Source organism: Melopsittacus undulatus, chromosome 9 (genome assembly GCF_012275295.1).
Source record: "Melopsittacus undulatus isolate bMelUnd1 chromosome 9, bMelUnd1.mat.Z, whole genome shotgun sequence".
Classification (NCBI taxonomy): Eukaryota; Metazoa; Chordata; class Aves; order Psittaciformes; family Psittaculidae; genus Melopsittacus; species Melopsittacus undulatus.
Window position 1 is genome coordinate 13479200 of NC_047535.1, and position 125249 is coordinate 13604448.

General features: G+C 54.8%; 8 protein-coding genes across 9 annotated transcripts; 4 read left to right on the forward strand and 4 right to left on the reverse strand.

Annotated features, from left to right (window-relative positions):
* The first annotated feature begins 11948 nt into the window (after positions 1 to 11948).
* Positions 11949 to 22725, forward strand: C9H15orf39 (chromosome 9 C15orf39 homolog). The gene is made up of 5 exons (XM_034066165.1): positions 11949 to 12006; positions 15953 to 18270; positions 19189 to 20531; positions 21033 to 21086; positions 21279 to 22725. The coding sequence occupies exons 2-4, from the start codon at positions 16013 to 16015 to the stop codon at positions 21068 to 21070; spliced, it is 3639 nt and encodes a 1212-aa protein (XP_033922056.1). The 5' UTR covers positions 11949 to 12006; positions 15953 to 16012; the 3' UTR covers positions 21071 to 21086; positions 21279 to 22725.
* A 12231-nt stretch (positions 22726 to 34956) lies between these two features.
* On the forward strand, positions 34957 to 36635 carry COMMD4 (COMM domain containing 4). Its single transcript, XM_031046011.2, has 8 exons — positions 34957 to 35044; positions 35119 to 35190; positions 35282 to 35347; positions 35668 to 35707; positions 35802 to 35921; positions 35993 to 36073; positions 36283 to 36459; positions 36536 to 36635. Exons 1-8 carry the CDS (start codon positions 35042 to 35044, stop codon positions 36574 to 36576), a joined length of 600 nt encoding a protein of 199 aa, XP_030901871.1. The 5' UTR covers positions 34957 to 35041; the 3' UTR covers positions 36577 to 36635.
* Positions 36636 to 36692: 57 nt separating this feature from the next.
* NEIL1 (nei like DNA glycosylase 1) lies at positions 36693 to 41336 on the forward strand. Its single transcript, XM_031046009.2, has 9 exons — positions 36693 to 37306; positions 37385 to 37504; positions 37905 to 37983; positions 38996 to 39095; positions 39217 to 39341; positions 39772 to 39799; positions 40534 to 40595; positions 40735 to 40915; positions 40999 to 41336. Exons 1-9 carry the CDS (start codon positions 36750 to 36752, stop codon positions 41016 to 41018), a joined length of 1272 nt encoding a protein of 423 aa, XP_030901869.2. The 5' UTR covers positions 36693 to 36749; the 3' UTR covers positions 41019 to 41336.
* Positions 41337 to 41550: 214 nt separating this feature from the next.
* On the reverse strand, positions 41551 to 54078 carry MAN2C1 (mannosidase alpha class 2C member 1). Of its 2 annotated transcripts, none has more exons than XM_005145727.3 (26): positions 53937 to 54078; positions 53506 to 53631; positions 52409 to 52532; positions 51622 to 51692; positions 51248 to 51425; positions 50687 to 50876; positions 50157 to 50263; positions 49885 to 49995; positions 48973 to 49065; positions 48458 to 48574; positions 47626 to 47721; positions 47200 to 47345; positions 46893 to 47016; positions 46248 to 46369; positions 45722 to 45807; positions 45113 to 45283; positions 44772 to 44854; positions 44523 to 44617; positions 44300 to 44404; positions 43953 to 44109; positions 43495 to 43638; positions 43296 to 43405; positions 42671 to 42750; positions 42419 to 42564; positions 42159 to 42262; positions 41551 to 42077 (listed from the first exon to the last, which is right to left on the reverse strand). In XM_005145727.3, the coding sequence occupies exons 1-26, from the start codon at positions 54026 to 54028 to the stop codon at positions 41960 to 41962; spliced, it is 3096 nt and encodes a 1031-aa protein (XP_005145784.2). In that variant the 5' UTR covers positions 54029 to 54078; the 3' UTR covers positions 41551 to 41959. The 2 variants fall into 2 exon arrangements, with proteins under 2 accessions (XP_005145784.2, XP_030901850.2); XM_031045990.2 differs by having other exon boundaries at positions 46221 to 46369.
* Positions 54079 to 55494: 1416 nt separating this feature from the next.
* SIN3A (SIN3 transcription regulator family member A) lies at positions 55495 to 88289 on the reverse strand. The gene is made up of 21 exons (XM_034066119.1): positions 88001 to 88289; positions 81083 to 81303; positions 78970 to 79146; positions 77103 to 77209; positions 76365 to 76647; positions 74383 to 74634; positions 73829 to 73981; positions 72877 to 73035; positions 71501 to 71590; positions 70189 to 70307; positions 67860 to 68070; positions 65815 to 65931; positions 64896 to 65134; positions 63760 to 63943; positions 63002 to 63575; positions 62240 to 62409; positions 60751 to 60924; positions 59365 to 59457; positions 58971 to 59065; positions 58448 to 58655; positions 55495 to 56796 (listed from the first exon to the last, which is right to left on the reverse strand). Exons 2-21 carry the CDS (start codon positions 81269 to 81271, stop codon positions 56566 to 56568), a joined length of 3825 nt encoding a protein of 1274 aa, XP_033922010.1. The 5' UTR covers positions 81272 to 81303; positions 88001 to 88289; the 3' UTR covers positions 55495 to 56565.
* A 5327-nt stretch (positions 88290 to 93616) lies between these two features.
* PTPN9 (protein tyrosine phosphatase non-receptor type 9) lies at positions 93617 to 105465 on the reverse strand. Its single transcript, XM_034066308.1, has 13 exons — positions 105091 to 105465; positions 101007 to 101150; positions 100128 to 100217; positions 99932 to 100056; positions 99146 to 99251; positions 98465 to 98575; positions 97442 to 97770; positions 97003 to 97096; positions 96825 to 96894; positions 96375 to 96453; positions 95976 to 96126; positions 95682 to 95889; positions 93617 to 95102 (listed from the first exon to the last, which is right to left on the reverse strand). The coding sequence occupies exons 1-13, from the start codon at positions 105121 to 105123 to the stop codon at positions 94876 to 94878; spliced, it is 1767 nt and encodes a 588-aa protein (XP_033922199.1). The 5' UTR covers positions 105124 to 105465; the 3' UTR covers positions 93617 to 94875.
* Positions 105466 to 107364: 1899 nt separating this feature from the next.
* SNUPN (snurportin 1) lies at positions 107365 to 116382 on the reverse strand. The gene is made up of 8 exons (XM_034066036.1): positions 116124 to 116382; positions 115809 to 115959; positions 114969 to 115073; positions 114756 to 114852; positions 114067 to 114164; positions 113675 to 113752; positions 111787 to 111867; positions 107365 to 108402 (listed from the first exon to the last, which is right to left on the reverse strand). Exons 1-8 carry the CDS (start codon positions 116273 to 116275, stop codon positions 108076 to 108078), a joined length of 1089 nt encoding a protein of 362 aa, XP_033921927.1. The 5' UTR covers positions 116276 to 116382; the 3' UTR covers positions 107365 to 108075.
* On the forward strand, positions 116365 to 121521 carry SNX33 (sorting nexin 33). The gene is made up of 2 exons (XM_005145725.4): positions 116365 to 118867; positions 120639 to 121521. The coding sequence occupies exons 1-2, from the start codon at positions 117430 to 117432 to the stop codon at positions 120890 to 120892; spliced, it is 1692 nt and encodes a 563-aa protein (XP_005145782.1). The 5' UTR covers positions 116365 to 117429; the 3' UTR covers positions 120893 to 121521.
* The last annotated feature ends 3728 nt before the right edge of the window (positions 121522 to 125249 follow it).

Here is a 125249-nt window from a genome sequence, read left to right on the forward strand (position 1 = left end):
CTGTGGAAGAAAAGGATGGTCTTGTGTATGCTGGAATACTGCAGGCTGGAGATATGACTATCAATGTAAGACTCTATGAGGTTTAATAGCAGGAATAGCTGTACAACCCGTGCCTGCAAGCCAGTAAATTTAACTGAAATTTAACTGAAAAATTGGAAACAGAAAAAAAAAGTAACTAAAATTGGGCTTAAACTGGAGAAGACCCAAATGTGATTATTAGTATTAAGATCAAAGAAAAATATAAAGAGTCAATACAACATCATGTATTATCATGAAATGGAAACTGGAGTCCAATATGAAATTCCCACAGTTGCTAAAAAAAAAATCTCTTTGTGAATGTAACTGTTGTGTTTTTGGGGGAACTAACCGGGGAGAGAGATGGCCCTGGGAGGCAATGGAGAGTAATATAAGTGACCCTGCAGTCTGGAAAAATCTAAAAGGGAACAAATGGACCAGGCCAACAATGGCAGATTGACTTTACAGAACTGCCAAGGAAGGGGGGTATAGGCATTTGTTACTAAATTGAATAATAATCAAATGGTTTGCTGTCTTGGATTTAAAGGACTCTTTCTTTGCTTAATATTGGCCAAAGAAAACCAGAATTTATTGGCTTTTGAATAAGGAAAATCCTGGCACTGTAAGGAAAACTCAACTAATTTGGACAGTATTACCTGAAGGGTTTAAAACCAGTCCGACGAGTTTTGAAATCAGTTAACACTGGAACTAGAAACATGGAATCCACCACTCAGAGGGACTCTCTTACAATATGTGAATGACCTATTAATTGCTACAGGAACAAAGGAAGAATATGTCTCGTTAATGGTGGGATTGTTGAATTTTCTGGGACTGAATGATTATCAGGTATCCAGACAAAAGGCCAAACTAATTCAAACCTGAGTTTCCTACCTAGGATATGAAACAACAGGAGAACATAGAAGTTGGAACTGCTAGAAAAGAAGCCATTTATCAAACACCACGACCATCAGCCATCAAGGAGTACGTACCTGGGAATGACTGGATGATGCAGACATGGATACATGATTATGGTGTTCTGGTAAGACCACTATATGAACTGTTAAAAGAAACCTCTCTCTTTGGAATAGACTGATTCTGTAGAGGAGGGCTTTAAAACAGAGCTAATGAGAACTGCAGCTCTGTGACTTCCAGATGTGACTAAATCATTTTGGCTATATTCCTATGAAGAGGGAATAGCTTTGGTCCTTGCTCAGAAACTAGGACCCTATAAGAAGACAGTGGTGCATTTTTCAAAACAGCTGGATGAAGCAAGCAAAGGATAGCCCAGATGCCCAGGGGCTGTGGCTGCAGTTGTCATGAACATTGAAGAGGCTTGCAAATTTACCTTGGGACAAAAGATTACTGTACTAGTGTCTCATGTTGTATTAGCAGTTCTGGAACAGAAAGAAGCCCACTGGTTATCTCCTTCATGGTTTTTTTTTTTGTTTTTAAATTTAAGCTGGTGACTCTGATCAGGAAACTGGAAATAATTTGGCCAATATTGAAGCCAAACAAGAAGCTGAACAATCTAAAATCATTCTTTTGAGAAATCTAAACCTAGATATTCAAAGGAGGATAGAAAATTGATTGAAGATCTCAAAGGACAGGGAAAAAAGGGGGTTGGGTTCAGATACATGATGGGCGAATTTTAATTCCCTGTAATCAATTCTGGAAGATACTTCAGGAGGGCAAATAAATTTTCCTGAGTTACCGAGAACAGGTTACCAATATTTGTTGGAGTTAACGGATACTTCTTCAGGGTGGCCAGAAGCATTCCCTTGTAGAATAAATAATGTAAGACAAGTAATTGGAACATCATTGTATGATATACCTTGTTTTGGAGTACCAGAGACAATTTCTTCCGACCGAGGCTCGCACTTTAGAGCAAAATAGTTACAAGAAACTAGCTAAAATTAGAAGCTGATTGGCAACTACATGTACCATACAGGCCCCAGGTCAGTGGGCAAGTAGAAAAGATGATTCATCTGATCAAAACATCAGACTGGTAAAATATGTCGGGAAATAAATTAATATTGGTACCAAGCCTTACCACTGGCTCTATTAAGGCTTTGAACTAAACCTCGGTCGAAAGAAAAGGCTAGACCATGTAAAATTTTATATGGAAGACCATATGGGGTCCAACAGGGAGTGCCTCTCCAAGTGGGAGAAGAAAACCATGTGGCTGGAACTCGAAGCAGAGGACTGGAGAGTCCAGTACATAATATACAACCTGGAGATTATGTATACATAAAATCTTTCAGACCATAGAGGAAGAAGATCTCGAACCAAGGTAGAAGGGGCCGTTCCAAGTATTACTCACAACTTTCACTACTATCAAAATTAGAGAACAAAGCATCTGGATTCAAAAAGGCTCCAAAAGCTCCCTGGAAAATCACATCGAATGGTAATAACAGAAGGGCAGTACAAGTGCTGCACATACTACATGAAGCTTGGCCTAATTAGGTGTATACCCGGCTGCTAGTGTCCATTTGGTGTACACCCACAAGAGGCAACAGACATCCTGTGGTTTACAGTCACAGGGGACAGTGAGCATCTTGTGGTTTGGGTCCGCAAGACACAGTGGATGTCTTGTACAAAAGGTTTTACGCACGAGAGGCAGCGGGCGTCCTATGGTTTACAATCACAGGAGGCAGTGGGCATCTTGTGGTTAGGGTCCTGCAAGACACAGTGGATGTCTTGTACAAAAAGGTTTTAGGTGTAAAACAAGAGGCAGCGGGCGTCCTATGGTTTACAATCACAGGAGGCAGTGGGCATCTTGTAGTTAGGGTCCTGCAAGACACAGTGGGTGTCTTGTAGAAAAAGTTTTGGTTTTTAAGCAGCAGGCATCTGGTGGTTTGAGTCCTGCAAGATACAGTGGGTGTCTTGTAGAAAAGGTTTTGAGGATTTCAAAGGTATGTGCTGCATGAACGTAATCTGACCATTCTGAATCAATCCATGCTAAGCTGGGAAAACTGCAGGGGAATATGCAAAAGCTTAAAATTGTTGGAAGTGGATTGGATGAGGAGTTACTGAATGGTTCAGAGATATACTTAACCAAGGCCTTCTCCAGGTATAATTTTAACATGGATAGGTCTGTCATAAATAATAGAGTAAAAGAATTTACTCACTTTATAGAAAAAGGGGGGACTGATACACGGGTAACCAATGTACAGGGGGGTAATACAGAGAAATTGTACAAGGGAGTTAAAGGAATTCCTTTGCTTAAACAAAAGTATTGTCTGTCCTAAGTACCTGCCGTTGCCATCTTGCCAAGGCATTGATTACTGCTGGAGGGGGAGAAACAGATGCTAATTCTACTGACAAAAGCAGATGAAAGGTCCTGCTGATAGGCGGCAGGAGAGGCAGACTGGGTGACCAAGCCTTAAGACCATGACAAAAGCACAGGTGTTGGGTCCTACTGATAGGCGGCAGGAGAGGCAGACTGGGTGACCAAGCCTTAAGACCATGACAAAAGCACAGGTGTTGGGTCCTACTGATAAGCGGCAGGAGAAGCAGACTGGGCGCCGACTAACCCTAAATCCATGTCTGAAGATTAAAAGGTGTAAAGGTTAAGAAGAGGAAGACTCATTTACTTCATCTTGAAGACCCCTGCCCACAGGAGGAAGACTCATTTACTTCATCCTGAGACCCCTGCCCATGACCAGAAGGGGCACTGCGCAAGTGCAAAGGACCTTCCGGCTCATTATAATACGAAGCGGGGATAGATAATAAATATGTATAGGCGGATTGAGCAACCTCATGTCTATGTATACCTTAAGAGAATAAGTGTAAAGGGAGAACAACCCTGAGGTGTGCATGCTTTGCAGGAGCTATCCCCATGCACCTCAGCGCTGAATAAAAGCATACCTACTTTACAACTTTAACTAGTTGTGGAGTCTGTCCGCGCATCAAGAGGAGCCCAGCCAAGAAACCCAGCTGGGAGGAACAAGGTGACCTCTGCAGGAGAGGGACCTCCCTGCTAGGACAGCAGAGGCCTCTGAGCTCCAGGGACATGGTGGCCACTACTGCAGCTATGACTCCCATTGGATGCTGCACCCTGTCCCTTCCACCCCGGTCCTTGGGGCTCCTGCAGGAACTCTTGAGAGGCCCCCAGGTCTGTGGCTCAGTGGTGCTGGCAGCAGCTGAAGTTGGCTCCTCATCCTTCTTAGGGTCCTCCTCCCCATCAGCACCAAGTGGATCCCAGTGGAAAAGGGGAAACCACCTTAGAGCATCCTAGAGAGGAAAAAAGCAAACTCCCATGTGGGACCAGAGCCGTGCAGAACACTTTGAAGGGTTGCCAGTGGTTTCTGCAGGCAGAAGGGGAGAATGAACCAACCCAGCTCAACACAAAGTAATTCAGATGCCATGTGAAGACCCTGCCGAGGTGAACCCACCTCTGACCCAACTAGGGGGGAATCAGAAAGGGTTTAAAGACTTTGAGAGCATCTCAGTGCAGGCTGTATGGGTGGAAGGCAGCTGCAGGCTGGCCTGGACAAGCCCCGGGCACACGGGTATCTGAGACAGCTGATGGAGAACAGACCAGAGGTGACAGAGTCCTGCAGCCATCTCCACACTGGGAACCGCATGGAAATCCATGAATTAACCTATCCTGAGCCTTAGGTATATGTGGTAGCACAGACACAACTCAGCTTTTGCTGCTGGAAACCACTTCCAAAACCACCCCACTGGGTAAGTCCCAGGCATGGGCCACTTCAGAGTGTTTTATGTGTAAATGTAGGGTAATGAGTTTCAATCACCTTCTCTAAGGCTGCTGAAGGGTTCTCCTGCAAGGGCAGAACAGAGCCCTTAAGCGTTTGCATAAACTGAGGCAGCACAAAGGACCACCAGGCCTCCCCCTGATAGCCCATTAGCAGCCCATCACCGCGCTCAGCCTGCCGCAAGGACCACACCTCGGTAATCCCTTCCCCGCTATCTCACAGCCTCAGGCTTCATTCTTATACTGTGGGGCAACCCGCGGGTCTGCCCCATAGACTTCTGCCTCCATCCCGGTGTCCTGTGGGTCCCGACCGGTGTCTCCATGCCGGGTACCCTCCTCTAGTGGCTGTGGAATCAGGCTGATGGGGTGCAGCACCCACGATCCTGATGCTGGTTGGGAAATGGTGCTTCCCGCCTCCTCCGTGCCCCTCTGCTGCCTTCCCAGAGGAGGTGTCACCATCCTCAGTGCCCTGAAGGAGCTGAAACCCCTCCAGCCTGGCTGGCAGAGGCCACCTCCATCCTCCCCAGCCCCGCAGACACCAACGGACTGCTTGCTCTGGAGCCCTGCGAGCCCATTTCTCCCAGCACCGGGATGAAGGAGCCTTTGTTCGCAGTGAGGATGTTTTATGCCGTGTGCCACCGCCTCGGGGTAGTGTGCAGGTAAAAGGAGGATGATGGCTCCATCAGCTCCATGGAAAGCCGGTCTTTTCATCCACCCGTCTCCTTCGACTGCACAAAAAGCCCGGGGGCCATGCAAGCCAGAGCTGCCTCCTTAGTCATCGCATCGGGTTCAGCTGTGGCTATAGGTGGCATTTCCAAGGCAGCCAAACCACGCATTTAGCAAGAAAAGCAACCCCCAGATGCTCCAGAGAGCGCAGAAAGGCTCCGAGAGGTCAAGGCTTCCCCTCTGGGAGCTGCAGCCGCGGGTGGGAGGGGAAGGGGAGGAAAGCCCACGTGTTGCTGAGGGTCACACCGGGTGACCTCAGCCAGGGTGGAAAAAGGGAGAGGTAAACACATCCATCAAAGGAGCTGCAGCGTCCCCGGGAGCTCCTGCAAGGCTGGCCCTGGGTTACATCATGGTGCCCATTAGGCACCTGCAGCAGAGCCCATGGCACAGCACCACCGCAGCCGTGTCCTCCCAGGGCCCCTGGGTGCTCCCCTGCTCCCCTGCCTGGGATCCTCCCCAAGGATCCCACGGAGAGATCCCACTGGCTGCTTTGCCATAGGGAGGTGTGCAGGGCACCCCGTGGCCCCCACACTGGTGTAACTGGGAACAGAACCACCTTCCTGCTGGGATGGCAGGTCCTTGGGCCTGGATGCTGCTGCAGGAGGATGCGGCACATCTCCACACCATACAGGAGAGAGCCTGGCACAGCCTAACCCTAAAGCACTGACATGGAGGTTGCTGTGTGGACACCACACTGATGCATGGGAGAGCAGTGGGATCAGGTCCTGAAAGAGGACCTGGCTTGGTTTTGGAGCCCAGGGAGGTGAGGGGTGCTCGGGTATAGGCCTGGCTCCTCCATGTCCATGCTCAGCTGCTGTTATCCAGAGCAGAGGGCATCTTGCCAGCTTCCCTGGGCTCACCTGTAGCCACATCCAAGCCTTTTCCAAGACCACAGGTCTATTCCTCACTGTGAAACACTGAGCAAGGTAGTTTCCCTGCCCTGCCTGCTCACTTCCTCTTCCTCCTGGACAGGCTCTGGGGAATGCAGGGGGTGTCCCTGGAGGTGATGGGTGCCCAAGGAACAAACCCAGGCAGGGAGCTGCGCTTCCTGGCTGGAAGGATGGAAGGAGGGGAAGCTCGCAGGGGAGCCTTGGCCCAGGGGTCTCTGCTCCTGAGTGTGGGATTCCTGCAAAAGCCCATTCCTCACAGCCCAGGAGGCTCCTCTGCTCCCATGCATGTGCTGGTGCTGGGGAGAAGCTGTACCATGGGGCTGCGTTGGGTATTGAATGGGTCTCTGGGATTGGGGTTGTTCCCTTCCCACAGGCAGGGAGCAGATGAGCCACCCCAGTGCCCTCATCCTGCCCATCAAAAGAGCAGGGAAGTGTGTCTGGAACACCCCTGAGGCCACCCCAGGGGATTTCCCATGGTTGGAGCATCCAAACATGCTGGGCTTCAGTGTTGGAGACATGAACTCTCAAGCCATAATGTGAGAGCAATTTTCCTTGGCATTGGACGGGATCCATCACTGTGAGCTGCTCCAAGGGGTGAGCAGCAGCTCCATCCGCATCCTGGGAGCATCCCAGTGGGAGGATGTGGGGCACAGAAGCAGAGCGCGCAGCAGCCTCACCCCATTGCAGATGCGGGCAGGCTCCTGCCAGCCCTGCTCCAGGAAGCCTCCCCAGGCTGTCAGGAGCCCTAATTCATCACCTCCCAACCGCCAAAGGGTGGCTTTGGGTTTGCACTCGAGAGAGAGAAGAACGGAGAAGGGGGAGGCTCTGCTCTCAAGGGCTATAACTCCACTGCGAGGTCCCTCACCAGCACCCAGGGGCTGCTCGGTTCTCCCTCCCCGTGCCCTCCCCAAGGGTTTTGCAGGGCAAAGGCTCCTGGCTGGGAAATAAAGGCAAAAAGCAACCCTCGTGCCTCTTTGTGTGTGTGTGTTTGGTTTGCTGTAAGCGGAGGAACAGCGTGTGAATGCAGAAGCAATAATTCAAGCAGGAACACGGAGCTGGAGAGCTTTCAGCTCCCAAACGCTGCCCAAGCCTCAGCTTTGTGCTGCTCATTCATCCACAGGGTCATGTTTGTTCTCCTCCCCCTGGGAGAACAGAATTGGGTTTGTTTTCAACATCCCTTTGAGAGCAGCTTTGCTGAGGATATGGCTCAGCAGAGAAAAGCCCTCTTGGCTGGTCAGGTCTGCTCCCAGAGCCTCCATTGCCATCATGTAGCTGCTGCCCATCTTCCGGGTGATGTTTTATGGCCCTTGGGAATCTATGCCCACTCTGCTGTAGCTGGAGGTTGGATATCTCATTACCTACAGATAATTATCCAGAGCTAATGAGATACCTGCATCTGTGCTTTACTGGGCCTTGTCTTTATTGCTTTCCTGGGGCAGTGAGATCTGCAGGTTGGGTTTTTATTCATTTACAAGTAATTGTAGGCCCTGATGTGATGTAAATTGAAGGTTTGAAGCTGGCACAATGCTGGGCAAGAAACCAGGCCTGACTGTGCTTTATTTTGTCCTAATTCATCCTTAAAGATCGTCTCACCTTAAAGGATGCTCGGGCAGCTCCCAGGGCTTCAATACCTTCACCTTGACACTGAAAGGAGGAGGAAGTCCTGACCTCTCTCTCTTCTCAGTAAGTGTATTTAAACTCAAGCACCCTGGAAGCTTCTGGAAGCCATCCCTTATGAGCCTCCATCCTCCTCCCTCCAGCTCTCCCACCACCGCTCCATCCCTTCATCCCTGTTTTCCGTTGCTCACCAGCATGATGTGGGACTCAGCCCCTCTCTTCCAGTGTGTGGGAAACAGGTAAAGTGGAAATTAAGAGCATCAGTACAGCTCTCTTGCTCCAATTAGCTCCATAATTAAAGCCTCATCAAGGATGATGCAGCCTCCAAGGATGTCTCCAAGGTGAGAGCTGCTAACAAGGCTGGGAAGTCCCCTGCAGGACCCTATGACCACCTCCTGTCATCCCCCATGGAGTATCCACAGGGATGCGGGTCCAGCAGCCATCTCCCATTCTCTGCTTGGACTTCCTTGGGTAATCTGGGAGTTGCTAGGTGATTTGAGGAGGACAGAGGGCTTTTCCCATCACTGCATAAGCAGCTGGTCCCTCTCCAAAGCCTTTGCCCAGGTACCAAGAGCAAACCCAAGGTCTTTTTGGAAGAATGCTGTATTTAAACACCTAGTAGTTCTGTCCAGTGAAGGGAAAACTAACACCAATAGGGTTTTAATGGCCAGAACGCCAAATAAGAAGCTTTGTAGCTGTGTTTATGAACTTTAAATCTCATCTCTCTGTGCTGCCAAGAGATCAGCCAAAACCTACCACAAGCTAGAGCACAACTCTATGGGGAAGGGAATCAAATAGAAGAGGGGAAAAAAGAGAGGGAAAGAAATAAAGGGAAGATGCTCTTGGAGTATCTGCTGTGGGAAGAGGAGATGGGCAGGGATCCGTCCTCCGACCATGTCCAGGAGCTGGGTACCCCCATCCTGCATCTCTCAGGGTGCTGCTTGCCTAAAGGTGGTTAATTCCCCCCAAGGGGCTTAATTAGCACCAGGACAAATTGGGCAGCACCAGCTGGGACAAGAACAGACTCTTTTGGGGGATAGGGGAGAAGTGGCACGGCTGGGGAGCAGCGATGGCTCAAACCCGAGGCGCTGCCTGGGGGATGGAGCCTGATGGCCAAGCTCCCAGCGGGAGCCCCCCTATCCCTGTGCCCGGAGCGGGTGTCCCTGGCGGCGGCAGCAGCAATCTGAAGGCAGCAGGTTTCCTGTGCACTGGGAGGGAGCTCGAGCACGGCAAACCACAGGAGGGATCGCCCGAGCGATGAACCCGGAGATAGAGCAAGAGGCTGCTGGGGCTGAGAAGCCTCAAGCAGAAAATGGGAAACCACACGGCCAGCATCTGAGTAAGGCAGTGAAAACCTCACCTCCCCGGCGCTCACCCCAGCCCCACAGGGATGGGGGAGCGGGGGGATCCCTGCGTCCTCTGTGCTCACCCACCATGGAGGAGGATGGAGGGACAAAGAGTTCCAGCCATCCCCTGGGTGCACCAGGGCTGGGATCACCTCTGCCCAGAGGCCCTAATCCCAGGTGCTTATGTCTTAATGAATCATTGACCATATAAAACAGTGGGGTTTTGAGGCTGACGCTCGTGGTGCGGGCTGGTTTGATGCCTCAGCAAGGTTTGTCTCCTGCTTGATTTCAGTTGTTAATGAAGAGATGAAACATGCAGGAAGTTGATGGAAGTTCAGAGGGGAAATGAAGGAAACAGAGCAGGTATTTTCTTAGAGGCCAGGTGGAACCCTTCAGAGAAGAGTCTGAGTTATTTCAAGAGGGAGATGACATGGGAAATCATGTGTGGTTTAGAACAAGTCATCCTAAAAACAAAACACCCTCTAGAAATCCAAGGGGGCTGCGATGAGAACCTCGTACCACACGTCCCAGCCTTTAAAAGCCTGGTGAGGAGGAAAAGGGTAATACAGAAATTACACCACCAGTAACAAAACAAGCCCCATCCAACCCAAGAATAGGGAGCAGAACTCGGTGGGATTTAGTTTTCAGGTTCAGCTGAATGATTGACAGCAGAGATGTGTCCATTTACGGATGGGAAAGGGTGTTCCTGATGTCAAGTTAAGCCAATGACTCAACCACCTCAAGCTTAAAGGGATTATCAGCCACGTGGAGTGAGTTGCAGCGAGGGGAAAACTAACACCAATAGGTTTGTAATGGCCAGAACTCCAAATAAAGTTCTATTATGCTCCCATTTGCCCACATTAATACATAGCAATAATTCTGTATTACATTCTAATACACCTGAAAGTGAAACACACAATAATGAGTATAGAATTGCATTACAACTCGACCAAAGGGAGGCATGTGATTGATGGGCTCCAGACATGAGAGCCCAGGGACTGGGAGCTCAGAGCCAGCTCCTCCCAACCACTTCTTCTCTGTGCAGGAACCAACTGCCACAAAACTGCTATAAATTAAATAGGGAAGGGAAAAATAATGGTTGTGAGGCCCAGGAGAGGGGAGTTCAAACGCTGCCTCCTCGGCCTTTGTTCAATAATGTCTTTAATCACCTGTATTAATGATCAGGCACATTCCTAAGCCCTATGCTGAACTGGAGCCAGAAAGAGCCTGAGCGGCTTCTTCCATCCCGGTGAGCTGGAGGTGGGGTAGATCCCTGCCTGAAACAACCCCTATAACCCCTTTGCCAGTGCTAATCATTGCGTTACCTTCACGTTTAGTAAATGGGAAGCTCATTCTCTTGGGAAACCTCCAAGAGAACCATTTTCCTTCCCTTTTCTCCTGCCACCTGCCATCCAAAGGTGCTCGGAGGGGGTTGGTTTCAAGGAAAGAGGTGCTCAGATGCCTGGATTTTCAGGCACCTCCGTGCTGCACAAGGGGCAGGCTGGGCTATATCAGAAGGAAAGGGTATTTGAAAAGTAGGAACCTTTGTTTCTCACTTAGAAATCATTCCTCTCTCCAGGTGGGAGCTGAGCCTCTGCCGCGGCTTCATTCTTTGGCATTGGGCAACTCACTTCATCTCACAGCATGCGTGTCACTGGGTTAATCGTATTTACGGGCCCTTTATGAGGGTTAATGATTAGCTGGGGAGTGCCAGCATCCAACCTGTGGTGCTGTGTGGGAATCCCCAGTGTGTGTGGTTAAATTCAGAGAGACTTTTCTTTGGGGGGGGCATTGTGTGTAGAAAACGCCCCCAGCCCACCCCAGGCTGCCAGGGGATCCCTCAGCTTCCTTCTGTCCCTTCATAAAGGATGGGGAAGTGCCTGTGTACGGATGGACTCGTATCCAGCCAGACCCAGACCCTGCAGCTGCATCAGTGCCTGCATCAGGGTGGTGGGCATCCCTGAGGGGCTGGGGCTCCTCTGTAAGGGGGGTCCTTCTAACTGGGGTTCCTCTTTAACAGGGGGTCCTTACAATGCAGGGACTGCCTGCAGTGAAGGATCCCCATAACGGGGCCTTGCTACAATGGGGGCTTCCCTTAATGGGGGCTCCATACAATCAGAGATCCCCATAATGGGGACTCCTCCCTAACAGGGGATCTGTAGAATGCGGGCTCCCCATAATGGGAGTCCTCCACACATGGGGACTCTACTCAGTGCAAGCTCCCCATAGTGGGGGCTCTGTACGATGAAGTCCCTTAATGGGACTTCCCCCAGTATAGAACCCCCATATGGCTATTCCTCCATAACGGGGGGGTTGTTGCAATAGGAACCCTTCCATACCAGAGGGTTCCCGTAATGAGCTGTTGCGAGGGAGGATTACCCTGTACTGAAGAGCCAGGCGGGGACAGGGCGGGCAGAGCCCCGAGCAGCTCATTGCACATGTGGCGCGCTGGGCTGGGCTTGGCTGTCCCATCCCGTCCCATCCCGTCCCATCCCATCCCGTCCCCTCCTCCTGCCGGCCCACACGCACACCCAGCCCTCCTCCTCCCCCCTGCCCGTCCTCCTCCTCCCACTTCCTCCGCACGATGCACGCTGCCAGTCGAGTGGGGCGGTGGCAGCCGGACCCCCCCCGCCGCCGAGCCCCCCGCACGGCCCCGTAGAGATGCTCCGTGGGAGGCACCGCTCCGCAGCCGGAGGTGAGTGTGGGATGGGGCCAGTACGTTTCTGGGACCCCCGGAGGGTGCAGCTCCTGGCCGGGGGCATGGCTGCAGGAGGGCTTCCCCCCGCTTTCCTGCACCCTGTGCGGACGTTTCGCTCCAGATCATCTCTTTCTGGTTGTGCGATGCAGGGAAAAACGGGTTTTAGCGGGTTGGATCCCTGGCTCCGGAGCCTGACCCCCATTTTTCTCCATGGACGCCTTGGGCATCAGCCACATGAGCGAAGTGTCCGCGGGGCCGAACGTGCCTTCGCTCCCCTGCGAGAGCAGGAACCCGCCGATGGTTATCGTGGTGATCGCGATAGCGTTGCCTGCACAAACGCTGTGGACCGTGTGGACAGGACAGAAGGACGGAGGCGGGCGTCCAGCCCGGACCTCGTGGCTGGGCAGGAGCGTGTCACTGCGGTGCCTGTGGGCAGCCTGGGACGTGACACCCATGGCGTTGGATCGATGCGGTTTTACTCATGTATAGATAAGGTTTTAACTCCTCAAATACTCAGCCATTCTGGAGGCGGTCTCTGTGCTGGCTGCTACGTGCTTAATTAAGGGGGTTTTATATAAAAGTGACTATTCTGGGGAGTTTTGAGGAACAACCACCTCATGTGCAGTGCGATCAGGAATTCCTGCACGCATTCCGTGAGGATACTGCCTTAAAAAGCAACTGGCTTGGTCCGAGTGAAGGCTCCAAGCGGGCTTTTACCTCCTTGGGAAAAGCTCGGGAGCTGCAAACTTTACTGAAGAGGGATAAGGTTTGGAATGGGGAAGCTGGGGCCGCTGAGGCCTCTTGTTTGCTCCCTTAAATGGCCTCAATGGGGGGAGCCTTGCTAGCGATCGCCTCCCAACCTATCGGGGAGGTGGGAAAACTGATCCCCCGGCGGGGACCCAGCGTCCCCGTGACTGTGGAACCGGTGTTAGAGCAGGACGGGAAACCGCCTTCGTCCCGTGGGACACGGTCATGCTTCGTGGTGACACGGGAAAAGCCCCCTCCGCTGGGGCCCCTCGGATCCTGGGGTGGTGGTGCTGTGGGTTCGGGGGTGCTGTGGGTTCGGGGGTCCCGGTGCCAGGAGTTTTTGGGGTTTGTTTCTTGATCCCTGCGAGCTGGCGGCTGTTTCTCCTCATCACGTGGCAATGGAGGAGGCGGGAGGCTGCGGTGAGAGGCTTACACCTCTCACTGCCGCGTTAGGGCATCGCATCCTGAGGAGGAAGTGCCGGGCAGCCGTGTGCTGTGCCCCGGCGATAACGGGCACGGCCGCGCTTGACGAGCTCTGGGAGCAGAAAGGGATGCCCGAGCGGCCCAACGGGCCAAGGAGCCCTCCCGTGCGCCTCCGACACCCGAACCGATGCAGATAAAGCTGGCTGCGGCTTGCGAGCCGTTATCGGGGAGGTCTCGCCTTGCACGCAGCCGTTTGGGAGATGCTGCGTGCTCCTTCTCGTTCGGTTTGACTTTTCTCCCTCCCAGCCAAACAGCCCCTTATGGGAAACCCCCTGCGCAGAAGAAGGAGGGGAAAAAACAAGTGTAAAAGTACTAAAAAGGAAGAATGAATGGGTTGTGTTTAACCCACCCACTGCTTTCGCCAGCTGTGGGGTTTCGGTGTCACAAGCTCTGGCCACATGTGTTAGTGTTGACTCCGGCATCCCCCCAGCCCCGAGCTCCGTGTGCCCCTCTCAAGCCTTCATCCCCCCCGGCCCTGAAGAGCTCTCCCGTGGCTGCGGGGAAGGAAGGAGGCTGCAAGGGGATAGTCCCAGCGGGCTGATGGTGATGGCAACAGCGGAGCCGTGTTCTTGGGGCAGACAGCGCAGGTGCGGGGATGGCGCCAGCCCAGCAAAGCCCCAGTGTATCTGATAGAGAGAGCCCATTAGTGCCCTCGCCCTAATGAGATTACTGAGCTCAACCTTATCAGACATCAGAGCACCCACGTGCCTAGCTCCGGCCGCAGCTCCGAGGTGACTTGCTCAGTTCTGCATCCCTGTGGCAAGGCTGGAAGTTGGAGCTGACCACCCCTGCTTCCCTTTCCCACCGCTTCGGTGTTCCCAAGGGGAAAGAATCCTTGTAACAGGGTTATGAGTCCTTTTCCTTCCTCCTCTGCTGAAGGAGGGTTCCCGCTGCTGCTGGTGGGGGTTTGGAAATGGGTGATTGCTCCAGTGCTGCCGATGACACCAAACCCTGCAGTGTCACCAAATCCTACACAAGGGCATGGTCGGTTGCACAACGTCACCACGGGGATGCAGATCCCTGAGCTTCAGGAAAAGGGGAAATATTGCGAGTCACAAGATCCTGTGTTTCTGTCCCACTCTGAGCATCATCACTGCATGGAAGGGATTCCACATGGAATCTCCCAGGATTTAAACACCAGCCACCTGGAGACATCCCTCTTGGTCTTGTGGTGGATGGGGACAGGAAAATAAGCCAGTTGGAGGTTTTTAGGGTTTCCTCCCCATTTTCCTGGGATCTAAGAGATGGCAAATTTGATTGGTACTGGTATCCCTGGCAGTGTTCAAGGCCAGGCTGGATGGGGCTTGGAGCAATCTGCTCTAGTGGAAGGTGTTCCTGCCTGTGGCAGGGGTTGGAACTGGATGAACTTAAGGTTCTTTCCAACCCAAGCCATCCCATGTTCCTCTGGATATCTTGGAAGTTACTGCAAGGCTCCTGAGGATAAAGCTTGGAAGTGATGCAGTTGCCCCACAACCCCTTTATTTGGGGAACTGCTGTTGTGGGGAAAAGCACAGGATTTGGGCTCTCCCCTGGGCCCCCCTGCGCCATGGAGGGGGCAGAGCTGCAGCTGTGGGGCTGGTGGAGCCGGGAGCCCTGTTTGTGCCTGGAATGGGCATGGCAGGGCGCTGCTTGCATGGAGAGCTGGCAGTGGGGTGTTCCTCAGAGCTGGCTGCATGTGGCTCTGGGCTCCAGCCATGCTCGGGTCCCTTATCCACCCTCACAGGTCTCCACAGTTATCAGCTCCATTTCCCTCCTGTGGACAAGGCTTTTATCTTATCTCCACACTCTTCCTCTGCTTCCTAATTCCTGCCACAGAAAGGAAAAAGAAACCACGGGTGTGTGAACAGACATGAGATCTTGCCGTAGTAGCTCTAGCCATGGGCTGGGAGATGCCAGGCCATGCTTGGAGGACACTGGGTGATGTCTGGGAGATGCTTGGAGATTTGGAGTGACATTTGGAGATGCAGGGTGATGTTTGGCTATGCTGAGGATGCTGAGCCGTGGTCCAGCAATGCTCAGGCAGGTCTTGGGGCTTGCTTGGGTGACGTACACAATGCTCAGGTGATGCTGGGAGGAGACGGGGAGATGGGTCAGTGATGGTGTTTGGGCTCACGTGATGCTCAGGTCTCTCAGTGAGATGCTCAGGAGGTGCTGGGCAGTGCTGGGGGGATGCTGGTGGTGGCCAGACACACTGGGGACATCGTCGCGATGCTCAGAGGATGCTGAAGAGGATGCAGGGCAGTGGTGGCACGGTCTGCCAGCTCCACCTGCTGGCACTCACACTGTAGGCCAGAGCCCAAACCCAGGAGGGATCAGGGAGAAGGGCCCCCATGAGCTGATCCTGAGCTTCCCCAGTGAGGATCTAATGTTGCTTCCCAGCTGGGGTAGGTTGGTTTGGTTTAGGATCTCTGCCAGCTCCCAGGAGGATGGGAGAAGGGAAACAAGTCCTTGTCGTCCTTGGCTGAGGTTGACGGTGGGACAAAGCAGGACTTTCCCTCGTCTCCTTTAGCCTCCCAGTGTGATGCTCAGCATCACAACTGGAGAAGGAAGAGCTGCACGTGAGAAGCAGGATGCTTTATCCAGTGAGCACATGGCAAGGTGACTTGGGGGGGGTTCTCGGCACCCCTATCACCCCATTGCTGCTCCACCTCGGGCTGCACACTCACCGTGGGGACTGGCTGTGCTCACGGTTTGTTTCCTCTCTCCCCCTCAGGAAGGCCAGCTCACCTCTCCCACCTCACACCCTGCGTCCCGTACCGGCAGCACCCTACAAATGTCCTCAAAACGTAGTATGGAGCCTCTGGACCCTATGATCTTCGCCAAGCTACCTCGGCTGGAGCAGGACCCTGGCCCCAGCCTCCCCACGGGCCCCTGCAAACTCAGCCCCCAAAACCATTTCAACTACAAGGGCTCCTACTTTGCCTGCACGCTGCAGGGCCCCGATGGCTCCAGGCTGCCCTACATGCACCAGAGCCCGGCACCTCCCCACCCACACTACGGCACCGGTGCCGGCAGCCAGCCCGTGCCGGTGGAGGGGCCAGGTGAGCACTGCCCCCCCCACCCACCCGAGAGCATGGGGCCCAGGCTGCAGCCCCCCCTCAGTGCTGAAGTGGGCAGGGACAGGCTGATGCCGGAGCTGGTGATGGCCAGGGAGAAGTGGGGCAACGTGGGGCCAGGGAACCCCTTCCCGGTGAGGTACCCGGCAATGGTGAGCAGGGCACCCCCCCTGGCTGTCCCCAGGCCCATGTACAGGGCTCCCGCATACTTCATGGACCTCAGGGTGGCTCCGCCGCTGCAGCAGAGACCAGGCAATGTGGACTGGGCTCTGCCTCCTGACAGCCGCCCCTTCCATCCCGGGGAGCTCAGGAGGGGACCCCACATTGACCCCAACCTCCCACCGCTGCCCCCCCGCATGGCACTGCCCCCCAGGGAGGTGGGCTCCCCGGCTGCCTTATCCTCCTACTATGCTGCCTTTCAGCAGTACCAGAGCCCCCCCCAATGCCTGTTGGATGACAGCCCCCCCAGGCAGAGGAAGGCACCTGAGATGCACAGGCTCAGCCCGGACCCCTGGCACACCCTCTGTCCACGCACCACCAGCCCCGTGTACCCGGAGAAGCCACCCGAGCATTACCCATCCTTCCATAAGGCTCCCCTCCTCTTTCCCCCACCGCCACCCCACATGGAAGCACAGCCCTGTGCCTACAGAGGCATTGGCTTTGAGGGGAGCAGGGAGCCCTATCCCGGCACTTACCTCAAGCCCCAAGCCCCATGGAGAGTCTTTCCCAACCCCATGGATACCTATGTGCCGAGGGCAGCCAGCGCGGTGGCATCACCCCCTTCCAAGGCAGCGGTGCTGCCGAGGGATGTGAATCCATCAAGGCAAGAGGAATACGTGCCGAGCTCCAGCTTTACCTTCAGTCCCAGTGGCACGGCTGTATCCAGCACCTCCAGAGGCCACATGGAACCGGGATGCGAGCAGCACCAGGCAGAAGGTCCCCATCGGCCAGTGGTGGTGAGGCAGATCAGTGCTTTCCAATCTGCCTGCACCCAGGAGGTGCCTGGGGGTTCCGGTGGGATCCCAGAGGCCTTTCCCAAAGGAGGGAGGTGCTTAGGGAAACAGGAACCCACTAACCCAGAGAGAACAGCCAGCTCAGCCCCCCCAAAGGCCTCCTGTGAGGGACCACCGGCTCTCATCACCATAGAGGAAGGAGATACTTGCAAGGTCAAGGATGCAGCCAAGGATCTCATCTCTCCTCCACCTGCATCCCTGCCAGAGGGGCCGGAAGACCCAAGGGACAGCAAGGTTCCTCCTCCCTCCCCACCCATGCCGGTGATCAAGAAAGTCTTCAGCCTGGCATCCTATGGGGAATTCCTGGATGATGCCAAGAGCTCAGACCCCTTCTGCAGGGAGCACCTGTGGGAGGACACAGGGGGCAGCCCAGTGCAGGAGCACAGGGAGAGCGGGCGCAGGGGGGTCCCTGGAGAGCCAGAGCCCGTGCGCCAGGGTCGGGGCTCTGAGGAGGGGGCTCTGGACCTCAGAGTGAAGAAGAGAGGGGGGGAAGCCAGGGAGAGCCCCGTGGTGCTGAATGGGGGAGAGAGGAAGGAGGAGGAAAACAGTGCAGAGAGGAAGGCAGGAGTGGGAGGGGGAACCCAGCTCATGATGAAGCCCTGGCTGGTCAGGGTCATCTGGACCAAGAGGCACATCCAGAGGACGGCTTCCTTTGTGGTCCTGCACTCCTCGGCTGCTCTCAGCACCATTCCTGCTCCATCCAGCACCATTCCTGCTCCATCCAGCACCATTCCTGCTCTACCTAGCACCATTCCTGCTCCATCCAGCACCATTCCTGCTCCATCCAGCACCATTCCTGCTCTACCTAGCACCATTCCTGCTCTACCTAGCACCATTCCTGCTCCATCCAGCACCATTCCTGCTCCATCCAGCACCATTCCTGCTCTACCTAGCACCATTCCTGCTCCATCCAGCACCATTCCCGCTCCATCCAGCACCATTCCTGCTCCATCCAGCACCATGCCTGCTCCATCCAGCACCATTCCTGCTCCATCCAGCACCATGCGTGCTCCATCCAGCACCATTCCTGCTCCATCCAGCACCATGCCTGCTCCATCCAGCACCATTCCTGCTCCATCCAGCACCATTCCTGCTCCATCCAGCACCATGCCTGCTCTATCCAGCACCATTCCTGCTCTATCCAGCACCATTCCTGCTCCATCCAGCACCATTCCTGCTCTATCCAGCACCATTCCTGCTCTATCTAGCAGCATGCCTGCTCCATCCAGCACCATGCCTGCTCCATCCAGCACCATGCCTTCTCCATTCAGCACCATTCCTGCTCCATCCAGCACCATGCCTGCTCTATCCAGCACCATTCCTGCTCCATCCAAAACCATTCCCACTCCATCCAGCACCATTCCTGCTCCATCCAGCATCACTCCTGCTCCATCCAGCACCATGCCTGCTCTATCTAGCACCATTCCCACTCCATCCATCACCATGCCTGCTCCATCCAGCACCACGCCTGCTCTATCCAGCACTATTCCCACTCCACCTAGCACCATTCCTGCTCCATCCGGCACCATTCCTGCTCCATCCAGCACCATTCCTGCTCCATCCAGCACCACTCCTGCTCCATCCAGCACCATGCCTGCTCTATCCAGCACCATTCCTGCTCCATCCAAAACCATTCCCACTCCATCCAGCACCATTCCTGCTCCATCCAGCATCACTCCTGCTCCATCCAGCACCATGCCTGCTCTATCTAGCACCATTCCCACTCCATCCATCACCATGCCTGCTCCATCCAGCACCACGCCTGCTCTATCCAGCACTATTCCCACTCCACCTAGCACCATTCCTGCTCCATCCGGCACCATTCCTGCTCCATCCAGCACCATTCCTGCTCCATCCAGCACCACTCCTGCTCCATCCAGCACCATGCCTGCTCTATCCAGCACTATTCCCACTCCACCCAGCACCATTCCTGCTCCATCCGGCACCATTGCTGCTCTATCCAGCACCATTCCCGCTCCATCCAGCACAATTCCCACTCTAACCAGCACCATTCCTGCTCTATCCAGCATCATTCCTTCTCCATTCAGAACCACTCCTGCTCCATCCAGCACCATTCCCACTCTATCCAGAACCATTCCTGCTCTATTCAGTACTATTCCAGCTATATCCAGCATCATTCCTGCTCCATCTAGTCCCATTCCTGCTCTATCCAGCACCATTCCTGCTCCATCCAGAACCATTCCCGCTCTATGCAGCACCATTCCTGCTTTACCCAGCACCATTCCCGCTCTATCTGGAATCATTCCCACTCTATCCAGCATCATTCCTGCTCTACCTAGCACCATTCCCGTTCTATCAAGCACCATTCCTGCTCTATCCAGCATCATTCCTGCTCCATCCAGCACCATTCCTGCTCTATCCAGCACAATTCCCGCTCTATCCAGCACGATTCCCGCTCCATCCAGCACCATTCCCACTCTATCCAGCACCGTTCCTGCTCCATCCAGCACCATTCCCACTCTATCCAGCACCATTCCTGCTCCATCCAGCACCATTCCCTCTCCCCCCAGCAGTCCGCAGTGCAGCCCAGCGCTGCCTCCAGCTCCCTGCAGCCTCTCCCCCTCTGCCTCCCCGCAGCCGGAGCCCCCCCTGTCGGTGCCGGGTGAGGAGGCAGTGCCGCTGCCCTCCTCCGGGGCCCCCTTCACAGCCCTGCACACATCCCTCTGCGACCTCCTCTCCTGCTCCGTGGCCCGCTCCTCCCCGCAGCTCCTGCGGGAGTGGCTCCAGAAGGCAGAGCCGGCAGAGGAGAAGGGGGAGATGATGCCCAAATCCCCCCTGGAAGCCAGGAACAGCTCCAGGGTCCCCGAGCATCACAAGGGCGCCAAGGGCAAGGAGGTCTGGTTGGCTTTCAAGGACGTGCCTGCTCTCCTCGCCAACCTGCTGTCCCAGCTGGAGACCTTCACATTCACTTGCAAGTGCCCGTTCCCACACGTGGTGCGGGCAGGGGCCATCTTCATCCCCATCCACGTGGTGAAGGAGAAGCTCTTCCCCAAACTCCCTGGCGTCTCCGTCGACCAAGTGCTGCAGGAGCACAAGGTGGAGCTGCGCCCCACCACGCTCTCGGAGGAGAGGCACTTGAGGGACCTGGAGCTGAAGAGCTGCACCTCACGCATGCTGAAGCTCCTGGCTCTCAAGCAGCTCCCTGACATCTACCCGGACCTGCTGCACCTCCACTGGCACCACTCCATCAAGCAGCAGCTCGGTAAGCAACCCAGCATCTCCTGTGCAGGGCTGGGGACACCCTGCGGCTCCTCCAGCGAACCTCCAGCTCCAGCTGCCTCCCAGGTGCTGCTGCTGGGTGGGAGCATCCACTGCTTGCATCGTCCTCCGGCATCCTGGCCCTCCCAAGGGTTCTGTGGACATTTGGTCCCTGCGAGGGTGCTGAGGCACAGGGTGCCCAGAGAAGCTGTGGCTGCCCCATCCCTGGCAGTGTTCAGGGCCAGGTTGGACACAGGGGCTTGGAGCAAGCTGCTCCAGTGGAAGGTGTCCCTGCCCATGGCAGGGGTTGGAGCTGGATGAGCTTTAAGGTCCCTTGCACACAAACCAGTCTGTGTGATTCAGCTTTCCCCTGTGGGTTGTGGAGGGGAAGGCTTGAGCTGGGGGTGGTGATGGAACCACAACATGAGAAAAGTAATTCTGAGCATACCGGGGGGGGGGGTTTGCTGCTGCTCAAGGCTGTTGCCAACAGCTTCATCTCTTCCAGGTTCGAGCTCAAAGGCTGGCAAGAATCCCTCCAAGTAGATAACTCTTCTTGTGGGTATGTTTGGATGTGTTTGTAGGATTTACATGTTCCGTGACTGTGTGTGTGTTTGTGCCCATTTGCCTTGATGATGGGGAGCTTGGGCTGGCTGGGGAGGAGCACACAGTGGCTCTGCTGGGCAGGAGGGGGGATTATTTGGGATATGGAGATGAAGACCCTGCCCTCCCTAACCGCGCTTTCCTCCCTCAGGTAGTCCTGGCATGGAGGTTCTGATGGCAAAGTGATAGCCATGGATAGCACAGAGAAAAAGGAGGCGAGAAGGAATGTGCCAATGGCAAGAGCCAAGCTGCCCATGATGCGGATGCTGAGGATGGGGACAGGACCTCGAGAGATACTGGTGCCTGGAACAGGGATGCTCTGTGTGATGCCCTGGCTGATGTGGTACCCGCAGGGATGTGCTCAAGCTCCTCACAGCAGCTGGAGCTGCATTTCTTTCCATGCATCGTCTTGTAGAGCATCTCCCACCTCCATCCATGACAAGCCCGGCTGCAGCTGGAGAATCAGGAGGAAATGATTGGAGTTCCAATGGAGCAGCTCCAAGAGGAGCCATGGCAGTGGCCATGGAAGACAGCCTGGCTGCTGCAGGGATGATTTACCACATCCCCTCCTCTCTGCTCTAACTCTCTTCTGCTGCTGCTTTATACACCCCATCCCCAATAAAGAAACCTTCCTCCTGGCTTTGAATCTTTACAGTGCTCTGGAGATTTAACCCATCACGACTGGTCAAGGGAACCACGACGTTGGGAGTCCCAGGACTGATTTTCTTCTTGTTTTAAATGAAGACATCTTTAAACTGTTATGAATTTACCTTTATAAGGAGCTGCTGCCTTCAGGTTATCTGGGGTTTGCATAAAAATAGAGTAATTTATACTTGTGGTTTATTTGAACTTGTGCCTTCTCCTGTTCACTGCGCTGGACCAGTGGAAGCTTGTTGGGACCGAGGGTTTCGGTCCCAATCGGAGCTCAGAATAGCTGCAAGAAGGCTTTAAAGGCAGCTGAAGAAGCTCAGCCCACTGCACCACAGCACATCCCAGCTGTCCCAATGGAGAACGTGGGGCATCCACACTTGGAGACAACCTTGATGGAGATGCGGTGATGCTGGTGGGGCAGGAGAGGGGAGCAATGCAGCAAGACCTTGCAAGGAGAGATGCCTTGATCCCTCCATGGACTGATGGAAAGCTGATGGGGATCCCAGGAGGAATCCTGCCATCCCCTTGCCTGGTCTGCAGCAGCAGGACACAGCAGAGGCCTTACAAACTCAACACTCGGGTGTTCTTCCGGCTGATTCTCGGTGCGGAGGAACAAAACAAGGATTTATTGTTCTTTTGTATTTCACTACAGGAAATATTTATTTTAAACCAAGAAAACAACTAAAAATAAGAAAAAAAACCCACCAGAGACTCTGTTTTGATGCGTACGTTTCTGGTTTCCCATTGGGATGTACTGGCCATGGAGGGGATAGGGAAGGAGGGATGCAGCTCTTCCTTGCCATCCATGTGTGTGCATAGCATTGTAAAGCAGTGCTTGTTGATAATACTGTATTTTTTGTACATGTATATATATATATATATGAGAGGTTCCAGGGAAGAAAGATCCTTCACTTTATTTAATGTTTTGTAAGAACATGGATTCTAAGAGGTGCCTTGCCTGAATAAAAGGGTTTGGTTCATTTCCAAACAGTGCTTCAGCCTCTTAATTGCTAGCATGGGCACCACGGGGCCTTTCCAGGTACAAGGAGTGTCCCAAATCAGCACCCAGCATCACCCAGGTTGCTTAGACAGACCAAGACACAGGTTTGGGTCCCCCCTGCAATGCATTTACCAGCTTCTCCCTGCAAGAAGCCATGAGTGTGGTGCCCATCTCCATCCACTGGTCCAGCGTGTGGCCTGCTGGGGGTGCCCCATGTGTCACCCATTGGTGAGCACCAAAGAGAGCGCATCCCAGCACCCATGAAGGCAGCATCCTGAGCCCCCCAGATGATAGCTGGGGAGGAGGGTGCTGGTGGAGGTGTCTGCATCAGCAGTTGGTCAGGAGAGCTGTGGGTGCAGCAGGGATGGCAGCGGTCCCCTGGGGTCCCTATCCTTTATGAAACTCCATGAGGAGCATGAAATCTGCCTGGTCCTGAGAGCCAAGCACCCTGAGCCACGTTTTCAATCCAAATCACTCCAGCCTGGCAGGAGAATATGGGATTATAGGAAACATCCACAGGCTGGTGCTTGGGAAGCAACGTGCCAAGGGCTTAATGAGGAGCAGAGAGAAGCTGGGACCCCTCCAGAGGGAAAGAGCGTCACCTGGGGCAGTGCAAATGAGCTTGGGTGTGAACTGGGAGCAGCTGGAATGGAGCCACAATCAGGCCTGGGCAATGGGATAAAAGCACCGGGCTGAAGGGGAGGCTTGGTGCTCTCTTTCCCTTTGGTGTTAGCAGGTAAGGGGTGTTGCTGGGGTGGAGGATCCTGCTGTTCCTGGTGAGGTTATCAGGGATGTGGTGGGTGTTTGGGGCAGGGAATGGGGTAATGGCTGAGCCCAAGGCTGGTTACAGCCCTGCCTTGCACCAGGAGCCTTCCTGGGTGATGCTGAGCCTTAGCACAAACCTTCCCGAGCTGGGGAAGCTGCTCAGTGCTGCTGGAGACCAGGGAGGTGTTTGGTGAGGGGCTCTGGTGGGGGGGTTGCTTTGGGTGTGGGAGTGTCACTGGTTGGGGGCAGCTTGGAGGGACCCAGCTTAAAGCCCCTCCTGTGTCTCTCCACAGCTGGGCTCTCCCTATGGCCTCTCCTGAGCTGAGCAGAGGGGTAGGACCCCCAGACCCCATGGACACTGCTGCCCTGCAGCCAAAACCCATGCCCTGTGCTGAGAGTGAAGGGGCTGGGGCTCCTGCTGCCCATGTGGCTGCTGCTGCGGGTGGGCTGCGGTGCAAAGCCCTCCTGGTGCTGGGCATCTGCCTGTCTGCCACTGCCCTCCCCTATGGCCTGGCATTTCTGGCTGCCCTGCCAGGCTCCCTGGCACCGTCCCATGCTTGGCCTGACTTGTCAGGCTCCCAGAGAGAGACCGGTGGTGATCTGACGGCAACACATGGGGACCTGCGTGAGGAGCCAGCGATGCAGCAGCATGAGAGGGTGCTGATGGGTTCGGTGGGCACCCCAGCAGTCAAAGGAGATGTGACCCATGGTGTGGATGCTGAGGGATGGAGCGTGACCCATGGTGTGGATGCTGAGGGATGGAGCGTGACCCATGGTGTGGATGTTGAGGGATGGAGCGTGACCCATGGTGTGGATGCTGAGGGATGGAGCGTGACCCATGGTGTGGATGCTGAGGGATTGAGCCAGGGGACACCAACTGCTCAGACCTCACTGCTGGGGCATCCTGGACCCAGGGACCAGGAAGGGCTCATATTGGGCACAGCAGTGGCTGTGACACCATCCCCTGCGCAGTGGCTTGGTACAGGGGTGCCTGATACCTCTGCTGAGCTCTTCCAGCCCCTGGGTGAGCCCAGCCCTGGCTCCTGGCATGGCACAGCTTCAGGAAGTCCCCATGGCACAGAACCAGGCTCACAGGATGCAGTGACCTCTGACAATGGTGCTGGGCAGGCTGTGGGCACAGCAGAGCCCTGGTACCCTGAGGGGAGCCCTGAGGGCAGCACAGGATCAGCGTGGACCATGACAGGAATCCCATCCCAGAGCCACGGACTGATGGAGGAGCACAGAGGGGACTGGACACCAGCCCTTGGGGCATCCCCTGGCCCTTGGACCATGCCCCACAGAGCAGATCTGAGCCTGGCTGTGAGCTCTGAGCCTGCAGCTGTGGTCACAGCCAGCACCTTGCCTGCCTGGGCTCCCAGCAGTGTGCCTGCAGCTCCTCAGTCTGCAGCCAGCAGAGCTTCTATTGCTGGAGCCACAGTGGGGAGCTGCAATGGGCAGAAGGGAGCGGTGAGGCCAAGCCCTGAGCATGGTATGGGTGAGCACCACACGGCTGCTCCTCCCCTGGCCTGGCTGCCCTCAGCTCCGGCGACAGGAGGGATGTCCGTCTCCAGCATCACTCATCCTGGCACTGAGTGGGTCCCCTCTGCTGTGACGCCTGAGGTGCTCTGGGACACGCAGCCTGCTGGCACCTTCCTGCATGGAGGAGCTGCTCTGCTGCCAGACACCGTGGCCAAGGTCGCAGGAAACGGGTCTGTGTTTCTGGGCACGGTCCTGGCGTCCCTTCCTGGTGCTGCACGGGCTCCTGGGGTCACCCACCCACGAGTGCTGGCTCCTTCCCTTCCTACATCAGAGTCTGCGGGACCTGCTAGCACCTTGGGGAAAGTGAGTGACCCATCTGCACCCCCTGCACAGCAGCCCACAGCACACACCAAAGCCCAACCCTCCCCAGCCTGGACCAGGGCTCCCGGTGCTGTGAGTCCCTCTGTGACTGGGGTGAGCACAGCACCAGCCCCTGATGCCACTGCAGAGCCTGGAGTGACCAAAGTACCCCCCAAGGACAGAGCTGCTGTGGTGGCCTCCCCCTCCCCAGCTGCCCAGGGGCCATCTCTGCATCCAGATCCCTTCCTCACAACAGCATCTGCGGATGGACCCTCTGCAGGGCAGCACCATGAGGCCACGATGGGGGCAGAGATGAGTGCTCTGCCTGGGGCGGTGGCAGGAGCTGGGCCCAGTGAACCCAGCACAGCATCAGTGGGACCTGCTGCTGCCCCAGAGCCCTCCAGTGCCAGCCCAGGCTCCAAGCTGCCCACTCTGGAGCATGGCTCTGATGCTGTGTGCCATGCTGGCACCACATTCCCGTCCTCATCCTACCTGCTGGCTTCCACCAGAGCTGTGCATGCAACCAGCTGCCAGCCCATGCCTTGTGATGCTCAGCCTGTGTCCAGGCACTCTGTCACCTCCCAGCAATCCTCCACAGCCACAGAGCATCTCCCTGCATATGAGATGATGCTCACAGGCAAACCTGGCTCCCCAGCTCCATCCCATCCCTCTTCTGCTCATGTGCTGCCCTTGCAGTTCCGGCTCTTGGGCATCACTTACACAGAGGCTCTGAGCAGCAACGCTTCAGAGAGCTACAGGCGGCTGGAGGAGGAAGTGATGCTGATGGTGAGTGCAGGAGTTGGCTGGTGGGGATGCTGGTACTTTGGGGTGCAGCTGAGGAGCTACTGCTGTGGTGAGGAGCCTGAGGGCTCTCTTCACCGTGGAGACAAGTAAATCCCAGCACTGGAGCTGGATGGGGCTCCTGGTTTGAGGTGGGACTTGGGCAGACATCAGGGCTGGTGTACACTGGTGGTGCTGGGATGTCCCCTCCTGGCTGCTGTCTCTATGCTGATGGAGCCCTGGCTATGCCAGCTCAGCCAGGACCATCCCCAGAGACCTGGAATACCCCTTCCCATGGGGAGCTTGCAGAAGCTGCCCAATTAATGCGTGCTTCTCTCTTCCAGCTAAACCAGACACTGTCCATCTATGAGAACTTCCTGCGGGCAGAAGTCCTTGAGTTTATGTGAGTGGCAACGTGGAGGGGGGTGTCAGGGGGGTGGCTTTGGCTTGGAGGGAAGGGTTTGCCCACTGAAATGCTCTTGTGAGGGGCTGCACTCCGTCCACGGGGTCATCATCCCAGGGGATCCCTGCCTGGAAGTGGCTGAAGCTCCACCTGGGTCCTGACTTTGGGGGGTGTTAATGTGGGGATGGGAGGCTCTGAGCTGCCCAATGCCTGCTCTCCCTGCAGGAATGGCTCGGTGGTGGTGCGAGGGCAGGCTCTGTTCCGGGGGGATGCTCCTGCTCCCACCAGCTCCCACCTCATCCGCACCATGGCCACGGAGGCGAGCAGGGGAAGGAGCTCCTTCAGCTGGCGGTTGGAGCCCTGGTCTGTCCGGTCTGGAGGTAAGAAATGGAGACCTTCTCAGCACAGAGCTGCTGCTCTCAGCATCCTCCCTGTACCTCTATCAAAGCCAGAACCTGCCCAGTCTGCACTTAAGTGAAGGTGAAGCTTGAATATCCCAACCCATGCAGAGCTCTGTAGTGTTAAGCCTGCTGGAGGCAACATCTGCAGCAGTTGGACCTGTGGGGCCCAGCGTTTCTGCTAAAACCTGTGGCTTCCCCTCCTCAACCTGCTTCTCCTGTCCTCCCAAGCCCTTCCCACCACTAAAGCCACCCGTTCTCACCCAGGATGAGGTACCTCATCCCGCACTGCTGGCCTCTGCTTTCAGTGCAGAGGATGATCAACACTGATGATAGGTCCAAGGATGGTGAAGGAGCAGGGATGAGTGTAACTGTCTGAACTCTTCTAGGGTTCAGCCTGGAGAACCTGGCCCCAGAGAAGCTGTCCATCTCCTTCACTGTCCTCCAGCCTGACTGGAGCAGGACAGACCCCCTGGGGGGGCTGATCAGCAAGGTATGGTGAGCCCTGGGGGCTTTGCCCAAAGATGATGCTGGGAGGATGGGCCCATGCTGGCTGCTGCCTGCACCATGGGACAGTGCATCCTAAAGCAGGGGCAGGGTGTGAGTTGTTTCCTCTTCATCCAGGTGACTGAGTCTCTTGGTGCCCTTCATCATGTGAGGAACTTCACTGTCACCCAGCTCAGGTATGGGGCACAACTGCCCAAAGCTCTTCATTTAATGCCCTTCACTGCTCTTTGTGCCCTCTGTGCCATTAGCCATGCTGCAAGGGTGGGAAGGATGAGCTCTGCTGCACTAGGGAGCTCAGGAGGGTGATGTGGGGCTGGTGGCAGTACCCTGAGCCTCTTCCTCGGGCTGAGGAGCCCTGAAAGCAGAGCAGGACCAGCCAGGGTGTGCTTGGGGAGCCCGTTCCCCCTCCCTGCCTTGCTTAGAGCCTTTCCTCCCCTAGAGCCCACAGTGGGCACCTGGAGCTCACTGGAGACGTTTACCTTGACACCATCGTCCATGCGGATGTTCCGGAGTCTCTGCAAGCCCTGACAGCTCTGAGAGCCTACTCTGTGGACCTGACCTCGCTCTCGCTGGAGGGTGAGGACAGCCCCTGTGTGCCGGTGGGGCTCATGCCGGCTCTGCTCACCCACCAGCCCTGCCTTGCCTCCCCAGGAGCCAGGTTGCCCCTCCAGCTGTACCCGCTCTCCCTCCTCGTCACCAACAGACCTTTCAGCAAGGACCTTCTGGATCCACTCTCTGCAGAGCACCAGGAGCTCAGCACAGGCATTGCGGATGCGGTAGGAAAGGCTGGTGGGAGCGGACCAGGGTCCTTCAGGGTGCTGGGGACCACGGGAGCAGGAGGGGCTGCTTCAGGGTTGTATGAACCAGGTCCACATCTCCAGTGCTGTGCTGATGCCTACTGAAGGTGGGCACTGAGGCTTCACTGACAGGGTGCTGGCACCTCTGCTGATGGTGCTTCAAGCCACCACGCTACATCAGGTGCTGCAGGACTGCAGCTGCCCTGTGCTCCTGCTGTTGTGACTGACCCACAAAATCCCATTAGAAAGGATCTCAAGGATCATCTGGTCCAACCTTTCTAAGCAAAGCATGACCCAAACCAGATGTCCCAGCACCTTGTCCAGTGCTGAGCGTCCTCCCCTTCCCTGAGGAGGTGGAAGCAGGCGTCTGGCTGGGGGAAAGCTCTCAGAGGCTGGTGTGGAGCTGAGTCCAAACCTCTCTTCCAGGTGGCACGAGCCCTAAAGGACCACAGGAGCTTCCTGCAAGTGCTGATAAGAGAATTCCTGTGAGTGGGAGCAGAGGCTCTGCTGGGGCAGGGCTGGGGAGCTGTTGGTCATGGCTGTTGGGTGTTATCTCTGCCACACGAGGGCCTGCAGCAGCACCCTCAGGGGTGTCCCTGCCATCCCAAAGAGCAGATCTGGACCCAGTGCCTCCTGAGCAGCACTTAGTGTGTGGTGTGGGGGGGTCATGGTGGGACTGGCGACTGCTGGAGCTCTTCCCACCTCACCCTACAGGCCCGGCTCCTTGATCTGCCATGGGGACTTGATCTTCCAGCACCCGGCTCCAACCAGCTTGGAGGTGTTGGAGGCGCTTGTGCTCTCAGTTGGGTCAAACAAGGCTTTGTCTGGCTCAGACTTCCAGGTGGATCCATATTCCCTTGCTGTGGGAGGTAAGCATCCCTTTGGGGCATGGGTAGCGAAGCCTGTGGTTCCATGCAGGTAGATCCATAACCGGCTGGATCCAGGTCCTTTGGGCAAGGGGAGGGTGACACCTCCTGGCTGGTGAAGTGCACAGCTTGCAAGGGCTGATGTGAAAGGGCCATTCTGGCAGCACCAGCCCTCATCCCTGTCTCCAATGTGCCGTGTGCTGCAGGCTGGCAGAGCACAGGAGGGAAGGGTCACCTCCTGCAGGGTGTCACATGGATGTCATTGCCCCGTGTCCTGTGCTAACCTGGTATTCCACCCACTGATCCCAACCCCTTGTGTTCTGCTCCAGAGGACATCCTGGAGCCGCCCCTGCCTGAGCCGGGCTTCCCGGAGTATGGTGTGGCCATCATGGTGGTGTGTGGCCTCGTCATCATCACTGTTCCTGTCATCTTGCTGCTGGTAAGGGCCCTGTCTCTCTGTGTTGGGGGGGGGGGCAGGATGAAGCTGGGGTGAAACAGTGCTGGTCTCTGAGCAGAGGGACCACTGCGGAGTCAAACGTGGCTGCAGCCCCTGTGCTCTCCTCCCCAGTGCTTGAGGAGCAAGAGGCTGAGCTGGTGGCGGGTGGCACCCCTCTGGGACAGAAGAGACCCTGAAGCAGGGATCCAGACCCTGGAAATGGATAACCAAGGCTTCTGGGCATCCTCTGAGCAGGTAAGTGACTTCTAGGCCCTTGAATTGAGCTCCTGTGCTGCAGAGCTGGAGCCTTGAGGTGCAGCTGATGTTAGGGCAGGTCCCTGATGTACCTGAGAGCTGGAGGCAGCTCTGTGGGAATGGAGGCCTCCCCTCTGCCCTTGGTGGAACAGCTTCTCCCCCTCTCCCCACAGGGTGCTGGGGATGCTCAGCCACACTGGCACAGTTCCTCTGCCTGAGGAAAGGCAGCTGATGGGGGAGCCTGAGGAGCAGCGCCGGGGGGAGAGATGCCAAGAAGTTGCCCTGCTCCCTGATGGATGCAGGCTCAGTGGATGGAGGAAGAAATCTGTATGATGGACTTTATTAAACTGTTTATAAAATGTCAAAGCCAATGGTGCAGGGGCTCTGCTTCTGGGCTGGGATTGCTGTGGCCTCTGCCTCACCAGGCCCTAGTGATGGGGGTTAAAGGGGTGAGGAAATGCTTCCCTCGTGGGGCTGGGGGAAGGGTGCTGGGTGCTGCCTGTCCCCCCCAGCAGGCTCAGCACCCACAGCTGGAGGCTGTCGGTAATGGCAAGGAGAAGCACTGGGGTTTTGTCACCCAAAAGCGTGCTGTTCCCAGCCTCTGGAGGCAGGAATCAGCTCTACAGACAGATCCCTATTCCAGCTCCAGGAGATTCCAGGCCCAGTGCTGCAGCTCTGCTCCACAAGCTTTATTGCCAACCCCATGCTCAGCTCCTGTTCTGCCCCAGGTCACTTCCAGCCCTAAAGTGCAGGGTTTTATTCCAGCTCTGAGATTTCAGCTCATTCCCACAAGCTCTATGGCCAGCTCATCTCCTGCATGGTCTTGGCTCCAGACCACGGTTAGTATTTGGGCTCCAGCTCAGCCCCAGCCTCAACTACTTTCAGCATATTCCCATAAGCTTTGTTTTCCAGCTCCAGCACTATCCTTCAAGCCTTGATTTGGCTCCAGGTCTCTATCAAAGGCCAGGCCCAGGAGATCCCAGTCTTCAATGCTTTTGTCTCATTCATATCAGCTTTATTTTCCAGCTCCAGATTCATCCCAGTCCAGCTCTGCCTGATCCCAGCTCAAGCTCAAGCCCCAGACAAGATGCCAGCCCTCAGTCATTCCACCTCCTTCCCACAAGCTTTAGTCCCCAGCCCCAGTACTTTCATTCCAGCCCTGGCTCCAGCATCTCCAGTGAAGCCCAGCTCCAGGAGATCCCAGCTCCAACCCAGTGCCTCTAGTTCAGCTCAGCCCTATGGCATTGAGACAGAGCCAGTCCTGTGCTCAGTGTTTCAGCTCATTTCCACAAGCTTTATTTTCCAGCTCCAGGAGATTCATTCCAACCCAGCTCTGCCTTATCCCAGTTCAAGTCCCAGCCAAGGTGCCATTTCACCTTATTCCCGCAAGGTTTATTCTCCAGGTCCAGCAGTCTTATTGCAGCCTTGGTTCTGTGACTTATGAGATCTGGCTCCAGGTCTGGTTTAAAGCCTACTCCCCTCTATCTCAGGCCTCAGTGATTTTAGGTCATTACCACAAGCTTTATTGCCTACACCATACTCAGTGACTGAGCACCAGCTCTGCTCAAGGTCAGTCCCAGCTCTACTGGATCTAATTTATCCCAAGCCATTATCCCATCTCTAGCTCCGCGGGTATCTCTGTTCCCGGCAGCGCTGGGCTTCTAGCATGGTCACAAAATTGTGCCCTGGTGCTAGGCCTCAGCCTGGTCTGCCTCCTCGGGCCTGCCCCTCACCCCGGCCGGTCCCTGGTCCCGCGGCCCAGCCCGAGCTCTGCCACCACGCTCAGGCCTAGCTCGGGGCTGACACGGTCACCAGGCACCGCCAGCCCCGCATTGGGTGTGCACAGCTGACAGCCCCCAGCCTGACGGGGAGTGTCAGGGATAACAGCCCAAGCCAGGGAGTGGCCTTGCCCACCTCAGCACCCAGTCTTTTCCGTACACATCGCGTACACACCACAGCTCAACAGCAATAGCTTTATTATTGACCCTGCCCGCCCCGCAATACCGAACCCCCCTGAACCGCCACCGCCTCACGGCACTGAGCACCGGCCAGGCTGCACTCAGGGGGCTGAGGCAGAGGTCCCACTGCCCCACTCCCTGCACCCCGCCCTGCTCACCTGCACGCCTCTGCCTCCTGCCCCTCCTGACCCCCGCTCCACCTTTGCACTGCCGCCCCTCAATGCTCGCCTTTTATAGCCTCTGCCAGCCCTGCCCAGCCAATCACTCCCCGTCCCTTCCCCCTTCTCCTGTTTTCTCTCCACCCATCCAGCCCCGCCCACTTCAAAACCACCTGTCCCTGCTCCAATCCAGGCCCGCCCCTTCAATCCGGCTCCGCCCCCTCTAGGTTTCTCCCAATCCCGGCCCGCCCCTTCAATCCGGCTCCGCCCCCCTCCATGTTTCTCCCAATCCCGGCCCGCCCCTTCAATCCGGCTCCGCCCCCTCTAGGTTTCTCCCAATCCCGGCCCTCCTCTTGTCTCCGGCACTTCCCGGGTCTGGGGGTCTCCTCTCTGCGGAGCTCCCGCTCGTCCTCCCAGGAGCTCAGCACCCACTGTGGGTCCTGCTCGACGGGACCCCTGCGGCTGCGCGGATGGGAGTGGGGGAGCTGGATTGAAGGGGCGGGCTGGGATTGGGAGAAACCTAGAGGGGGCGGAGCCTGATTGAAGGGGCGGGCTAGGATTGGTCGGAGCGGGGATGTGAGGGTCTGAAGCGGGCGGGGAGGGATGGGCGGAGAGAAGACTGGCGGGAAGAGGCGGGGTGTGATTGGCTGGGCAGGGGAAGGCGGGGCGGGGCGGAGGCTATAGAAGGCGAGTGCTGACAGGCCGCCAGGGCCGCCTCGTTCCGCGGCTGGTGTGCAGGGCTGCAGGGAAGCGGCTCGGGGGCCGTCGGTTTGGGGTAGGGAGCGGGGTACCGGGAAAGCGTCAGTAATGAAGTTGTCGCTGTGGAGCTGTGTGTTGGACGGTGTGTACCCAGCGATCTGTGTGCTCAGGTGTACTCGTGCTCCGGCCGTCCCTCTGGGCCGGGCGCTGCCTGCGGGGCGGTGGTACCGGGGGCGGTTTCAGCGCCGAGTGGGACTTGAGGGCGGTGCCGGAGGGGTGCTGGGAACTCAGCCGTAGCACCGGGGCCGGTCGGGGTAAGGGGTGGGCCCAGGCACGGCAACCCCAGCTGAGGTGCAGCGTTAGGGTTCTGGTTTCCCTCCTCGCCCAAAGCCCAGCGTTGTGGGGCCGGGTGGAGGCAGCCGTGGGGCTGGAGCCAGGATAACGGCTCGGGATGAACTGGGTGCAGTGGGGCTGGAGCTGACCTCAGCCAGAGCTAGCGCTGAATAACTGAGCATGGGGCTGGGAATAAAGCTTGTGGGAACGACCTGAAGTAACTTGGGGCTAGGAACTCATCTGAGGCTGGAATACAGAGCCGGAGATAAAACATGACAGAGCTGGGCTGGAATGAAACCGCTGCAGCTAGAAAATAAAGCTTGTGGGAAGGAGCTGAAACCTCGCAGGGCTGGGATCTTGGCTGGAGCTGGAACAGAGAAACAGGTTCCTGCCCCGGTGCTGATGTTCCCAGCTTTGAGGACGTGGCCGGTTTTCCCTCAGGAAGGGGGTCCCGTGGGCGGCAGCTCAGAGGGAAGTGCAGTTGGAGCCGCTCTCCCCTTGGAGAGGAGCGGGGAGCTCAGCATAGCCCCGGAGCATCCCTCCCGTGGGCCCAGCACCCCCAGAGCAGCTTGCGGCCAGCTCTGCCCCGTGCCTGCTGGGGAAACCCACAGCACTGGCTGACCTGTGACTAGAGAAGAACTGAAACTGCTCCTGGCAGCGACTGTCTTAGAGCTGCTTCCTGCCTCCAGAGGCTGGGAACAGCACGCTTTTGGGTGGCAAAACCCCAATGCTTCTCCTTGCCATTACCGACAGCCCCCAGCTGTGGGTGCTGAGCCTGCTGGGTTGACCGGCAGCACCCAGCACCCAATTCCCTCACCTCAGCCCCACCAGGGAAGCATTTCCTCACCCTCTTAAACCACAGTACCCTGTGGGGAAGGGTCTGTGTGAAATACTAATTCACTTCTCTAAACAAGATAACAAGGTTTTATTAAGGGACAAAGTCAATAAAGCAAAAGCAAACAGCGCTGGGTGCGTGACCGTAGCCAGAGGCACAAATCGTTAGTATCTGTTACAGGTTTATATACTTTCACAATTCCATTAGTCACATACATATTCATAATCCCTGCATATAGGCAGGGAACATTATAATTAAGTCTAGTAATTTATTATCATAAGTCTCCTCCTCTTGGTGTCTGTGCACTGCTCTTCAATAATTGTGGGCAGGGGTCTTGAGGATGAAGTAAGCAGTCTTCCTCATGTGAGTAGGGGTCTTCAAGATGAAGTAAGCAGTCTTCCTCGCAGTGTGCTTTTCACCTTTGGCCCAGTTGGACGCCCCAGTAATCACACAACTCGCTACAACCAGCCCTATCTGTAATTATTCTGATAACTAACAAAGGTTTAAAACAGTGTGACCTTCCTGCAGGACGGGCAGACAAGGAGTATCCCAAGAGAGCAGATGGTTGGGAGGCTGTGTCTCTAGACTAACTGATAAGTACAAGGATGGTGTGAAATAACTCCTTCATGTTTAGTGGGGTCACTAAATCTTGTTATCTCACCACAGACTTACAACACAAACATTGTTCTTTAAAACTAAAGATACTTTAGAGGACCAGTGTGAAACAATTAACTCACATTTAGTGGGGCCACTAAATTCCACGGGCTAACAACATAAACATTGTTCTCTTTCTACAACCTAAGTTAAGCTAAAAAGTACTTTATATTTCACAGGCACTAGCTTTTCTTCTATCAAGCATGCAAGCCCCCCCCCCCCCCTTTCTTCTTTTTAACTTCACAGATTCTTCTACTATACGACTCCAGTTTGCTCATCTTACGTCTTTATTGAGCTTTGGTTTTGTTACTATAAACTTGTGTAGTTATATCCACATAACCACACCTATGATTTGCGACAGCCAATACATTTACGTGTTTATCACAGCCTGTACGATGCTGTGGGGCTACAGGGCCACCCTCGCCCAGCACCCTAACGCCCCTCACCCCGGCTCGGGGCGGCCGCTAGAGGCTCCTCCCGCAGCCTCGGGGCGGGGCGGGCAGAGCCGAGCTCGCTGCTTTCCCCCTCCGCGGGAGCGGTTCCGGGTCGCGGGGGCGGGATTCGCAGTGGTACCGGCGATATGGTGGGGATGGGGGCCGGGGGAGGTGTGGGGCCGGTGGGGCCTCGGCGGCCTCTGACTGCGCTTTCCTTCCATAGCGGTTCCGGTTCTGCGGGGACTTGGACTGCCCGGACTGGGTCCTGGCCGAGATCAGCACCCTGGCCAAAATCGTTAAGTGCCTGCTTCCCCCGGCCTCTGCCCGCTCCCGCCCCGCCGAGCCCGGTGCTCACCCCCCTTCTCCTTCCCTTCCTCCTCCCGTAGTCCTCGGTGAAGCTGAAGCTGATCTGTGCTCAAGTGCTGCGGGACCTGCTGGGCGGGAGCATGGAGGTGAGTGGTGAGGGGACACCGCTGGTCTGCTTGCTCCAAACGGCACCTCCGCGGCGGGTGCTGCCGGCCAGTGCTACCAGTACTGACTGGGGTCGTGACCAGTAATTCTGAGGTGAGGATAGCATATGGAATCGTATTGCTGAGGTACCCATCCATTCTAGTGGAAGGTGTCCCTGCCTGTGGCAGAGGTTGGAACTGGATGAGCTTTAAGGTCCTTTCCAACCAAACCAGTCTGTGATTTTATGATTGCTGGTGTTTGCTGCTGTGCCGTTTTGTGCCTGGTGCTCACTATGATGGCCTCACATGCTGCTTTCACACAGTATGAGAAGATCCTGAAGCTGACCTCAGATGCCAAGTTAGGTGAGTGCTGCTGCACTGGCTCCTACCGCAGCTCTATCCCTGGGGACGGGCAGTGATGTGGCTGGGGCTGCAGAGCTGACCCTTCCCCATGCAGAGTCAGGGGACGTGAAGGCCACCATCGCCGTCCTCGGCTTCATCCTCTCCAGTGCTGCCAAGCACGGTGTGGACAGTGAGTCCCTCTCCAGTGAGCTGCAGCAGCTGGGGCTGCCCAAAGGTAGGGGTGACTCTGGGGGTGTCACCGTGGTGGAGTCAGTGCCATTGGACAGTTTCATTGTGCCCTGGCAGAACACGCCAGCGGGCTGTGCCGGTCCTATGAGGAGAAGCAGAGCTCCCTCCAGGACAGCCTGAGGGCTGCCAGCCTGAGACGTGAGTGTGGCCGTGGTCTTGGAGGGATGTACTGGGTCTCGGGGGGGGTGGGGGGTGTCTTTGGTGCTGGGGGGGTTTGGGTCTCCAGTGGCATGGCTTGGGTCTCAGGGTGGGGTGTTGGGTCTCAGGGTGGGGTGTTTGGGATCGGGGATGGGCTGTTTGGGATCAGTGTGTGTGTGTGTCTGATGCTGCCCCATTGCCTGCCCTAGTGAGCCGGCTGGGCTCGGTGCGCTGGCGCGTGGATTACACCCTCAGCTCCAGCGAGCTGCAGGAGGTCCATGAGCCCCTCGTGCACTTGACGTTCACCGTGCAGGACGGGCATCGCGGGAGCACAGCGGCTGTGCCCATGACCGTGTCAGCCGACAAGTTCCGGGTGCTGCTGGCAGGTGAGGTGGCAGCAGGGGTGAGGGGGCACTGCGGGGCCAGAGCGGCTCCCCCACGGCCTGCTCCGTGTCTCCGCAGAGCTGAAGCAGGCGCAGGCGCTGATGAACACGCTGAGCTGAGCCGGCCGGGAGGTCCCGGTGCGCTCGGAGCCGGCTCCAATAAAGGTGTCGGTGGCAGATGTGTGGTGTTAATTCCTCCTGCGGACTACAACTCCCGACATACACCGCGGGGCGCTGAATAGGCGTCAAGACTTGACTACAACTCCCAGGGTGCACTGCGGCCCGTGGATCCAATGGAGAGCGAGGGGCGGGGCATGGTCGGGGGCGTGCCCCCCGGGGCGGTGCGCTCCGCCGATGCCAGCTGTCCGCCTGTACTCTGTGTCCGGTCTCTCCAGTGCCTCCTCCGCGGTGTGTCCGGTCCTGCGGCCATGCCCGAAGGTCCGGAGCTGCACCTGGCCGGGCGCTACATCAACGAGGCGTGCGGTGCCCTGGTGTTCTCGGGCGGCGTGGAGCGCTCGGCGGTGGGCAGGGGCCCGGAGGTGCCGTTCAGCAGCGAAGCTTACCGCATCTCTGCCGCCGCCCGGGGCAAGGAGCTGCGCCTGACGCTGACCCCGCTGGGCTCCGCCGGTGCCCCTCAGGAGCTGGTTTTCCGCTTCGGCATGTCGGGCTCGTTCCGGCTGTGCCCCGCCGAGCAGCTCCCGCGCCATGCGCACCTCCGGTTCCGAACCCGCGACAGCCCCACGCGCGTCCTCTGCTTCATCGATGTCCGGCGCTTCGGGTCGTGGCGTCTGGGGGGCGCCTGGCAGGAGGGCCGCGGGCCCTGTGTCCTCTCCGAGTACCAGGCCTTCAGGTGAGCATCCACCAGGCACGGGGAGAGCCCCCAGCTCGGCTCCAGCTGAGGTGAGCATCCTGATGCGCTGCCCCGCAGGGAGAACGTGCTGAAGAACCTGGAGGACAAAGCTTTTGACAAGCCCATCTGCGAGGCCCTCTTAAACCAGAAGTTTTTTAATGGAATTGGGAATTATCTCCGTGCTGAGATCCTGTACAGGTAAGGGGGGTGAGAGGCTTGGGTAGCAGGAGTTTGGCAGAGTTTTAATGGTGGCTTTTCACTTGGTAGACAGAGGCAACTGAGGGCTGAGGTCCTCTGGACAGGGGCTTTGGACAAGGGCCTGGAGGGACAGGCCAAGGGGAATGGCTTGAACCTGCCAGAACAGGGGAGACTGAGATGAGCTCTTAGGCAGAAGTTCTTCCCTGTGAGGGTGCTGAGGCGCTGGCACAGGGTGCCCAGAGAAGCTGTGGCTGCCCCATCCCTGGCAGTGTTCAAGGCCAGGTTGGACACAGGGGCTTGGAGCAAGCTGCTCCAGTGGAAGGTGTCCCTGCCTGTGGCAGGGTTGAAGCTTTAAGGTCCCTTCAACCCGAACCATTCTGGGATTCTGTGACTCTCTCAGGTTGAAGATCCCTCCCTTTGAAAAGGCTCGGACCGTGCTGGAGGCCTTGAAGGAGCAGGAGCAGGAGAGGAAGAGGAAGGTGAGAAGCACCCTCAGAAAGGAGCAGCTTTCCAGCCAGAGGCTGGGATTTCTTTGCCTGTGGCCCTCTGGGACATCTTGACAGCCCCAGGAGCCTCTTGCCTTCTGTGGGGGAGCTGGACTGAGCTGAGGAACGTTCCCCATTGGGGTTTGGGCTCAGCAGCCATGGAGATTGCTCAGTTTGCTGCCAGCTCCCAGCCTTGGTTCAGCCCTGCCCTGCCCTGCCCTGGCTTTGGGCTTAGCTGGGTATGAAGCTGTGGTTCAGGCTGGCTGTTCTGGGCTTGTTCCAGCACAGGGCCCAGTTTCAGTTCATGTTTGGTTCCTTGCTCCAATGGGGCGGAACATCATCCCTTGGCACCCCGCAGAGCTCATGCACCCCTGCCTCACACCACTGTTGGGAGGTGATTTGCTGCTCCAAGTCTCTCCCATCCCAACAATGGGCATTTTGCCTTCACAACTCCAACACTTGCTGCATGGGATCCTTCTCCTCAGGCTGTTCCTGTGCCATGAACAGCCCCTGTCTGGGCACATCTGCCCTTCCAGTGCAGCAGAGCAGCTCCATAACCTCACGTGTCTGGCTCGTGCTCACACGTGGCCAGGCTGACGAGCTGTGACAGCAGCACATGCCCCTGAGCGGTGCTGGTGCTCGGCCCCTTCCACCGTCAGGAAGCCTCCGAGTGTATCTGGGGTGAGTGAAGAGGAAGAGAAGGGGAAAACAAACAGTTTACAAGCTTCAGCCCTCTGGGGAAGGCTGCAGTGGACCCATGGCTGATCTCAGGGGAAGGGAAGTGGCTGGTTGACTGAGGCAGGGAACAACAAACAAGACTTGAGTGCTGTTTGTACAAAGTGCTGGTGTTCCTGTGCGATTGCCCCTTCCCATGTCTTTTGTAGCCATGGGGAACGTCCTAATGTGCAGTTTGAAGCCTGCGATGGAGCAAGTGGGGAGTGAGGGCAGGAGGAGATGGGAATCTGGCTGCCAGCAGTGACTCTGCTCCCCTTCTGTCCCCCTGCAGAATCCCTCCTTGACACTGAGCAAGAAGCTTAAGCTGATGCGGGAGAACCCGGATCTCCTGGAGCTGTGTCACACTGTGCCCATGGAGGTCATCGCGACGGGTGAGGCACCAGGATGGGAGCCCTGGGCCTGGCATTCCCAAGCAGGAGGCTTGGGAGGGCACCCAACAGCATGGTCACTGCTTCCTCTCCACTTCTGTCCTTTCCCCCTCTCCCTTCCCAGAGAAACACCTCTCTGACCCGGATCACTTGGATAACTACGCCGCGTTCAAGAGCTGGCTGCAGTGTTACCTGGTGCCCGGCATGAGCTCCCTGCGTGACCGCAGTGGTAGAACCATCTGGTTCCAGGTAGGAGCCTGGGGCTGGGTGTCCCTGACCACTGCTCCAAGGGAACACCAGCTTCCTGAGACCCCCCCTGCATTACACTGTGTCACTGGGGGTCTCCCTTGTGGCCAGGCAGCTGGGTATGGAGGTGCCAAGGACCTGAGGGATGGTGGGCAGGCTGGAGCAGATGGGATGGCAGGGATGGGGGCTCGGTTGGTTTGGCAGCCCCATTCCCTCCCTCCTATGTCTGGGAGAGCCACTGAGTTGGGGACTCACAGAAGGAGCTGATGAAAGAGTTCCCAGGGCACAGGGCAGGTCCAGCTTTCCTGGCTCCCACCCAGGGAAACATTGCTGTTTCCACATCACTGCCTTGGCTGTGGGATGGAGAAGGGGCACAGATTCTGCACCCTGCAGAATGGTGCACCTTGGTCAATGCTCTGTCACTTCCTTGCAGGGAGAGCCTGGCCCCATGGCTCCCAAAGGTGAGTGGCCTCTCTCCTCCCCATGGGACCTGCTTTTGCCCCAGGAGGGCTGGAAGCTGGAATGGCAAAGGCAGGAGCAAATTCCCTCTCTCTGGGGCACTGGCAGGCTTATGATGGTTGTTGGCTCTGGGATCAAGGTTTCCTACCTACCAGTGCACCAACCTGCCTGGGCACAGCATTGCTCCTGCAGGATATAGAATTCCAGACTGGTTTGGGTTGGAACTGGACTTAAAGCTCATCCATTTCCAGCTTCTGCCATGGGCAGGGACACCTTCCACTGGAGCAGCTTGCTCCAAGCCCTGTGTCCAACCTGGCCTTGAACACTGCCAGGGATGGGGCAGCCACAGCTTCTCTGGGCACCCTGTGCCAGTGCCTCAGCACCCTCACAGGGAAGAGCTTCTGCCTAAGAGCTCATCTCAGTCTCCCCTGTTCTGGCAGGTTCAAGCCATTCCCCTTGGCCTGTCCCTACAGGCCCTTGTCCCAAGCCCCTCTCCAGGTTTCCTGCAGCCCCTTTAGGCACTGGAGCTGCTCTAAGGTCTCCCCTTCAGGAGCCTTCTCTTGTCCAGGCTGCCCCAGCTCAGCTCTCTCAGCCTGGCTCCAGAGCAGAGCTGCTCCAGGATAGTTTTCCATGCCTCCACCTTTGTCCCCATGACTGCCTGCCAGACTGGTCCCTCAAGGTGCAGGCACTGCCCCATCTCCTCACACACCAAACCTGGTCCCATCTTCTCACACAGGGCAGTTGCCCCACAAGAAGCGTGCTCAGGTGGAGTCAGACCCCGAGGCTGTGACCCCCAAGGTAAAGAGCTGGTGCTGTCCTGTTCCCTGTGCCCTGCGCCTGCTGCTCCTGGCTTCCCAGTGAAGCTCCCCCTCCCTGGAGTTCCTCAGCATCCTTCTGTCCAAGCCCAGTTCTGTTGCTGATCCCTGGGTCCCTGCAGGGCCGCCCACGTGCCTCGAGGCGGCGCCGCAGGGCTGCAGCCGAGCAGGAGGAAGAGGAGGCCGGTGAGGGGCCGAGGAAGGGACGCGCTCCCAGGAGGAGGGTAACCGCCGCTGCGGCCGTGCCCGAGCCCGAGGTCAAGGCTGAACGAAGGCGCCGGACCCCAGCGCGCAGGGGCAGAGGTGAGGTTGGTTCCCTGCGGCACCAGCGCGGCTCCGGGGCACCCCTCACCCTCTGACTTGTCCTTTCCCTGTCCCCCTTCCAGGCACAGCCCCTGCAGTGTGAGTGCTGCCCCCTCCCCAGGAGCAGCTCGGGGAGGGCCTGGGTTAGTGCTGAGCTCAGTGCTGGGGCTGCTCTGCTCCTGTGTTCACCCCTGCTTGCTACTGCTGCATCTGCACTGCAGGACAGAGGAGCGGAGCTTGGTGCTGGGCTGATTTATTCAGCATCCTCCTGCTGCCCTCAGGTACTTGAGGGGGATAAGGGCTATGGACCAGACATGCTGGCCTCTGGTCCTTCCCTTTGTCTAAGAGTGGATTTCCTCTTCCTTCCTCACCTCCCTTGATCACTGTTTTTAGCTGACTAATAAAGTATTTTATATAGAAATCCCTGTGCCTGCCCTTTTGTGTTAAGGATACCCCCTCTGGCTCCAACCTCTTCCCCACATAGGCTGGAGCAGGCTTCCCCTCCAGCAATAAACGTAAGCTCTGCCTCCCTGGTCCCAGGAGTGAGATGCTGCTGAGGAAGGCTCTAAGAGAGCAGCAGCTACAGCAGGGAGGAGGCAGATCAGAGCAGTTACCTGGAAGTTAAGAAAACAGGCTGGAGCTTGCTTTCAAGTAATTTGTGCTCCCCTTCTCCAAGGGCCAGTGCAAGGGGCAGGTGAAGGGAGAAGGGAATGACTCAAACGTGTATTTGTGCTTGCTACAAGGGTCTGGACAAGAGGAAGGCTGAGACACTGGAAAGCTGCTACTCCCCAGCCCCACCGGGGTTGGAGCAGTGCCTGTGCGGGACCAGCCAGCCTGTCCCACAGCCTTACCCACACTGCAGCTGTGGAGCTGGCATGGGACAAGTGTCCTGGGCTGAAGACCAGGGTTATTCTTGAGGCTGGATGCGGGCAGCAACGGTGAGAATTTGGTGCTGCCACCTCCTTGGGACTGGGGGAGCCTCAGGCTGGGATCTGAGCTCACGGTGTTGGTCCACATTGCCACAAGGGTGATGGATGCTGTCACTCACTGCCTCAAGATCAAGAGGAGGGAGAGCACACGGAAGGGGGTGAAGGAGAGCCTCAGGCCCTGCTGCTCCAGCTGCAGGCGTTCTGCTCCCACTGGCCGCTCCAGGAGGTCACAGCTGGGGAGAGAGCAGCAGGTGAGGCTGAAGCCACTGCTCCCCACCCCCACCCATGCCCCCAGCCCTGCAACACGGACTTACAGTATTGCCTCCTCAACAGGCAGGGAGGTCTGCAGCCAGGCGATGACCGTGCTGCCATGTGCCTCATACAGCCGGACCACTATGGCTCCCGGTCTGTCCTCAGCCTTGGGGGACAGATGGGAGCTCAGCCATGTGCTAACCCGAAGGACATGCAAACACTGCTCCCATCAGCTGGCTCTGCCAGCCAGGGACGAGCAAGCCACGCTCCTCCCCAACAGCTTAACCCCTCTGCCCTCCCCATGCCTGCCCCAGGGACCTGCCTGCTTGACGGTCTCCAGCACCACGGCAGGGGAGCTGACAGAAAAGGCACTCCAAGGAGGGCTCGGGGCAGAGCGGGTGGGCACCGTGTGCAGGGGGCAGTTCAAGCTGTAGGCGTGCTGGATCACACCAGCGTCCTGGAAGGAACCTGCAATGCAAGAACCCCTCTCCAGCCTCCAGCCACGCGCAGGCAGAGAGGTGCTCAGGCTGAGGCTCACAGGAGCACCTTCCACACCGCGTGTCCCAGCACTCACCCAGGTGAGGCATCACAGCGTAGGTGAACTGGTGGTGGCCCATGTCTGCTGTGGCATCGGGGGACTTGGGTGCTCTCAGCCTAAGACAAGAAGGTGACACTGGTGGCTGTGACACAGTGCAGCGCAAGGGGAGCACTGCAGCAAGACAACTGCCTCCCCTGCTACCTCAAGGCTGGGCCCTGAGGTGGAAGCCAACATGCTCTTTCTGACACCAGCAAACAGATGCTGGCCAGCCCCAGAACTAAAGGATTTGAAGGGTGTTTTCCAGTGAAACCTGTGGCTGATGGAGTCAAACTGAAACATGCAGAATTTCTTAGCTTTGTATGCACTGTAACGTTGCTGTTCTTGCCTCACCTTCAGCCTCCCCTCCCGGGGTATGTCAGCAACAGAAAAATTACTTGGTGAAGATGTGGATCTGATCCCTCCTGAATTATTTATGAGCATAATTCATAGGAATTACAGCATCTTCGTGTAACTAAGTCAGCAAAAATCTCCCAGATGGCAGCCTCCACTTCGGTAATACCAGACTATTCCCTTACTGTGATCACCTAGGACCAGGCATTGGCCTGACCTCCAGAGACACCTCAGAAGGCAAAGTGGCTGCCGCAGCCGTGCCCTGACTCACAGCGAGAGGCTGAGGATGTTGCCGTGGGCCGATGCCCCATACTTGCAGTCGTTCAGCAGAGTCACCCCAAAGCCATGCTCAGAGAGATCCAGCCACTTGTGAGCCCACACCTGCAGGAGGTACCAAGGGGCACGTTCCCCACCGAGCTACTGCCTGGGAGCAAGAGCAGCCCTGGGGCCAGCCCCCCCTTTCCTCCCACCTCAAATCGAGCCCAGTCCCAGGACGTGTTCCAGTGCGTTGGCCGCTGCAAGTGCCCAAACTGGATCTCGTAGGTGGCATTTGTGCTCCGGACCTGCACAGGGAACTCCACCTTCAGGAACTTGTGAGCCTCTTTCCATTCAACCTGCATGCACAGCAGAAGGGCATCACCACAGGGCCTGATGGGCAGAGGATGCTCCTGTCCTTCCCCAGTGCACAGCAGCCAGCTTGCATCTATGGCACACCAGGTGCAATAAAACCCCACTGGACTCTGAACACAGATGAACTGGGGGGTTCTTCCCATGGAGACCCCCACCCTCAGGGTGCCTTCCCCTAAAGCAGGAGGGGGCTGCAGGGAAAGAAACAGGAGGGGGAATGTGACTGAGATGCAAAGCTCAGCGCTCGGGGCCCTGCCTGCACAGTGCAATGTTTGCAACCCACCACAGCCACTGGCCAAACCTGGGTCAGAAAGCGGAGGTAGGGACATGTGGCATCCAAGATAATCTCCTGGGTCAAGGTGCTGCTTTTCCCTATCTGCAGAGAGAAGCTGACACTTCCCCGCAGGCCCCCAGCCAGGGTGATCTCCAGAGGCTTCAGCAGCGTTGTCACCGGCTTCCTAGAGGAGGGGATAAAGGCAGAGGTGGTAGATCCAGGCTCCCAAATCTCAATCCAACCCCCATGCAGCAGGCACTCACTTCTGCAAAGCAAATGCTCTGTTACAGCTTTAGTTGCAGCTAGGACTGACAGGGAGACATGAACCTCAGAGCAAAGTCAAACCCCACATGCTGCATGTGCTGCTCCTCTACCTGGTTTCCAAGTAGTAATCCATCACATCCCAGGCATCCCAGTACAGGGGGACATCATCAAAGAGGGCAAACTGGTTGGCACAGCAGCCATCTGGGACTGACTCTCTGGAACAAAGCAGAGCAGAGCAGTGTAAGAACTGGCAGTGGAAAGGGTGCACAGTTAGAACACAGCCTGAGAGAGGTTTGAGGAGCCCAGTTACAGTAACTGGGCTGACAGATGTACCTCTGGGAGTCCAGCAGCTGAAGGGAGGTCAGGCGCCCCATCACATCCAGGCAGGCTGCAATCACCCCATTCTCCATGGCAATGGACCCGTCCTCCTTGGGGGAAAGGACAGAAACCGATTTCCCAGACACACACCTGCAGGAACTGGGAGCCCCAGTTGCAAATCCAGGGTGCAGACTGGCTGCATTCCCTGGATTTCTCCCCAGTCAACCCCTGATGCAGGGTACCCGGATCTGAGGTTGTGCTTACCCGTTTCCTCACTACCACAGGCTGAGGGGACAGCAACGGCTCCCTCACTACAGCATAGCCCATGCTGGGGACTGTCACCAGAACTGGAAAGCAAAGAGTTTCTGTTCCAACATCTGCCCCAGTCCCAGCATGCTGCCCTGCTGCTCTCACATCAGATCTACCACCTCCTTGTGTATTCTCCTCTTCTTCATCCATAAGGTCAGGGACAACTTGAAGCCCCAAGGAGCAATGTGACAGGTCAGTAAACCCTCCCCAGGGCAGGGAGAGGCAGTGTTCCGTTGTTAGCTGTCTCTGCCCCTGTAGGAAGTTCTCATACACAACTTACCCTGGGTTGGACATACCCAAAGTCTCTGTTCCAGCTGCCCCAGCTCTGGAGATCACCTCGGTCCGTTCCCAGGGCAAAGTGTTCAGCACGAGGGTGCTCCCGGCATTCCCTGCTTCAGGCTCCAGCAGCTCCCTGCACAAGGACTGCACAGCTTCCTGCTGCAGCCCAGCACCAACCCTGCGGATCTCTGAGCAACAAAGAGGCCCCAGTTGGATCCGGCCAGGCCATTCCTCACATCCCAGGGAATTCCTGGCCCTCCCATGCGATGTACACATGCTTCAGCTACAGTTCCTCCTGATCATTCATTATTACTATCTATAAGTAAGTAATTAAAGCTTCAGATAATTCCTAACTTTGTTATTACAAGATAATAATGAAGAGCTGTGCCAGCTCTTTGTGGTGCTGTAATAGAAGTGAAGCCACTGCAAGTGCCTGTGAGCAGCCAGGAGCAAATCTTTGCTGGGCTCTATCCTGGCCAGCAGCAAGCAGAGAAGTCCATAAGTTGGGATGGTTTTTAATCCCACAGCTCCCCTGCTAATTCCCTGTTGAGTCAGCGCTGTTCTAGACACAACCTGTAGCACTGAGCAGCTGAGGACTGAAACCTCCCTGTGCCCTCGGGGCTCACCTGCGTAGTACTCCAGAGCATCCTCAACCACAAGCTGGATACAGCTGCCTGGCAAAACATCATGGAATTGGTTGAGCAGTAATAACCTAAAGCAGAGAACAGAAATCAGGTGATGAAGCAGGGGAGAGCACAGGGCTTACCCAGCCTGTTTGTAAGATGGACAAAACAAGTGTTCCTTATCCCCCCGGTGGCAAACACGTGAGAGAAAAGGGTTCTTTTCCACAACATTCTTTAAATCCTTTAAACCCTGTCAACTCTCATCTTGGTAAACCACAACCCTGGGGAGTGAAAGCTGGTTTTTATCCCTCAGGGCTACCAGATGGATTGTTACAAAAGTTCAGACAAGTTAAAACTGGTGAGGAATGAGGTCAGAAATGAAGCTTCCAGCCAGGAGAGGCTTTGGAGCTACCTTCCAATGGGTGATGAGCCAGGGGAGGTGCCTGTGACATCCCGACCTGACTGAAACACCTCACCAGTTCCTGGAAGGGGTTGTACACACACAGCACTGCATCCTGCAGTCCCGCACCTCCAGAGCCGCTGCAGCTGGCTGGCAGGATACTGGAACCCACAGTCCTGTGCCATAGCCAAGGCGCTGAGCACTTCAACGTCATGGAGTATCCGCTCGCACTCCCGATTTCCCTTTTTTATCTGGTGTCAAAGCATGGAGAGAAGGAAGATAAGGGGATGCTGCTGTTTCCAGGCTTCCTTCTCACCCCTTGAAGAAAGTCTGACAATATATCTGCTTTATGGAGTGCTGGCTATGAGGTGGCTACCACTGCTGAGACCTAAAAGGGCACTGTCTGAACCCTGGATCTGCCTGAGCAGCAGAACCATAGAATGGTTTGGGTTGAAAAAGAGCTTAAGCTCATCCAGCTCCAACCCCTGCCACAGGCAGGGACACCTTCCACTGGAGCAGCTTGCTCCAAGCCCCTGTGTCCAAACTGGCCTTGAACACTACCAGGGATGGGGCAGCCACAGCTTCTCTGGGCACCCTGTGCCAGCGCCTCAGCACCCTCACAGGGAAGAGCTTCTGCCTAAGAGCTCATCTCAGTCTCCCCTCTGGCAGGTTCAAGCCATTCCTCTTGGCCTGTCCCTCCAAAGGGAAGAGAACTGAGAATGGCCACATTGCCTGGGGGTCAGGGACAACTGCCTCCACCCTTCGTACACCCACCTGGGCCTGGCTGGTGTAGGTGCCATTGTGCAGCTCCAGGAAGAGCTCTCCCACCCATGTGTACAGCTGCGATGACTCCTTCTCCAGGGCAGAAAAGAGCTGGTCGGGAGTGGAGATCTGAACCCTGCAGGAGAGACACACAGTATTGGGCCAGGGGAGGTGCCTGGGCATGGGCTAATGGTGCACCCTGACCAGAAAGGTGACAGAAACCCCAACACAACCACACAGTGCTCCCCTCAGCCTCCTCCTGTCCTGCTCCATGCTGCTCCCGCTGCCAGCCAGCAGAGGAAGGGAGCTCTCCTCTCACCTTGGCAGCCCATCTGTGTCACTCATTCTCTTCATTCTGTCCAGCATCTTTTGCGTGGGGCCCCCTCCTCCATCCCCAAAGCCAAAGAGAAAAGCGCTGTGGTTCACACGTCCTTTGTCCTTGTTGTTCTTCACTGTTTTCAGCATCTAGAGGGGTTTTGGGAGAGCTGTAATGCCCTGGCACCCAGCCCCAGTAACACACAAGAAAGCCAGGTCAGCCTTTAGGGTGCAAAGCTCAGTCCTGCCCCACTTCCCCAGCCCACAGTGGCCAAATTGGGCACAGACACATCTCAGAGGCAGGCAACTGATTGGCAGCACCCAAACAGCCTTTGTCCAGCCCCGCTGCCGGCTCTCCCACCCCTTTCCCAGGTGACACCCTCTCCTGGAGCCTCAGATCTTCACATGCAGGTCTGGCCACCTCACTCACCTCCTCCACTCTCCCGTGCATCCCATAGGAGTCTCCAGGGGGGAAATGGGTCAGGACTCGGGAGCCATCGATGCCTTCCCAGAAAAAGGTGTGATGCTGGAGGGGAGCCAAAGGGAAGTGTCTTGTACCACACAGTGCCAAAGTGCTAAAGCACAGCCCCAGTGCTCCCTGCAGGTCCCAAAGATCTCTGGCCAAGCTGGTAGCAGAAATGGAATTCACACTTAGCTCAGTGTTTCCAGGCTCCCAAACTCATCTCCCACACCAAGGTGTGTGTGTGTGGAGGGCACCCTCCAACCACGTCAGCACAGAACTCGTGCACTAAAGCCCAAACCTCCTCACAAGCTCTGTTAAACAAAGCCCATCACCTCTGTCACCAGGGAAGTAAGGGCACAGGGGATGGGCTCTTCAGAGCCCCTGGAGGATTCAGTCTGGGCCTTCACCTTCTCTCCACTGAGCTGCAGGATGCCCTGATGGATCAGTGCAAGGAGACAGTTGCACAAGGATAGGGAATGCTGCAAGGACAGGAGGCAGCAGAGGAGAGGCTGGATTTGCTGTGTTAGACCTGCATGCAAATCACAGCTTCCCATTTGGAAGCAGGAGGAATGTGCAGGCCAGGGCCCCAGCTGGGATGTCAGACCATGTCCCTCCTCTCCCCTAACTCCTGACAGGACACTGCTACCACCATAAACTGGTGGCTTCTGGAAGAAGAGCCTGTGTCAGCTGAGCTGGAGGACTGGCTCTCCCCATGGAACCAACAGGCCCAGTCCTGCAGACAGGACCCCGGCACCCACAGGTCCATCCATCCCCTGGGAAGAAGGGAAGCACAACTCACCGGGAAGCTGTTCACCAGGTTCCAGCTGAGCTTCTGTGTGAGGAACCGCCTGATCCCACAGCCCTGCATCAGCTGGGGCAGCTGGGCTGAGTACCCAAACGTGTCTGGCAGCCAGAACTGGGAGCAGAGGAACACACACACCTGAGTCATGCTGGCCTCAAACCACAGCCTGAGCTCACGGAGAACTTCTGGACAGCCAGGCTCTGAGCCCTGCTTGCAGAAGGAACTAAGATGTGTTTTGTAAGGAGCAGTTCTAGAGACCCCCAGGCAACATAATCAAGGCCTGGGGCTGTGCTAACTTGGAGCAACCTGGTCTAGTGTGAGGTGTCCCTGCCCATGGCAAGGCGTTCGATCTGGATGATCTTAAGCTCCTTTCCCACTCAAACCATTCTGATTCTATGATACATGGGGGGTTACCTATACCCTCACCACAGCTTTAGCTGCATAAGGCCGGCAACCCTCACACACAGCAAGAGGTGATGTGCAGGGAGGGTGTGCTGAAAAAGAGCAGGTACCTCGGAGCAGACCCGGCCAAACTGCTGTTGGAAGAAGCGCTGTCCCTGGAGGAACTGCCGCACCATGGACTCACCGCTGGGCAGGTTCCCATCCTGGGGGGGAAGCACAGGGAGCCCATGCAGCAAGGCAGGCACTGGGGAAGTGGGAGCACCCCATCACCACCTGCTGTCATCCCAGCCTGGCACATCGCAGGCAGGATCTGAGGGCCAAAGGAGGCGCAGAGCTCAGCCAGGCCAGACCAAAGCTTCTTTCTCAGGAATGAGAAATTTGGCAGAGGGATGGTGGTTTTGCTAGGCTGGACACTGAGGTTTTCTGGCCCTGGAGGCCACCACCAGCAGCCAGGATCAGTCAGAGGCTTTGCTCCCCTCTCCAGTATCAGGCTCAGTCATAAGGTCATGGAGCTGCTGGAGCAAGTCCAGAGGAGGCTACGAGGATGATCAGAGGCTGGAGCACCTCCGGTATGGAGATAGCTGAGAACACTGGGGCTGTTCAGCCTGGAGAAGAGAAGCTGCGTGGAGACCTCAGAGGAGCTTCCAGTGTCTGAAGGGGGCCTACAGGGATGCTGGGGAGGGACTGTTCATCAGGGACTGTAGTGACAGGACAAGGGGTGATGGGTTCAAACTGAAACAGGGGAAGTTCAGGTTAGATCTAAGGCAGAAGCTCTTCCCTGTGAGGGTGCTGAGGCGCTGGCACAGGGTGCCCAGAGAAGCTGTGGCTGCCCCATCTCTGGCAGTGTTCAAGGCCAGGTTGGACACAGGGGCTTGGAGCAAGCTGCTCCAGTGGAAGGTGTCCCTGCCTGTGGCAGGGGTTGGAACTGGATGAGCTTTAAGGTCCCTTCTGACCTAAACCACTGTGTCATTCTATGGTCCCAGGGGGAGGGTGCAGTGAGCCAAGCTCACCGTGCTGCTCACCATTTCCACCCAGGTACCTCCAACAGGAATGAACTGCCCCTTCGCCACGAAGTCCTGAATCTGCTCGTAGAGCCCTGGGTACCAGCTCCGCACCCACTCAAACTGCTGGGCCTGCAGAGCACAGAGATCAGGCTCAGCTCCCACCACCTCAAGGCACACACCAATGTCCCTCCTCCCTTCAAATGCACGGGATGCTCCCTGCAACCCCCACCTTGTTGTGGGTCATGCTGGAGAAGCAACAGAAGGAGAGGTCCCTGAGGGTCCTCACTGACCTGGGAGCAGGCGAAGGTGAGCTCTGGATTGCGCTCCATCAGACGGACCACGGTGACCCAGCTCCGAGCACACTTACGGATGGTCTCCTCATACGGCCACAGCCAGGCTGTGGGGACAGGCATGGCCCCTCTGAGCTTATTACCCAGCACAAACTCCCTTGGGATTGGGATCAGCTGGAGAAAACGCTGGAGCAAAATGCTATGTGCCTGACAGCAACACAGCCTGGGGCTTCCAGCTCCCACTTCTGCTTCATCTCTGTTGAGACTGAAACCCCTTCCAGGGACTGGAAATGGAGGGGTAAAGCCCAACAGGTAGAAAACAGCAGCCTGGTGTTCATCACCAGCCCACCAGTGCTGCAAACAGACACATGTTCCCCTGCCTCAGTGACAGACCAGCTATAGGGCACCACAGAGGTCCCCTTCCCTTCCCTTGGGGCACAGTATCCAGTGCAGGAGCCTCAGGGCAGCTCTCCCTGTGTGCAACAGGCCCTGGCCTCCAGCTCAGCAGAGGGAGGCAGTGCTGCTCTCACCAGAGTCGATGTGGCAGTGACCCATGGCGTGAATGCTGTGCTGGCTCTCGCCATTCCTCTGGCTGAAGATGGCAGCAGCCAGGGCACGGGCAGCAGGGAAGGTGGAGGGGTCGGTCACGTCACACACATTCACCATCTGGTTGGCAGCACACAGCGCCTGGGAACTCCGCTGGTTTTCCTCCCCGAGGAGCTGGGGTTGGAATGAGAACAGCTTGACCCTGAGAAACTGCCAGCTCCATCCAACATCTGGCTCTGCCAGTGGTGCCAGGTGAACACCATGGCCCTGCTCCACAGGCACAACCTTACATCTTTGCTCACGTCCCTTCTAAAGTCTGGTTACACACACCCCCATCCCCGTGGGCCCTCCTCTAACAGGTAAGTGATGGAAAAGCCACTCCTGTGGCTTCTCTCTGTTCAGTTTTCCCCACTTCAGACAACCAGAAGCAGCAGCAGCAAACATTTGCTCCTGCAGGGCCTCTTGGCAGGAGGAGATGGGTCATAGAATGGCAAGAGGAGGAGATAAAATGAAGTCATGGAAGGGAACAGAAAGAGCTCACAGACCTGGGCCATGTCCAGCAGTATTTCTAGATCCACCAGCAGTTCATAGACATCTCTGTTGAAGACCACGAGCTCAGCCTTGCTAAGGGTGAACCTCCTGTCAGGGTCTGGAGGGGCGATCATGCTGCCCTTGCCAGCCCCAAAGAGCCCGTTACAGGCCAGCTCCACGTACAGTGTGAGGCTGTGGAGACCAACAGCAAACCATCAGGCAGCAGATCACAGGCAAGCAGATGGGGAAATCCATTCTCCTTCCTGTGGTGGGGCCTGAAGAACAGGCAGAGTCCCTGAACAGCTTCTCAGAGGACCAGGACACAGACAAGGATGTGTGATCCCAGCCTCTTGGCTTCAAACAATGCCAAGCTCCCCACACTACCCACCTGTGGGGCTCAGTCTCTTTCATGCTGCTTGTCAGGATGTAGCTGGTCTTCTCGCCTTCCTTAGTCAGACCCTGCAGGGGAAGATGGCACATTTAACACGTCCTCAGAGGTCCATGAGAACAGAATAGGCAGAACAAGACACCCCAAAGCCCAGCTGGATGGAGGAGCCTGGTCCCATTGGCTGTGGGACAAAGCTTCCCACAAGAGCAACCAGCACAGAAGCTGCTGCTGTCCCTGCAGTACCACAAACCCTGCAGACACCACCACAGAGCAGGGTAGGGATGCAAAAGGACACCTGAGCAGGACTGAAGCTGACAACCTCTAGAAACCAGTCTCAAACCCACCTGAACCAGACTTGCCCTTTGGGAACAGCCCACACCCCTCTGTGGCCTGACAGCACAGTATGCAGACCATGGAGTCATCCTCTCCCCACCCCACACATGACTCTTCACAACCACCCCCCTTCTCTGCACAGCAGTTTCTCCCCCATTTAAAACCAGCTCTCCTATTGCCTCAGAGGTTACCCTTTGGGACTAACCAGCCCTACAACTACACATCCTCCTGTTTTCCTTTGTGACCACTCTGTGTGGACCTCCAGATGTTCTTGGTTCTCTCCTGTTGGTCCATGTGTTATTTTGAGCTCCCCAAAGCATCCCTCTAAAGAGGGCACAATAAAGAGGAGGGGGTTTCTTCTCCTGCTACGTTGCAGAGGGCTAAGGGAGATAACCACCCTGTCGAGAGCAGGGTGCCTGGCACAGCTGGCACATCCCAATCCATGCCTCCTTACCTGGACAGGCTGGGCATCTCGCCACACCATGCCCTCCCCATCGCTCTCCCAGACAAAGTGCACTTCCCGCCCTGCCCATGCCGGTGGGATGCTCAGCTCCACCTTAAACCAGCACGTCTCCCACCTGGAAGAGAACAGGCAACAAGCTCAGCCCTCCACCTGCTCCCACGGGAAACCACACTTCCTCAGGGCCTCCATGGAAAAGCACAGTGGGGACAGCACACTGATGGGATTCAAATGTAGTGATGCTGCCTGTCCATGTACTGCTTTAACCTCCCTGATGGGGAGGTGGCTGTCACACATCCACACCTGAAGTGGCACACAGCTCCTGCACGTGCCAGCCTTGCTTTGTGCCACTCAAACACACAGGGCTTTCCCCTCACCATGAGCCGCTGGCCTGACCGACTGCTCTTCCACCAAGGAATACTTTGAACTCATCAAGATCTGACAGCAAGCTAACAGCCAAGCTGAGTGCAGTGCTGCGCTCGTTCAAGCTGGCAGGGACTGGAAAACTGCTCCCCCATCCTCCCTGTGCATCCTTCCAGGAGGCAGCACAACCAGAGCATACCAGGAACTGAATTATGGATGGGGCAGGGCAATGGATCAATATGCCTGGACCTGAGACCCTTCTTATCACGGCCCTTAATCCCTAAGGGCAGGCGTGTGCCCAGGCTGCAAGGAGGCACAGCCCCAGGGGGTGAGGAAGCTGAGGACACTCAGGAGCAAGCACACAGACCCCAGCTCCTCCTGGGGTGCCAGAGGAACAGGCAGGAGCATCACCTCTTTGACCACCCATCTTCTCCCAGCCCTGACACTGATCCCACTCAGAAGCATCAGGGTCACAGCCATGGCTATGACCATGAGCCCGGAGGACTGATGAACCGCACTCTTCCCTCTCCTCACAAACAGACACATCTTGGCCTGTTTCCTCTGCCTTCTGGACACGCACCTTGTACCTGAAGCACGCAATAGGGAAGCCGATCACCACCCCATTTCTTTGCCATTGAGAGCCCACAAGGGCTCACACACACAAGTAACCCTGAGGCACAGGCTCTGACCCCACCATAGCAACAGCCCCACGGACACCCGGTACTCACGTGGGTCCGAAGGAGTCCCCGACTTGAGCCAGTTTGAATTCCTGCCTCACCGCCTCATCATACGGGATGCGCCGGGGGGTCTGGAAGTACGAGAGGGATGCGGGGGGGCAGCGATCCCCAAACAGCCTGAGAGTGGAGATGGGACACCATTAACGAGGCCGGTCCCGAGGGGTGACCCCGCGTTCCTCCTATCACCCTGTTAACACTTAACAGCGTGAACCGGACACCACAGAACAGCCCACCCCGCTGGAGGGGCTGCTGCAGCCGGGCTGGGGCACTGACCGCGGTGCCCGGGACATCCCGAGCCAGAGCCGGGGCTGTGAGTGTGCTCTGCTCCCCGAGCCCGGGGGATGCGGCAGCTCTGCAGGGCAGGGATGGTGGCGGAGCGGGACACGGGGACACGGAACACGGGGACGGGAACGGGCCCTCACCTGCCCCGCAGGTTGCAGTCCGTGAAGTAGGTCTCGGAGAGGAACTTCTCGACCCGCTCCAGCGCCGTGCGCCAGTGCTTGGGGGCAGCCATGCTGGCTCAGGGGCGCATCTGCGCATGCGGTCCCGGGCTCCTCCCTCGGTAATGAACAGGAAAGCCGCGGCCCCTCAGGGCGATCCCGCACCCGGCTCCGGTGCTCCCGTCCCGCATTATCCCTTCAGGAACAGCCCGGGTTTCACGGTGCGCGAGCAGGAAGGAAGGAGCGATCCGTATGCAGTGGTCATCCCTGGCGTTTTAATGGAAATACCGCACTACAGTCAAGTTTACAACCAGTTGTATAGAAACCACGCGGGTGTGGGCCGAGGTCACGGTACAGAGTACAAAAAGCAAGTTAAAAGAAGAAAGAAAAGGGCAAAAGGAGAAGCAAAGCTCTGCTATAGTACAGGCAGGAGCAGGGCTGGGGTGTGGGATGGACAAAGGCAGGGTGCCCCCGCCACATGCGGGCACCAAGCACCCACCCGAAGCAGGTCAGACATCTCAGACTGTCACCTCCACATCACCTCCAGCGCACAGAAAAGACGAGGGGGAACATAGAGCAGGGAACGTCTGGAATGGGAGAGTCCTTCCCGGCTGTTACAGCGAAGGAGGGGAGTTTATTGCTGGCACATTGCGGCTGCTCCCCGCGGGGCGCTTCCCTCTCTCCATAGGAGGCTCCGGTTCAGGATGTGCCTGCTGTACATTGGCTGCCAATGAGTAGTGGCGCTCACGTCCCGCTCCCGCTGCCCAGCTCTGGTGCCTGTGGATGATAGGGAGCTCCGGTGCCAGCAGATGACCTGCTGGCTTGAAGGGGGAAAACAACCCCAGGTGAGAGCCCTGCGAGAGGTATAAGGGCAGCAAAGCCCTTCCCGAGGCTCCCCAAGCCAGAACAATGGAATTCCAGGACTGGCAGCATGGGTTTGTACAAGGAAAGCTGCCTCCTTTGAGGAGGAGAGACAGTGCAGTTGTGTCTGCCGTGGATTACGAAGTCTGTGCCGACTTCTTACTCTTTAAAATGAGACTCTTCCCGCCTTGTTTTAAACATCTGCCAGCACTAAACTTCTCTACTTAGAAAAATATATATCCCAGATGTGGATTTCATCAGTGAAATGCACCGAGACCCTCCCCGCACCCTCCTCTTGTACACACACAGACACACACGCAGAGCAGCTCCAGCCAGTACTGGTCTGGTACTTGAGGTGATGCATACTCCAACCCTGAGAGGGAAAAATCCATCAGCACCATCAACCCCAGCTAAGTAGCTCAACAACACTTCCCAAAAGCGAAGGTCCTGGGAGCTGGAAGAAGAGGTGGGTACAAATGATCCACCAGGATACAACGAAAATTAAAAGAACTTAAAATTATATACTATATATTTATATCTCTTAACAGGCTGCTTATACCACAAAGCACACACACTGCATCTGCTTTTCCCTCTGGGTTTATGAGGCCAACCGTATGAAATGATAGGATGTTCCCCCCTTCTTCCCCTTCCCCACCCCAAATCCTGTGTGCTGCATGGTGCCTTTCAGACCAAGAACAAGGCTGGAGGTGAGCAAGTGTCTTCTTCCAGTTAAGAACAAAGACATTGGTTTTATTTACAAAAAGAAAAAGAAAAAGGAAAAAAAAAAAGAGAGAAAAAGTTTTCACACAAAAGCACTACAATGATAACTCCCTTTGGTAAAAAGTGTAATAAATGTCTCCATCGGTCTGTCAGTACTAAGTCTCAAGCCGCCTGGTACTATGGTACACAAGAAGCTAGTACAGTTATGCTAGCACATCAAGCATACTTCCTTTAATAAAAAAAAAACAACCAAAAAAGCCAAAAAACCCAACAAAAACAAACAAAAAAACCCCAAAATTGACAATTTGTACATTTATTTACAAAAAAAAAAAAAGAAAAAAGAAAAAAGGAGGGGAACATGTTAAAATCGTGTTGTTCTCTTGTGTGTGTGTACGGACACGTGTGTGAAAAGCTGGTGCATGGCACTAGGAGAGACTAGTAAACAAGCAGGTACAAAAAATAACCCCCCCCCACCCCCCAATGGAAATACAAACCAAAACCAAACAGTTCCACTGGCACTAGAAAGGACAGACCGATCTGCACGGGGCGAGCCCAGCCCGGAGCGACGAGAGGGAGGCGACAGAACCCAGGCTCTGCTCTGGAGGTGCTGTGGGGCCGCCCCGCGGGAGGGGAAGCCGGTCGGGACAGGCACCTGGGAGGATTTTGGGACACACCCAGGCGGTCTGGTGCTGGAGAAACCTCCAGGTCTCTTCCCTCGGCGCTCAGGGCCTGCAGGGAGTCAAAGCCTCAACACTGCTGGTGTGTACGAGCTCGTGTTTCTCTGGGATGGCTCAGTTCAGAGAAGGGTCCTTCCCACCCTCGGGGGACACGTGCCCGAGTCCAAGGGCCCGCGGAAATCCGCATCCCCACAGGGAATCCCGCTGGTGACAGGGTGTACCAGCCACGCACTAGTCAAGTGGCCATGTTACGGAGATACACAGTGAGGGGAGGAAGGCATCTTCCTCCTTTTCCTTGATGCGCGCACACACACACACCGCTCCCGGGCTCTTCCCTCACCCTGGGGGGAGCTTTAGGGTGTCTTGAATATCGTGCCGTATTTGACGCGGTACTTGTTAATGCTCACAAAGTGCAGGGTCTCTGTGTCACACGTGGTGGTGCAGGGCACCAACCCCTCCAACCCTTCGCCCATGAGCCATTTGTTTGTCTCGGCTGCCATTTCGCGGGGCACGTGCTCCTTGGTCCATTTGTCCACCCAGGCCTGGAACCGCTGGTGCAGCCGCTTGCTCACTCTTTCATGGGACTACAGAAATAGGAACAGGGGTTAGGAAAAGGCAGCATCAGGTCCCCAAACTGTGACACAGCCGAGGGGATCACCAGCCATACACCAGCCCTGGCTAACGGCAGAGGAAAAGCTCTGGTGTCAGCCCCTCTCAGGGCAATGACAGTGACAGAATGAACTCGAAATTACCAAAAGCTTTAAGCTCTTAGGCTGCAGACATGAAACATAACCTGTGGCAGCCCAGGAGCTGCATGCCCAGCACTAAGCCCCTTCTGCATTGCCTAAAAGATGCTGCCACTACCACCTCCTCCTCCTCAAGGCAGAGCCCGCAACAGGCCAGCCCTGCTCTCTTCAGGACCAGCCTCCAGTTCTCCACAGAGGGGCAGGGTCCCAAGGGAGAGCAAACTCAATACGCTGACATGTGGGGACCTACCTGCTCTGAAAAGTTAAGAACCAGATCAGGTCTAAAAGGTTTGAGAACCACTGGCTTAAGCAGAAGCATCAGGAGGGGAAAAACTACTCCCATTGTTGAGCGAGAGCATCTGCTTATGGAATGCAAGATCCAGGAGAGCTGGTTTAAAGCCATGACTACAGTCATAATTGAAACCAGCAAATATGATTAAGCCTCCAGATTAAAACTTGTTTTCTTCTCCTGAAGACTGACTGCATCTCAGTGCTAACTGCTAAATCCAATAGATCTCTATCTAGTTCAGTGAAGCTTCTTTCTGCAGCTCCTTCAATAACCGAGGGGCTGTGCTCTATATTTAACAGCTCAATAATTTGATTTATGTTCAGCTTCTCCATGAAAAACACTGGAGGTTTGTGCCAGCTGAATGGGAGGGATGGGATTAAATCAACCTCCTCAGCATCAGCGTTTCAAGGAGTCACCACTGACAGAAAACACTCATCTGGCGCAAATGCCAGTTTAACAAAATCACTTTGCACCTAACGAAAAGAACCCATTATTTGTATTTCATTAGCAAGAAACAGATGGCAAGCCGTTGTTTTATAAGTCTAAATGCATGACTGAAAGGGAACTGTGAAGGATGATTTACAAGGCAGGAAGCAGGGCACCGCTCCCACTCCCTCAGCTCCCAGTGTTCTCAGTGGTCAGTAGTTTCTCAGAAAGCAAGTGATTTAATCAACTGAAAGCAATCTGTGCAGCTGCAGAAGAGACTCCTGCTGACAGAGCCCCAGGTACCTCTGCTTCTGGCTGCTGAAGTCAGTAATTTAGCCTGGATCTGGCAGCTTTCACTTTCTTTTACATTTGAAGCAGCAGCATTCTGCTTAATGTTGTGTTTTAAATAGATTATAATAGACTGAGAGCCAAGGATTGCAAATCTTAAACTGAAACAGTCACACTAGAACAGGAGTTTGCTGTTAAAGCTCCCTGCTTTTCCCTACTGTATGGAAATATTCCTGTGGGATGAGACAAGTCATTCAGTGTCAAAGCATTCACAAGACCAAATCATTCCCCAACTGAATTTGACCAATCTGGAGTCAGGGGCTGCTTTCACCTTGAATAAACCCCAACCTTTACAGCTCAAAAACAGCCAAAGAGCCAACACTTCCCTCACATAGCATCCCAGCCACCTCCTCCTTCCCTTGCCCCATCAGTTACTTTTGGCACAGAGACCCAAAAGCAAATCTGAGTAACTCTGCTCGCTCCTACCTGCTGAGCTCGCAGTAGAGCGGTCCTCCTGTACATGTAATCCTCCGATTTGATCACGTACACCATCTTATAGGAGTTCAGTTTGAATTTACACTCCAGCTTGTCCAAGCTCTCCACGTTCTCCATGGACTTCTTACTGTTTCCTTCCTTCCCTTCCTTCTCCTGCTGCTCCCGACCTCGCTGACACTTACGGATCCGCCTGAGATTCCTGCAGACCAGAGAACCCCTCCTGGCATTAGTGCTCAGCCTCATTCAGGCTCAGACCCCTACAATGGGTCAGCCCACTGGGATTCTCTTATTTCTGAAGTTCTGGCTATTGTGCCATGAACTCTGGGCTCATGAAAAGCCCTGACGTGGCACCCACTGCTTAAGTAGAGGGTTACTATAAGCCAAGGCAGGTTTGCCAAAAACCCCATTTGGCGAACCACCAGCCTTTACATTAAGATGCAGGCGAGACTGAGAGCCCAGCTCTGCCTTCTGAGGCCAGCAAAGGTAGGGTCTGCAGCCCAGCCTGGCCACTCACCTTGGCAGGAAGACTGGTTTCTGGGCCAGGTGCTCCCGGAGCTCAGGGGAGGTAGAATCCGAGTTGACGTACCGCTCCACGTAGTCTGACCAGCGCTGGAAGTGAACATGGAGCACACATCAGCTACTGCCTTCCCACCAGCCAACGTGAGGTGGAAGTTAGATACGCAAACACACGGTCATTTCTGAAGGCTCTGTGCATCTAATCCCCCAAAAGGAAGGTACAGTGTTTCTTTGTATGGTTCTGAGGGCTTTCTAATACAAGATCAAGAAGGATTTGCCTACTCACACAACTGAAAGCTTTACAGCATGTCCTTGATGTTTCTTTATCTTGTGCTAACGGACCACACAACAGTCAAACGGACATCAGAGCTCTCTGTACAAGCTGCTCTTACCTCTGCTTCTACAGGGTCATCAGAGTTCTCCTCTTCTGTATCCAGCAGTTCAATGGTTAACTGAACTTGACCTCTGCTCTGAATGAACATCAGCTACAAAGAAAAGGCAGAAGAGGCTTCAGGAGGGGTTTCAGTTAGAAGAAACAACCTCTGCTTCCCACTGGGGCAAAGGGAGAATGAAGCAAGTTGACATAGTTATACAGGAAAAATCTGTTCCCTGAGAGCCCAGGGAAAACCCTGCCCAAAGTGCACAACCTTTGAGGGACCAAAAGATGGCAAAGCTTTCTGTTTGTTGTTGGTTTCGGAGTGGTGCTGTCCTTCTTCAGCCCCCAAAATAAGTTTGAGGGCAAGGAAAGAGGGATCGTACACACAGGCTTTTATCCAAAGTACTTGAAGTTGCTCAGAAAGGGCCTGACCACTTCCTGCATCTCAGGCATGGAAGTATGGATTTGATTAGCACAGTGCACTGGGTTTGTTTAGCAACAGATGCAGTCAGCAATGATTTAATGCCCTGTCAGTATTCACAGCTCTCCCCACAGTTGACAAAAAGATTGAGACACAAGAGAAATGGGAGAGTCTGAACCACAAATGAAAATCAGTGACAGCAGAGCAGTCAATATGATAACACCCCAAGGATGTTGCGGGGCACCAGGGGTATTCACTGCTGTTGAAGGAAATGTAGTTCTCCTTGAAACCTCGTTTCTGAGGGGCCCTTACAGAGGCATTATCCTAAGTGCCAAAAGCTGTGTGCTGAGTTTGGCTGGGATGAAGACAGTTTTCTTCATAGTAGGTAGGATGGGGCTACATTTTGTATTTCACCAGCGAGGAGGATGAAGGTACACAAGGAGCTGGGAGGGGACACAGCTGGGAAGAGCTGACCCCAAGTGACCCAAGGGATATCCCACACCATACAGCATAATGCTCAGCATATAAAGCTGGGGGGAAAAGGGAGAGGAAAACATTGGGAGTGATGGCATTTTGCCTTCCCAAGTCACTGTGATGTGTGATGGAGCCCTGCTGTCCTGGAGTGGCTGCCAATGGGAAGAGGTGAATGAATTCCTTGGTTTGTTTGTTGTGTATGTGCAGCTTCTGCTTTATCTGTTGTCCTTATCTCAACCCATGTGTTTTCTCACTTTTACTCTGTGATTCTCTCCCCATCCCATCAGGGGAGCAGCAAGCAAGTGGCTACGTGGTTCCAGTTGCCAGTCAGGGTTAAACCCCAACAATGTCTCACCAACACTTTCAACTTCAGAGCAACAGAAAGGTCCTCAGCACCCCTGGATGCTAAACAAGGCTCCTTTGTAAAGGACTGCACATCTCCCTTCCTACAAGGCATCCCCCTCACTGATTGCTGCTTTTATGCCATGGTTTGCAGCCTGGCTTTACCTTGAAGCAGTTCTCCTCTGACATGAGCTGCTCTGCTTTGCGCTGGTAGGCGGCCTCCAGAAGGCTACGAGAAGACTGGGAAGCAAGAAGACCTCCTGTTGCTCCATTGTTGTTCTCCGACAGGTAGAGGTCTGTTACCTGCACACAGATCTCATCGCTCACTATGTGCTGGAGCTGCAAAAAGGAAGAGCATGGGGAAGGTGTTTGTCAGGGAGTCTGCTACATGCCCAGGGGAGGAAGGGCTGGAGCAGTGACACAGTATATCCCTGCCTCAGCAAAGGACTGCTGCTGTGGCTGAGGAAAGGGGTAAGCAATTTAGTATCAAATCCTTATTTTACACAAGTTTAAAAATCAAAAGTGGCTCAACTGTCTTTTGAATCCAGACAGTGCCTGCACTGAAAGAGGGCTTCTGAAAGGCAGATCTACCCTTCTCAAAGAGGCAAGGCCTTTTCAAGCCATTCCACTTCCAGCCCCTTGTGTCTTGTTTTTGTTCTTCCAGCTACTAAAAGGCACATGAAGAATTTTTCCCTTGGTCACACATTCTTCCTACCAGCCCAATAAAAGGCCTAGAGTTTAACAGCCAAAATGAGCTACTCAAACTGGCAGATAAAAGAGACAAAGCTGTTTAGAAGAGGCTGCTCCTACAGAACTGGTGAAAAGGAAGGAAATTATTTAGATGTCATTTAATTCCTTTTCTGAGTTAGAGTGACATTAACTCTCAAGACACTTTAAAGTGGAATACTTCTATCCTAAAACTTCTGGAAAACAAAGGGAAAACACACACTCAGAGGACAGTCTCAATAGTATAAATACAGCAGAAATTACATTTTCATAGAATTCCAGACTGGTTTGGGTTAGAAGGGACCTTAAAGCTCATCCAGTTCCAACCCCTGCCACAGGCAGGGACATCTTCCCCTAGAGCAGCTTGCTCCAAGCCCCTGTGTCCAACCTGGCCTTGAACACTGCCAGGGATGGGGCAGCCACAGCTTCTCTGGGCACCCTGTGCCAGCGCCTCAGCACCCTCACAGGGAAGAGCTTCTGCCTAAGAGCTCATCTCAGTCTCCCCTGTTCTGGCAGGTTCAAGCCATTCCCCTTGGCCTGTCCCTCCAGGCCCTTGTCCCAAGCCCCTCTCCAGGTTTCCTGCAGCCCCTTTAGGCACTGGAGCTGCTCTCAGGTCTGCCCTTCAGGAGCCTTCTCTTGTCCAGGCTGCCCCAGCCCAGCTCTCTCAGCCTGGCTCCAGAGCAGAGCTGCTCCAGCCCTCGCAGCATCTCCGTGGCCTCCTCTGGACTCAGAGGAGTCTCTTATCACACCTCTTTCTGTCAGCCTTAGAGCGGAGTTTAACAAACACCCAGAATTTACCTGCTTACCCCCAAAACTCCCCATTTAGGCATACAACACTCCCTCTCCCCTACAGGCTCTCACTGCAGCCAATAACCCAGCTCCTTTCTCCACCCTGGAGCATCCCCCTCCAGGTTTTGCTGGCAGTCACCTGTCGAACAATGCTCTGGATCAGCTTGTCCATGGTGAAGGCGATGTAGGCGTGGATGGTGAACATTTCACGCAAGGAGTCCTCGTACTGCGACGAGTCCATGTTCCCATCCAGGAGGTTGCGCACCATGTCCAGGAAGGCTGGGTAATAATCCTCCACATCAATGTCCACTGCAACAGGAGAGAATGGGAGACATGAACACATCACCCCTAGGAAGGGCTTCTTTGAGGTTTGGTCCTCAGACTGTTCAAGTTGAGGAGTTACTGGAATAGGCTTAAATGTGTGTATTATAGACATTTAGAGTACTTTTAAGGCCATGTCTACTTTCGTGATCATATTACAGAATTACAGACTGGTTTGGGTTGGAAAGGACCTGAAGCTCACCCAGTTCCAACCCCTGTCACACGCACAGACATCTCACACTAAACCATGTCGCACAAAGCCCTGTCCAACCTGGCTTTGAACACTGCCATGGATGAAGCATTTACCCCTCTTCTGGGCACCCTGTGTCAGTGCCTCACCACCCTCACTGTAAAGAACTTCTTCCTTATATCCAACCTGAACTTCCCCTGTTTAAGCATGAACCCATTACCTCTTGCCCTACCACTGCAACCCCTGAACTCATATGCTTTCCAGTGTAGCCTCCTCTATGAGGCTGTTTAAGTCTTTTAGGCACATAAAACTGAAGACACCAAACAAGCCCTGTCAGTGTGTTACTGAAGCATCTTCCTTCCCCAGCTCCCTCCCACCAGAGGCACTCACTTGGCTCCTTCAGTCGCAGCTGGATGGCAGGACTGTCACTCTTGTCTCGCTTTATGCCCAGCACTTCCCTCTCCCACTCCCTTTCCCGTGTCTCCTCTTCGATCTGACGCTCAGCCTGGGTGCAGATCCTCAGCAGCCTCAAGCACAGGATCTGATGCAGCCGCATGAATATGTACCAGTTGCTGTTCACGTAGAAGAGGTTGTAGACCTCATCCATGCCCCGCAGCTTCTGAGCTGTTGTGTTGTTGAACATCAGCTTGGTTTTGGGAGGACTGCCCCCAACGCCGTTGTGCTTTTTTGCAGCCCCAGTAGCTTCGTCCACATCCATTTCCTCTTCTTCCTCCTCTTCCACATCCGAGAGTTCACCTCGCTGAGCAAACAGCAGGTCTGGAATGAAGTGATACATGATCTGCTTGATTTTGTACTTGTCCTCTTTCTGGATGCCCGTCTGCCGCTTCACATGGTGGATGATGAGAGAAGCAGCATCTTCCAGGATCTGCTTGTCTTCATAGGCTAGTGATAGGTGTGGGCCTGTGGGGACTCCAGCATTGTCTTCTGAAGCCTGCTCTTGCCTCTATAAATGAGAAACACACAGCACAAAGATGAATCCCAAACACTTCTTCCCATCCAAGACCCTTTCAGAAAGCTCTGAGAGCGAGTGTGTGCCACCAGCATTGAGCAGTGAGGAACAGGAACTGAAACTGCACTTGCAAAGTGCATAAGCTTGAGGGAAGGGAACTACTGGTGGACCGTCTTACCTCATCATAGATGCTTTCGATCTCATTGAGGAGACTCTTTGACCTCAAGACCTTGGTATCATTCTGCTTGAAGTTGATGCCCTGGTGGTCCAAGGATTTCAGGTAATACTTCTCATTCTGCTCTCTCCAGACTTTATTAAATCCTCTTTGGGCTTCTCGCCACTCTTCCTCTTTCATCTTTAACCTGGGATCAAGAAAACAAAGGTGAGCTAAGAGGTCTACTCTGAGTGTATGAGGAAAACCTTTTGGCATGCCAGGATAGCTAAAGGGCATAAGTGTCCTCCCCAGCCCCACTGTCTGCAGAAAGGAGAAGGGCTGAAGGGATTAGAGTGCCACAGAGGCAGCCCAGGTCTCTTGGACACCCCCCAGAAAGTCACATAGCTCCAGCTGCAGGAAAGGAGCAGCTTAGTTTGGATGATTAACAAAGTCATTCCCTTGCAGCATGGACACCTGAGCTTCCAGGAATGGACTGAACAGCTCAAGCAAAGCACCCCGATGCAGCTCAAGATCCTGGGCAAGGCTGTTATCCCCAGCTCCCAGAGACACAGGACCAACAGCCCCACAGAGGTGAGAAGTGGCCAGGGAGAGCACCTCCTGCTTACACATCTCCTCAAGCTTCCTCAAGGAGTTGCAGCATCCACTGCCTTTTCTTGACCAAGAAAGGGGAGGCTGACAACAGAAACCAGCCTGGGAACCTGTGGGTAGCACAGCCACCACAATCTGAAACACAGATTGTGAACTTACAGATTGTGAACCACCACAATCTGAAACAGCCACAGGGTTTGAGATGGGATCATATTAGCCCTGGAACAACCCACACAGTACACACTTTCCTTGTCTTATACATGATGCTGAGACCAGGGAAGAAACAAGGTTTAAGAGGAGACAACAGAAGCTCTCCATCCCTCCAGATGAGCTGCAAGGCTTTTGTTTCAGAAGGGCAATTCCCTCTTTCTAAGTGATTATAATGAAATACAGCAATAGACCAGAGCATAAAATACACTTCTTGATTTATAGCCTTGTGGAGGTCACAGCCTTTAGGGGCAAAAATTAGGTATTTCTCCGTCAATGTGGACCACATCTGGCACATTCCCCTCAGGTGGAGACCCTGGGCAGGGTGCTAGAGCAGTCAGTACCTTTTCAGTACGATAGGAACAGCCACGGATGGGTTCTTCCGAAGTCCATCAATGATGTCAGCTGCTTTGTCAGCATATATCCTCTGGAGAGCCTTGCGGTGGATCACCTCCGAGGTGCCACCCAGGGTGTTGTCCAGCCGGAATTTGGCCTGCTCCTCGGCAGACAAGCGTGAGAGTTTTTTCTGGATTGCCTCAAGGACACGGATCGTTGCCAGGTTGGTCTCCAAGACAACATCCAGCTGCAGGGAACGGTGCATTAGCCATCACTGAACAGACAAAATAGGATACTTCACAGAGGCTAATGTTGAAGTGACGTGAAACAAGAAGCCAGGCATGTTTAACAAGGTGTACTTGAGCAGTGCTTCCCATGTTTGGCTGCTCTAAAATAATCCCATTCTATTTTATCTGCTACCTCCATAATATTGCCTAAGAATTTAAAGGCTACCAGGACGATACTGTTTGGAAATTACATTTTCCACCTGGGAATAGAACACAATTGACAGTTACTCTACAAAAGGACGTGCCAAATCTGAGAGTATTCAGACAGCTGCTGAGCTAACTTCCACTTCAAGATGTCAATCATTTAACATCTTGAATGTATTGCTTTTCAGATTATTACAGGGGAATGCACGCTCTCATGCACGATGTGGGCAGTGAGAATGGAAAAGATGCATTGATTACATGCTGACCATTGAACAATTTCATCTGGAGCGGTGTGAAGGAGCTCTGCACACAAAGTCAGGGGCAGGGGTGGCAGCTTGGAGCTGCTTCTTGCATTAAAAGAACAAGTTTTTATGATAAAAAAACACGTGACTGGCACAATAAAAACAGATTTGGGGTATGAGTAAGGGTAGCTTTATATCAAGATCATTAACTGTTTGCAGCTTGCCAAGACATGAATCAAGAAAAACCAACTTACCTCGAAACGCTCATCCTCGCACCTGTAGATGTGCTCTTCATATTGCGTCTTCTTGGAGCTCACAAATGTGGAGTCCTCAGACCAGGATGGGAAGGATACCCAAGTGTCATTCAAAACCTTGGAGGGAGACAGAGGAAACAAGAGTAATGGATCTAATTTCCCCATTGGAAACATTCTGTGCCCCTTGCAAATCCACAGGACCTCCAACAGTGAGAACTGAACCATCCAGGTAGCCTGAAAAACTCATTAGCTGGAGCTAGAAGGAAACACTTGCAAAGGAAGGGGAAAAAATGGTGAAAGGAGCTTTTCTGTCCCTTCAGATTAGTCAGCTGCAAGCAGCTGGCTTATGGTGTGTGATTCACCATCGCCATTGCCGGGTGGTCACCGCGTCAGGTCTGACTGTCAGGCACTACGTGGTTTCTGCCTCCAAATAAGGCTAATTTGCAGTAGAAATCCATACCCCAGCAACCCCTTTCCTCACAAAGCAGCTGAGCACCTGCAGCTTTCATCACCTCCAAAACAGGAACAGAACATTCAAAAACCAACCTCAACAAGGCCAAAGGCAAAGGCACAAGGATTTTGGCAGGCAGGCTTGAAAGTCAGGCCCTTCTTAAATCCAAAGCCTGAGCGACTGAGTCATTGGATTCTCACAGGAAGAGAAGTTTGGAGCTGCATCACATAAGACACTTTTGTGAGACATGTCAGGACTTAGATGAGAACCTTGCAACCCTCGTTTCCCCAGGTTGTTTTCACTATCCTGCCCCCACTCCAGCTGAGCACCTATCACCACTGCTAACTGCATGACTCGGACGCCCACATTTGTCCTCCTCATCTCTCAAGGAGCATAAGAACACAAAACCTGTGATGTTCCCAAACAGCATCCCCTTGCTATCTGTGGTCTGCAGCCATGCAGGGAAGGGAAGGATTGCTGGGGCTCTTCCCTCCTCCATGAATGCTCTTAAGCAGCATGTTTATTAACTGGCCTTCAGCAAGAGTCCTGCTCACTCACCTCCAAAACATTACCTTCCACACCAGTGAAGGAACAGGACCAGCCAGTACCATCCCCAGTTTGAGCAAAGGGCCATTACAACACATCAAAGGGCTCAATGAGTACATCTGATCCTGCAGGAGACAAGCTTTGACTCTTGACCAAGAAGACTGGCTCCCTGTAGGGAGCCTATTTCCTGAAGCAGTGCACTGCTTCTCAAGACAAGAAGTCATCTTAGCATTCCAGGTAGAAAGAAGTAGCACGTGAGGGAGAATATGTCTATAGAAAACATGATTTTCTTTTCAAGTTGGACTAGACAACTCTGAAGCAAACCAGAGGGAACTGGGGTAAAAATGTAGGCATAATCTTGAATTACATACCACCCTGTAAAAGACCCCTGAGCTCACATTAAGACCACACAGAAAATAAGTTCTGTCATTTCTTACTTTGTGTGTAAGTCTGTAATCTTCACGCTCTTCTCACATAGTGGCGTGGTTTAAAACCCCACCTCAGTCTCCCGCAGTACCACACACCCCTTTTTCCCCCTTAAACTATCATACACATCTAAGGCGCCTACATTTGATTTAAGTGGGTAAAGATCACAACTATTCAGTGGGCTTTTTTTCCAGCTGCTCACCAGCCCTTTCAGCACCACTGGGGAAGAGCTGATGCCAACCATCAAAGCCACGTGGGGATCACAACTCCCAGCCAGCTTCCAGCATAAACCATTCCTAGACTCACACCTCGCCCTGTGCAACAGCTTCTGGACAGAATCCAGGTGCTGACAGGAGTGCCAAGTGCTCCCTCGCCACCAGGAACACCACTCACCTTGGGTTCTGACATGTACCATGGTGATCCTGAGCCAGGACGTGGGTGCAGGAGCAGCAGGGCTCAGCTCAGTGGGAAGCAAGCAGCAGCACAACTCTGCTGCACAGGAGCAGACATGCCCTAACATCCCCAGGAACCTTTTCAGCATCCCATAGGGATACAAAATAAATCTCTCATCCTGTTCTGTTCCGCTCACCCTTGCTCCATCCCTTCAAGAAGAGCATCCTACCTCTTTACACAGTGGAGTCCGCCCCGTGCACTTGGGTTGCTGGTAGCTCTTGGGTAAGGCTCGGTAGCTGGAGCCCAGTCTTTTACAGGACGCATAGTCTATCTCCATGGCAATCCCCTCAGTAGCCCGCTCCTTTGGATACGTCTCCATGTGAACAGACTCTTTATACCCCAGAAAGTTTTTAAACCAAGTGAACAATTCTGGGAATTTCCTGAAAATAAAATGAATGAAGTGAAAAAAACGGCTAAGTAGAAATCAAGCAGCCCTGAGCTGTGATGCTGAGGCTAGAACTGATTGTTATAACCAGACTGTGTCCAAGAAGACCCTCTGAATTATCAGTCTGGCGAGTGAGGACCCTTCTCTGCTCAATCCCACTTTCACAGAGCCTGATCAAACAGGAATCATGGAATGGTTTGGGTTGCAAGAGACCTTAAAGATCACCCAGTTTCAAGTCCCCTACCATGGGCAAGGACGCTGAGTTTATTGATCAGGTCGTGGACTGCTCTCAGTGCAACTAAGGTGCTTTAGGATTACCCCTTCATACTGACAGGGATGCACAGACAAGCACTGATAGATCCCCCTGTGCCTTGTGGGTACAGCCCTCACAAGACAAGTGACAAGGAAGAGCAGCCAAAGCTGTCACTGCAGGGGCAGCACTCGTTGCAAGGTCACATCTGAGTCTCCCAATATACCCCAGCAGCAAACCCAAGACAGGTTCCTAGTTGTCTGCAAATGTTTTTAACCTTAAATCAGACCTTTCCTTTCCCAAAGCAGCAAGAGGAAACTGAGAAGTGATTCTCTAACTGCATGGCAAGAAGGTTCAGTGCTGAGCAATTGCTTCAACCAAGCGCTGCCTCCCCACATTACACATGCCAGCACAAATAATGAAGAAGCCTTTGCCTGCAAGGCCCAAGTGTGCCTGTTTGTAGAGAAAAGCTTTCTGAAGAATTTATTAGTCTAAAATACTGCATCTATTCAACTCCTCTTATCTCATGCAAAGCTCCAGCAATATGAGGAACTGAACCTGGTACTGAAGCTAATTGAATCACTGCCCATTTATTGCCTTTTCATTATATGACAGCAACGTCTGCCTCAAGAATAAGAAATCTACATTGTACCTTTCCCGATACAGACATTCACTCTTATAGCTGGGAGCACAGACACTAGATGGGAGAAATCCAGTGGTTTCTGTCAAATATTTCACCTTTCCTAGCTACAGGTGGCATCCTGCTGATGCCTGGCCAATTCCAGTGGAGCTATGGAGAGAGTGGAAGCTCCCTGGGGCAGTTTCTTTGCACAGCAGCTAGTGTAATGGGGTCCTGAACCCAATTTATGTTGCTGTTGTCTCCTCCCTTAGAACCAAGAACTCAATTCACAGGAAGAAGGAACATCAATCTTGCTGATCCAAGTTGATGGGAGGCTATTCGTTTGGTTTAGCTGATTAATACAGACTTGTTCTCTACACTACTGGCAATTATGGAAGCCTTAGTTCCTATTTAAACTACAGTATTCCAGACCACTTTTATTTTGCTTCACAACAGAATTCATATGCTTTCTGGATATTTTAGTGGGTTTATTTCTGTGCTCTTTTTAAGAGAACATTTCCTATGTAACTAGGCAGTCAAATCTATTCTCAAATGAAATAATTCATGATTGCAGAGCAAGAGACTGCAGTAACAGGCTGCTAAATAATTCTCTTTGCTCTTCTGATAAAGGAAGACACAGCAAGCAACACCAACACTGCTCTTGAATGATGCCTGCATGCCAAGACACAGCTGGGAATCCCGCTCTCACCTCCTCTTGGACAAGGAATAGAAAAGGGTGGCGTAGATGCTCATGAAGTTGGACAGAAAATGGAAGCAGGGCCCTTATTATCTTGCTCCAATACAGGTAAAGTCTGAAAGCCTAAAGCATGTGCCACCAGCACACTGAAGGGCTTCCAAGAACTACCAGTATTTTCCTGCTCATACAGTGGCACATGGCACCTCATCACGTACACTTGTGATGCCCAGGCTGAGCTGGAGGCAACAGAAGATGAGAGAACGTGCTGCAAACTTGTGCAGTCATTTAGTGGACATTAAGCAGTGGCAGCCTACCCAGGTAAAAGTCAAGCCAAGCAGCCACAGAGGAAGCTGCAACTCAGGACTCCATCTCAGGTGTGCTTTGTGGTCCAAGCAACCACCACCCAGCTCTCAGAGATCCTTCAGATCCTCCTCTGTGCCACCCAACCACACGATATGCATTCCCCTGAACAACAACAAAAGTTAGTTCTTGTTTCCTGGCTCCACAACAGAAACAGAGCAAGTGGCTTAAGCATCCCTCCACTTACCCCAGGAATGGAGAGACAAGCTGCACAAGCTCAGCCCGGGAGATGACCTCTTGGTTGAAAATAACCAGGCAGCGCAGGAAATTCTCATACGCTTCTGTGCTCCGCAGAGCTTTGCGGACCTGCCAGACAGGAGGGAAAACAGTTGCTGTCAGGGTGAGATCAAGCTGTGGAAGCTATCACTGGCCAGCAGACCTGAATTCAATACCATGTTTCCCACCGATGCACAGAGATTACACACATGGAAACAGAACAGAGTGGGTTGAACAGAAACTAACTTGTCTTGTACACATGGTCAGGCAGGCAGGTACTGACATAAGCTATCCCCATGCTGGGCATGCCCTGCAACATCAGCACCCAGTGCTCTACTCTGGAGAAAGGAGTTGCAAGTGAAGAATAAAATCCCTCACAGAACCCCCTAACAGCTCTGTTAGGAAATGCTGGGATTGTGGATAACATCGGTTATAGCTGCAGTTGTCACAAACCCACCCAGGCTGCTTTTAAGCACCAGAGAATATTGCAAATAGGATGCAGGGTTATGCCCTGGGTAACATTGCTCCAGCTTCTGCCTGTGTTAACAGCTTGGGTTATCACAGAGACGCCAGCTCCTGCAACCCATATCTTCACAGCATGAGGAAACCAGACAATTCATCCCAACACCATTACCTTTCCCAGGAGAGCAGTTACCATCTACACATCAGATGGAGATCTATCATCATTAAGGTATTTGGCATTACAGTTACAATTCCACAGTGGGGATTTCCAGGTTTACTCATGTTAACACCTACACAATAGGCCAGTTACCATTAGCTGGCCTACAGCATGCTGCAAAATGCATCTCATCATCAGGGAGCAACCAAGACTTCCTTGACTCAGGAATATTATTTAAAAGGCTTGTTTAAGTTTACTATAGAGTCCCCTTTGAGCCATAAGGAAATGTAAGGACAGCTTAGGGAAGACACCAAGGAAACACCCCCATATCCATCACTTGTTCCGTGTGGTAAACCAGCAACAGGCAAACTGTGCAACTAATTAGGTTCAGCTATCAGGGACAAAACCAAACCCAATGTCAATGGGAATCAGCTGCTTTGTAAACTGAGCTCCCACACTGCAGGTGGAAAGAAAACACCCACACTAAAAAGATCAACAGCCCTTTCAACAAACGCAATGGATTTGATTGGGATGGTGCAAAATACATCTGAGGTCAAGCTGAGAAATATTATCAGGGTTTTGTATATGTCACAAACTGGGTGTATACACCCCAAGAACATAAATCAGTGATGTGAGATGGCTTTCTCTGCATCTCGCTTCTCACCTTCTCGAAGAAGAGAGATTCTGTCCCCACACCATGTTTGCTGGCTTCTGCCAAAGACTGGTCTTTTAAACCAAGCAGCTTCGGTTTCTTCTGTTAACAAAAAGAAAGGCAAGAGGGGGAAAAAAGGGGTTTTGAGCAGAGCACGTTGCCATATTTTGATTATCTGTCACACAAAGGTGCTGGCTTCCTGACCCCTCCATCGGCTTTCAAACCCAAGAAAGGTGGCTTCTTGTTTTGGAAGGGAACTGCCAGGAAAGTGCGTGTCACAAGTTAATTTCTCCAAGGTTAATCAGTAGCATAGAACTCCCAATATTTTTAACACACTGTTGCATCCTGTTCTGTAACCAGTTGGCTGCAACAGTCACACTACAATGTATCTCCTTTTGGGAAGCACTTTGTGAAATGACCAAAACAAATCTGTTTTTTCCTGACCCTTACCCAGTACATGTAAGTCTTACACCTCCCTAAAATACCCTATTTCTTTTCCTCTCTTTATTCCACTACAAGAGCCTTTATTTTCCCCATACCAGCATCCCCAAAAGGCCAAGAGCTGCCTCCAGAATGTGTTTTGTTGCCCTTTATTTGAAGGGGAGAAAGGGCAGAAGGGGAAGTAAATCACTGAAATTAAATTATACAGTTATGCCTGCTAATGCTTTTTATCACAAAGCAAGACACACCACCTTCAAACAAAGCAGGCAAACTTCTCCTCAATGCACAAACACGAAGCCACCTGGCCACAGGACAACTTTTATGACACTACAAAGCCTTGCTCTCTCCAAACGTGCATCGTTTCAAAAGGGCAAACTTTGCTAAGAGAATAATCATCCATCATTGTACTATCAGCTTTATCACAGGGAAGATGAGCAAATGCGATTCCTCTGCATCTGCTCCAAGTTCTGCTACAACAAAGCTGACAGGCACCTTTATCGTTCTTTCCCTTATCTCCCCACACGCCTTGGAAACATCACTACAAATTTGGACCGATTTATTTTGTGCCTTTACAGACTTTTGCCTCCACACCCCACATCTCTCCCTCACCACCAAACACTGCTTTATTCACCAACAAAACTATCCCCCCACATTCTGCAGTGTCCTAATGAAGTGGGGAAAGCCCTATTTCCCCCGCAAGCCCAACAGTTACTTTTCCCCAGCACAGGAACTATTACCACCCTCACATATCGGTAATACCACCAGTCTGTGAAAATCAGAGACAAAGCCTTTGGCTTCAAAAAAAAAGACTTCAAAAAGCTTCATTTAAAGGCAGGCATTAGTTTCTGTGTTGTCAAGCTGCAGTCTGTGCCACAAAGACCCCCCAAACCTTTGTCACAGCCTCCTGGGAACACCAGGGCTGCTGAATGAGCAGCACACACTCTTACCTTCACCGGAGGGGTTGCTCCAGTTCCCGAGTGCCGTCGGATCTGACAGCCGTTCTGGTTGGGTCTTTGCTGTTTGTTGTTGAGCTGCGGCTTCTTCACCGTGCCACCGTGATCATTTCTTACTGATTCCACTTTCTCTGCAGTTGTCTTACTCAACAGCTGATTTAGAAACAAACCCATCAGACCATTAGAGCTGAGTTCCACTCATCCTAGCAAAAAAAAAAGTGCCTGCTCCTCCTAACTTTAGATGACCGGTGTATTTTACTGCACTTATGGCAGTCTTAGAACAACCCTTTCAGACAAAGAAATTGTATTTAGAAGAGAAGTTATGGCCAGAAAATACAATATATATCACCCTGACCCCACTCCCAGGAAACAAAATCATAGAATCACTGAATCAATGAGATTGGAAAAGCCCTTTAAGCTCATCCAGTCCAACCATCCCCAGCACTGCCAAGGCCACCCCTAACCCATGGCACTGAGGCCTCATCTCCACGCTGTGTGAACACTTGCAGGGACGGTGCCTGCAGCCCTGCCCTGGGCAGCCTGTTCCAATGCCTGAGCACCCTCTGGGGAAGGAATTGTTCCTCAGCTCCATCTAAACCTGCCCTGGTGCAGCTTGAGGCAAGTTCCTCTTGTCCCATCCCTTGTTCCTTGGGAGAAGAGCCCAGCCCCTCCTGGCTCCATCCTCCTGTCAGGCACTTGTAGGGAGCCATCAGGTCCTCCCTGAGTCTTCTCCAGACTGAACCCCCCAGGTCCCTCAGCCATTCCCCATCACACTTGTGCTCCAGGCCCGGCACCAGCCATTCTCTGGAACTGTTCCAGCACCTCAATGTCAAAAGATCACTCCAAGAACATCCCAAGAAACAAATAGCAAAAGCATGTTCTTCTGCATACAGAGCAGCTCTCCACTAGCTATCTCAGTTCCAAGCTGATCTCCAAGATGACTTACCACAGAGCTGTTGGCATCAGGCAGGAACTGCCCAAACTCCGAGAGCAGATCCTCCTGGTTCTTGAAGAGGCGAGCCACTTGCGCATACACCTCCTGCTCCGTCAGTGCTGGTGTGTAGTTACCTCCTGCCTCCTTGGCATTGCGCTGCTCTTTCTGCCACAGGAAAAGAGAAGCATCAGAAGAACAGATGCATAAACTAGTGAAGTAACAAAAAGGAAAAAAACCCCAAACCTTCAGTGATATAAAGAATGAAACATCAAAGATCTCAGCATCTTACTGTATTGGTACGATATTAATATGCTACATTAACAGTATGATTCTTGTACACACTAAATATATATATGCTTATATATACTACACACCCATCTGGCACTGGATTAGTAGCACACTAAGTGTTTTTTTTACTTTTAACATAGTACTATGCAAGAATCCCTAGCTTGCTAGCTAGTGCTAAAAGACCCAAATGCAAGTCTTGGACAGAGACAGCTAGCTCCCCATGGCAAAGAAAGAGAAATAGCCATGCACATACTCAAATCTGCACTGTTAACACTCACCTGATATGTGTGGAGGATCTCCAGGAAGGCTTTGTAGATGTCTGGCTGGCCCTGGAACCGATTCTTGATCTTGTTGACATAGTTGATGGCATGATTAAACTCAACAGGCTGATTGTTCTGCAGGGATGGGGTGGTGCCCAGAGAGATTGTCACAGGTGTGTGAGGTTGGACTGGTGGTGAGCGTGGTGATGCGTATGGTGGAATCGGGGGAGTTTGCTGGCTGGCAGGGGTATGTGCCTGCAACTGGGATGGCTGAGAAGAAAGGAAGCCATGTTAGGAATGAGCAGATTTTTGGAATAAGGGCACTTTTATTCCACTGACAGACCACATCCAGAGGAAACAACCCAGCATATAACTGTACCCAGTGCCAATGGTGGAACAACATGGGTTCAACAGATACCTCTGAGCTGGAATATATCAAGTGGATGAAATCTGCTACCACATCCAGTCAAACAGCCTCCTCCCTGCGTGACTTTTACTGTATTTCCTTGAAAGAACAGTCTTTTTTAACTGCTACTGACAAGTATTGACTTTGCAGGTCTAGAGAATGTCACCACTATCTTTCACAAGCTGAACATTTCCTAGTAGCTGTCCAAGCAGAATCTGCTGTTACAAGATCCTGTCTTACCTACAACTTCACCTGCCCGGTAAGGAAATCTCACCTCATCATCTGCCATGGACCTCAGGCTCATTTGAAGGTTTCAGCAAAAACAGCTGAACTTTTTGCATATCAATGGGGAGAAAAGCACATATTCCCTGGTGATGAGGAAGAGACTGCTACCTGTTCCCTGAGAGCCCCTACTCCTTCACTCCTCCTTTGGCAAAAGCTGTGAAAACTGGCACAGGGAAGTTAATTCTGGATCACCTTAGCTTTGCAAAGCTTTTGGCATGCTTTTGTTTGCTGTTTCTGAACAGGAGGTGGCAAGTCCCACCAATGTTTGTTTAGAGATCATCTAATCACCACACTTTCAATCCTGCTGCTTTCTAACTGCATTTTCCCCCATTTTGTTTTCCTCTTTTCCAGCCAATTGGTAACTAACTGCTCAGTTTAGAGATTAACCCTTGAATCATTGGGGATTCTCTCCCTCCCTAAGGCTCTCAAATCTTTCTTAATCTTGAGCCTAAAATACATGGTATTTAATCTAGTCTAAATTCCATCAATGCCTATTATCCTGTTCTGTTTCCAAGAATGTAAAATACATCTCTTGGACAGTAGCATCTGGATTACAACTAAAGTGAAGTTATTGGAAGGTCTGTTTCAGGTGTACAAACCAATAGCTAAAGGCAACATCATGTCATCTTGCCTGAACTCTTGCACTTTGGATTTTCCCCAATAACTCCTCCACCCATCCAGCTGATGCTGATCCACTCTTTCACAAGTGTAAAAGTAATTTACACTTTAAGCAATGCAGAATCTACCAAATAACTAATGAAGCTTTTCTAAAGGTTTCATTGCTTCAAGCATTTGAAACCACACAACACACACTTTCATACCAAGAGCAACATCTTTAACAGCCTCTGTTTTATGGGGAATTTTTTGGGACTTCAGTTATTTTGAGACACCATACACAAAAGCAGGCAGTTCAACACATGCCCAACGGTTTAGCTAGGAAGCCCTTCTTGTAAAGTCAAATACACTTCAGGGACCTTTTACCTGGGGCTGCTGGATCCCTCTCTGAATCATGCATGTACATTTTACCAGATGCTTTGAGAATCTTTCAGTTCCCCACTGAAAGCAACAAGGCTTTTCCAAACCACTGTAAGGTGGCTTATTTGAATCACTCTGAAAGCAACCAGGATGCACCTTGAAGTTTGTAAAGGAGAAACTAACCCAGCAGCTGAAGCACAACACGTGCAGGTTCACAAATACTATGAAAAAAGCAGTGTGGAAATTCCTTTTAAGCTCTTTAGCTCCACGCCAGGTTCAGCTGGAGGCAGCAGGATCCCTGTGTGATCAATGTACGTCACTCAAAGCCTCTCACCTTACTGATTTTGGCAGGAGTTGGCTGCGGCGCTGGCTGTGCTGGTGTTGGGGTTGATTGCGCTGAAGGCTGCGACTGATGCTGCGGCTGGGGCTGTGGCTGAGGCTGCAAGCCATGAGTGGGGATCTGGTGAACCTGCCCTGGTGTTGTCACATTCACCATATCATTCGTCTGCACCTCAATCTTGTAACCAGGTGGTAAGAAGGTGTTGAAACCCATGATCAAGTCTGGGTGGCCCTTGAAGAGCTGTGATACGCGGCTGATCACTCCTGGAGTGTCAATACTGAAGAAGGAATAACAGCAAAATGTCACAAACTTCCAAGACCTTTTCAGTGGTACAAGTTCTCCACACAGGAATTTTACCTTTTGTTTTCTCTCCTATCACCTCTAGCCTATGAAACAATGCAAAACTGATTCCTCTGAATAAGCTACTGAACTTAAGAATGACATTATTTTATTAACTCAGACAGCATTTTGTATTATGAGATCTAGTCCTCAGTCTGACCGTTACTAACAGGCAAACAACCAGATAAATCAGCTGTCAAGGCTGAAGCTGTGAGCTCCCAATCAAAGCAAAGATTTAGTATAAAGGAAGGGATACATTTAACTTTCTACAGCTGCTTTTATGCTACTGCTAAAGGTGTGTTCCTCTGAGAGAGTTTAGCTCCTGCTCTGTGCTCTCATGCCCACAAACACTCTTCTTAACCTGGAAGGAAGAAGCAAAGTGCATCTGGTTACCTTTGAGATTTAAATTCCTTCATTATATCCAAGAAGTCATTGTAGACCTGTGGCTGGCTACCAAACTGCAGCTTCACCTGGTCAAGGTAAGACAGCGCATCCTCCACCTGCACACAGAACAGACAGGTAGGATCAGCAGAGAGGACTTTATTTCATCTCCCACTGTTCTGCACAACATGAAAACACAGCTGTTAGCCTTGAGCCTAACAGCACAGGGAAGTAAGGAGAAAAAGATCATAAGCCTGGGTAGTGTACTACCAGCACCATTGGAATAAGAGGTACTCACTTCCCACTCCTGGCTCACAAGATACAACTGTACCAAAAAGAAACAAAAGGGGTAAAAAGCAAGATGTCAGCAAAATTACTTGGAAGTAATTCCTGCATTCATGGAAGTCTCAGAATAAGCAGCAAGTGGGAAATGCCATCATCAGGGTGCTAGATGTCTGCCAGGTACACACTTGCATGTTTTCAAGCAGCCAGATGTTACAGTGTGACATAGAAGGGGGTTGAAAATGGCAGCTGTGGGTGGCAAATTGTTTTACACCTCAAACAGCAAGAAGTGGATGAAGCATTCGAGTACCAACATCCAATATTCAGATGTGCTCAAAGAAGAGCCTGAAGCAAGACCTCTGGGTCCCTAGCACCAGGCCTCAGCTCATCGGCTGTAAGATCTACACACAGGAGCAAAAGACTGTCATGTATAGCCCCAATCCTGCACCAGTAGAGGACCTGCCATGGATTGCATTAGGAGAAAGAACCACACAATTTGGAGCCCTTTTCAGAAGTCTCTAGCAATGAAGTTTCCTCCACTCAGCAAAGACCTTCCACTAACACGGCAGTGGGTGACACCAACACTGGAAGAGGCTCTCACCGTTATTTGGAAGACATTAAGAAATAGGCATCAATTCATATCCATGTGCCTTCTTGCTAGAGTTGAACCAAAGAGAGCTACTTAAAGGGATTATTTTTGGTGGAGTTTTCTCCTTTTTAAGGATTTTCCAGCATGTAATCCAAGAATAGAGCCTTCCTTACTCCCAAATGACTCCCACACAGCCACCCACATATGCCATGTGTTCAGAAAAGCTCCAAATGTTTTGGTAATTTAACCCATTCATACAAATACCCTGAATAACACTTGTTCCTTTTCCTCCTGCCCTTAATCTTTTCCTAGCAAGTGCAGTTTTTATTACGGCATTTTGAACAGGAGGGTTTCAGCAGGAAGAAGAGTCCCTTTCTGCATTTGGTAGTACTCCAAACAAGAGAAGCATCTAAGCCTTGTCAAGACAGCTTTTTGGAGGTCACCAGCTGGGAGGCCTCCCCTGCATATGGAATTGAGAAAGGCCCCCAGTTGCTCAAAGATTTAGGCAGAGGTTGGTTTATGCAAGGCATTACATTACATCCATGACATAAGAAGGACATGGAACTGTTGGAACAATTCCAGAGGATGTCATGAGGATGATCAGGGGCTGAAGCACCTCCTCTATGGAGACAGGCTGAGAACACTGGGAGTGTTCAGCCTGGGGAAGAGAAGCTGCGTGGAGACCTCAGAGCAGCCTTCAGTGTCTGAAGGGGGCTACAAGGATGCTGGAGAGGGACTCTTCATCAGGGACTGTAGTGATAGGACAAGGGGTGATAGGTTCAAACTGAAACAAGAGAGACTGAGATGAGCTCTTAGGCAGAAGCTCTTCCCTGTGAGGGTGCTGAGGCGCTGGCACAGGGTGCCCAGAGAAGCTGTGGCTGCCCCATCCCTGGCAGTGTTCAAGGCCAGGTTGGACACAGGGGCTTGGAGCAAGCTGCTCCAGTGGGATGTGTCCTTGTCAGTGGTAGGGGTTGGAACTCCCAAACCAATCTGTGATCCTATGATTACCTTGAGGCGCTGGAACTGCTGCTGCCCCTGCACGGGCACGGCTGGCGGGGTGGGGTGAGCGTGGCTCTGCACCACTTGGCTCCCATGGGGCTGCACTGGTGCTGTGTGGTGGTGGCCGCTGTGCACGGCTGCGATGGCTGGCCCATGGCTGCCCGAGCTCTGTGGCACAGCTGACACCTGCAAGGCAAAGAGGACATCACATACAGCTACAAACACAGGCAGAGAGCAGGAGCAGCCTTCCCAGATTCGGATATACAAGGGAAAACATAAGGAAGAACAGAGTCTGACCTTTAACCAGGACTGCTAACAGCCTTAGTAAAAAATACCTTCATTTTCTTCAACAATGACCGAGAGACACCTACAACCAAAACAACTCATCCTATACTGCAAATACAGGAGAGCCCTCTCTGCAAACACATTACACACATAGGTTCTCTCCAACCTGCAGGCTCACTGGCTGTCTAGTTACTAACTCTAACATAAAGACATGCAAAAGGAGCTCAGAATAGGATTTTCAGTCTGACAGTCAAGGTTCTGTCTTTTCTATACGACACGTGTCACAAGTGATAACATGAATGAATCTTTATGAACTTCTATACTCTTGCCATTCAGTTTGGGAATTGGAAGGCAAATTGTGGCTCTCCGGTACCATCAGACTCAGGGGAAAACTCAGCTTGGTATCTCCCCTAGAAAAACAGGGACAGGAACAGAAGGGGCTTCTCAGGTCTCCTTCATACATGAAACCAGAAAATTTTCAATTTGGAAAATCCACTAAAAAAGCCTTTTAGAAAAATAAAACTGCAAAGTAGATTACTTTTCACTTTATGCAAACTTTAGTTTTCCATCCAAGCCTCTTTTAGGTGGGATATACTTTTCTTAATCCTTCCCATGAACAAGGAACAGTTTGCTTGCTGGTCCATCCAAGTTCTTTGCAGGAAGGACTGCCAGCATAAACACACCCTCTTCCAGTCCCTGCAAGTGTCTGCCCACAGGCTCCCCAGCTCTGCGGTTGCCACTATCAGCACGAACATCCCGTCTGCAGAAGTTAGGAAGAATCTGGGTGTAAAATCAAGCAGTGGGCAGGGAGAACAGCTCACCAGCACCACAGGGGTGGAACGTGTGACATGCCAAACCCATGACAAAGGTTGAACCCCTTCTCTGGTCTTCCACTGGGAGGTATCTCCAGTGTGCTCTCAAAGCACATTGTTCTCTCTCCCCAGCTGACAGCTCCTTGTGAAGGGGGCAGGAGAGGGGACAGTGCCACCTAATGACTCTGGGGTCCTGTCTTCTGAAACACAGCAATTTTCCTGGAAGTCTTCAATCTAAATGCCGATCTGATTCAGCCTGTTAAGCTTTAGATCACTCAGCATACCCTCTGCTTGTGACAGAGCAACAAACCTTTTCCAGCTGAAGAAAACCAGAGACCACGATCTGAGAGAATTGTTAAAAGAACCATGCTCAAAAAAGCCAAGTCACACCAAGTTTGTTCAGGCAGCTCTGAATGTGAATGAGGCTGACAGTCCTAAAGCAAGTGCTTCAAATGAGTCGTGTGATAAGCACATTGGAGAATCACAGTTTTTCTTTAGGAAAGCCTGGTACTAAATCACAGAGTGGTTTGCATTGGGAGGGACCTTAAAGCTCATCCAGCTCCAACCCCCTGCCATGGGCAGGGACACCTTCCACTAAAATAAAACCTTGTCTCAGATATGGAATTCAGCATGGTACTGGGTGGTCACGCAGCAGGACTGCAGCTGGGATGCACCTAACAGATGAACAGCCTTCCAGTATCTGAAAGGGCCTACAAGGATGCTGGAGAGGGACTCTTCATCAGGGACTGTATTGATAGAACAAGGGGTGATGGGTTCAAACTGAAACAGGGAAAGTTCACATTAGATCTAAGGCAGAAGCTCTTTACTGTGAGGGTGGTGAGGCACTGGCATAGGTTGCCTAAAGAAATGGTAAATGCTCCACCCCTGGCAGTGTTCAAGGCCAGGCTGGACACATCCTTGGGCAACACGGTCTAATAGTGAGGTGTCCCTGCCCATGGCAGGGAGTTGGAACTGGGTGAGCTTAAGGTCCTTTCCATCCACAACCATTCTATGAGCACACGCACCTGGTAGCTGGGAGTTACTGAGTACTGAATCCCCGTGGCAGACTGCATGGTCTCAGAAACTGCCTCATATACCGGAGGTGCCGGGGCGAGCACGCGGTGCTGGTGTTGGAAAGCTTCAGTGCTGCTGGTGATACGTCTCTGCTGCGACGCATACACGGGTGACTCCTGCTCATCCAATCGCCGCTTCATTCTGAACTCATGCTCGGGAAGCACAACGAAACCTGCAAAAAACAAACCCATTACCAAAGGCAATCGATTCATTGCTCCCTGCCTGTGCCGTGGACGCCAAGTTCACCAGGAGCAGGCAGGGCAAGCTCCTCTCTATTCATTAAGGTTTCTGATAGCTGAAGATAGGAGAGTTAAGATTCAGCATTCTGCAACCATGTTTTATAACCCAAAAACATAGCCTTATTGCTGGAAATTGAATACTCTGCTTTAAAGTTAATAGTTTCTTCAATCTCACTTAAAAGGCATTGATAGCACAGATGTCTTCAGCACACACAGACCCTGAGCAAAGGCAACTCTCATTGAATGCACTATCCGAACACCACAGACTGGGGGATGGTGTGTTACCTACACACAGCCTGACAAAGCTGCCTACATTGAAAGCATGGAAACAAACCCCTCCTGCACAGCCCAGGTAGGATGAGAAACAACTGTGAGAGATGCTTTAAATACATGGGAGGAAGGGGAAAGGAGGAGGCAAAAAGCAGGACATGTAATCCGATTGTGAAATCACTTACAAAGCCCCCATGTGAAACGTTCTCTGTTTAATACACTCTGATGTACAAGTTCAGCGAAACCCACAGACCCACTACTACACCAGGAGTATTTTGGATGCTGTATGCTACACACCCATGGTGCTCCCAGCATCATGCTCCCCCAGCACCAAGGTGAAGGGTGCAAATCCTAGTGCTTTCTATGCACTGACAGTTATCGACATTCTTGAGATGTTATGTGTTGTTTGTCAAACCACTGGGTGCTCAAAAGCATATAGACCCTATTAAGGTGTTTGAGGGATAAAGAAGAGTGAAATGCACCCTCTTCCACCTCTAATTCATCAGGACCTCTCCAAAGCAAGTACTTTTCAGTCCTAATGCAGTTAAGCACGTTCACTGCTAATGTGCACACATGGATAAGCAAGAGGGAATGAAGTTCCCCCAGAATAATGGTAACAACAGCCGACTAAGCCAATTGCCATCTACAAGCTCATCACAGCCTAAATCTGTCATTAACCAAATAACCCAAAGATCATTCACCAATATCTTGGTGCATGTCAAATGTACACAGGAACTGGCAGGAGACAGGTTCAGAATAGATCAAGGTAGGATTGAAAACACAGGTGATGGAGCATTTTCCCATCTGTGCCCCTCTCTACTAGTCTCTCCTTTCACTTGGAGGGGGGTAGGACAAGAAGGAAGATGTCTTTTTGGAGTTGTTCAAGTTTAACCTCTCAGAACAGTCCCTTGCCAGGTTCCCAAAGCACCCAGCAGGCAGAAGCCAACAGAGGCAGAGGAGGACTCCTCACCCCAGCTAAAGGGGAAAGCTCACTAACTGGATCTGATGTACAAGTTACAAATCCTAAGTAGGTCTGACCTCCAGCACACACTCGGAAAGCAGAGGAGTGCACTCCAGGAGCTCATTTGGCTAATGGTGCCTGCGCTGGCTGTCTTTTGATTTGGCTGGTCTCTGCTGACAAATAAAGAGCAAGGCAGGTTAACGTGAAGCTACTCCCCTTGAGCACAGCCCACATTCAGCTTTGGAAAGACATGCTGTTATGCTAATAGGGCTGGCACTAAACTGAGCAAATCTGACCATGCACCACCAGCATCCCATGAGCTGTCCTAGCCAGGATTTTGCATGACAATGGCTGACTGCATGCATAAAGTCTGGGCAAAACTTTGGTGGCATCTACTTATAACCCACTCACCAACTTGGACACCTGTCTGCTCTAGACACCAGTATCCCAGCCAGTCCTTCCACTTTCTGTTCACCTCCCAGGCTGGTTTGCCCCTTACCCCTTCACTGGCACAAGAGCTCTCCTTGCCCCCAGGAGCAACCAAGAGCGGCTGGTTTGAGACATGTACATGCAAAATTCCCAAAAGCAGAAGCATTCCCTCCAAAAATTCACATGTGATTTGCTGTAAAGAAGCAAAATGGCTCAGCAGGCTTAACACGCTGTCTGCACTAAGGGGGGTGTGTGTGTATGTGTGTACATATATACATACACATAGTGTGTTATGTGGTGTTAAGCTTCTCACCCTTGCATCTTCCTTCCCTAAGCCACCTCACACTTATTGCTTCCGATGGACTAACCAACCTTTCAAGCAGAGGCTATTTGAGGACAGGAGATGGCTGGAGGACTCATGTGCCCTTATGAGGATTAAAACACTACCTCAGGCTGATCTAAGCCTTTTCCCTGGGAAGCCACCAAACATCTCAGTCCTATGAGGCTGTGGGAGTCATGGCAGCACCACCACATACACACCAGCAGCACCAACATCAGGTTTTGAAGCTCTTGTAGACCAAGTGAGCAATCTTCCAGAAATGCAGTTTGCTGTACAGTTGAGATTAAAGCTGCTGTTCAGTGAAAATTAAAGCTTCATTAGGTGGTTCTTTCCTCTGAATTTCCCTCACCTTTGCTAGCCAAGCTGGGACTCTGCTTCTATCCAAGCATTGTACCTGTTTCAACTTTAACACTTCATATTACAGTTAATATATATATGTATATAGAAAGAGTCAATATTATGGGCAACAGCCAACAGCATTAGTCAGTCTTCTTAGATAATACCTTGTGAAACTCCTACTTGGGGTCTGCATCGCTGTGTGAGAGCGGCTCACAGCAGACCATCACTTAACCAAGATCACTCATGCACAGGCTTTTCTAATCCCAGCAGAGAGATGATCTTGACAGTCTTCTGGACTCACATGAAGCTCAGTGATGCTCATCTGTGCATCCACCACCACTGAAACTCTAGGGAGAGGGGAAAGCACTGAGGGATGTGCTTTCACTTCCTCACAGAGCTCCTGCGATCTTGGCATCTTCCAAGGATCTACTCCATTCAAAAGCTGGAGAGATCTGTTGTGCAGCAAGTCCTACCCCTCCTACAGACAGCTGATAAGGAAGAAAGGCTGTGATGAAACCCAAGACTAGGCATGTCATTTTGAACTGATTTAGCCGAAGCCTCCTGCTCAAAGGGACACTTCCACCCTCTTCCACCCTTAGTGACAACAGCTTTCTCTCAGCATCCTTGCTGGGGGCAAAGCCCAGCTAACTGTTTCAAGGATAACCACAATCAGTTGTGTCAGAGTTGTATCATTTGCCTTTTGCTGTGGTGACATTATGAACAGTCTACACTTATTTTACATGGTCTTCTCAGGCATGTAGCACACATCTGGCATCCCCTTACTGACTTTGACTCCAAGACATAGAAAGCCCTGATACAAATTGCATCATCTGTAATGTTAATTTGTGGGTTGGGGAAGAAGAAAAAGCCCCCAAAATACAGCAATGACTGACAGCAAGTCACAAACTTCAGGTACTTTTAACTTCAGTTAGAGCATGCCACATTCTGCCTCCAGGAGGACGAAACCTGCATTTTATGTTTAATCTTCTGAGGTTTTTTGAGTCCCACTTTGCAAGGAAAAGGCACCATGCAGGAACACACCTCCAATTTTCCCACCCATGCCACCTCACCAGCCTTGCTTAGTGCTACAGGGAGGGTGCATCAGGCAGATGTATCACAAACGCATGCAGGGTCCTCGGCTGGTAAAGCCAGAAAAGAAGCTTAAAACAAGATATGTTACAGCTCAGTAACCCCACCAACTTCATCAGTGGATTTCCCCATCCATCTACCTCACGTAAACCAGTGGGACTGATAAAGGTAAGTGGAGCACATCCTTTCCCTCTGGTACTGCGGGGAGGAGTGGCAGCACTGACATGAAAAGGAAAGGAACAAAGCGAGGAAAAGGCTGGATTTGGCCCTACACAGCTCCCTCCTCATGCCCAGCTTCCCTTCTGCCTACTCACTCCTCAAAGGGAAAGGCAAACAGAGAATAGGAAGAAAGCCAATTGGGAAGCTCTGCTGCCTGGGCACCTGTTGGAACCACAACATGCCTGGGGACAGCATGGTCTGCATGACCAAGTTGTGAAAGCACCACTGGAGAGGAGTTTTGTCCCTGCTGAAAAAGGGCAGGGAAATCAGCTGGAGCTGTGTGATGTTTAATGAAAGCAGGGGGGATTTAAAGGCTTCTTTTTGAGGGGAAAAAGAAATCAAACCTCAGGAGCAGCTCCGGGTCCAGCCCCTGGAGGTGCTCTTCTGATCCTGGAGCTCCTGCAGATATCCAGTGGGACAAGATTTCAATGCTGTGTATCACGGTGCCTGCTGGAAAGCAGCTGGCCAAGGTGCCAGCACTGCCGTGTGTGCTCTAACCCAGCCAGATGACTTCCAGAGCATGACCCAGCCTGTTTAACAATCGTTAGGGCGCTTTCTACACCATGCCACACAGCCCAGATCCTTTGCCTGTAGCATGGGACTAAGTCCCTGGCCCCACTACAGAGAGGCACATCTGTGATGGGAGAGTCATCCCCAAAAGAAAAAGGTGCTGGGAAAGCATCTGGGAGCAGATAGGAGAGTTTAATGCAAGGTGGCACGGTGCACTTGCCATGAGGTAGACACGACACAGATAAACCCCCCTGGACTCACCCAGATGTGTAGCACATTGGTGAGGCACTAATCTGTGCATTGCTTTGGCAAAGGATGATCCAAACCCAGCTTTATACTCCATGCAGAGGTCAGCACCACTTTCCCCATGTGCAGAGGGTATTATCAGGATATTTTTATTTATCAGTTTTCTTTGTTTTAATAAAGAAAGCAAAGACCCCACAGGAGTTGGAAATAAGGAGCACGTCCCCAAAAGTGCACCCCATGCCTACTGCACTGAAGTGCCAGCTAGTGTAGGACTCCCTCCTATTCCAGCTTTAAGAGCCATAAAAGCGTTCCAAGGCTGGAGAAGACCAGAACAGCAATCTGGACAGAAAACGATTCATAAATCCTGGAAACATAAATGATGTGCCTGCCAACTCCAAGCCCGACACGTGCCAGGAGGCTGCGTGGAGGCTCTCGCGGCGATCCGGAGAGCATCCCCCTTCCCAACCCTGCTTGCAAAAGCAGCTTTAATTATTTAGAGGTACCCCAAACTTTAAAGAATTGCTGCAGTTTTACTGGGGGAACGATCACATTGAAGCTCTACAAACAAATTCATGCCAAGAGACCACTGACCTCAGCCAGAAGCAGTGGGTGGGAAGGACGAATATGAGAAGCTTTGGGGTGAAAAAGAAGGGCTTCCTTTTGCAGAGCCTGAAAAAAAAACCCACTCATTTCACCCAGGCAGCAAAGAAAGAAACCCTAAAAAGTGGGTTTCTGCACGTGGAGATCCAGCAAGGCTGCCACGAGGCTGCCAAGGTGCTTTTCGGTGATGAAGGAATCTTCCAGGTGCTTTAAAATGATCATACTAACACAAGGGGCCATTTTATTCTATAGTCTTAAGAGCACAGTACTTTAGAACAATGTCTACCTCTCTGAAACTGTAATTTTTTAGCAAATCAGAAGTTAGGACAGGAAAACTGGAGCACAGACAGAGCTGTACTGAATTAAGCAGGGCATTTCCCACTTGTTTACTGGCCCCACACCTTTTAGCACACCTGATGAACATACAAGCAACAAGTTAGAGAAGAAACATAAGGTCATTCTGGAGCTCCACTTTACCATATGAACCAGGTTTTGGTCCCTCCAGACCATGCAGGAGATTAAAGATCCACACACAGCTCAAGATGTAGCTAATAACTTGCTCCAGTGCTATTTTATACAAATTATTTTGCTGTTTCGCACCATTTTAGTGCCCTAAATAAAGTTGTTTCTTCGGGGACAGACACTTCCCATCAGACACATGTTATTAGCACAAATAACAACGATTAAAACTCATTCTGAGCCCGGGCCAGGAGAGATGGTATCTAGTTAAGCAGATGCCAAGCACGTTCCTGTTTTGAGCTCTATCTGAATCCCAGGAAAACCCTGAAGCGGTTTTTATGCATATACAAGAAGCTAAAGAAATAAACGGGCTGAAATGTCAAGCGCGGGGCTGTGACAAGTGCGCGGCGTGGAGGGGACACGTACAAAGGGAAGCCGGCTCGCTACGGCAATCGCGTAGAAATCAACGCGGGGGAGAGGAGCTCCCGGGTTTCCGTACATCCGGATGCGCTCCAACAGGTCCCCAGGGTATCGACTGGGAAAACCGCGGCGGGGGCTCTCCGAAAGGCCACAGGAGAGCCCCCAGCGGCGCCAGTGCCGTTGCGAGTGGCCACGGGACCGGTGCGGGGCCCTTTGAACGGCAACTTCAGCGGGAAGTTAGGGCGGGCGGGCGGGCACCGGGACCGGGAGAGCCTCGTCCTTCCCCCCCCCCCTTAACTCCTGGGATCCCCACCGGGGGGAGGAGCCCCGGCGAAGGACCCATCTTGCAATGCGGCCGGTACCGGGGGCGGGCAATGCGGGAGCGAGCCGGCGGGGGCGGTCCCGCCGCAGCCCGGGGAGCGGCACCGGGCGGAGGGCGTGCGGAGGGGCGGGAGGTGCCCGCCTCGCAGCGCGCCCAGAGGCCGCCGCACGCTCCGCCCGCCGCTCCCGCCATGCCGGGGCCGGGACACCCCCTTCGCGCACAGCGGGGCGGGGCCGGACGGACGCAAGACCGCCCGCGCGGGCCGGGGCTCCCCGGGGACGGGGAGCAGGGACCGGACACCCCCCCCTCACCACCACCGTTCCCCCCACCCGCCAGGCCCCGCCCCCTACGGGTCGCCAGAGGGGGCCGGCACCGGGCCTGGCGCCCTCCGCGCCCCCCCCCCCCCCTCATGCTTTTCCCGCTTACCTCGAAGCGGGCCCTCGCTACGGCCGAGTCTCCCTCAGGGTCAGGGGGCGGCGGGCCCCTCCCGGGAGGGCTGTCCCCGGTGAGGTGAGGTGGGGGGGTCCCCGCGCCCCTCCTCCCGGAGGAAGGGGGCGGGCCGGGGCGGCACCGGGGCCCCGGGCGGAGGGAGGTGTGTGTGGGGTTCTCCCGGTGGAGGGGGGGGTAAGATGGAGTAACCGTCTGTCGGCCGCCGCGGCGGAGCGCTGCCCGCTTCTCTGTTCCCCGGGAAATCCCGCCCCCCTCCGCTCAGGGGGGGGAGCCGAGACCGCCTATTGCTCGGCCAACACGCCCATCATCCGCGAAGCCAATCAGCGCCTTGATCCCGCCTACCTCGCCTTCTCCTATTGGCTGAGGCCGCCAGGAAGGGGATGTGGAGAGGAAAGGGAGGGGAGTGTTGAAGAGGGAGGGGGGGTGCAGCGACCGCCGAAGAAAAATGTCCGTATAAGCAGTGCGTCCCGCCCCTTTTCGGTGATCCCGCCTCCTCCGCTTTCCTATTGGCTACGGGCGGAAACCACTAACCAATCGGCGAGCGAGCTTCGCCGAACGTCACGGCGGGGGGGAGCCCGCCCACGCGGCGGGACGAGGCCACGCCCCCAACGACGAGGCCACGCCCCCTCTTTTGTGGAATGTTTACATCGGCGCGCGCGGAAACCGTTCCCCCCCTCCCCACTCACGGAGCGGGCGCACGTGCTCGTAGCCAAGCCCCCCCTCCCTCAACTCCCGCCCGCGCTCGGCAGCGGGAGGTGGGGGGGGGGGCTTGGCGGCGGCTCCCGGTGAAGCGGAAAGCGGCGGCTCCGGTAAAGGCGAGAGAGGCGGCGCTCCCTTTTGTCCCCCCCAGCCCATTCACTTCCGGGATGGCAGCGCCCCCTGCGGGGCGGGCTGCTTACACGTGTGGGGGGGTTACACGCACGCACGCACCGGAGAGAAGGGGAGGGGGAGCGAGGCCCGCGCAACGCCCCGCAGCCAATAGGAACGAGGGGGTGTGGTCTGCGCGGACACCGCTCCCCCCCCCCCCCCCCCCCCCCCAGGCTTTTCCCCCCACCTCCCGCCGGTGTCCGTTGGAGCGCGCGTTACCTCAGCGGCCTCTTCCCGGCGCCGTGAGGGACCGGGCAGGGTAAAGCGGCTCGTACCGGCCATTAACGATGAACTCAATGGAAGTGAAGGGGGGGGATCTCCCGGTCCCCTCCCCCCCCCCCCCTTCGCCGCCGTATCGAGCGTCACGGCCGTACCGCCCACCGGTGTTGGGGTGGCGGAGGGAGAGGCCTCAAGGAGGAAGGGTGGAGGAGGGTGATCCCCCGGGCCTTACACGCAGCCGGTGCTGAACACGGGACGGGGATGGGGTGGCTTTTGAATGTGGTTACGATTCATTATTACTGTTAACCACATGGAGACAAGGACAAGGCCAAATGCAAGGTCCTGCAGTTGGGTCGGGGCAATCCCAAACTACAGGCTGGATGGAGAAGTGGTTCAGAGCCGTCTGAGGAGCAGAACTTGGGGGTTTTGAGTGAGAAGATCCCCATGACCCGGCTTCAGTGTGCATTTGAGCCCAGAACCCTCCTGTGCTGGGCTGCACCTCCAGAGCGTGAGCAGCAGCTCAGGGAGGGCATCCTGCGCCTCTGCTGTGCTCTGGGGAGACCCCCTTGCAGTCCTGTGTGCGGTGCTGGGGTCCTCAGCATGAGGACATGGAGCTGTTGGAGCAAGTCCAGAGGGAGCCATGAGGATGTTCAGGGGCTGGAGCACCTCCTATGTGGAGACAGCTGAGAACAGTGGGGCTGTTCAGCCTGGAGAAGAGAACCTGTGTGGAGACCTCAGAGCAGCTTCCAGTGTCTGAAGGGGGCTACAAGGATGCTGGAGAGGGGCTTTTCATCTGGGACTGTAGGGATGTAGGGGCAGGCCAAGGGGAATGGCTTTAACATGCCAGAGGAGAGACTGAGATGAGCTCTTAGGCAGAAGCTCTTCCCTGTGAGGGTGCTGAGGCGCTGGCACAGGGTGCCCAGAGAAGCTGTGGCTGCCCCATCCCTGGCAGTGTTCAAGGCCAGGTTGGACACAGGGGCTTGGAGCAAGCTGCTCCAGTGGAAGGTGTCCCTGCCCATGGCAGGGGTTGGAGCTGGATGAGCTTTAAGGTCCCTTCAACCCAAACCATTCTGCGATTCTATTTTTTTTTCCCTCACAGCATTTACAGAGTTGTGGAGGGAGCTGCACAGGCACCAGCCCCTGCCTGCCTGGAGCAGCTTGGCCTGGCCACACTCCAGAGGGAGGAAACAAAGCTGCACACACTCCACACATCTCGTTCATCTCTTTGGCTGGGAGCTGCAGCTCAGTTTAGGTGCTGGAAAGTCTGTGGAGTTGCTTGACCCTGCAGAGGGGCTGCTGTGCCACCATGGAGCAAGCCTGAGCATGGGATGCTGGTGGTGAGGAGGGCTGAGAAATGAAGCACTGCTGAGCCAGACTGTTTCCACACTCCCAGGACCAATTACAAGCACTGGAGTAATGGTCATTAGCAAGGCAGTGCACATCCAGCCAAGAAACCCAGGAAGCCAAGTGAAACAGGTGGGCACAGGGATTGCATCGCCACTTTGGAATCTCCCTTTAAATCTCATCTGCAGCCTCTTTGCATTTCATGCTGGGGCTTGTTGAGGTTTAGGACATCCTCACTGTGACTTGCTGGCAGTGATTGATCCCCATCCTGGATGTGCTCTGGTGGAGCACATGTCATGCTGCAGGCAGGGCAAAGCAAGCCTCCTTCCACCCCTCTCCAAACAGTTCAGAGCTTCATTCCCAGTAACACTTGGCTATCTGCAGGAAGTGGCCGTTTCCACAGAAATCCCAGTGCCAAGCAGGACCTGCTGGCACAGGGAGGAGGAGAGGATGGAACAAACCCTTATGTTATGCAGGAGCACTGAAAACACCAGCTTTGACAAGAAATACAGCCTTGGAAATAGTCACTGGGGGGAGGAGGAGTTGGGGGTTAGTGTTTGGGTTGTGTTCCCATGGAAAATGCTTACAACCCTTTCCTCTGCCTCCGGCACAGATGGGATCTTGTCCCTCTTCGCAGGGAGCTGCTGAGATCTACAACAGCGTATTCCAGGAATTCCCATTCAGAGCCAGTGTTTTCCCTTTCCACTGTGCTGCCCAAAGGCAGCCAAAGGAATCCTCTGCCTGTCTCTGCTGTCATTTGCCTGTTTTGGCCTCTGGGCCAGTTACAAACCCTCCAACCCTCCAGTTTAAAGTCCAACCCCACTGACTGCTGCTCTTATCACAAGAAGAGTTGAAAAGGGAAACATTCTAAAAGGCAAAAAAGAAAATTTAAGCTTAGAATAAATATATATAAACATGAACCTGCAGTACCTTTTAATTAAACAGCCTCCTTTACAGTGGTGCCTGGTGTTCTACCATGAGGCTGACGGGCAGCCAGGACATGCGTCTCTTGGAAGTGTTCTGGTTCTCCATGCCCACATAACACAGACTTCAGCTAAAAGGCACAACTGCCTTTACCCTTGCACACAGAGTGGGGTTGGGTGGGATTCCACAGCCTGGGGAAGGGAGAAAGGGGCTGGGGGTGCCTGTGGGACACAGGACACAACCTAAAGCTGGGCTGTGGTCCCAGCACCTTCCTGAAAGCCCAGGGAGAGCCACTGCTCACAGCACAGGCCTGAAAATGAGACACAAACACCCCCTTCCTGAATCATGGAATCACAGAATCAACCAGGCTGGAAAAGCCCTTTCAGTTCACCAAGTCCAACCATTGCCCAGCACTGCCAAGGCCACCCCTAACCCATGGCACTGAGGCCTCGTCTCCACGCTGTGTGAACACTCGCAGGGACGGTGCCTGCAGCCCTGCCCTGGGCAGCCTGTTCCAATGCCTGAGCACCCTCTGGGGAAGGAATTGTTCCTCAGCTCCATCTAAACCTGCCCTGGTGCAGCTTGAGGCCGTTTCCTCTTGTCCCATCCCTTGTTCCTTGGGAGCAGAGCCCAGGCCCTCCTGGCTCCATCCTCCTGTCAGGCACTTGTAGGGAGCCGTCAGGTCCCCCCTGAGTCTTCTCCAGACTGAACCCCCCAGGTCCCTCAGCCGTTCCCCATCTCTCTTGTGCTCCAGGCTCTGCACCAGCTCCGCTGCCCTGCTCTGGATTTCCTGCACATGTGCCAACAGGAAAGCCCAGCTGGGTGAAGAGCACATTTGGCAGTGAGGGCGCTGTGATCCTTTTTCCCAGGGATGAGGAGCTCCCTTTGCTGGAGTTGCCCTGCAACAGGCACTGGGAGGGAAACTCCAGGCCAGCCCAAGTTGGAGGAGCTGCTTTGCAGGTCAGGCTGATGCTGCTCGGGGAGCACAGCAGGAAGAAGGAGACCCCCCCAGCTGAAACAAAACAGCTCCACAGCAGGACATGCACAACACCAGGGATACTCAAATCCCACCAAGCCATCGCACTGGGGCATGCACCCCCCCCAAGACAGGCACCCTGCTGCTGCCACCAGTCCTTTTCCAGCCATCCCACCCATGCACTCACCCCAGTTTGGCATGGCCAAGGCTGACACAGCTTGCAGGCTTCCACTTCTCCCAATCCCAGAAAGCCCTCCTTGGCTTCTTCACACTCCAGCTGAGCAAACACAGATGCTGTTCTTCCCACCTATCTGTGAGCCTGTTTGGGGACATGTGCTCTCCTTCTGGCTCTAGGGCTTAATTTGCACCAGCCACGTTCTTTCTTCCCTTCCCGGAAGCCTCAGGCTGTGGCTGCTGCTCCAGGACCGGTATCAGTTGCACCCAAAGGCGCTGGGGCAGACTGTCAGCCCTGGAGCTCATAGGCAGCCCAGCCACATTCCCCTCCAGCTGTGCCCATGGGGTATTGTGCCTTCACCCCCAAATCCAGCAGCCAAATGCTGCTGCCACCATTTGAATGCTCCCAAAAGCAGGAAGACAATGGATGCTGCCCAGAGCATGGCAGTAGCTGAAGAAATAATACCAGGAATGCCCAACACCTCCATTCCTTTAACCTTCACTTCCATGCCTTGAGTGATACCTGTAGCATCACAACCTTGTCCAGGTCAGCAGCTGCCCATCCTTTTTGACAGCGTGGCCAGTGGCTCCGCTTGCTCAGCCCCTCCATCCAGGGCACTGCCTTTCCAGCTAGGCCCTGGGCTTTCCTCATAGGCAGAGATTTGGTGTCCTGGGTGGCTCATCAGGGTGGCACTTTCTAAGGAATTATCAGTAAAAAATAAAGGAAGATGGAGAAAGGGACTACAGAAAGAAGAGGCAGCTCCAAAGAGCCTGTTGCTTGAAGGACAGGAGAGGATGCTCTGGGGCATGAGAACAGAGGTATGACCATAGAGGGGGGCTTGTTCCTTCCCTCCTGCCCTTATCCTGCCTGCCCAGGGACATTGCCTGCAGCCTGGTTATCTCCCATGGGGCCTCACCCAGGACCAGGGCCTGAGCCCTCCAGCCCCATGCACATCCCCACCCCATGTTCCCCAAAGTGCTACAAGGCTGTGGCAGGGCTGGGGCCAGCTTGATTCTAGGGACCACTAAGCCCTCAACTCCCCTCCCTCTCCTCTCCTGCCCTAGACTGACTCCACAAGAGCCAAAAGACCTGGTCACTGGTAGTATATTTATAGGTCGATACAAATTAAATCAAAACCAAACCCAAAAAGTAACAATAACAAAAACATTTCTCTGAATGAGAGCAAAATAGGAACATTTACAAATAACTTCTGGCTCTGGCTTGGATCAAGTTAATGTTAAATAAAAATAAACAACAAAAACCAACCAAACAAACCCCCACCTCCCCCCAGATTATAAAAAAATAAGAATATACACATTCAAAGAGCTTATTACAGTATAAAGGCCCGAGGTGCGGGCGCTGCAGCCCCAGCTCCCCAGCCCTCGGTTGTCACCTCTCTCCAGGGCTCAGGCTCTTTGTGCTCAGCGCTTTTCCAGCCCGTGACTCACCACAGGGCTGGGCTCCCACTGCCGGCAACCCGGAGAGCCAGTCGGTCCCCATCCATCCCTCTGTCTGTCCCCATCACCTCGTACCTAGTGACGCTCCAAGGGGCAGGGGACACCAGTGAGCCGACCCATAGCCAATGGCCTCCAGATCCTCCGCCCAGGAGCACAGTCTCCCAGCGGGAGGTGAGGATGGGGAAGATGAGAGAAGGGAAGCAGGGGATGCTGTGGAGCATCCCCTTGGGGTACCGGGTCCCAGCGCTGCCTGTGGGGAGCAGGGGAGGCAGGAATGGGGGAAACAAAGGAAGACAAGACAGAGCCAGGCCCAAACTCACCGCTCCAGGGATCACAGCAGGGAGAGGGCAGGACAGGAGGGCCCCACGGGAGCTGTGAGAACGGGTGCTTGTATATATGTATCTATATAATAGCCGGGGTTGGGCACAGCGTGGATATATTATATACACACATACATACAGACACACAGACGTAGTGGCAGGTAAGACTGAAGTAGGTGCCTCTTCCTAAGCCCCAGGTAGGGGCAGGACTGGAAATACATTTCCTAGGGCTTTACAAAGCCTCTCTTAGATACATTTTAGATGGTCCCACCAAAACAATATATCAAATAAAAGAAGAACACAACTTGAAGAGAACAAAAACCACCTCCCCAAGCAACCAGCCAACCACCCACCCAACACAAACACCGTGGGGAGAAGTGAGAGCCTCTTCCCGCACCGTCCTCTGCCCCCAGTGAGCGACAGCACCGCTTGGGTTGATAAGGCACAGTTTGACAGCAGTGCTAATGGTGGTGGATGGGCAGTGCCTGCTGCTGGCGGGCAGCTGCCTGCACACTGCTGGGTCCTGGTGGGCGCAGAGACGGCTCTGGCAGCCCCGGGTCCTGTGGGTCTCAGTGTCCCGGCGAGCTCTTGTCCGGGGCGGGCCGGCTGTGGTTGGCGAGCAGGAGCCCCTCGTGCTGGGCGTGCTCCAGGATGGCGGTGTAACAGAAGTAATACTGCTCAGGGGTCTGGATGCTGAAGGCACGCTGGGTCCGCATGCGCAGCACTGTCTGGTAGATGTTGAGCGTGCCCACGTCCTGCAGCTGTGACAGGCAGATGTCCAGTGCGCAGAAGGTACCTGGGGACAGCAACGGGGATGGTGTCAGCCACCAAAGAGACCTTGCAGCCTGTTGGGACAATCAGACAGGGGCAGTGGTGGTCCTCAGCGCACCCACCAACTTCCTGCGTGATGCCATGGACGTAAGAAGCCAGCAACTAGTGCCCAAAAATGCTGGGCTGGGGCAGCCTGGACAAGAGAAGGCTCCTGAAGGGGAGACCTGAGAGCAGCTCCAGTGCCTAAAGGGGCTGCAGGAAACCTGGAGAGGGGCTTGGGACAAGGGCCTGGAGGGACAGGCCAAGGGGAATGGCTTGAACCTGCCAGAACAGGGGAGACTGAGATGAGCTCTTAGGCAGAAGCTCTTCCCTGTGAGGGTGCTGAGGCGCTGGCACAGGGTGCCCAGAGAAGCTGTGGCTGCCCCATCCCTGGCAGTGTTCAAGGCCAGGTTGGACACAGGGGCTTGGAGCAAGCTGCTCCAGTGGAAGGTGTCCCTGCCTGTGGCAGCTGCATGAGCTTTAAGGTCCCTTTCCAACCCAAACCAGGCTGGGATTCTATGATTCTCCTGGGCCCACCAAATCCTCATCCCCATTACCCCGTTACCTGTCCTGCCGATGCCAGCACTGCAGTGCACCACGACTGGGGGCCCCCCCGGGTGACCCTTGAAGCGAGGTCCCAGGGCACTGACCGCCACCCGCTGCTGCTGCTTCACAGCCCCCAGGAAGTCAATGAGGGTGGCAGCAGAGGAGGGGACGCCATAATCCGGCCAGCTCAGGTACTGGAAGTGGGACACGAGCCGTCGCTCCCTGGTCTGGGGGCAAGCAGTGGGGTTAGACCCTCTCCCCTGGCCATGGAGGACCCCCGGTGCCCCCCTGCCATGCTGCTGCAGACACACACCTCCGAGCTGTGGATCTCCAGGATGGTTTTCTTGTAGTGGCTGAGGTTCTCCACGCCCAAGTTGGTGATGGTCAGTGCTCCAAAGCACACCTTTGTGTCCTTCTCCAGGGGCCAGTACTGCCCGCACTTCCTCCTGCCTCCCTCCTCCAGCCTGGGAGCAGCACAAGGATGAGCTGGTGATGTCCTCCTCACCTTGCTTAGGGACATGTCCCATGCCACCCGCCTTTGGTCCCCACATGGGCTGAATAGCCTATTCCTGATGTGATGCCCCCACCCTGCGTGGCTCTGGCTGGCACCATGGCTGCAGGGTCAGTGCAGGGAGTGCAGCACTGCCCACCCAACATCAGAAATGCTCCTTTACCCACGAAAACCCGAGTTGTGCCCTCCATGAGCACTCACCGGGTCGTCATCACGATCACCAGGACGTTCTGCTCCCACACCATGCGCCAGAAGTCACCATAGGTGTTTTCCAGAGGCCCTGCAGGGACACCACATGCATCAAGCCCCTTTGCCCAGTAGCCCCTTACCCCCAACCAGAGCCCTTTCCCATGGGGACCACCCCCAGTGTGGATCCACCAACCCTGCCTGGATCTGCAAGCAACTGCCCCCTGCTCCAGCACCAAATCCCTATGGCTCAGCCCTGATCCCCCCTCTCTGCTCCCTGCAGCTTCATCCCTGGGCAGATGGGACCCAGAGAGGGCCAAATCCACCCAGAGAGGAGGGGATTTGCTGGGCACTGCCCTGCTCCTGGGGTGTCCTCCACTGTGGCCAGTGACTGATGCTGGGCAGGGAGGTGAAGCCCATTCATGCACCAGGAGCAAAATGACCCCTTGGTGGCTTGCACCGTACCCTGAGTCCCAATGTAAGCGTTCCTCTGCTTGTAGCCATCCATAAAGCTCGCATTGATGTAGTCAGTCAGCTGCAGGGACAAAAGCACACACAGCATGAGCCCTCTGGAGCCCCATGGCTGGGATGGGGGGACAGCCAGGATGGGGGGTACCCCAAATTCCCATCCCCATCAGCTCACCTCCGGGCGGCTGTATGGCTTTGCCAGCTTGACACGGGTTTGGTCCAGGCAGGGCACGTCCCCGTACCGGTTCTTCTCCTGGTTGTAGGGTGCCCTGGGAGACAGGAGAGAGGAAAGGGAAGCAGGGATGCTCTCTAGGCAGGGAAGGGAAAGGGAACATCTCTCCCTCCACACAAGCCTTCAGTGCCTGTAGCCTGGGCTCTGCTGCCATCAGCTGGCCAAAGCCTCGGGAAGCAGAGTCCCAGGCTGGTCCTTGTCCCTGCTGTTCCCCTGCGGCTGCAGGAGCCACAAAGGGGGCTCGCAGCATCGCTAGGCTGGGGCTCTCCATGGCTAACACAGAGCAACGCACCCCAAAGAGGCAGCAGGGGCACAGGAAGGGGGTCCAATGTTCTGCTGCAAGAGAAGGGTCCCCCCAGTGGGCTCCTTGCCCCCAACTCACAAAGAGCACACAAAGGTGCCTGCGGGGCTCCTGCGCCGAATGTCTTCGTACTCTTCATAGATGCCGCGTTTCTGCTTGTGGCTGATGTGGTCCAGCAGCTCCTGCAGCGTCACAGACTTGGGCCCAGGGACGTGGACGGAGCCGTTGTCTTTGGGGGCCGCCAGCGGCACCAGGATGAGCTCGTCCAGGGGGTCGGGGTGCCCGTTCTGCTGTGGCAGGAACCGGCAGTTCCAGCTCAGAGGGTCCAGCCTGAGGGACCCCCCAAGGTACTCGGGGAGGCATTCCCGGGGCAGGTGTTCCTTCAGCTCTGACATCTTCACCATCTGCACCTGTGGGCAGAGAGGGAAGCACAGGTGTGACTCCAAGAAGGATGGAGAGGGTTTGCTGGGGATGGGGACAGGGATCACAACAGCCTGGACCAGTTCCCATGGACCCCAAACAGCATCGGGGTCTTCCCCTTTCCTCCTCTTGCCTTGGGAGGGGACCTGAGAGGACATCAGTAGAGGGTGAGGGTTGTCCCCACCTCATGTTCCCAGGGTTGGAGTCCACACTGACACCCAGCTCCACATTTCTGAGCTCCCACCCAAAGCAGAGGGGCAAAGTCCAGCCCAGGGAGACATGAGCTTGGAGGTGGGCTCTACCAGCACCACTCATGCTGAGGATGCTGGTTTGGGTGAGTTTGCCTTTGCCAGGTAGGGCCTGAGCACAGGTATTGAAAGTTCCCTTTCTCCTGTGTGCTCAGCAGAGGCTTCCTTTCCCTTTAATCCTTTACCATTGCCTCCACTTGCTGCTGCTGGCAGCCTCCCCACAAGGAAAGAAACCAAAGGCAATTTCCAAAGCTACTTGCTGAGAACACCAAAGCAGGTTGGCTCCTATGGAGGAGGCTGAGGGAGCCTCTGTTTCCCATGGATTTGGGCTCAGCAGATGGGGTTGTGGGGCACAGGCTGCTTACACCATCCTGCCCCAAAAGGAAACCAGCCCCAGCCCTCCCCAAGGGTCCCATGCTGGGGTCCCCGCGCTCACCCGCTCCCGCAGCTTCTCCTTGAGCAGCAGGCTGATGATGGAGTAGGGCACACGGAACCACATGGGTGCTCCCACGATGAAAACCTTCTTGAGCCGGGCTGGGAAGGCTCCCTGTGGGCAGGAGGAGGTCAGAGCCATGCTATGGGGCAGGAACCAGCCCCTCTCCATGCTCTATCAGCATGTAGGGGCACGTTCCAGCAGAGGCAATACCAAAGGGACCCCGAAGCAGCAATGCCACATCTGAACCACATCTTTTTCCCATATAAATCAAATGATTTCCATGGAATTAGGCAGGATAAGGGATTGGCTCTGTGGGGGAGCAAGGGTTTGCTCGGAGCGCACACCCCGGCCAGTATTTGCTGTTATTTCTTCCTTCCAGTGAAGGGAGGAGGCACCAAATGCCAGCAGGATTGGAGAATACTTTGCATCTGTTTTCCCAACAGTGCTGCCAGCAGCTGTGGGAGGAATTCCAGCCGGGACAGCTGAGCCCTCCCAGCCATGGGATACTGCAGCATGGCTGGGTCCGGTTCCCAGCACCTTCTTGAGCCCTATGGGGTTGGTGCTCCTCGGCCGAGACATGGTCAGCATGGTCCAGGGTGGGAATCCACACCAAACCCACAGCACTTCATGTACTCAGTGAGTAAAACCAACCCCAGGCACCGGGTCAACCCTCACCATTACCTTGAGCAGGTTGAGGATCTTCTTGCTGAGGTCCAGCTCGAAGTTGGTGTACTGCGAGCCTGCCATATCATAGATGAACACCAGTCCGTTCCTCTGTGTTTCAAAGCTGAGAGAGGACAAAGAGCAACATCAACCCCATGACATCCAACTGCTCGGCTTCTGCATGAGCAATTCTAACCCTGCCCTCCACTTGCGGACTCCAAAAAATCCCCTTTGTGCTTCCAGGACCCAACTTCACTTCTGCATTTCCCAGCTACTCCACCACCTCTTCCTAGAACCCTTATTTAAGCCTTGGCTTGTGCCTCAAGCCTGTCTCAGCTGCACCACCCGTGATGGGTATGTTCGAAAACAGAAAGAGCCCAGCAGGATAAATGGGACATCCTGGCATTGTATTTTTGGCAGGGCTCACATTACCCATTGTGGGGCTGCTGCTCCCCAGCCAAAGCCTGCAGGAACCAGGGGCTGTGCTGAACTGAAACTTGGATGTGGGCAGGGAAAGGCTGGAAAGAGCCTGCTGCAGGGCTGGGGGGGCTTTGCTCCCCTGCTGAACACACCCATGGGGATGCCTGGCTTGGGTTCAACCCAGGGGAAGACACAGGATGCTGCGACCCCTTCTCTCCCCGAACTATAGATGGGATATGCAGAGGCACATGGAAGCAGGAATTCATGTTCATGGGAAAGGTGGCACATCTTTTCCCAGTGAAGCCTTTTGGAGGGGTTTCACCAAGCCCTCAGCAAGCAGCAGCATCTCCCCTCACCCCCGGGATGTGTAACCCGCAGGCTCACCTCTCCACCGCTCGGTCCAGCAGGTAGAAGAGTGCCTGGAGCACCACGTGCTGCACGCTCTTGCTGGGGTGGTGCAGCTTGGCTGTGAAGAGGGCGATGGAGGCTCCTGAGGGGTCCCGCACGCTCTGGAGAGGAAACAGGGTCAGGCCAGCCCTGGCACCAGAGGGTAACTCGGGGAGGGGGGACCCCAACCTACCAGGATGGTGAACTTGCCACTGAGCAGCTCCGAGCGCAGCGGCTCCTCATGCGGCTTCAGCTTCACAATGCCCTCCTTCAGCCGTGTCTCCTGCGGGCAGGGAGCCTGTGTGACCCACCTTCACAGCCCTATGGGGCACCCAGCTCCCCAGGGGAAACCTCTGCTCCACGGCCCCACTTTCAAGCATAGGGAGGAGCAGCTACGCAAAACCAGGATGGGAAAGGTATTAGGTGTGTGTATATATCCTTTATCTATGGGGAGATGCTCTGCAGCATCACACACACTGCTTTCAGTGGGGGGGGGGATCGGGGTCACCAAGATCTCCATAGCGATCGCCATGGCTGGAATAGGATTTCTCCAGCCAGATAAAACTCATAAGGGAGTGGAAAGAAGAAGACAAAATCAGGCTGAGAAAACTGGGGGACAGGCTGAGAACATTGGGGCTGTTCAGCCTGGAGAAGAGAACCTGTGTGGAGACCTCAGAGCAGCTTCCAGTGTCTGAAGGGAGCTACAAGGATGCTGTGGAGGGACTCTTTGTCAGGGACTGGAGCAATAGGGTAAGGGATGATGGGTTCAAACTGAAACAGGGGAAGTTCAGGTTAGATCTAAGGCAGAAGCTCTTCCCTGTGAGGGTGCTGAGGCGCTGGCACAGGGTGCCCAGAGAAGCTGTGGCTGCCCCATCCCTGGCAGTGCTCAAGGCCAGGTTGGACACAGGGGCTTGGAGCAAGCTGCTCCAGTGGAAGGTGTCCCTGCCTGTGGCAGGGGTTGGAGCTGGATGAGCTTTAAGCTCCCTTCAACCCAAACCAGGCTGAGATCGCAAGGGGAGGGACATCCCTGGGACCAGAGATCCCTCGCAGAGCTGAAGCCCTCCCTGCTTACCCGGTAGGAGTGGAAGAGCTCAATGGCCCGCAGGACGTCGAACTTGCGGGCCATGAGGAACTTGACAGCCACGTTCCAGGAGAGCGGGGACACATTGTACTGGCCCGTCCACTTGTTAATCTCCTCCAGGAACTGCTTGGTCGCCTGCAGGAGAGACAAGGGGTGTGCAGTGAGATGGGGAGCAGTGCCCCAGGAGCACCCCTGCCACGGTGGGAGCTACATGGTCCTCAGTGCATGGGCAGGGGCTGAGCATGGCTCAGCAAACTCACCAGCTCCTCCAGGTGAAGCTGGGAGCTCTACCGCAAGTACTGGGAAAGAAGGATGGAGATGGGGAAATGCCAGCATGGGGAAGGGAGCCAATGGGAGGGTGCTGGCACTGGGAAAACAGGCTTGGGGCTGGGGGAGACTCCTGGGAGGGAGAGGGGGAGTGAAAGGAGGGTTTTACAGGCAGCAAACTGCTGTTCAGATGCAGCAGCCCCAGCACAGAGGGAATCCATCACCCAACAGTAGCCCCCAGGGCTGCAGCTCTGCTGTGGAGCAGCAAAAGTGGCCATGTAAATGTGGGTAACAAGGGCTGGTGCTTCGACATGCTCAGGACACAGACCAGCTCACCCAGTAAGGCCAGTTTCACATGGCCATAGGAGACCAGGCGAGAAGGGCTCAGTGCCCGGTCTCAGGATGCTCCCACTGCTCCCCACAGCCCCGTAACACACTAGGACTATCCTGCACAAGCACCCTTCCCAAGCACCCAAAATCAGGAGAAACCAAGACAGAAACTTTTCCAACCCCAGCACTGATGGAGCAAAGTCACAAAACGAACCTTCAACCTCCCAGCAAGCCTCCAAGCCCCAAATGCCAGTAAAATAACCCTAAAATGTATTAATCTGACATACAGCATTTGCAAGGTGGGCACAGGGTTTCAGAACCTTATGTGCTAATGAAAGCATCTTCAGTTTGTCCTGTGTATTCAGCCCCTGTGCCGAACAGGAGCCCTGAGAGGGATCATGTACCCCTCAAAGGATGCAGGCAGGATGGAGGGAGTCCCCGAACACCCCACTCCCACCCAGGCACCCCCAAAGCAGAGGGTTTCCATCCTCACGAGAGCAGAGGATGCCATGACAGGCACAAGGGGAGGAGGAGCAGGGACAGCCAAGGCTGGCTCCAGGCGCAGGCAGCGCAGGCAGGCGGCGGTGTTGGATGTCAGGCACAGAGTTACTGGAGCCATTGAGCCAGAAAAGCTCTCGGCATTAATGACTTCCGACCGGAGGAAGCCGAGGGCAGGGGTTTATCGGCGGCGCAAGGTTGGCGGGGGCAGAGAGCCCCACTCATGACATGAGCCAAAGGAGCCCGGCTCATCCGAGGGCTCGCATTCCCAGCACTGGAACAGACAGGTTCCAAAGGCGTACGGGCTCATCCGGCTGGGGGAAGTTGCTAAGGAACAGCCCAGACCCCCAACACATCGCAGCCAGGAGCTCACTGTCAGAGTCTGGGCAAGCAATAGCCAGAAGCAACCTGAAAGAGTATCTCAATAGCCCAGCTCCGAGCCCTCCCTTTGCCAGTGGGATCAGTCCCCACTTCTCTGCAGTAGTGGGGGACGAGGGACCGGAGGTAAGCGGGTAAAGTGGGGCACCAAGGAGACAGAGCATCCAACAACCCCTCCCAGGCAGTGCCTGGCAAGAGCTCTTCCTGGGAGCTGCACTGACAGGGCACCTTTATCCTCTTGGCTCCATCTCCAGCAGCCTCTGCTCTGACAAAACAAAATCAGCTCTTTCACGAACCAGGTTTCCGACCATTTCCCCTCTGTTGAAGTGGGATGGGAAAATAGAGGGATCTATACAGTAATCACCTTCACCCTTAATACAACACAGACATCATGTGTATGTATATGTAAATATCCTATCCATAAGTAAAGACGAAGAATGGATCCTCAGCTTTGCCAGGGAGTCTCCCAGCTGCCCAAAAAGCTGGGCTGCAGATGCAAATCCAAACCAACAGCAGAGATCCTCCCTCCCCAGCATGGCACAGGGATGCCAAGAACATTCCCACTGCCCTCAGACCAACACCAGAGCCAACACCACAGCTGGAGATGGGAAAGACACCCTGAGATGACAGGAAGGATGCCCTGAGGGGCACAGTGGCAGTGGCAAGAGGATGCACTGTGTGATTCAGTGTCTCCTTCCTCAGCATCCAACCCACCACGCTGCACGCAATCCCACTTCCAGTATCCATGTCGAGGGATGCCGGGCTGTTTGCGAGGAGGGAGCTCCACAAAAACAACTGCCGGCTTGGCAGCCATGAATTCCAGCTTTCTCCAGGAACAAAACAACATCCCAAGCTTACCAGTGCCGACACTCAACAGCAGGTGAGTGTTACCCAGCAGAGCATCAACACCAGCTCCAGCAGCTCCCATCATCGTTTGTGTCCGGATCCCGTAGGGATTCAGAGAGGTGTGGAGCTGAGCACAGGGTCTGGCTCCAGGGTGGCAGCAGGAAGCAAGGGTGACATGGCCCACGGCCGGGCGCTTTGAACAATGCTGCTCTATGGAGCACTGGCGTCATCCGCATCCCCGCTGTGCCAGGGCAGGGTGGTGACAAAGCCGCCGCCATGGAACATGAGGCTCTTCAAACCCACCCCCCCCTTCAGCACTGGGGGAGGAATAACTCCTGTAACATGGCAGATGGGCTTAAAACCCCGAGGAACATCCGCTTGGTCCCTCTGGGATAGGCTGGGAACTGCGGGGATCCTATAGAGCAGGGCACAACCCAACGGTGGCAGGGAGAGAGAGGGGTGAATTCACCCCAGGCTTGCTGTTGGTAATGGGGGAGAATGGAGCAAGCAGGGGAAATCCCGATGATCCCAACGAAGATGAGAGAGTGGCAGGAAGGGGATGGCCCATCCCCAGCCAGCACTTACCTATCAGAAGAAAGAAACTGACACTATTTTGGCTTTCAAGACACAGGGGCCAGCACTAAGGGCAGCCTTCCCCCACCTCAGCCTGATGATCCAGACCTGGAGCCCTTACTGCAAATATCCCTTTGCCTTCTCCATCCAATATTCCCATGCAAACCAAACACTCCAGACACCAGCTCTCAATGCAGACCAAACCAAACGGATCCTCCCTGCCAGAGCAGGGGCTTCCAGAGCCATGTCTGCTGGAAGCTCTGCCCTCTCTGCAGAACACAAATCAAGGGCACCCACAGGGACATGGGGCACAAACACCCCCCTCCTGCAGATTCGATTACCCTGGAGAGAGGCTCTGGGAGCAGCACTGATAAGAGGGAGGTGTGGTGGAGGAGAAAGCCTGGGAGTGCTGCATGGGCTGCAGGATGGACTCATTCAGCTCTGGCTGAGCGGGGCAATGGGGGTTTGGGGAACCCCCCTATGGACAAGACGGATGTTTTAAAGGAGAAAAGCAACCGACCAAACCCAAAAGCGACCACCTGGTCCCTTTCCCCTTCGCACTGCAGCCTCAAGGTGGCTGATGCGACCACCCGAGGGGAGCCTGGCTTCGAGGAAGCCTCCGCATCCCGGTCCAGCGGACTCGGCGTGCGGATGCAGAGCCCAGAGTGGGCTCCGCTGGTGACGGGGGCACACAAAGGAGGGGGAAGCTGGGGGCTGCCGTCTCCATCCCATGCTCCCAGCTTGGCTCCATGGAGCTGAGCAACATCCTCCCGCGGTGACGCAAGGGCCGGCGGAGGAAGCCGGGACGTCACGGGAGGCCTGGGGCGTGGGAAGCGCGTGCACACGCAGTCCCGCGCCAGGCTGCCCCCCGACCCTGCGAGGGCAGGCACCGGTACCGGGGGGGGGGGGGGCTCCCCGTTACCGGGGGTGCGGGACCCCAGCGCCCTGCGTGCCCCGGAACGGGCCCTGCGCAGGCCTTTGGGTGTGCGGGGAGCCCTGAGCCGTGGGGAGGCTGTGCGGGTGAGGGGTGCGAGGATAGGGGATGCGGGAATGTCCGGGTAGGGGTTTGTAGATGGGATTTTCCTTAGGGAGAACAGCCCCACTGGGAAGAAACACCCCGGGAGAGCCGGGCACGGGAGCAGTGCAAGGGGTCCTGCCCGGCCCGAGCCCGGCGGGGACCTACCTGCTCCTCCTCGGCGCTGAGCTCCGCGGCCATGCTGCGCGGCCCCGCTGTGCCCCGGGCCGTGCCGTGCCGAGCAGAGCCGGGCTAAGCGGCGGGCGCCCCGGCGGAGCCCATCCCCGGGGACCGGCGGCGCTGCTGGCACCGGCCCCTCCCGGCCGCCGCAGGCTGGGCGAGGGCGGCTCCGCCCCGGGGTCCCCGCCGAAAGTGCCCCAATCCGAGCCGAGCCCCGAGGTACCGGTAACAAACGGAGCTGTCCGCGGCCCCCCGGGAAGTTCCGCTGGCCCCAGGGAAGCGCCTCTCGGCTGGGCCGGGCCGGGCTCAGCTCCCGCTCCGCTCTGCCCCGGTGGGGGCGGCGGCAGGAAGCGCCCACAGCCCCCTCCCCTCCTCCTCTTCCTCCTCCTTCTCCTCCCTCGGCCCGGCCCCGGCGGGAGGAGGCGGGGGCCCGGAAGCCGTTCCCGGCGGGGAGCGGGGGGCCGGCACCTCCGCCATGGCCCTGCCCGGGGGGGCACCGCGTTCCTCGGCACCCCCAGCGTCAGCCGCAGCCGCTAAGATGGTGGCGGGCGGCTCCTGCCTCCATCCTTCGCATCCCGCGGAGCGGCGGCTCTGCCCCCCCCCCGGGCCCCACGTCCATCGCTTTCGGGCCTGGGTGCGCTGTTCTGTGCGAGCGTGACCGCGGCCGGGGCTGCTGCTCCCCCGGCACCCGCAGCCTCGCCTCTCCCGCCGGCCCTTCCCGGCAGCAGCGTCCTCCCTTGCCAGCGCTGGATGCTCGCGTCGCTCCCCCGGGGCAGGAGGGGCCGCGGCCGGGATTTCAGCTGGTTCCTCACCCTTCCCTCCCCTGCGAGCCCGAAACTGCGTTCCCCGGCTGGGCGCAGATGCCGGGATGGGGAGTGCTGAGGGTCTGCGGGGAAGGAGCTGGGTCCTGTGCCCCACCAAAGCCCAAGCCCTGGAATAAGGGGACGTTGTTCACCCGAGGAGGACTGTGGTGGCAACACAGCCGCAGTTAAAGCCCTTGGGGGGGTGACCCCACCTCGGTCCCTGCTGAAGCTGCTGCCCCTTCCCGTTGGGAGCGGAGCGGGGAGCAGGATCGCACCCAGCACATGAAACAGTCACAGCAACAACCGGCCCTGGCCCCGGTGACTTCCGTTTAACACCCTTTCTCCAAACACAGCCTCGCGTTTCCAACAGGAATTGTAAGGCAAATATTTATTTCTCCAGCCCCAGCTCCTGCTTTTAAAAGGGAAACTATGCAGCATCATCTGGAGCCGGCAGGAAGCTCCAGTTGCTTCCCTCTTGCTCCCCTCTATCCATCAGAGCAGACAGCAGAAGGCAGCACCCCCCCCCCCCGCCCTTCAGCTGGGTTCTCTCCCCTTTCCACTCTATTTCGGAGGCTGTAGGACCTTGAACAGTTGCTGCAGGGCAGCGGTAACCGGAGCTGCAGCTTTCTCTTGCCCTGAGGGATGCGTAGAGCTGACATCCAGATGCCCACCTCCTGCTTTAATTGCCTGAATGGAAGGAAAACTCCGCTGCCAGGAGACTGGATGCGGGCTCCCGGCATTCAGGGCTCTCCCTGCCAGCCAAAGGATGGGGGGAACCAGCAGTCTAGGGAGGACAAGGCAGCCCAGATGTTTGTCCTCCCAGGGCAGCGGTTTTATTAAATCACACTAAACCTTCATCAATAAGCAGCCGTTCAGAGCCTGCAGCACGCTCGGCCGCATCCGCACACTGCAGAGCCGAGAGGCTGCTTCCTCCCCTCAGGAGCAGGGGGAGCGAGGCCAGTTCCTGCTGCCCGCTGGTCTAATCAATAGCGGCTGCACGGTCAGCGCGCAGGCAGCCCACACGCTTGGCACGGGAACAAGCCTTTTTCTGGGAAAGCCAGGGGTGGGAGGGCAGGATACAAGTGCCCCCGCTATCTGCAGGCAGCCAGCCCCGCGCGCCCTATCTCTGCCTGGACGCGGGCCCTGCTCCGGGGCAGTTTCATGGATGAGAGCTGTGTTTAGCTTGGTGTTTCACCCCATGGCAAGAGGGTTTGCAGCTCCCTCTGGAAAACAACCTGTGGATATTGAGGACGATCGTTTCCTCCGTGCTAAAACCAGGGAGAGGCAGCAGCTGGTGCTCGCAAAGTGGGCTTGGCCCAAGCTAAGAGGGACAGCGGAGAATGGAACCCACAGGAGCATTTCCTCTTCTCCAGTGAGTGCTGTTAGCAGTTTTCTCAGCCCTATTTGGAGGCACAGCACGCAGCCACCCTTAGGTAGCAGGAAGACACTCAAGAATTTGTCTTTCTGAGAAACCTTTTATTTGGCACGATCAATGCTGGCGTTTTTCAGAGCAAAACCATTCCTTCCTCCCCCTACTGAGGAAAGCCTCAAGGACAGGCTCCTGCCATGCTCGTGCTGTACAAAGCTGTGCCTGGAGGCAGGGGATGCAGGGGAATCGGGGTTTTCTCTGTGAGGTGGGGTGTGGAAAGCCCAGCCTTTGGATTTACAGCAGCCTGTTGTAAACTTTGGGTTCCCAGAAGGGCATTGACCACAACACTTGCATTGAGAAGGGCTGGGGAAAGAGCCGGATCAAAGGCTGATTCCCGGGGCTGGGGAGGTGGAGCTGCTACAAGCAGCAGCTGCACCTCGGACCTCTGAGTACTGTTCCTATGCTGGAGCTTTGCCAGGGGCTTTAACAGCAGCAGGGTCAGGAGCTGAAGCAGGAACCTTGCAGCGTGGGATGGATCATTTCATTTCCCAACCCACAACCACCTTAGCAAAGAACTGGGCAGTCCCATTGAGGCTTCACAAAAGCCCTGGCAAAAAAAGAGAACTAACAAAAACCCAACATCGTAATAACCCAGAGGCACTTGCAGCAGACATTCTGCCTTCATGCCCTTTAAACACATCCTATCTTCATTACCTTTGCCCCCTTCTCAGGGAGCGTGAGGGACAGTGAGAAGCAGAGAACCATTTCCTTTCTCCTACCCAACTGCTCTGTCCCAGCAGCCTAATTCTCCATGTGGCTCCCTGCTCCATCCCAACCCTCGGGAGAGCTTCCTGGCTGAGGGGTAGACAAATGTTCCAGCTCGTAGTGTCCGTTCGTGGCCGCCGCACTGCTCGGGTCCCCCTTTGCTGCTGCCAGCTTTTTGCTCTTCTTGCTCTCAATGATCTGCTGGAGCTGCCGCGCAGCGTAGTGTGGTTTGGCAGTGAGCACAGTGGCAGGCACAGCCAGCCCCAGGATTTCAGGTACCATGTAGGGCCGGAGCCAGCCCACCAGCGGGGTGCTGCCAGGGGTGTAGTGGGTTTGCTTGTGGTAGAAGAGAAGACCGTCAACCTGTATAAAGAGACAGGGAGTGAATGAACAGAGCTGCAGGCTCTGCAGGTGGATGCCAGGGCAGCAGATGACAGCCCCATGCTCCATTCACAGGCCAAACCTCCCAGCTGGATCGTTTTTCCTCAAGCAGTGCAATAAAGAGGGGAAGGGAAAGGAGAAACCTGCGGGATCAGAGGATTTTATGGCCTGAGATCCTCCAAGCCTGCAGACTTCAGCACAACCAGCGCTTTCCTCTGGTTTCTGGGAGCCCATCCTACAGGAAAGCCATGGGGTTTCTGAATAAGGAAATGCACAGAGAGGCCACTTTACTGGATTAAGGGTATTTTAAATAATACATTTGGAGAGTAATTAGTCAGAGCTGGTGATGCTGAGGAGCGTAACTGCTGCCTCCTCCAGCTGCCTTAGGCACAATGAATTCCTAATGCTCCCCAAGAGGGAACTTCTCCTGCAATCAATGACAGTTAAGGGCACTCAGGACTTTTGAAGGTTTAGGCCTTAACAAGGTTTAACTCTTGTGCTGCTATTTCCTCACTCTGCAACCCTGCAGCTGGCTGAGCTTCCCCCACTGCCCCACTATGCTCAGGGATCTGCATTCCCCCTCTTCCTGCACTTCCCAGGGGTGTGCTTGGGAAGGCTGGATCCTGCTGTCAGGCTGACTAACGCTGGAGGTGCTGCTCCTCTTAGCTCTTAAAAGGCCATTTGGCCATGACTAAGAGTGGCTGAGTGGGCAGGAGAGACATGAAAAAGAGCCCACCTCGGGCTGAATTGCTCCCAGGCCCTTCCCCAAGCAGTAACTCCTGGAATATACACCTAAAATACAAGGCGTTTCCCTCCCCCTGCCTCGTGGGAAGCCTTGGGAAGAGCCCCATTCTGTGGCACCACGCCTGCACATCCAGCCCATTCCTGTGGGTGCAGGCACTTGATGAGCAACGGGGATTCTCCGGCACCCACAGGAATGTTTTGGTAAAGTTCAGAGCATGGAAAGGCTTTTGCCTTCCCGACAGCTCCAAAGATCTCCCCCAAGCTGAAGAATTCCAAGCAGCTCAGCCTGGTGGAATTAGGATGTTGTTCCTCTCTTTGACTTCTTTTCAGTTCCTCCCTATTCCTTCCCGTTTGTTGGATGTGTTGGCTGAGTCTCTCCCGTGAGTCACTGCTCTGACACCAGCCACAGCAGAGTAAGGGCTGACACCTCAAACTCCTCAGGTTTGCCTCTCAGACCTGCTGAGGAGCTGCCCTGGCAGGGTTGCACCCTTCAAGGCTGCTTTGCAGATTTTAGGTGCTCCGTGGGGCTCACAGGGTCCCCCTGCCTTCTTTTACTCCTCAGATCTGCGAGGAGAACAACAGCTCCTCAGATCCACTCCAAACCCCGTGCCAGGCACCTGAGCCAAAGTCCATTGGATTCAGTGGAAGATACTTCAGCTGAATACACCAGCTCCAGTCCTAACTGGAGGTTACAGATTAACTCTGAAGACCCAGATCTGAAAGCACTGACCCCCTCTGTCACCACCTCATGCACTAGAGCCTTGCAAGGATCCCAAATGCTAGGGCCAGGCATAAGATCTCTGTTATGCTGTACTGTCTGTAGCTAGGCTGCATTCTGTCCTCTGCAAAGTTTGTTTCGTTGTGTGCTGGGGCTGGAAACTATTTACAAGGATTTCTTGGGCTCCCTCTTGTGGGCCATCATGAAGGGACCCATGGCTCATGAAGGGACCCACAGTTTTCTTCATTCCTGGATGGGGCATCATGGGGAGTTTGGGTGTTACCATCTCATTTGAGCCAAATTAGGCCACATTTCATCTATTGGGGTCGCATGTATTGGCCTGAGAGAACCTGGGAGGCAAATCACAGCTGAATCATAAGGGAGACTGCTCAACTCCACCTCCCTCCCCATGCCTTTCGCAACAGGCTCCCTCACAGGCTGCAAGTTCTCTACTTCGACCACAGTGGGGCAATTCTCCCCAGCCTTTCCTCCCGGGGGCAGATGGCTCAGGAAGGAACAAACCTTTCTGCAGTAAATACAGCAATGGCTGTTTCTACAGAGGCACTCAAAGCATTTGGCATTGAGCAACTCAGCTGTAGGAAACCTGGGATGGGACTTTCCACCCCTCTGTAGTGACTATCCTGGCTTTGACATGCAGAAGGCCAAACCAGCCCTCACGTGGCTTTTGGGTTAGCAGACAAGTAACCTCTATAGAGGCTGTTTCTGATCATAGGGCTGAGACTGGGCACTCTGCAGGAACTGCTGCAGCCACTGGAGGAGCCTCTGGCTCCCAGATGTTTGTCACTGACACTGCTGGAATGCCACTGCCTCCATCCTCTTCCACTGCAGCACCAGGTCAGTCAGGCTGGTCTAAAGCAGACCGAGCTGCTTTCACGAGAGCCCCTCTTGCTGCTCACAAACATGGGTGGCACATGGGTTTGCCTGCACTGCCCTTCTCCCACAGGTCAGCAGAACAGCACACCAGCACCTACTCCTAAAGCTGAAGCAGCAAGGCAGGTGTCCAGTTCAGCTGCTCTTGCTGAGAGAATGGCTCCTGACGTGAGCCAAGAGCTGCAGGAGCCAAAGGCAGGAGGCTGCCAGCTCTGTACTAAAGCAAAGAGCAGAGCTCATGCTATCCCATCCACAAGATCCTATGGTCGTAAGTGCAGGACAGACTCATCTGAATCCCTCCTAGCCATGCCTGTTGCAGTTACCTGCCTCCAGCCCCAATATGTTTCACATGCCCATTGCTAACACCCAAACCCCTCAGAAACCATCAGGAGCTTCCCAGCACCTTTCCTTTCCCCGTCCTCCCCACGAGACACAAGATAGCTGAGTGCCTCACATGCAGACAGATGGAAGTAGCTACACTAAAGAAACAGCCTGTGGCTGAGGGCAGAGAAAGACACCATTCTGCCCACCCTGCAGACCTCTGGAGAAACACCACTGCATAAGGAAGCACATGGCAGATATCCTCACGCCTGTACCCATGTGAGCCTACCCAGGGCAGCAGGCAGAAGCAGCTTTGGCCCTGGAAAGGTGGGCTGTCCATCACACTGCTGCATGAACGTGAGCTGTGCTGCTTCTGGAGGCAGTCTGCATGTCTGCACTTACCCCGCCTTCCCCAAAGGCTCTGCCAGATTGCCAACTGCAGCAAACTAAGGCTGCCCAAAGAGGGGGAGTGCTAATGCACGTGGCTTAACTCTTGTAATTAGTTTGGTTGGATGCAGCCTGTACCTGGTGAGAGGGTAAGAGATCAGCCATGTGCATGAAAGGCATCCATCCCCTACAGAGGGGAACAGCAGCACAGCTCAGAGCTCCTGAACAAAGGGCACATGCCTCTCCAAGCACTGGCAGTGGGGCTGACTCTAAGGCTGAGGTCCAGCCCCCCACCATGTTCTCACCTCAAAGGGGAAGTCCATAGCCAGCACCTTACACAGGCTGTCCGCAGAGCAGGAGAAGTTCTGCAGGCCCACAAATTTGAACTGAAAGAGTAAAAGAGGGTTAAAAGAGAGACAATTGCATTGCCTAAAGCAGAACAGGTCACTGAACCCAGCACCAGTGTGGAGGCAGACAGGGAGGGAGGATTTGCTCTAGTGTGAGAGGGAGAGAGTGAAGGAAAGTAACTGGAGAGGAGATCTTGAGCATCATTAAACTCTGGCTTTCCTGCCACAGGGTATCAGGGGCCTAAAAGCATAAATAAGCTCGAAAAAGGATCAGACCAGCTCCTGAAAGGCAGGTTCTCTGGTGGCCATTAACTCCATGATATAGGTATAACCACTGGCTGATGAAGTCGGAGGGAAACATGATGGGTATCTCCAATCTCTTACTCTTCCCTTAGAAACTGGTCTTTGTGATTACTAGGGGTTATTGGGACAGACAGACCTCTTGATGGGATTCAGAACAGCAAACCCCAGATGTAGAGGCAAAACAGCAGGACCAAGCTGTGCTTTGGTGCCAAGCATAGCCCACTGGACAGACTGGGAGTGCTTGAACGCCTACAAAAATCAGCCTTGCCACCAGAGAGCATGGGGTGGAATGGCTGTTGGCAGTAACCCCCACCATCTCTCCATCAGTGCTGGATAAAGCTTGTACCTGGCTGCAATTTCACAAACCTAATTCCCAAAACAGAAGGTGACCTTTAAAAGAAGACCCACAATGCCCAGAGAACATGAAATCTACAGTGCCCAGAATGATTTATTTCAGGTATTTTGCTATCCCAGTTCCACGACTCCCTCTCTGGCATTTAATGAGATGTGGATGGCAGAGCCTCAGTGCACAGCTCCCACATGATCCCCATACCTTTTTTTTCCAAGCATTTTAAGACTGCAGGAAGGACTTCTCAGGAGAGCTGACCCTGAGATGCTCTTCTAACCGAAATAGAAAATGATGACCTCTGGGCAGGATGCAAAGCAGACAGACGTCTGCTCCAGGCTGCTGGCTCAGCCAAGCAACTCTTTCCACCCAGGAAATGAAAGCTGAAACAACCTCCCTTCATTAGGTAGCTGTCTTGTGGATATTCCCATTGGAGTCAGAACAGGATGTTCTCCACATACAGATACCATCGCTGCTGGCACAGGAGCAGCCATACCCGTTTACCACTATCTGCCCAGCCCCCAGGAGCTGCTCTGCTTTGCTGTGGCTGAGCACACACAGGGGATGCAGAGCCACCAGCTCCCACTTTGCAAACCATGTCCCATAAACCAGGCTGCCAAATCTCTTCTGTCTGGCCACAAAAAATCCATTTCAAGCTGCTGTGGGCTCTAGTCTGATGTCCGTGTTTAAGTCTTCGAGAGAGAACACTTTATTCTTGCTAGGAGGGACTCCAGGAGACAATCTAGCATCCAAACAACACCTTCAGCAGTGAGCTTAAACAGGAGGGAACTTAAAGCTTTACAAGCCTTTCCCCTTGCCTTGTGAGCCCACAAGACTATGCAAGAATAAATCCCATTGCAGCCAGGCTGCCAACCAACACTGCCCCTGTAGAAACCACACTGGTTTTCCATTGCATTTCAAGGGAAAGCTAAAAGCAGCGTGGAAGTTAGCTGATACCCTGCTTTCTGATCTCCCTCAGCACTTTGGCTGAGCAACATAAAACCATGCTCATTTACAATGTTCAGTGGTTCTATTTACATCCTGAACGTGGCATCCCATTTCATCAGAAGTACACTTTGAAGCCTGATCTGTAAGGGGCGAACAAAAGCAGTTTCCGCTTGTGAAAGAAAGCGCTGAAGCCTGCTGAACAGGAGAGCTCACCCCCCGTCCTCCTCCCCTGAGTACAAAAGAACTTACGGGATTAATCCTGCTTTTCTCTCCCAGCCCTTCCTCCTCTTGGATCTTTGAGGAAAGCCAGAAAAATCTGAAGTCAGTCTGTGAAAGGAAGCAGACATAATGACTATCCGCTACACATCACCGATGAGCCCCTGCCGAGCATCTCCATCCCTTTGCACAGACTCAGCTTCATTGCAGAACCAGCCAGCACCCCAAATCTGCTATGTCCCCCCAGTACCCACAAAAGAGGCACCCACTATTCCCGTAGCCAGCACAACCTGTAAAGATGATGGTGCTGCTGAGATAAAATACTCATCCTGTGGCATAGTGGGCAATGTTCGGCACTGGCTGCAAAGCAGCTGATGGAACAGGGAACAAAAAGGAGGTCAGGGCAGAGGAGGGGGATTCAGTACCTGGCAGTCATAAACAGGGTGTCCTCTCCAGCACATCACATCGAGGATATAGTAAGTCTGCTTTGCCTCATTGTAGATGCAGTCCAAGATGCAGTACACTGCGTGCACAAACACACAGGAGGTTCAGACATGCTCCAGGGACTGCCCAACCCAACCGGCAAATGCCAGAGCAAATAGCTGCTGCATTAAGCCTACCCTGATGTAAGGCCGTGAGGTGCAGAGGGATCCCCTTCTGCTAACACATGCTGTGACCACAAAAAGCCTTTAGCTTGAGGAATCCAACAAGACTACAGAGGTACCAGCCAGGGGCACAACAAGCAAAGGCATGTTCCAGCAAATGGCATTTATCAAAGAGTAACCTCTCCTCAGGGCAAGCAAGAAGCTACAAAAGGTATTAAATAAACCACACTGCACACAGCTCTCTTTGGGAAGACAGAGAGGATGTTGAGGTTTAAGAGTACCAGTAAACCAAGCAGCTCATTAGAAGCTGTTCTTATCTAGCATAAAGGTATTGGATACTGTCCACGCTTATTTATCCCCAGAGGTACAGGAAGAGCCCTCAAGCTGTAAGGAGCACACAAAGGCATGGCTCAGGGAAGCTGGAGCAGCAGCACTGAGCCTGCCACACACACACTCACGGGGAAAGGCAGGGAACTCTCTCTATCCCAAATGCCTCCTCACACCGTTACCTTTCTCGCCCATGGAATTGTGCCGGTTCCCCCCTGGCAGCAGGGATGGGAACCTGTTCACACAGAAGCCGCTCTTGGTGTAAGCTGATGTTGAGCCCTGTGAGGAAGCAGGAGAGCAAAAAGATTAAGTCAAGCCAGACACACAGGCCAGTCTTATGTTGGCTGAGAAACAAGTACAGGTGCTTTACCAGCATCACCATGGCTGCTGCTTACCCTGGATGCCACAACCAGCGCCCTTTTCCCAACGGGACACACCACTACAATCCACTCCTGCTCCAGATCCTCAGGGACATCCACCAACCACTCTGACAGCATCAGCTGCGGAGAAATCCAGGAGCAAACAACAGTGGGTAACAACTCTCCTGAAGCTGTGGAAAACTCACAGCTCAAGGATAAAGAACAAGGCTTTGACTTGGCTTCAGCAGCTACACTGAATGTGCCAGAGGCAGCCTGTGCTGCTCAGCACCCTGTGGTAGGAGGCCGACTCCTTCCCTCCCTCTAATCAGACTCCCCCCAAGCTTTTCTTTGCTTCCCAGCTGCTAACAAAGCTTCAGACTACAACACAGGGCTCAATGGCCTCGCTTGGGCACTCCTTACCTTGGTTCACACTCCAGCTTCACTCCAGCACTTGATTTGCTTTTAAATACATGGTAGAGCCTAGAGACTTCTGAACACGAGAGTGAAGAGCCCAGACAAGGTGAGCTCTCCAGGGATGCCCTGGCTATAGTTACCTGGGAGCTGTGAGTCTTTCAGGATCAATATGCCGCCCAGGCTGATAAAACCCACCCACTGAGGTTTCCCTTCCTGGTGTCCCGAACATGGGGAGAGACAGAACTCTTGAACCAAGTGATACATACCAAACTTGAGCTGGAATCTCCCTAAGCACACAGGCAGCCCATCTCCATCCATCCTCCAGTTAAACACGGCACAGAGCTGAGGCGTAGCTCCTTCCCGAGCACCGCACAGGCAGGACACATCCTTCCCAGCCCCCGTGCAGCCCCCCCAGTGGCTGCTGACCCCCATCCCCCTGCCTGGCCCTGACCAGCTCCTCACCTGGTTGGCATAGCGCTTGGGCAGCCTCTTGCCAGCATCCACGTCCATCTCCTCCTCCTCCGCATCCTCCCCCTCCTCGCCCTCGCTCTCCACCCCTGCCCAGTCACCCTCCGCCAGTCTCCTCGCATGGTTCACGTAGTCCAGCCGCCTCCTGCGGGGGAAGGAACAGCGCGGGTTGTCCCCAGCGGGAGGCACCGCGGCCGCAGTGCTGGGCGGCAAGGGAAGCGAAGGGGAAGCGAAGGGGAAGCGAAGGGGAAGCGAAGGGGAAGCGAAGGGGAAGCGAAGGGGAAGCTAAGGGAAGCGGGCAGCACTCACTGCCGCTGCAGCCGCAGAAGCCGCTCCCGCCGCTCCGCCTGCCCCGGGCCGCCGCGGGGCTTGTATGCGGCCAGGCGGGGGTGCGGGCCCGCGGGGCTGTTGGGCGCTGCCAGGCACACGCCGGCCGCCAGCGCCGCGCTCAGCTCCTCCATAGCAACGCCCGCCCTGACGCGCTTCCGCCCGGAGCGGCCTGCAGCGCCCTCCTGCGGCCTGGAGGCTCCGTGCCCTGCTCTCCCCGGTTAACGGCAGAGCCCCCCCGGGGACTCGGTGTGCCCGGGGCGGGCAGCGGGACGCGGGTGGGAAGCGGGAGCGGCCGGTGCCGCCGGCCGGGCCTGGTGCGAGCGGGAGCCGAGCCCCGGGCTGGCTGCCTGCAGAGGGCAGCGTGCGCCCTGCCGCTGCTCCCGGGCTGCGCACCGGGCAGCGTCACGGGAGGCTGGCGGCCAGCCCCGCCGCCGGCACCGGTACGGGCACTGCCACCAGCACCGGCAGCCCCGGGCAGCTGCCCCGGCAGCGCGCAGCAGGCGCACACACCGGAACCGGACCCCGGTACCGAGAGTGGCACCGGAGCCCCGAGCGCTAGGAGCGGTGCCCCCGGCGCCCCGAACCGGCCATGCGGTGAGGGCGGCCCGCGGAGGGGCGGGAGGCGCGGCCGGGACGGGATCCCTCCTCCCTCCGCTCCGCCGCCGGCGCTGGCAGCCGCCGGGAGCTCCCGGTACCGGCCCCGGCGCGGGCCTGCGGGGAGCCCGTGCCCTCGGTCCTGCGGGAGATCGGCGGATTCCAGCGGGAAAAGCCCTGCAAGAACAACCCAACAACAACCACCCGCGGCCGGAAGGGAATTGCAAAATCCCGGGGCCGGGATCACCAGGAGCTTGGGCTGCGTTTGCGGTCGGTTCCCGGCGCTTTCCGGCACCAGCCGACGCTGTTTTACCCACAGGAGCGCCGGGAAAAGTCGCTTTGGATCGATTTCCTTGCTGGCAGCAACATCTTTTCCTCCTGGAAAGTGAAACTGCGGGATCAGCGTCCCAGCGAGCTAAAACTTGGGAGGATATGGCCGAGCTCAGCTCCGGGTCCTGCCGGGGGTTACATCCCGCAGGAACTACAGGAATGCTGCTCGCTTGACCGGGGAATGGTGTTCTTAACCGGGGTGCCGGGATCGGGGGGTCACTTGGACACACGGACATTGGTGACACTTCGAAGGGGATTTCTTCTCCAGCTTTTTCTATTTCCCTGAGGAACCGGCTGAGCCCTTTCCCATTCCCACAGCGTGTGGGGGTTTTGGCTGCTGTGTGTGCCCCCGGGCCCGGCCATGGCGTTGAAAGCCAGAGCGCTTTACAACTTCCAGAGCGAAAACAAAGAGGAGATCAGCATCCAGGAGAACGAGGAGCTCGTCATCTTCAGCGAGAACTCCCTGGATGGGTGGTTACAGGGTCAGAACAGCCGTGGGGAGACCGGCCTCTTCCCAGCCTCCTATGTTGAAATCCTCCGCTCCCGGTCAGGCTCCAACTACACGGATTACTCCAGCAGCCCGGCCGGCTCCCCTGGGCACGACTCCTTCTACACAGCTCCCTCCAACCCCAGCATCCCCTACCAGGGCAGTTTTGAGGATGATGATGATGACGACTGGGATGACTGGGACGATGCGTGCACGGTGGTGGAGGAGCCCCGGAGTGCGCCAGGCACCAATGGGCATCCATCGCCCAGCCTGCAGTACCCACCAGCCTATGGGCATGACCAGCACGCCGGTTACCGTCCCAAGCCGGCACTGGAGCGTCAGGACAGCATGAGCTCCTCCAAGAGGGGCAGCGTGGTGGGGAGGAACCTCAACCGCTTCTCCTGCTTCGTCCGCTCGGGGGTGGAAGCCTTCATCCTAGGGGACGTGCCCCTCATGTCCAAGATCGCCGAGGTGTACTGCATCGAGATGGGCTCCAAAGGCCCCCAGTGGAGGGCCAACCCTCACCCCTTCATCTGTTCCGTGGAGGACCCAACCAAGCAAACCAAGTTCAAGGGCATCAAGAGCTACATCTCCTACAAGCTGACCCCCAGCAACATCAACTCGCCCGTGTACCGGCGGTACAAGCACTTTGACTGGCTCTACAACCGCCTCCTGCACAAGTTCACGGTCATCTCGGTGCCCCACCTGCCCGAGAAGCAGGCCACCGGGCGCTTCGAGGAGGACTTCATTGAGAAGCGCAAGCGGCGGCTCATCCTCTGGATGGACCACATGACCAGCCATCCCGTCCTCTCCCAGTACGAGGGCTTCCAGCACTTCCTCTGCTGCCGCGACGAGAAGCAGTGGAAGCTGGGCAAGCGGCGGGCGGAGAAGGATGAGATGGTGGGTGCCAGCTTCCTCCTCACCATCCAGATCCCCACGGAGCACCAGGACCTGCAGGACGTGGAGGACCGCGTGGATGCCTTCAAGGCCTTCAGCAAGAAGATGGACGACAGCGTCCTGCAATTGACCAATGTGGCCTCAGAGCTGGTGCGCAAGCACGTGGGGGGCTTCCGGAAGGAATTCCAGAAGCTGGGCAATGCCTTCCAAGCTATCAGCCACTCCTTCCACATGGACCCGCCTTACAGCTTGGACGCCCTCAACAATGCCATCTCCCACACGGGCAAGACATATGAGACCGTGGGGGAGATGTTCGCTGAGCAGCCCAAGAATGACCTGTTCCTCATGCTGGACACTCTCTCTTTGTACCAAGGGCTCCTCTCCAACTTCCCAGACATCATCCACCTCCAGAAAGGTAAGGGTGGCTCTCCTGCATTGATGGCCTAATCTGCACAATGGCCCCGTGTGAGTGGGGGTCAGGATGTAATGAGGAAATCCTGTGCTGTGGAGTGATGGGAATGGGATATCAGGATAAGGGGTGGGATTGAGGGTGGGGGCCTGTGGCTCTCAGGGAGGCAGCATGGTCCCTGCTGGCTCAGCTCCCTGTTTGCCCCAGCCTGGGAGAGGCTGTTGCGGCACTTGGGTCCAGGATCAGGCTTTGTCCCAAGTGATGCTGTGGGCTCCTCAAGTGCTGCTGGAGGGGTCAACGCAGTCATTGTTCCCCCCAGGCCCTGAGCAGGAGCTGTTCGCTCCAGGGTGACCTGCCCTGACCTCATGAGCATCCGCATCCACCACTACTTGTTCCTCCTCATCCTCCCTCCCTGGTGAAGGCTCAAGTTTGCTGCTGCAGGGCTGGGACATGGCCTTGGGCCCGGGGGAGGCTGTACAGGGCTGGTGGGATGTGGATGTGTCCTTTCTTTCCTCCAGCCCTGCTGCAGTCCCCTGGCCACACTGGACCTCCTGGGGACAGCCAGGGTCAAACTCAGGCGTAGGTCCCTGCCCCTCTGAGCCCAGGAGCAGGCACCTTGGAGGCTCCCTGTGTCCCCTTTGCCCCCTCACCAGTCCCCAGAGTATTTGGGGTATCAGGGAGCAGGAGGGGGTGAGCAGTGTCTGCTTTGCCTTTCCCATGGGAGGCCTCAGGCAGGGCTGGGTGTCCCTTTGCACCCAGCAGCGGGTGTGCTGGGGCTGGGAGCGGGGCCGAAGTCCACGCACTCCTCCTGGATCATGGGGGCAGGGAGCTCTCCCTGGGGTGAAGCCAGGGCATCCGCACGTGTCAGTGCATTGCTCTGCATCCCTGCGGGAGGCAAAGGGGAGGATGCAGGTCCCCTACTTGCCTGTCCCTCCCCACCTTGTTTACATGGCCGGTGAAGAGGGGCTGGATCCCATCCGGAAGCCAGGCTGTGTGGGCAGAGCGGAAGGCAGGATTTGGCCTCCAACCTTCGCTTCTTCCTCCTCCTCCTCTCCACTGGGAGCAGGGCTGGCACGACGGAGCACTGTAACCCTGAGTCTGGTGCACCCAGTGAAGGGCAGGGAGAGGGGAAAGATCTGTGGGCCAGATCCTGTTTTCAGGCAAACAGGATCTCTGTTTGCCTGAAACCTCTGTGCTAATGAGGGGGAGGAATGCAGGGCCGGAGCCAGGCAAGATTCTTTCGAAACCGAGCTGTAAAAATAAATGGAAGGAGGGGGGAAAAGTGGTGTCAGAGCATCAGCTGCCTCTGGGAGAGGGAGATGCTTTCCCAGCGAGTTCCAGCCAGTACTGCATGCCCTTCCTGCATCCCAGTTCACCGCTTCCTAGCCTGGGGTCTCCAAAAGCTGCTCCTGAACCCCATCCATGGGGGGACATCAAACATCTGTGGGGTAGGCTTGGCCAGGGGGCTTGGCTGTGGTAATACTGCCCCATGTTAGCTTTGTACCCCAAGCCTTGAGTCGCAGCCCTCCAGTAGCCCAGACTCCCAAAAATGTGCTAAATGTGAGGCTGACTGCCTGGGGATGGGGCAGAAAATGAGCTGGGGGGCTTGGAATCCAGAGGGAAAAGACTCCTTGAGGAGAGGGATGGGGATAGATGGGCAAGGGGAGATGACAGCCCTGGAGCACGCAGATTCCCTTACTCCTGTGCTGGCTGGGGATGGCAGGGGCAGGGGGATCACAGGGATCCATCAGCCTCTCAGCCTGTCCTCTGCCCCCAGGCGCCTTCGCAAAGGTGAAGGAGAGCCAGCGGATGAGCGATGAGGGCCGGATGGACCAGGAGGAGGCGGACGGGATCCGCAAGCGCTGCCGCGTGGTGGGCTTCGCGCTGCAGGCCGAGATGAACCACTTCCACGAGCGGCGCGTGGCTGACTTCAAGAGGATGATGCAGTCCTACCTGAAGCAGCAGATCATCTTCTACCAGCGCGTCAGCCAGCAGCTGGAGAAGACGTTGCGCATGTACGACAACCTCTAACACCTCCGCTTGCTCCCCCGCAGACCTCCTCCGGTTGTGACAGGCTGAGACCCAGTGGGAACTCATCACGCTAGTGACCAAATACCTTTGGGCTTTCTTCCCCCCTTCCCGGGTGGGCAGGGAAGGGCTCGCCCATGGGCTGGATGTGCCATCTCTTTCCATGGGGACCTCCCACCCCCCCACGGGTCTGGTGGGGACACGGGGGGTGTCACGAGAGAGATGGACGTGGAGGTCACGGTGCTGGTACCTCCGGTGATTTTTAGCTTTCCCCAGCCCTCCCTCCTGCAGCAGGGAGGTGGGCACATCCCAGCCTGCTGGGAAGAAGAAATCCAAGCGGTCGACATTTTGCACACTCCAAGCTTTTCTGATGGAAAGAAAACCAGAAGAAGAAGAAGATCTTTATTTAGAAGAGAATGATTTTTTTGTTTCTTTTTGTCACGAGAGGTTTTCAATATTTTCCATTTTTCGCAAATGTTTCTGCAGCATTTTTACCAATCACTTTTTAAATAGAAGCACAGAGGCCGAGGGCACCTCTTTGTTGTCTGGGAAAAGGGAGAAAAAAACAACAAAAAGGGAAAAACCCCAGTCCCAAAGCCTTTTCAATAAAATTGTCAGTAGAAAAAACCCTCCCACCTCCTTCCCAGAGATGTCTGTGGAAAACGGAGCTGCTCCAGCATCCTGGGGAGCCAGCATCCCCCATTCCAGCCAGCTCCCAAAGACCCATGTGCTGTGGGTAGTGGGAGGCTTCCAGCAGCCCAAAGCACCCACTGAAGGGCAAATCCTGCCCTGTCCATCGGGATGAGACCCTGGGCAGTGTGCTGCTGCCTGCGGAGCCGGCGGGGCTGGCACGGGGGCTTTGTTTGTGAAGGGAAATGGCTGGGATACATCTCAGCGAGGAAAGTTCGGGCCGGTTTGGCCTGGCTCCAGGGTTAAAATTAGCCTCGGCATGCAGGCCAGCGGGGTATTGTTCAAACAACAGCGGCGCTGGGAATGCTGTGGGATCTGCTCCCGGCTCCCAGAGCCCGCCTTGGCCCCAGCCGTGGGATGAGCACACCTCCATCCAGGCAGGACACGTTTGCTCCTGCATCCCACAGCCGGGGCAGTCCCCTCTGCCCTGCTCCATCCCAACCCCAGCCCCATCCTACCCTGGGTCACATCCTTGGCAGCAGCCCAGCACAGAGAAGGCTGGATTCTGTGCAGGATGGCACGTTCCTTATCCCCACTCTCCCTCTGGAGCACAATAGGCACTGGGTTTGAGAGCCTGCTGCTGCCATCCTCCAGCACTGTGCCAGCACCCGGCTGCTCCAACAGCTTACCCTTCACTCCGGTGTCATGGTAGGGTGTTAGGGGCAGGACAGGGTCCCTGTGGGCTGCATGCACCCCCTCTGAAGGCTGTGCCTCAGGTTTCCCAAGGATGGACCTGTGCTTTCCATGGCCCTTCAGCACCCACAAAGGTCTCCCTGCCCCACCAGCCACCCCCTTGGGTACCCCCTGTCTGGACCATGCTTCCAGGGCTGGCTCAGTGTGGCAAACCCATTGACTGGGAGAACCCACTTGCCATTAACATTCCTGCCCCAAAGGTTTTGGGGTCTGCCCAAGTGGGGGGCTTGAGCATCCTCCTGCTGCCCCCCACCCCTCTGGTGGCATCTGTGAAAGCACCAAGGTTTGGAGGATAGACCCATCTCTGAGCATCCCAGTGGTGGTGGTGGGGAGGGGTCTGGGGGTGCACACGGTGTTCCCTGAGCCCCAGGAGCTCTGGTTGCTGCCCTTATCCAGGACACAGCCTGGTCCCTGCTCCCCTGCAAATGCACAGAGCCCCAGGGCACGCAGGGCTGAGAGGAAGTGCTGGGAACATGGGGCAGGTCCGCTTCCTCCTCCCGCTTCCCAAGGCTGCTCCTGCGTGGGAAAGCCAAGGCCGAGGCAGGACAGTGGGTGGGGAGGTGGCAACGGCTGATGCATGGCTCCCAGGAGCTCTTGTCTTGCTTATTCCCTTTGGGGCTGTCCCCACCATGGAAGGAAAACCCCCTCCTGGGTGTGGAAGCACCTGGGGGCCCGTAGGGAAGCTGGGGATGTGCTGGGTACCACCAGCCCCAAGTGCGCAATAACTGGGGCTCATACACCAAAGCAAGGCAGTGTCCTGACCTGGCTCCTCCCCACGGCAAAGGCGTGCAGCTCCCGGTGGGATGGCCGGGCAGGATGAGGCCTGCTGGGCACGTTGCACTGCTGGCACATGTCAGCAAGCACGCTGGCTGCCAACAGGGAGCAGAGGCACGTCAGCTTACTGGGGCTGGCAGCAGCTCCAGGCCTGCACGTGCAGGGGATGGAGCCGTGGGGTGGGATTTCATTGCCCAAACAGTTCCAAGGTCCCATCCGGGTGCATCCCCAGCGCACTGGGAGGTGATGAGCTGTGCCTGCATGGAGGAGCAATCCCAGGCAGCCTGAAGGGAGGGCACTGGCACGGGGCAGAGCGAGACAGCTCTGACTTGGCAGCTCTGACCTGCTAATTGCTGCACTTCTCATGTGTTTCCAAAGCGTGACCCTGCCTGGGCTGCAGCACCAGCCGCTTCCCTTGGCTGTGATGGGAATGCTCCTCCTGCTCCCAGCATTTTGTGGTTATGGGGGGATCAGCAGTGCCTGTGTGAGGGGAATGAGCTGGGAAACACCTTTAGCTGCAGCTGGGCCTTGCCAGCTCTCCTCATTCCTCTGCTGCTGGACGCTGCAGCCCTGGTGCTCTGCAAAAGGCTGGTTCCCCCCTAGCCGGAGCTGGGGTGATGCTCGGGCAGACCCTGTCCCAGTTCTCTGTGCCAGGATGGATATGTCCCTCTGAGCCCAGGGAAGGTAGGTGCTGTGCTTTGGGGACCTGCATCTCTGGGTGTGTTGCATTTGCAGGAGGGGTGGAGAGCCCACGCTCTGGATGTGGCTGTCCCTCCGTCACTGTCTGTCTGTCTGGAGTTGTTGGGTGTGGAAATGGAGCTGGAGCTCAATCTGTTTTACATTAAACCAGCTGCAGAGCAATGGCAGGCAGCAGCTGCATGGGGACTGCTTCTTGATGCCTGGGTCCTCACCTCTCCATCCTCTGCTCTGCTTGCCAGCACCCGAGGAGCCCCCCTGGCCCTGCAGGTTAAGCTCAGGTGCACTGTCTGAGGCTGGCGAGGTGCTGAGCGCTGCTGGGGCAGTGCTGGGAGGGTGAGTGCCTGCAGCCTGCTCCTTTCCGCAGGCTCCCTCCTGTCCTGCCGGGCTCGCTGCCAGCCTGAGCCTGTTCTGCAGGCTGTGGGCATGGCCTGCCCGCACCAGGCACGCAGGGAGGGAGGCTCCCACTGAGGTGCTGAGCCCTGTCCCACACTGCAGGTCTGGCTCCCAAGAGAACCCAGCCACCACACTCAGGTCCTTCACCTGCTGTGGGAGGAGTGGGTGTCCTCTTAGAGACATCTCCTTACTGCCTGTGACTGCTCTTCCTGGCTCCCAATGGAATCCAGAGTGACTCCTGCGGCTGCTGGAGCTGCCAAAGAGGTTTTGGGGATGTGGAAAGGGAGGCAGGAGCCCCTGGACCATGTTCTGCCTCCCCAGAACAGAGGTGGGCTGCTTGCCTGAGCTGAGGTGTCCATGTGCTTGCTGTGTGTCTGGCACCAAGAGTAATGTGGACAATGCCTTGCAGCCTGTGGTGGGGAGGACTTTGGAGGCTGGGAACATGATACTTACATGGATCCCAGTCTCCTCTGCAGGGCTTGGATGTGCTGGGAATAAAATCCCTCCTTTGCTGACCCCCTGTGTTTGCTTGGCTAAAGCTTGTGGGAAGGGTTTCAAAGCCATCTGCCCTGGGTGGCTGCTCAAAGAAACCTGTTTGGCCTATTATTTGCATTTGAATAGGTGCCTGGAAACTGGTTCGTGTCACTGGAGCTGTGACAGAGTCCCCACCATAATGCTGTCCTTATTAACCCAGGAGAGGAGGCAGATGGGAGATAGCCATGGGGTTATGATCCACTTCTCTCTGCATTGCAGCTGTGTGGCCTGGGGAAGCTTTGCCTTGCATTTGGGCTTCCCAACAAATCCTGCCCTAGAAGTCCCTGGATCTGGGGCTTACAGAAAGCAAGAGTGAGCTCTGAACTCAGAACAGACCAGAAATGACACTCATTGGCTTCTGCCACTCATGAGACCCTTGTGACAGCCCAGGTAACCTGAGGTGCTTTTATCTCAGGGTGTCTGGAGGTGGCACAGATTCCTCCCTCCTGTGGCAGCTCTGCTTGGTGATGTCCCTGCTTTGGATGCGTGAGGAGGTGGTGGCAGGGGTGGTTTGTCATGTCCCACCTGTCACACCTCCATGAGTCACCTGCCTGCTCCGTCCTTTCTATCTGCGTGT

Bases quoted from the DNA above. Each gene is read 5' to 3' on its own strand.
- C9H15orf39 (XM_034066165.1), top strand. From the start codon at position 16,013: ATGTCCTCAAAACGTAGTATGGAGCCTCTGGACCCTATGATCTTCGCC. The intron at 18,271-19,188 runs GCCTGCTCCATC...TGCTCCATCCAG, and splicing joins CCTGCTCCATCCAGCACCAT to CACCATGCCTGCTCTATCCA. The intron at 20,532-21,032 runs GTAAGCAACCCA...CATCTCTTCCAG, and splicing joins CTCCATCAAGCAGCAGCTCG to GTTCGAGCTCAAAGGCTGGC.
- COMMD4 (XM_031046011.2), top strand. The intron at 35,708-35,801 runs GTGAGTGCTGCT...TTCCCCATGCAG, and splicing joins GACCTCAGATGCCAAGTTAG to AGTCAGGGGACGTGAAGGCC. The intron at 36,074-36,282 runs GTGAGTGTGGCC...TGCCTGCCCTAG, and splicing joins GAGGGCTGCCAGCCTGAGAC to TGAGCCGGCTGGGCTCGGTG.
- NEIL1 (XM_031046009.2), top strand. From the start codon at position 36,750: ATGGAGAGCGAGGGGCGGGGCATGGTCGGGGGCGTGCCCCCCGGGGCG. The intron at 37,984-38,995 runs GTGAGAAGCACC...GTCCCCCTGCAG, and splicing joins AGCAGGAGAGGAAGAGGAAG to AATCCCTCCTTGACACTGAG. The intron at 39,096-39,216 runs GTGAGGCACCAG...CTCCCTTCCCAG, and splicing joins CATGGAGGTCATCGCGACGG to AGAAACACCTCTCTGACCCG.
- MAN2C1 (XM_031045990.2), bottom strand. From the start codon at position 54,028: ATGGCTGCCCCCAAGCACTGGCGCACGGCGCTGGAGCGGGTCGAGAAG. The intron at 50,877-51,247 runs GTCTGTGAGCTC...TTCCAACCCCAG, and splicing joins TACTGCTGGACATGGCCCAG to CTCCTCGGGGAGGAAAACCA. The intron at 42,263-42,418 runs GCAGGTCCCTGG...CTGTCCCCCAAG, and splicing joins TGCTGGAGACCGTCAAGCAG to GCTGAGGACAGACCGGGAGC.
- SIN3A (XM_034066119.1), bottom strand. From the start codon at position 81,271: ATGAAGCGGCGATTGGATGAGCAGGAGTCACCCGTGTATGCGTCGCAG. The intron at 63,576-63,759 runs GTAAGACGGTCC...TCTCATTTATAG, and splicing joins TCGAAAGCATCTATGATGAG to AGGCAAGAGCAGGCTTCAGA. The intron at 62,410-63,001 runs GTGAGTGCCTCT...CTCCTGTTGCAG, and splicing joins GCTGCGACTGAAGGAGCCAA to TGGACATTGATGTGGAGGAT.
- PTPN9 (XM_034066308.1), bottom strand. From the start codon at position 105,123: ATGGCCGCGGAGCTCAGCGCCGAGGAGGAGCAG. The intron at 100,218-101,006 runs GTAAGCAGGGAG...CCCTGCCCGCAG, and splicing joins AGCTCTTCCACTCCTACCGG to GAGACACGGCTGAAGGAGGG. The intron at 96,127-96,374 runs GTGAGTGCTCAT...TGCTGCTCCCAG, and splicing joins GTGATCGTGATGACGACCCG to GCTGGAGGAGGGAGGCAGGA.
- SNUPN (XM_034066036.1), bottom strand. From the start codon at position 116,275: ATGGAGGAGCTGAGCGCGGCGCTGGCGGCCGGCGTGTGCCTGGCAGCG. The intron at 115,074-115,808 runs GTGAGGAGCTGG...ATTTCTCCGCAG, and splicing joins CCAAGCGCTATGCCAACCAG to CTGATGCTGTCAGAGTGGTT. The intron at 108,403-111,786 runs GTGAGAACATGG...CTCTTTATACAG, and splicing joins CTATGGACTTCCCCTTTGAG to GTTGACGGTCTTCTCTTCTA.
- SNX33 (XM_005145725.4), top strand. From the start codon at position 117,430: ATGGCGTTGAAAGCCAGAGCGCTTTACAACTTCCAGAGCGAAAACAAA. The intron at 118,868-120,638 runs GTAAGGGTGGCT...CTCTGCCCCCAG, and splicing joins CATCATCCACCTCCAGAAAG to GCGCCTTCGCAAAGGTGAAG.